Below are 114,289 nucleotides of genomic sequence, written 5' to 3'. Positions count from 1 at the left end.
AGCTTTGAGGACAGAGGTCTTCCCAGCCTGCTGTTGTGGGAAAGGGATAGGATTTAGGCATATAATAAGTTTGAGAGCCCCAAGTACCAGTGTGAAGCATATAATTTGTATTCAGTTACTTCCCTGCTGCCTCCCCTGCCAATTTTCCTTTTTCAGCGCTTCTGTTATTAATAGGCCATCACCCTCAAGGACCAGTGCTTCCACCATATATAACTCTCAAACTACTCCAACCAGACATGTATTATCAACCCCAATGACTTTGAACATTACCCACCTACTCCTCAAGATAAGATGACGCTTTCTTCCTTCCAGGCTTCTCCAAAGTTCTACTTGGTGACAGACTGCTGATAAGAGTATCTTTCCCAAGTGTTTTCTTTCTTTTTTTTTTTTTTGAGTTGGAGTTTCGCTCTTGTTGCCCAGACTGGAGGGCAATGGCGCAATCTCAGCTCACCACAACCTCTGCCTCCCGGGTTCAAGCCATTCTCCTACTTCAGCCTCCTGAGCAGGTGGGATTACAGGCATGTGCCACCACACCTGGCTAATTTTGTATTGTATTTTTAATAGAGATGGGTTTCTCCATGTTAGTGAGACTGGTCTTGAACTCCCGACCTCAGGTGATCTGCCCACCTCAGGCTCCCAAAGTGCTAGGATTACAGATGTGAGCCACCACACCCGGCCAGGTGTTTTATTTCTATATTAGCAAATAGATATCTTTCAGAGCTACAACCTCTCATAATGATAATGGAGAGAACTTTAGCTGAATGGTGGGCCAGTGGGGGGTCTTTGGACCCCTGAACAACTTGGAGAAGAGGATGACCTATTCCCTTTTGTCCCTTAGTACTCAATTTAGAATGCTAGGAAGTTGAGGGGAGCCCTCTTGTGGCAGTTGCTGAAACCTTCCTGTTATTTTGAGGGGACGTGGGATGAAGAGGAGACTGAACCTGGGAGGTAAATGCTTAGCACCCAGCTGTTAGGACAAACAGCAACCCCATCTTCCAGAACATGCATAGCATCAGTCATGGACTGGCAGAAGACTTGGACCCAGGGTCCACTTCAGGATAATTTGGGCAAGGGAGCTTCCCAAATGAGCCTGTAGAAAGCCAGTGGAAGGGCTTAGGTTGGCTAAGGTGGGATGGAGGGCAAAACCCTCCCCCTTCATTCCAGAGTATAGGGGCAGTGGTAGGGAATGAATGTATGTGTGGGTTTCTCAGTCTTAAGGTATAAGGTCTGAAGGCTCTGGGAATTCACTGCACACACCACTTGCAGTTCAAGTGCCTAGGTTGGTTACAGCAGGAAGTTGACAAGTGTGTATTTAGTATATTTGATGTTTTTAGGCATCTGCTAAAAGTAGGCATCTGCTAAAAGTAGGTCAAACCACTGAACTCAGGGAGGAGTCTGGGGATCCGTTTCTGGGATGCTGTGAAATCCTTTTGGGATATCTCTAGTATACCACGTTGGGTAGTGAGAGTTGGGGGACACCCCTTCCATTGCTGCTGCTTAGTGTAGGGAGTGGTGTCTTTGGGCAACAGTCATATTATTAAGAAAAGGTTTTTTTTTTTTTTTGAGACACAGTCTCTGTCACCCAGGCCGAAATGCAGTGGCATGATCTCCGCTCACTGCAACCTCTGCCTCCCAGGTTGAAGCGATTCTTGTGCCTCAGCCTTTCCCGAGTTGCTGGGATTATGAGTGCACACGACAACTCCCTGCTAATTTTTTTTTTTTTTTTTTTTTTTTGAGACGGAGTTTCACTCTTGCCCAAGCTGGAGGGCAATGGCGTGATCTCAGCTCACCACAACCTCTACCTCTCAGTTTCAAGCAATTCTCCTGCCTCAGCCTCTGAGTAGCTGGGACTACAGGTATGTGCCACCATGCCCAGCTGATTTTTGTATTTTTAGTAGAGATGGGGTTTCACCATGTTGGCCAGGTTGGTCTTGAACTTGTGACCTCAAGTGATTCGCCCACCTTGGCCTCCCAAAGTGCTGGGATTATAGGCAGGAGCCACTGTGCCTGACAGAAAAGCTTCTTTTCCAGTTCTGAAGAGTGTGAAGGTAGGAGAACCAGAATCCAGTTCTCTCACTTTCCAACTCAGTAGCTAGAGAGAGAAGAGTATCATGCTGGTCACTGGGGAGTGATAGGATCCGGATGCCTGGCTTTAGGTTATAGACAGGAGATGGAGAATCTGTTCTTGTCTTTGCCAAATCTTGCATTGATGGGATGATACTTCCTTGGTTAGAATAGCCATAGGGGAAGAGTGGAGGAAGGAAGTAACTGCTTCATTCTTGGATGAATGTGTGCATAAACATAACCTGAAAGAAAACATCTAGTCAGCTGGGGTTATGCATACCCTTGAAAATACAACACCAGGCCAGACACGGTGGCTCACTTCTGTAATCTCAGCACTTTGGGAGGCCGATGTGGGAGGATAGCTTGAGCCCAGGAGTTTGAGATCAACCTGGGCAACGTGGTGAGGCCCCATCTCTATATGAAAAAATAGGCCGGGTGCGGTGGCTCAAGCCTGTAATCCCAGCACTTTGGGAGGCCGAGACGGGCGGATCACGAGGTCAGGAGATCAAGACCATCCTGGCTAACACAGTGAAACCCCGTCTCTACTAAAAATACAAAAAAACTTAGCCGGGCGAGGTGGCGGGCGCCTGTAGTCCCAGCTACTCGGGAGGCTGAGGCAGGACAGTGGCGTGAACCTGGGAGGCGGAGCTTGCAGTGAGCTGAGATCCGGCCACTGCACTCCAGCCTGGGTGACAGAGCGAGACTCCGTCTCAAAAAAAAAAAAAAAAAAAAAAAAAAAAAAAAAAATATATATATATAAAAATATATATATATGATATATGTACAATTATATGCATATATATATATATTTTTTTTACTTTTATTTAAAAATATAGAGATGGGGTTTCACTGTGTTGCCCAGGCTGGTTTCAAACCCCTGGGCTCAAGCAGTCCTCCCACCCCAGCCTCCCAAAGTGCTGGAATTACAGACGTGAGCCATTGTGCCCAGCCAAAAAAAATGTTTTTAATTAGTCGGGCATGGTGGCACGTGCCTGTGGTCCCAGCTACTCAGGAGGCTGAAGTAGGAGGATTGCTTGAGCCTGAGAGGTTGAGACTGCAGTGAGCCATGTTGCGCCACCGCACTGGTGACACAGCAAGACCTGTCTCAAAAAAAATCAAATTTTAAACCCAGATTTGTATATGCCGACTCAGGCTTTTACTTTATTAACAACCTGTTATAAATAAATACTTAAGAACATTTAAAGAGCAGTGTTCTGCTTACTTTTTGGCACATAATAGGCATGCAACCTTGATGAACAAATAGATGAATTAATAAACACCATTGTCTTTAATCAAGCTGGGCATGTTGGGTGCCCCATGAGTCTTGGAAGCTGGGATACTGTGGTAGGGTTTCTTCTACACACTGACAGAGACACCTTTGAGGGTGGAGGCTTTTCTAGGAATGGTTCTGTGATTAAGTTGTATCTCCAGCCGGGCGCGGTGGCTCAAGCCTGTAATCCCAGCACTTTGGGAGGCCGAGATGGCGGATCACGAGGTCAGGAGATCGAGACCATCCTGGCTAACACGGTGAAACCCCGTCTCTACTAAAAAATACAAAAAACTAGCTGGGCGTGGTGGCGGGCGCCTGTAGTCCCAGCTACACGGGAGGCTGAGGCAGGAGAATGGCGTGAACCCGGGAGGCGGAGCTTGCAGTGAGCTGAGATCTGGCCACTGCACTCCAGCCCGGGCGACAGAGCAAGACTCCGTCTCAAAAAAAAAAAAAAAAAAAAGAAAAAAAAAGTTGTATCTCCAGCCAGGGGTGGGTCAACTCTCCTACTTTTCCAGGAATCATGTCACCTTTCTCTGTTGTTTGGATTTCTTCTAACTTGATCCAAGGAAAAAACTCCTTCTCTGGTCCCTCCAGGGTGCAGGTGGGCTTGTGCTGCCTGTGGGTGGATATTGTCTTTAATAGTTTTGCCCTTTCCATTTTTACTACCACCCTCTCCTACTCTATTCCTCTTCCCCTTCAGGTTCCTCTTCCCCTTCAGGTTCCTCTTCCCCTTCAGAACAGAGCCTCAGACCTGGATAAGACAATAGCCTTCCACCTTCACGACACTGTTAGAGTCTGCTGATACATCAGTGCAGTATGCTGTGTCATTCTTTTGCTTAGAAACTTCCAATGTATTCCCAATGCCTTAGTCTGACATTCAAGGTTCTTCATAACTAGCCCTTAATTCCCTCTCCAACCATCTTGCTCTAGACTCTGGCCAAATCCCTTACTTTAGACAAATCAGTCCATTAATTTTTCCCAAACATCTGGCCCTCTGCCTTTACCTCCTTTCTCACTTGTTTAAAAATCCCACTCCAAGATCTAGCTCGTTTCACCTCCTCCACAAAGCTGCCTGTGCCCCCTGCAACCACAAGGACTTTTATAGTTTTTCCCCACGTTGGCTCCTTTAGCTCTGTTAGCACAACTCATTTAACACCTCCCACTCATTCCCCTGTGTCCCTATATATCTTGTTTATCCATATAATATTTAATATTAAAAATTATTTTCATAACCTGAAGTAACATCTGAGCAGGAAAAAAATTATTTTTATAACCAAAGTAATTTTTATTGTAAAAGATCCAAACAATACAAAAATATACAGAGCAACATATGGGACATTCCCCTCTACTACTATTTTATGCCCAAACGTAACCATCCTCAGCTATTTGATGTGCATCCTTCTAGTTCCTTTTCTAAATGTATGTGCTGATACATGTTTGTGGAGGGGTTAAAATATAAATGGGCTCATATCGCATCTGTTATTCTGCTACTTGCTTTTTTTTACTTAGGGTATATATACATTTGTCTTAGATATTTTCTATATTAGTATAATTAGATCTTTTAATGCCTTCTCAGTATTTCATAGTATAATTTCTTCAAAATAAAACATACTGTCTAGAATCTATTATTTGGAGGGTATCGTGTAGCTAGTACTTAGCTCCAGACATGATTGCAACCTTGACCTTGCCATCAGTTAGCTGGCTCTGGGGGAGATAGGAAGGGAGGAATGGGGCATACACAAATAACTGCAACAAAAGGAAAAATATAATATCCACAAGTGTATGCCTGGAGCTCCTAGCTAAGAGAATCAGGACTTCACAGAGGAAATGATATTCGAGCTTAGCCTGGAGGGAGCTTGATAGGTAAAAGAAGTGTATGTGTGCAGGCACAGAGATGGAAACAGAAAGATGTAGGTTTGTCTGATGCCAGACCACAGTCCTTGAGCAGGAAGGGAGTTTGGCTTAATTCACAAACATTTACTGAGCATTTATGTGTCAGACATTAATTATACTAGCAATGAAGATTTAGAAATGAGAAACATGAAGTTCCTGTCTCTAAAAGGGATTCAGTTTAATGGAATAAAAGCCAAGTTTGGAAAAGCAGATTAGGGCCGGATGACAAGCTTTCAGTTGTCATGTCAAGGAGTTGGAATTTTATTCACGTGGGCAATGTGAAGCCATGGTAGGCTTTTTAGTGGGCAGATGATGGGACTGAAACTGTAGATAGCAGCAGTGTACACAATGGTCCAAAGTAGGGAGAGGCTAGGGATGAGGGGCTTATTTTTTGAGACAAGGTCTCTGTCACCTAGGCTGGAGTGCAGTGGTATGATCATGGCTTACTGCAGCCTTGATCTCCTGGGCACAAGTGATCCTCCCACCTTAGCCTCCTGAGTAGCTAAGACCACAGGAGCACACCACCATACCTAGCTAATTGTTAAATTATTTGTAGAGATAAGGTCTTGCCATGTTGCCCAGGCTGGTCTTGAGCTCCTGGCCTCAAGCAATCCTCAAGTGATCCTCCTGCCTCAGCCTCCCAAAAATGTTGGGATTACAGGTATGAGCCACCACGCCAAGACTTTTCTTAAACAAGATAGAAGTTTAAAGGCCAGATGCGGTGGCTCACGCGTGTAATCCCAGCACTTTGGGAGGCCTAGGCAGGTGGATCACGAGGTCAGGAGATCAAGGCCATTCTGGCTAACACGGTGAAACCCCATCTTCACTAAAAAGAAAAATACAAAAAATTAGCCGGGCGTGGTGGCGGGTGCCTGTAGTCCCAGCTACTTGGGAGGCTGAGGCAGGAGAATGGTGTGAACCCAGGGGGCGGAGCTTGCAGTGAGCCGATATCGCGCCACTGCACTCCAGCCTGGGCGACAGAGCAAGACTCTGTCTCAAAAAAAAAAAAAAAAGAAGTGTCTTTCTGCCTCAGTTAAAAGGTGTCTGGGGCTGTGCATGGTGGCTCACACCTGTGATCCCAGCACTTTGGGAGGCCAAGGCAGGTGGATCACCTGAGGTCAGGAGTTCAACACTGGCCTGGCTGACATGGTGAAACCACATCTTTACTAAAAATACAAAATTAGCCTGGTGTGGTGGCACACACCTGTAGTCCCAGCTATCCGGAGGCTGAAACAGGAGAATTGCTTGAACCTGGGAGGCAGAGGCTGCAGTGAGCCACAATCGCAGCACTACACTCCCGCCTGGGTAAGACAGAGTGAGACTTCATCCAAATAAATAAAAATAAATAAATAAAAATTAGCCAGATATGCTCGCTTGAACCCAGGAGGTGGAGGTTGCAGTGAGCCAAGATCTCACCACTGCACTCCACCCTGGGCAACAGAGTGAGACTCTGTCAAAAGAAAAAAAAAATGGTGAGCTGGGCGTGGTGACTGACACCTGTAATCCCAGCACTTTAGGAAGCCGAAGCGGACAGAGATCACTTGAGTCCAGGTGTTCAAGGCCAGCCTGGGCAATATGGCGAAACTACATCTCTACAAAAAATGTAAAAATTAGCTGAGTGTGGTGGCATGCCCCTGTGGTCCCAGCTACTTGGGAGGCTGAGGCAGGAGGATCACTTGAGCCCATGAGGCGGAGGTTGCAGTGAGCCAAGATTGCACCACTATACTCCAGCCTGACTGACAGAGACCCCCATCTCAAAAAAAAAAAAAAAAAAAGTATCTAGCAGCTGGTCTGAAGATAGGCATCTCAATTGTTCACAGCCAGTTACAGATCGAACTCCTCTTTCCCCCTTCTCACTACTGCACTTGACTAGACTTTTTTTCCCCCCACAAAGAATGGGGCTTCAGATACAACTGAAAAATAAAAGTGTCTGGTGGTAGGCAATCCAGAACTGGCATGGTGGCTCTGCAGTTAACAAGGACTTATGCTTCTTTTTGCTTCACCATCCTAGCATGCAGCTTCCATCCTAATGGTCATCTCATGGTCTAATATGGCTTCTAGAGCTTAATTCATCTCATCTGCATTTCAGATAGCAGACAGAAGGAATGAAAGATGATTGGGGGAGGGAGAGGAGCACAGAAGGATGCTTCCTAGTTAACTCTTTAAAAGGCCTTCTTGGAAGTCCAAGACAAACTTCCAACACTTCGTTTATGTTCTCTTGGCCAGAACTTAGTCAGTTAGCCATATCCAGCTTTAAGGGAGACTTGGAGATGTAGTTTTGTGGTTTTTTTGTTTAACTTAAAAAATATTTTGATACATAATTTGCAAACAGTGAAATGCACAGATTGTAAGTATACAGTTTGATAAGTTCTGACAAATGCATACACCCATGTAACCCACATCCCTCTGAAAATATAGAGCATTTCATCACCCCTAGAAATTCCCTCCTGCTGAGGGGACTTTTTTTTTTTTTTTAAACAATACAAATGAGAGATAATGAAGGCTTCTTATCCTGAGGTGGGAGGGTTGTAGCTATGGGAATAGAAGGGAGGAGCTGGAGAGACTGTGGAAGGAGAATCCAGAGTAGACCCGTTGGATGTGGGAGATGAAAGAAGAATGAATGCTGGTAGCAGAGCCACTAACAGAAACAGCAGATAGGGAGGAAGTCCGGGTTGTTACAGATGGATTGGAAGAATGAGTGCAGTTAAGACTGTTGGCCGGGCGCATTGGCTCACGCCTGTAATCCCAGCACTTTGGGAGGCTGAGGCGGCCACATCATGAGGTCAGGAGTTTGAGAGCAGTCTGGCCAACATGGCAAAACCCCATGTACTAAAAATACAAAAATTAGCCAGGCGTGGTGGTGGGTGCCTATAATCCCAGCTACTTGGGAGGCTGAGAAAGGAGAATCGCTTGAACCCGGGAGGTGGAGGTTGCAGTGAGCCAAGATCATGCCATTGCACTCCAGCCTGGGCGACAGGAGTGAAACTCTGTCTCAAAACAACAACAACAACAACAAACTCTTAAAAAGTGGGCTGGGCATGGTGGCTCACACCTGCAGTCCCAGCACTTTGGAAGGCTGAGGCGGGTAGATCACCTGAGGTTGGGAATTTGAGACCAGCCTGACCGACGTGGAGAAACCCTGTCTTTACTAAAAATACAAAATTAGCCAGGCGTGGTGGCGCATGCCTGTAATCCCAGCTGCTCGGGAGGCTGAGGCAGGAGAATTGCTTGAACCCGGGAGTTAGAGGTTGTGGTGAGCTGAGATCGCACCATTGCACTCCAGCCTGGGCAGCAAGAGCAAAACTCCTCCTCCTAAAAAAAAAAGTGAAGTCTGGCCAGGCGTGGTGGCTCACGCCTGTAATCCCAGCCCTTTGAGAGACCGAGGCAGGCGGATCACCAAGATCAGGAGTTTGAGACCAGCCTGGCCAACATGGTGAAACCCTTATCTACTAAAAATACAAAAATTAGCCAGGCATGGTGGCGGGCGCCTGTGATCCCAGCTACTTGGGAGGCTGAGGCAGGAGAATCGCTTGAACCTGGGAGGCGGTGGTTGCAGTGAGTGGAAATTGCTCCACTGCACTCCAGCCTGGGCCACAGAGTGAGACTCCGTCTAAAAAAAAAAAAAAAAAAATGTGAAGTCGGCTGGGCACAGTGGCTCACACCTGTAATCTCAGCACTTTGGGAGGCCGAGGTGGGCGGATCACGAGGTCAGGAGATCGAGACCATCCTGGCTAACATGGTGAAACCCCCTCTCTATAAAAATACCAGATTAGCCGGGCGTGGTGGTGGGCGCCTATAGTCCCAGCTACTCGGGAGACTGAGGCAGGAGAATGGCATGAACCCAGGAGGCGAAGCTTGCAGTGAGCCGAGATCGTGCCACTGCACTCCAGCCTCGGGGACAGAGCGAGACTCCGTCTCAAAAAAAAAAAAAAAAAGTGACGTCTTTACACAAACATAAAGGGGTTATGTGTGCTGTCCTTTGAGAAGTTTGTTGATGAAAGGAGAAAGGAAGTAGTAGCACCAGAGGAAAAGGTCAGGGGTTTACCCTGTTCTTACAGGAAAACAGCGCCTTGCTCTTTTCAGCTAGCTTTTCAAAGGATAGGGATAGGACAGCTCCCTGCCCTCTTTCGGATATTTGGATCTATAACCTCCAGAAATTCAGGCTGAAGTAGTTGGAGGTCGGAGAGGAATGAGACAACTGCCTGGGTGGGGTGGGCCAGCCAGACACTGCCAGGATAGCCACAAGGAGACATAACTTAGAGGAAAGAGCAGACAGCAACCACGTTGGACTCAGGCAGTCCTGGGTTTGAATCCTGTCTGTATCACCACCTAGCCTGATGACCTTGGGCACATCCTGAGCACCCTGTGCCTTATCTGTAAAATGGAAACAATTATGCTGACCTTTTAGGTTGGTTTTGAGGATTAGAGACTAGCTCCTGACACACAGTAGGTAATCGTAAATGGGTGCTATTATTTGGCCCAACCCACATTATAGGACAGAACGTCTAATGAACGGGTCAGAACCTGCGCCCTCCGGATCTTGGAGGGTACAGAGGGCGCCCCTCGGCCTCCTCCCTTTCGGAGGTGGGGACAAGGTGGAGGAAGGGCTGCAGGAGGAGGAGCTCTAGCATCGCGACCCGCCCCGTCCCGTCCAGTCTGGCCTGGGCGCTGCGGGAACGCTGTCCTAGCCGCCGCCACCCGAACAGCCTGTCCTGGTGCCCCGGCTCCCTGCCCCGCGCCCAGTCATGGCCCTGCGCCCCTCACTCCTCCCGCTCCATCTGCTGCTGCTGCTGCTGCTGCTGCTGCTGCTGCTGCTGCTCAGTGCGGCGGTGTGCCAGGCTGAGGCTGGGTTCGAAACTGAAAGTCCCGTCCGGACCCTCCAAGTGGAGACCCTGGTGAGGAGATAGTCCCAAACCTCAGCACCCGTGGACCGAGCCTTGTGGGGTAACACAGGGATCTCAACGAATCTGGGAGCCGGGAAGGAAGTGCGGGAACTGAGTTGGGGGTGGTGCTGGGTCTAGGAGCGAGAACGGGATCTTTGGAAGAGCATCCGTGACCCCTGTAGTCCGATCGTAGGTGGAGCCCCTCGAACCATGTGCCGAGCCAGCTGCTTTTGGAGACACGCTCCACATACACTACACGGTGAGGGGTCTCGGGGGCCGGGGCGGGGCCTGGGAGGGGGTGGCGCCCTGCTGAAACACGTCAGCTTTGGCTTGGACACGTGGCAAGCGGTTCGGGAGAAGAAACTCGGGGCTCTGGGGTTGTCGAGCACATGGCGAGGGGAGAGGCGTTGCTCTTCCGTGCCTCTTTTTCCTCCTTGCTTTTCTGCCAGTTCCTACCTGGCACGGAGAAGTGCAGGGTGGAGAGATCTCCGAGAAGCGCCAGCCCTCTGGGGCTTCCTGTTCCTTACAGCGGTAAGGGGAAGGCTAGGCTGCCGCTGTAAGGGGGCTGCCGCCGCCCAGCGGTCCAGGTGTGTGTTGCGCGCCTGCTGGGAGGGAGAGGGTGGTAGGTGTATGCTCTTGATGCTCTCTCCCCCCAGGGAAGCTTGGTAGATGGACGTATTATTGACACCTCCCTGACCAGAGACCCTCTGGTTATAGAACTTGGCCAAAAGCAGGTGATTCCAGGTATGTGACCTGTGCCTCCCATTCTACCTCTTCACAACCTAAGCCCTTTCTTAGCCTCTTCAGCTCCAAAGCTGCCCTGGAAATTCCCCCCTGAAATGAGTAAGACCCTAGGGCTCTACCAGTTACCTTCTGAGGTTCAAACCTCACTTCTAATACTCCACTTGTCCCAATTGGAAGCCAGAGATTTAAGAAGTGGGGGCAAGGCCTATTGAGGATGGAGGAGGAAGACTTTGGTGTTCATGTCATGGGATTTGGGGAAGGTGGATAGCTTCCAGTTCAGTTGTGTCTTCTTCCTCAAGGTCTGGAGCAGAGTCTTCTAGACATGTGTGTGGGGTGAGTATCTGGGCAGGGGTGGGCCTGGGTACCCTCTTTGCATGGGAAGAGGTTTTCTCTGCCATCCTCACTCCTTAAGAAGCAGGAGAATGTGGAATAAAGGACCCTGCTTCCCACTGGACAGGTCCAGGTCAGTGGGAACCCTGAGGGCATCCAAAGCCTCTGTGCTTCTTGCGCTGTTGCTTTTGTTGGGGAGTTGAGGCACATGGGGAGATGGACACCTTTGCTGGCCAGCCTGTTCGGTGTTCAGGTGGAAAAGTTCGTGTTTTGGGTGTGAAGATCCAGAGGGTTTTGCTGGAGGAGCTTCAGCTGGACTGAGGCTGCTGGCCTACCTCTCCTGCCTCTGGCTGTGACTGACATTCCTTCCCTCAGAGAGAAGCGAAGGGCAATCATTCCTTCTCACTTGGCCTATGGAAAACGAGGATTTCCACCATCTGTCCCAGGTAATCTGACTAGGCCTGTCTCTCAGGCCATCGAAATACCCAGTCCCTAAGAGCTGTAAGGAGCTATATACTTTGTCTAATGCTTGAGAAGGTCCAGACCAAGTTTGTTTAGACAGACAGGAGTGGCTGGCGCCTCCATCTCCAGGGCCACTTTTTTCTTCCTCATATCACCAACAGGGACTAAAGACAAATAACCTGATGAGGCCACCTGGTGTGACCTCTAGCAGCCAGTAACTTGTTAGGGAAGAGAACTGCCTGTGCCACCACCTTTCCCAGAACACTGGGCTTCTTTCCTGCCCTTTTCTACAACTCTACGCTGTGTCAGCTGTACAGCCGCCCCCCCCCCCCACCCCGCTTCCTTTCAGCCTCCATCAGGGAAGAGATAGTAAAAATAATCACAGTCAAGTAATTCAAAACAAAACAAAAAGCAACTGTTAAAGCCAAGTCTACCCCATAACTTTAAAAGCCATCATAGGTCACTGCCGATGTCTATTTTTGAAGGGTTGAGATGGACAGATTTCCCAAAATGCGTATCTTTTGCTTTCAGTTCTAACAAATGTTCTATTAGCTAAAATGTGTTGTACTCCACAGAGTATTGGGCTCGTAATTCTTCTTCTTCTTCTTTTTTTTTTTTTTTTTTTTTTGAGACGGAGTTTCATTCTTGTTGCCCAGGCTGGAGTGCAGTGGCGCAATCTTCACTCGCCACAACCTCTGCCTCCTAAGTTCAAGCGATTCTCCTGCCTCAGCCTCCCGAGTAGCTGGGATTATAGGCGTGTGCCACCACGCCCAGCTAATTTTGTATTTTTAGTAGAGATGGGGCTTCTCCATGTTGGTCAGACTGGTCTCAAACTCTCAACCTCAGGTGATCCGCCTGCCTTGGCTTCCCAAAGTGCCGGGATTACAGGCATGAGCCACCGTGCCTGGCTGGGCTCATAATTTTTATTCTAGTTCCAGCTTAGAGGAAGGCCTGGAAGGAGGGTAGGGCAACCAAGGAGAAACTCTTTTACCCAAAGCCCTATACCTCCCCATTCCCAGTGCTGCTTATTTGCGCCTCTTCCGCCCACTCATTTCTGTTCCACCTGCCCCTTTACTTCTTAAGCAGCATCCTCATCCTTCTTCCTCTTCAGTTCTTATGCTGAAACTCCTGTTATCTCATAATCACGTTGAATGTGCTCATTGGTTGGTTGATTTTTTAAAGTCTAGTTTATTTATTTATTTATTTTTTTTGAGACGGAGTCTTGCTCTGTCGCCCAGGCTGGAGTGCAGTGGCCGGATCTCAGCTCACTGCAAGCTCTACCTCCCGGGTTCACGCCATTCTCCTACCTCAGCCTCCCAAGTAGCTGGGACTACAGGCGCCCGCCACCTCGCCCGGCTAGTGTTTTGTATTTTTTTTTAGTAGAGACGGGGTTTCACCAGGTTAGCCAGGATGGTCTCGATCTCCTGACCTTGCGATCCGCCCATCTCGGCCTCCCAAAGTGCTGGGATTACAGGCTTGAGCCACTGCGCCCGGCCTAAAGTCTAGTTTAAATCCATTTAATTTCAGACCTGCAAAGACTCTATCCATGTGGTTATTTGGAAATACGATAAGTTAGTAGTTAGTATAGAAGGTTCTCCCACTTACAAATAGAGAAGAGTCTTACATTTCATATTCACAGAAAGTTTTCCTGCATTCAAAGACTTGTCACTGGACCCAAGCCACATGTGTAGTTGGGGTCAACATGACTATCACTGAACTCTGCTCATAATCCTCCTCTACTCTTGTCTAAAGGAATTCAACCCCACATTTAAATCTTGTCAGCTTCATAGTTGTTGGCTTTGCTGTGGCCTACCCTCCCTATTTTCATTCAGATTCTGAGCCCTGGATAAAATGCACTGAGAGTCTAACCCTCTCCACCCCTCTGCCTCTCTAGCGGATGCAGTGGTGCAGTATGACGTGGAGCTGATTGCACTAATCCGAGCCAACTACTGGCTAAAGCTGGTGAAGGGCATTTTGCCTCTGGTAGGGATGGCCATTGTGCCAGCCCTCCTGGGCCTCATTGGGTATCACCTATACAGAAAGGCCAACAGACCCAAAGTCTCCAAAAAGAAGCTCAAGGAAGAGAAACGAAACAAGAGCAAAAAGAAGTAATAAATAATAAATTCTAAAAAACTTCTTTGCATTCTTCATCTGATACTTTCTGAGACTGCCTTTGAAAGTGGGAATGAGGTAAAGGGCTGAGGAAAAAAGCATTCTTAGTTGCATCTTGCCTGGCATGGGGGTGGTTGTAGGCCCTGGATCACCTCTTCCCCTGGCCTCTTCTTGCTGTCCTAACTGACTTTAAGGATCTGGTCTTGAGTCTTCCCATAGGATCTCTAAGTCCTTAAGGTATGGGTTTTGGCTCTCATGGCGCCCTGATTCTGAGGAGGGATGCTTAATTGAGCAGTGAGCCTCCTGGTAGTTGCCTAGCTGTTCTCTCTATTCCCTGGGACCACAGTGTTCCTAGTGTCCTCAAAGAGGACTGCTCTGTCCAATATGGAAAAGATACAAGGAGCTCATAAACTCCATGGAAATTTTTAATAGCAACATCCGTACATCTCTCAAAAAAAAAAAAAAATCTCTAGGAGTTGAAAGATTTTTTTCCTTAGATCACAGGTTGTGGAAGATCACGTGGGCTGCTTCAATTATATTTTAAGTGGTTGGATGTTGTTTATCACCTGGATGGGCTATAGGTATGGACAAGGGCTGGGGTAAATTGCTTTGATAGTTGACTATAAAGAGTGGGTTGAGCTGGCTCAGCACTTCGTCACTCACTGAGATGCCATCCAAGTACTGCTTCAGCATCTCCCGCAGCTTTCCATTGATATCTAGCAGCTGGGCTCGTCTGTGTTGGAGGCTCAGTTGCTCCAGTTTCACTTTGTTGTACCTTTTCCAGAAATTCTCCATTCCTGTGTAGTCCACCATCACCTGGGAGTGGAGTTATAGGGAGAAGGTATGCAGCGAGACCCACTAGCAAATGCTGCCCAATGCCCCACCATCCCCCAGCCTTTACCTTGGCAAGCTCCTCAGTAAGCTCTTCTAGATTATTCTCCTCAATCCCCTCCTGCTCCTTAGGAGTCAATACTGATGAATAAAAAGGCAGCACCTTTTCTTCCTCAGTTTCAAATTTCCTACATATTTCAGCAAGTTTAAGGATCTTTTCACCCTATTTGAAGCAGGAAGAGAGTTTATATTAGGAAAGGGAGTGGAGAGGGAAGCTAGTGGAGTTGGTTCCCCTGTTTGAACCCAGGGAAGCTACTCATCCAAGTGGGAAACAATAGCAATAAATACATATAGCAAATAGAGGTTACCATGTAACACACACTATTCCAAGTATTTTCTATTCTTATTGTAAAATTAATTCATAGCCTGGGAAACATAGGAAGATCCCATCTCTACAAAAAAATTTGCAAAAGCCAGGTGTGGTGGCACATGCCTACAGTCTCAGCGACTGGGGAGGCTGAGGTGGAAGAATCACTTGAGCCCAGGAGGTAGAGGCTGGAGTGAGACGAGATGGTGCCACCACACTCCGCCCTGGGCAACTGAGTGAGACCCTGTCTCAAAAAAAAAAAAAATCATTCATTCATTATTAATTCATTTCTTTTTTTTTTTTTTTTTTTTTTTTTTTTTTTTTTTTTTTTTTTTTTGAGACGGAGTCTCGCTCTGTCACCCAGGCTGGAGTGCAGTGGCCGGATTTCAGCTCACTGCAAGCTCCGCCTCCCGGGTTCACGCCATTCTCCTGCCTCAGCCTCCGGAGTAGCTGGGACTACAGGCGCCCGCCACCTCGCCCGGCTAGTTTTTTGTATTTTTTAGTAGAGACGGGGTTTCACCGGGTTAGCCAGGATGGTCTCGATCTCCTGACCTTGTGATCCGCCCGTCTCGGCCTCCCAAAGTGCTGGGATTACAGGCTTGAGCCACCGCGCCCGGCCTTTTTTTTTTTTTTTTTGACAGAGTTTCGCTATTGTTGCCCAGGCTGGAGTGCAGTGGTGCAGTCTTGGCACACTGCAACTTCTGCCTCCAGGGTTCAAGCGATTCTCCTGCCTCAGCTTCCCGAGTAGCTGGGATTACAGGCATGCACCACCATGCCCAGCTAATTTTGTATTTTTAGTAGAGATGGAATTTCTCCATGTTGGTCAGGCTGGTCTCGAACTCCCAACCTCAGGTGATCCGCCTGCCTTGGCCTCCCAAAGTGTTGGGATTACAGGTGTGAGCCACTGTGCCCAGCCAAAAACTCATTCATTATTAATTCATTTCTTTTGTCTTTTCTGTCCTTTTTTTTTTTTTTTTTGAGACAGGGTCTTACTCTGTCACCCAGGCTGGGGTGCAGTGGTGCAGTGGTGCAGTCATGGCTCACTGCAGCCTCGATGTCCCAGGCTCAAGTGATCCTCCCATCTCAGCTTCCCAAGTATCTGGGCTCACAGGCGTGTGCCACTATGCCCAGCTTTTTTTTTTTTTTTTTTTTGGTAGAGATGGGCTCTCCCTATGTTGCCCAGGGTGGTCTCAAACTCTTGGGCTCAAGCTATCCTCCCACCTTGGCCTCCCAAAGTGCTGGGATTACAGGCATGAGCCACCACGTCTGGCCAATTCATTTCAATTTAAAATGTAGACCAGACGCGGTGGCTTACACCTGTAATCCCAGCACCTGGGAAGCCAAGGTGGGTGGATCGCTGAGGTCAGGAGTTGGAGAATATCCTGGCCAACATGGTGAAATCCTGTCTCCACTGAAAATACAAAAATTAGCCGGGTGTGGTGGTGCGCACCTGTATCCCACCTACTCAGGAGGCTGAGGCAGGAGAATTGCTTGAACTGGGGAGGTGAAGGTTGCAGCGAGCCAAGATCATGCTACTTCACTCCAGCCAGGGCAACAGAGTAAGACTTCATCTCAAAAATAATAATAATAATTAATTAATTAAAATGTAAGAGGGAGCTCGATGCAGTGGCTCATGCCTGTAATCCCAGCATTTTAGAAAGCCAGGGTGGGCCATGCGCAGTGGCTCAAGCCTGTAATCCCAGCACTTTGGGAGGCTGAGACGGGCAGATCACGAGGTCAAGAGATCGAGACCATCCTGGCTAACACGGTGAAACACCGTCTCTACCAAAAAATACAAAACACTAGCTGGGCGAGGTGGCGGGCGCCTGTACTCCCAGCTACTCGGGAGGCTGAGGCAGGAGAATGGCATAAACCCGGGAGGCAGAGCTTGCAGTGAGCTGAGATCCAGCCACTGCACTCCAGCCCGGGCGACAGAGTGAGACTCCATCTCAAAAAAAAAAAAAAGAAAGCCAGGGTGGGAAGATTGTCTGAGGCCAGGAGTTTGAGCCAGCCTGGGCAACATGGCGAAACCCCCTCTCTACAAAAAATACGAAAGTTAGCCATGCATTGGGGAGGCTGAGGCAGGAGGAACGCTTGAGCCCAGGAGGCAGAGGTTGCAGTGAGCCAAGATGGCGCCACTGCACTCCAGCCTGGGAGACAGAGTGAGACCCTGTCTTCACCAGAAAGAAAGAAAAAAAAAAAGTAGGAAGGGGCTCACCAGGGTGGCTCACACCTCTAATCTCAGCACTTTGGGAGGCCAAGGCAAGAGGACTGCTTGAGGCCAGGAGTTCATAACCATCCTGGGCAACACAGTGAGACCCCATCTGTAGAAATACATAAATAAATAAATTAATATAAGAGGGGAGGAAACATGGAATAAAAAAGGTATTCCAAGTGTCCACTCAGCCAGGAAGCAGGAAGAAGCCTTCGCTATCCTTTCCAAATCCCTTTAACCTTGCAGGGAGCCAGGTTCCTTGACTTCGTTCTGACTGTCCTCTCCCTTGTGTTACCTTATCAACAATCTTTCTCAGGGCCTTGAGGGTGGCATTACTTTCCAAGGTGAGTTTGACTAAGTTCTTCTGGGATGCTGCCCGGGCCTGAGTCCTTTGGGCCTTAAGTTTTCGCAGTTGTACAAGGACCAATTCCTTGTCGTTACGGATATACCGGTTCTCATCTTCACTCTCACGGCTGTGTATCATGATCTTGCCTTTTGAAATAGTTATGGCATCCTAGAGGAACAGATTAGGGGAAACACTTGGCCAAATGAGGGTCTTCAGTGAGACAGGTAAAAGGGCTGCCTGGGGACTGAAATCAGAGCATATCATCTTTTCCCAACCAATCAGTGATGAGGCCCAGGGGAAACGAGGGGAAGCAGAAGAGGGGATAATAGAGCAGTTAGAGCAGTGAGTATTTCACTGTGAGTAACTCACAGGTTAGTGAGTATACACTAACCTGTAGTTTCTGTATTTTTTTCATCTGTACTTCAATCTCTTTGGAGCTCTTCTCATCCTTCACCTGCAGGGTCTCAAAGGCAGCCTTTCGATCCTCTGTGGCATCAGTGTAATTCTTGAGTACATCCTGGAACTTTCTCCACAGATCTTCTACTATGTTCTCCAGGTGCAGCCTTAGAAAGTGCTTCTCTTCTAAATTCTAGCAAGTGACCCCAAAATAGCAAATGTTTGGAATTACCTCATTAGTGCCCTTTCACTTCCACCAGCAACCTCACCCTCTTGAACTGTTTGTAGCATAGTTTAGTACAGAGGTCTTCAAGGAAAATGCCTACACAAGACCAGGCAGATGATATAAATAAGTTTTGTGGGCCGGGTGGGGCCTGTGGTGAACTGGAGAGGAAATGCTGCATTTGGGAGGAGGAGGGGCAGCCACTGAGCTCCATATGAGCCTTGCCATTTGGAAATGTGGCCCAGTGTTGCCAGATCTTTAAATTTTTCAAGGGAAGCTGAAAATTTGGATGTTTTTATGAAATCTCCAATTTTCAAGTGTAAGATGCTTATTCAAAAAATTTTATAAAACACTATGGGATAAATAAAAACAAAGAACTCCATACCCAAACCTAGGTCTGTGGGCTGGCTAAGTTTGCAACCTCGAGGACAACGGAAAGCACTTTGGATCAAGGGGCAGGAGACCTAGATTCTCCTGGTTCTACCACAGACCAGCAGCATGACTTTGGCAGGTCATTTTACCTATTGGGCCTTACTTTCTTCATCTGAAAATCACAGGGGTGAAGCCAGATGATCTCCTTGGTGCTTTTTAGCTCTAAAATGCATTCCCTTGACATTTTAGAATGGTCCTCCCTCCCAACCAATTTTCACAAAATTACAAAAAGCAGTAGGGATACCTACAGTGGCAATAGATATTTTATTCACTGTGTTGGCTAAAGGGGTCTCTTCTACCTCTAGTAGCCTTGAGCATTTTAATTTTTTAATTTTTTAATTTTTTTGAGAGAGGGTCTCGCTCTGTCACCCAGGCTGGAGGGCAGTTTTGCTATCACAGTTCACTACAGCCTCCGTCTTCTGGGCTCAAGCGATCATCCTACCTCAGCCTCCTAAGTAGCTTGGACCATAGGCGCACACTACCACGCCTGGCTCTTTTTTTTTTTTTTTTTTTTGGTTGGGGGGTAGAGATGGCAGTCTCTCTGTGTTGCCCAGGCTGGTCTTGAACTCCTAGTCTCAAGTGATCCTCCTGCCTTGGCCTACCAAGGTGCTGGGATTACAGGTGTAAGCCACTGTTCCCAGCCTCCTTGAGCATTTTTCTATCACCTCCTTCCACTTCTTGTCTATCTACTCTCCCTCCGTACCATGTTTTTGAGATCATTCCACATGCTCTGGAACTCCAGCTTGCTTTCATACTCAGAATCTATATAGTTCTGCTCCATGGCCATGAAGATATCTTGTAGATAGTGAATCTCTTTCTCATGTTGGTCAATAATTGTCTTCCTGTAGGAGACAAGACACTGTCCCTGCTCTGAGGGATACAGGATATTGACCAATAATGACAATTCAAAGCAGTATGTAATAAATCTATGTGAATGGTACAAACTCTCAGGTACTGATGGAGAACAGAGAGAGGGAAGGCTCTATTCTTTTTAGGACTAGAAAGAATGAATACAGTTATTTTATTTTGATTTCTGAATGGGTAATACATTCATGTACTTTCAAAAAAGTACAAAAGGTTACAGTGAGAAGTCTCTCTCCCATCGCTGTTCCCTGCCAAATGGGTAGGATTTTGATAGTTGAAAATGGGTAGTTGGTAAAAGGAATTTGAGGAGTTAAACTTAAAAAGAAGAAAAAAAGAGTTATTAAAAAAAAGTAAAACAAGGCCGGGCGCGGTGGCTCAAGCCTGTAATCCCAGCACTTTGGGAGGCCGAGACGGGCGGATCACAAGGTCAGGAGATCGAGACCAGCCTGGCTAATACGGTGAAACCCCGTCTCTACTAAAAAATACAAAAAACTAGCCGGGTGAGGTGGCGGGCGCCTGTAGTCCCAGCTACTCGGGAGGCTGAGGCAGGAGAATGGCATAGACCCGGGAGGCGGAGCTTGCAGTGAGCTGAGATGCGGCCACTGCACTCCAGCCTGGGCGACAGAGCGAGACTCCGTCTCAAAAAAAAAAAAAAAAAAAAAAAAAAAAAAAAAAAAAAAAAAAAAAGTAAAACAATAACTTAGCCAGGTGAGGTGGCACGCACCTGTAGTCCCAGCTACTGGGGACACTGAGGCAGGAAAATTGCTTGAACCCAGGAGGCAGAGGTTGCAGTTAGCTGAGATCGCACCACTGCACTCCAGCCTGGACGGCAGAGCGTGACTCCGTCTTGAAAAAACAAAACACAATAAAAAATAATAAATAAAGAAAAAAATAGTGAAAGAAAAAAGAAGAAAGTGGGTGAAGGCACACAGATAGGGGGCCTGACGTAAGTAAAGGGAAGCTAGAGCTGCAAACTTAAGCCAGAGTTTGTTTAAAAGGAACCAAGATATTCTCTGCTGGGGGTCCTGTGATAATCAATGTGGGATGCTCCAAGATACTAGCCACTTGCTTACAGGCAACTCCTTGACACAGACTCTGGACACTCCCCTGGATTCAATTCCCCATCTTCTCTTAGGCCCCCATACCTTTCTGTCTCAAACTCCTTGGTTAGGGCTTCCAGCTCCATGTTGTAACTTTCCTCCAGGAGACTGAGCCGGTGCCTCTGCAGGGCCAAAAGCTGGTCAACATTGTGCAAGTGGCTGCGCAGGGCACGGGCGTACTGCTCCTCAGCTTCGGACAGATCTTTAGCTAAAGACTAGGCCAGAAAGAGAGAGTTACCATTCCAGCTGAATGGCATCTGTGTGAGAAAATAAAAATATATTCAGCTTGCAGTTTTTTATTTGTTCCTACTGCCAATTTGGCTTTAAGAATGCTAGTTGTCCTCCTCACTCGTGTAAAGCAAGAGTGATGGCAAGGGCTGAGCAAGGTGGCTCGCATCTGTAATCCCAGCATTTTGGGTAGCCAAGGTGGGAGGATTACATGAGCCTGGGAGCTCAAGACTAGCCTGGGCAACACAGTGAGACCCCCCAATCTCTACAAAAAAAAAAAAAAAAACATAAAAATTACCCAGGCTGTAGTCCCAGCTACTCGCAAGACTTGGGCAGGAGGATTGCTTAAGCCCAAGAGTTCAAAGTTGCAGTAAGCTGAGATCATGCCACTGCACTCCAGCCTGGGTGACAGAACAAGACCCTGTCTCAAAAAAAAAAAAAAAATAGGCCGGGCACAGTGGCTCACACCTGTAATCCCAGCACTTTGGGAGGCGAAAATCCCAGCACTTTGGGAGGCAGGCAGATCACGAGGTCTGGAGTTCAAGACCAGCCTGACCAACATGGCGAAGCCCCATCTCTAGTAAAAATACAAAAATGCCGGGCGCGGTGGCACAAGCCTGTAATCCCAGCACTTTGGGAGGCCAAGGTGGGTGGATCATGAGGTCAACAGTTCGAGACCAGCCTGGCCAACATAGTGAAACCCCGTCTCTACTAAAAATACAAAAAAAAAAAAAAAAAAAAATCCGACCATGGTGGCAGGCGCCTGTAATCCCAGCTACTTGGGAGGCTGAGGCAAGGAGAATTGCTTAAACCTAGGAGGCAGAGGTTGCAGTGAGCTGAGATTGCGCCACTGCACTCCAGCCTGGGTGACAGTGCGAGACTCTGTCTCAAAATAAATAATAAAAAGACAAATATTAGTTGGGTGTGGTGGCGTGTGCCTGTAATCCCAGCTACTCGGGAGGCTGAGGCGGGAAAATTCCTTGAACCCAGGAGGCCGAGGTTGCAGTGAGCTGAGATCATGCCACTGCACTCCAGCCTGGGCAAGAGAGCGAGACTCCATCTCAAAGAAGAAGAAGAAAAAAAAAAGTGATAGCAAGGAGCCCCATGAAGCCAGCCAGTGTCCTGTGGATGACTAACATTTACAGTGATGTAGCCACCCCTGAAAGGGATCAGGGATTCTTGGAGAAATGAGTGCTTTGAGGTCTGATGCAGAAAATGAGTTGACCCTGGGGTATCTTTTTTTTTTTTGAGATGGAGTCTCGCTCTGTCACCAGTCTGGAATGTGGTGGTGTGATCTTGGCTCATTGTAAACTCAGCCTCCTGGGTTCAAACGATTCCTGCCTCAGCTTCCTGAGTAGCTGGGACTACAGGCACCTGCCACCACGCCCAGCTAATTTTTTACATTTTTAGTAGAGACAGGGTTTCACCATGTTGGCCAGGATGGTCTTGATCTTATGATCCGCCTGACTCGGCCATCCAAAGTGCTGGGATTACAGGCATGAGCCACCGCTCCAGGCAGAACCTGGAGTATCTTATCATAAAAGATAGCAAAGAAGCTATCAAAGACCAAAAGGGTCATGTCAGAAGGACCCAGGAACCAATATAAAGTGCCTCACTGAGGCAGATTTTCCAAAGAAAATCACAGCAATATCTCCCATCCTACGATTCTCTGCTATGTGACCTTGCCACTCCCCTATCAAAAGGTGGTGTCTCTTCTTCCAGCTCCTTGAATTTGGGCAGACCCTATGACTACATGGGTCAATAGAATACGGTGGAAGTGGCACTATGCCAGTCCCAGGCATAACCCTTGGCTGGCCTGGCAGTTTCTGCTTCCCGCCCCTTAGAATGCTTGTTCTTAGGATGATCCCTCCAGGAGCCTAACAGTCATTCTGTGAGAAGCCAAGTGCAATGAATTTTTATTTATTTATTTATTTTTATTTTTTATTTTTTATTTATTTATTTTTTTGAGATGGAGTCTTACTCTGTCACCCAGGCTGGAGTGCAGTGGCGCGATCTCGGCTCATTGCAACCTCCGCCCCCCAGGTTCAAGTGATTCTCCTGCCTTAGCCTCCCGGAGTAGCTGGAATTACACACCACACCCAGCTAATTTTTTGTATTTTTTAGTAGAGATGGGGTTTCACCATGTTAGTCAGGCTGGTCTTGAACTCCTGACCTCGTGATCCACCCGCCTCGGCCTCCTAAAGTGCTGGGATTACAGGTGTGAACCACCGCGCCCAGCCAGAAGGTTTTTTTTGTTTTGTTTTTTAATCAGTTATCACTGGAGGATACCAGACAATCAATTTTTTTAAAAACTGTTAAATAAAGGCAAGAGAAATAATCAAGCATTTATCTTGCTTTTCCTGTATAAACTATAGCTTTGAGTAATTGAATAGAAAATGAGGGGAAGTATCTCTTTTCAGAAATACTCAAGCTAATGAACAAAAAATGAACGATACTATTAGAAAATCAGGCCAGACACAGTGGCTCACACCTGTAATCCCAGATCTTTGGGAGGCTGAGGCAGGAAGATCATTTGAAGCAAGGGTTTGAGGCCGAGAGTTTGAGACTAACCTGGGCAACAGAGTGAGGGCCCTATCTCTATTTCTTTCTCTCTCTCTCTCTTTTTTTTTTTTTTCCTTACTGGATCACTACATCTAGACCCCATCTCTATTTCTTTTTGTTTTGAGTCAGGGTCTTGTTCTGTCATCCAGGCTGGGTCAGGTGTCATGATCACAGCTTATTGCAGCCTCAATCTCCCAGGCTCAATTGATCCTCCACCTCAGCCCCCTGAGTAGCTGGGACTACAGGCACACACTACCATGCCCAGCTAATTTTTAAGTTTTTTTGTAAACAGGGTTTCACCATGTTGCCCAGGCTGGTCTCGAACTCCAGGGCTCAAAGGATCTGCCTGCCTCAGCCTCCCAAAGTGTTGGGATTACAAGCATGAACCACTGTGCCTGGCCCCATCCCCATTTCTAAAATACAATTTAAACATTTTAAAAATAAGCATTTTTGCATCTCCCAATGATTTAATGGATCAACAGCTGCTAACATCACAAAAAGAGAGCTAAACAATATGTGTCTCTTGATACAACATCGCTAAGCATCTAAATCCAATTACCCAAATAAAAATACAGAGGAAAAAGTAATGTGGTAAACTGCAATACAGAATACTATGCAGTTGTAAAATAAGAAGCTCTTTACAGGAAAATATGGAACAATCTCATATATATATGAGCACAATCTTGGCTCACTGCAACCTCTGCCTCCCAGGCTCATGTGATCCTCCTACCTCAGCCTCCCCAGTAGCTGGGACTATAGGCACATGCCACCACACCCAGCTAATTTTTATATTCTTAGTAGAGACAGGGTTTTACCATGTTGCCCAGGCCGATCTCGAACTCCTAGGCTCAAGCAATCCACCTGCATTGGCCTCCTAAAGTGCTGGGATTTCAGGCATGAGCCACCGTGCGCAGCCTCCAAGATACATTATTAAGTGAAAAAACCAAGGGGCAGAATAGTATATAATATGATCACTTATGTAAAGAAAAAAGAAAAAAGATTTCCTTATGAAACTAGAATTATTGGAAGGAACACTGGGTACCTGGAAGGCACTGGTGGGGAGGAACTTTTCTCTATATAACTTTTTTTTCTTTTGGATTTTGAATAATGTGAATGTACTACCTTCAAAAAAGTAAAACAAGATTAAACAGAAAAGCATTTATGGAATTGCCCACATGATCCAGGCACCTTGAGTCCACTCACTGTAAACTACCATGACCTCTACACAGAGATAGCTTTTACCTTATATGTTTACAATGATAAAAGGATCCTATGAAATAGGTTCTGATGATGGAAGACTATTCACTCACTCAGCAAATGTTTACCTAACCCCTGCTATGTACCAGCACTGTGCAGGATGTTGAGGATTCAGAGATAAAAAGATATGCCCACTGCTCCCAAAGGAGCTTACAGTCTAGTAGGAAGAGTTACATAAATAGAAAATCACAACATAACATGGAAATTGCTATAAGGTTGATGATTTATTGAGTGACAATGAATATAAAGGATTGAGTGCCTACATATGACTAAGCACTGGGAAAGCCTTCACCAAAGAGATGTCATTTGTATCAACTCTTGAAGGAGGAATGAAAGTTTACCAGGATGGTCGGGCTCACTCCTGTAATCCCAGCACTTTGGGAGGCTGAGGCAGGTGGATCACCTGAGGTCACGAGTTCCAGACCAACCTGACCAACATGGTGAAGCCCCATCTCTACTAAAAATACAAAAATTAGCCAGCATGGTGGCGCACACCTGTAGTCCCAGCCACTCAGGAGGCTGAGGCAGGAGGATCACTTGAACCTGGGAGGTGGAGATTGCAGTGAGCAGAGATTGCACCACTGCACTCCACCCTGGGCAACAGAATGAGACTCCATCTCAGAAAAAAAAAAAAAAAAGGGCAGAGTGCAGTGTGGTGTATAATCCCAGCATTTTGGGAGGCTGAAGTGGGCAGATCACTTGAGGTCAGGAGTTCAAGACCAGCTGGCCAACACGATGAAACCCTGTATCTACTAAAAATACAAAAATTAGCCGGGCGTGGTGGCGTGCACCTGTAATCCCAGCTACTTGGGAGGCTGAGGCAGGAGAATCGCTTGAACCCAGGAGGTGAAGGTCACAGTGAGCCGAGATCGCTCCACTGCACTCCAGCCTGGGAGACAGAATGAGACTCCGTCTCAAAAAAATAAATAAATAAAAATAAAAATAATAAGAAAATTTGTCAGGACAACTGGAGAAGAAATGGAGATGAGAATTCCAGACACAGGGAATAGCATATGCAAAGGCACAGGTAAGAAACAAGGCTGGCTGTATGAAAAGTACAGGTGGGCAGAGGCCGGGTGTGGTGGCTCACGCCTGTAATACTCAGCCTGGGCAACAAAAGCGAAACTCCATCTCAAAAAAAAAAAAAAGTACAGGTAGGAACCAGATCATGAAAGGCTTTGATGTTCTTACTATGGAGTTTGGATTTTTTCCTGTAGATGGGGGAACCACTAAGATTTAAGCAGTGGAGTGACAGGATTAGATTTCTGCTTTAGAAAGATAACCCTAGTACTCATGCCTATAATCCCAGCACTTTGGGAGGCCGAGGTAGTTGGATCACCTGAGGCCAGGAGTTAGAGACCAGCCTGGCCAACATGGCGAAACCCCGTCTCTACTAAAAATGCAGAAATTAGCTGGACACGGTGGCATGCACCTGTAATCCCAGCTACTCAGGAGGCTGAGGCAGGAGAATCACTTGAACCTAGGGGGCAGAGGTTGCAGTGAGCCAAGATTGTGCCACTGCACTCCTGCCTGGGTGACTCTGTCTAAAAATAAAAATTAATAATAATAATAATAATCGTAGTAGTTCTGCAGAGAATCTAGAGGCAGTTGAATGTGAAGGGTGGAAAACAGGAAACAAATAGTTTAGGTTAGAGATGATGCCCAGGTCTCAACTACAGGAGGACAGTGGAAAAGGACAGCAGGGTATAGCTTTGAAAACTACTTTAAAGTAGACAACTTATACAACACTTAGTAACAGAGGTCAGGGACAGATGCAAAATCTAGGATGGACTGGGCCCAGTGGCTCATGCCTGTAATACTAGCACTTTGGGAGGCCAAAGTGGGAGGACTGCTTGAGGCCAGGAGTTCAAGACCAGCATGGGCAATGTAACGAGACTACATCTCTACAAAAAATGTAAAAATTTGTTAGATGAGGTGGTGTGCACCTGTGGTCCCAGCTACTCCAGAGGGTGAGGTGGGAGGATCAGCCTGGGCAACACAGTGAGACCTTGTCTCTACTAAAAATTAAAAAATAATTCTAAAATTTAGCCAATCATAAGCTGGGCGCGGTGCCTCACGCCTGTAATCCCAGCACTTTGGGAGGCCGAGGCAGGCAGATCACAAGGTCAAGAGTTCGAGACCAGCCTGACCAATATAGTGAAACCCCGTCTCTACTAAAAATACAAAAGTTAGCTGGGCGTAGTGGCGTGCGCCTGTAATCTCAGCTACTTGGGAGGCTGGGGCAGGAAAATCACTTGAACCCGGGAGGCGGAGGTTGCAGTGGGCCAAGATGGCACCACTGCATTCCAGCCTGGGCGACAGGGTGAGACTCCATCTCAGAAAAAAAAAAAAAAAAAAAAAAAAAAAAAAAATTTAGCCAATCCTAGTGAGAGCCTGTAGTCCCAACTGCTCAGGTGGGAGGATCACTTGAGCCCAGGAGCTTGAGTGTAGTAAGCTATGATTGTGCTATTGCACTTCAGCCTGGACAACAGTGAGACTGTCTCAAAAAATAAAATAAAATAAAATAAAATAAAATAAAATAAAATAAAGTCAGGGTAATATGTAAGATTGTCTAGCCCTAGAAAACTGGTTAAAGGGTGAGATGGCCAGACTCAGAAATCTGGGGAATGCTGAAGTTCAGAGGATGGAGAGAGGAAGATAAACTCACTGGAGTGAATGGTTTATGTCCCAGAGGTAGAAAAAATGACAGAATGGTGTCTTGCAAGCCAAAGGAGAGTTTCAAGACCCAGGGCATGACCAAGAATGTCAGTGCCATAGAGAGGTTAGGTTAGATAAAGACTAAATGATGAAAAGTAGTCACAATTCTGAACCGGTGGCTTTTACTTGAGCAGTTTCCTAGAGAAGGGTAGAAATCAGACGTTGTGGGATGCAGGGTAAAAGGGAAGTGAAGAAGTAGAGATAGTGAGGATCACTAACATTTCCACATTTAATATGTGTAGTCTTACTCAGGAATGACCCTGAAGGTGGTTAATATTAACAGTATGTGATTTACCTAAGCAAGAACTGTTATCATAAGCTGAGAGGCTGCTGTGTAGGAAGAAGTTAATTGTGTCGGGGTGAACCTGGTCAACTACTCAGCTTCCCTTAACCCATTCATGCCTAAGGTTGCAAATATTTTTTGTGAAAAATCAGACCTTGGTGATGACCTTGAGCAGTACAAGATACATAACTCCCCAAAACTTAGCATTCCAATAATGGAACACTAGGCAATGAACACTGCTGTTCTTATCAAGTGTTTGATAACTTCCAATAAGTGTCTGAAAAAGCCTCTTAAAAATCCATAAGTTATGGGCTGGGCGCAGTGGCTAACGTCTGTAATCCCCACACTTTGGGAAGCTGAGGTGGGTGGATCACCTAAGGTCAGGAGTTCCAGACCAGCCTGGCCAACATGGTGAAACCCTGTCTCTACTAAAAATATAAAAATTAGCTGGGCTTGGTGGCGGGCGCCTGTAATCCCAGCTATTCAGGAGGTTGAGTCAGGAGAATCGCTTGAACCCAGGAGGCAGAGGTTGCAGTGAGCTGAGATCGGGCCTTTGCACTGCAGCCTGGGCAACAACAGTGAAACTCCATCTCGAAAAAAGAAAAAAATCCGTAAGGTATAACTGGTGGGGTGTGAACTTCTAATGAATAATGGTTATTGCAAATTTGAGGACTCTTAATATATATCTCTGGAAGCTGCCCAAGGTCTGCTGAGCTTTTTCCCCAGGGGTTAGGCTATGAAAGAGAAATGTATGTTTTCTAGAGGGGGAATACCATGTTGGCAATGTATATTTTGCTGTTACTGTGGGCTTTGTTTTGTTTACAATTGAAAAGACTCTGGCTGGGTGCAGTGGCTCACACCTGTAATCCCAGCACTTTGGGAGGCCAAGGCAGGTGGATCACGAGGTCAGGATATCGAGACCATCCTGGCCAACACGGTGAAACCCCATCTCTACTAAAAATACAAAAATTAGCCAAGCATGGTGGCACACGCCTATAGTTGTAGCTACTCGGGAGGCTGAGGCAGGAGAATCACTTGAACCCGGGAGGTGGAGGCTGCACTGAGCCGAGTTCACAGCACTGCACTCCAGCCTGGCGACAGAGCAAGACTCCGTCTAAATAAATAAATAAATAAATAAATAAATAAATAAAAAGACTAAGGAGAAGGCAGTAAATGGAGGTAGACTATTAAAAGTAAGAAAAAAGAAGGGGTACAGAAAATCCCTTAGAAGAAAAGATAGGATGGAATCAAGAACTCAAGAACCTCCCAAGAGCATAAGGATGGCTGATTGAATTGCTTAGAAATCCAGAACTGCTCTTACCCATGGAGATCTTCTCAACCTTATCCAGGGCCACTGAAGTTGAATCAAGAGGCCAAACAATTTGGTTGAATGGAGCACTGCAGTGGGAATCAATAAACACAGGCTGGAGTCCTGGCTCTCTCACTGACTAGGTATGTGACCTTGGGCAAGTCAGTTCCCCTCTGGAACTGAGCCTTCTGACATTGAAATGAAGGTGTGGGACTCATTTCAAGTCACTGGGTGATGTCTACTGTGCCTTACAACTCTACTATTGGATAGTGCTGGTTTGGGGCAGCAGATTACAAGGAGAGTGGCTCCTCTAAGGGAGAGAGGGGTGAAAGATAGCCCCATATTCTATTTTTTATTTCTGTGAAAACCGTTGTTACCAATAGCCTGGCTTTCTCACAGCCTGTGTCTTGTGAGGGCTTAAAGATGGACTAATTCACTAGGATCATTCTATTAAGAGGTCAGGAAGCCATACTCAAGGTTTCCTTGGAAAGAGTGCCTACCTTGATGACATTGTCCTTACAGTCCACCACTCGTTCAAATGTTTGGCTGAGGATTTCAATGTCCTTATGAAGCTCTCTGGTCTTGACTTCCCTAAGGACAGTTCTCCACTGTGTGTTAATCTTATTAAGGTTCAAAGCACTGTTGTGTTCCTCCTTGGCCAGCTTGTCCTGTGTGAAGGAATAAATATACCTCCAGGAAGTCAGGGCCTTTCAGTACAACAAACAAGATCACTCTTAATTTATCAGCTGACACCTTACCCCTTTCCGATGGGAACGGCCTGATGGCATTTAGGGAGGGCAAGGGTGAATTTCCTTCAGGGTGGGAGCATCAGAGTAGGATGTTGTTTGTAATGACCCATCTCCAGGGAGAATATCAGCATTTCAGACAGCTGGGATAGCGGACAGGACCTAAGGTCCCAGTTCTGTGATTCAATAGAGACCGCCAGGCTGTATACCACGCACCCCCTCCATGCTTCACGGATAACACCCCCGCCTCCCAAACAATGTTGCCTGAAATCTAAGTATATCTGGGTCTCAGGATTTCCGGAGGAGGGGAGGTCAGGATGAAAATGAGGTTTCCTCAGTGACAGGCCAGCGCAGCGGGTGGATGGGGTTGAGCAGGACATAATGCAAAAGGCCATCACCTTCAAGAACTGGCTGAGGAGCCTCTCTTTCTTTTTGGCCATCTCCTCCTCTGCCAGCAACTTCTGTTGAAACAGAAGCAGCTGCTCCTCATCGGACAGGGGCGTCTTGGCCTTTTTTTCTTTCTTAGGCATGGCGGGGCAGGGGATTGGATCCGGGAAAGAAGCTTCGGCCTGTCTCGACCCGCGTTACAGAGCGTAGAAGAAAAATGTCCCTAGAAAGGGGCCTTCCAGAACTGCCCCTGGTTGTGGGCGGTTGTGGGACCTGAGATCTCAGCTTTCGCACAAGAGAGACCCCGGACTATCAGTGAGGCTGAGCTCTCCCACGGTAAGACGCGTCTAGTCTCCTAGCAACGAGGATCTCGCTAATATAGAGAGGCAACGGCTAGAAGAGTCCATGTCTTGGAGCGCCCCCTACCCAGTGGAGGACCGCGGTCGATTTTTGAGAGGGTCCTTTTACCTCTCAAAAACCTGTCTCCTCAGTGCATTTTTTTTTTTTTTTGAGACCGAGTCTCGCTCTGTCGCCTAGGCTGGGCATGATCTCGGCTCACTCAACCTTCGCCTCCCCTGTTCAAGCAATTCTCCTGTCTCAACCTCCCCTCAGTGCACTTTTATAAACCTTCCTCAGACCCCGTGGGAAGCCCAAGATCGTCAAAAACAGAACCAAGAAGTCTGACCGATATGTCAAAATTAAGTGTAACTGGCGGAAACCCAGAGGTGTTGACAACAGAGTTCGTAGAAGGTTCAAGGGCTAGATCTTGATGCCCAACATTGGTTATGGGAGCAACAAAAAAACAAAGCACATGCTGCCCAGTGGCTTCCGGAAGTTCCTGGTCCACAACGTCAAGGAACTGGAAGTGCTGCTGTTGTGCAACGAATCTTACTGTGCTGAGATAGCTCACAATGTTTCCTCCAAGAACCGCAAAGCTATCGTGGAAAAGAGCTGCCCAGCTGGCCATCAGAGTCACCAACCCTAATCCCAGGCTGCGCGGCAAAGAAAATGAGTAGACAGCTCATGTGCATGTTTTGTGTTTAAATAAAACTGTAAAAACTGCAAACAACAACAACAACAACAACAAAAACCTTTTTAAAAAAGGTAAGTGTTGGGGAGAATGTGGAGAAACGGGAACCCTCATATATTGGTGGTGGAAATGTAAAATGGTGTAGCCACTTTGGAAAACAGTTTGGCAATTTTTTTAAATGTTAAACATAAATTTACCATGTGACCCAATAATTTCACTCTTAGGGATCTGCCTAAGAGAAATGAAAGCATACATACACACAAAAACTTGCACAAGAATTTTCTTCTCTGTCTCACTCATAATAGCCCAATTGGAAAAATTAGAGACAACCTAAATGTCCATTAACATGTGAATGAGTAGACAAAATATGCTGTGTCCATACAATGGAATATTATTCAGAACAAACTATGGATACCAGCTACAATGTAGGTGAACCTCAAAAAGAATATGCAGGCTGGGCGCTCTGGCTCACACCTGTAATCCCAGCACTTTGGGGGGCCAAGGCGGGAGGATTGCTTTAGCCTAGGAGATGGAGACCAGCTTGAACAATGTGGCGAAATCCCTTCTCTACAAAAAATACAAAAGAAGTTAGCCGGGCGTGGTGGTGCATACCTGTTGTCCCAGCTACCCCAGGAGGCTGAGGTGAGAGGATCACCTAAGCCCCAGAGGTCAAGCCATAATCAAGCCATTGCGCTCCAACTGGGTGACAGAGCAGCCCTGTCTCAAAAAAGAAACAACAAAAACAAAACAAACAAACCCTTTTTTAGACTGGAGTCTCACTCTGTCACCTAGGCTGGAGCAGTGCCTGATCTCAGCTCACTGCAACCTCCACCTCCCGGGTTCAATAAATTATCCTGCCTCAGCTTCCCGAGTAGCTGGGACTACAGGTGTGCACCACCAAGGCTGCCTAATTTTTGTATTTTTAGTAGAGATAGGGTTTTACCATGTTAGCCAGGTTGGTCTCAAACTCCTGACCTCACATGATCCACCCACCTCGGCCTCCCAAAGTGCTGGGATTACAGTCGTGAGCCACCATGCCCAGCCAAAAAAACCCTATGCTCGGCCGGGTGCGGTGGCTCAAGCCTGTAATCCCAGCACTTTGGGAGGCCGAGGCGGGAGGATCACAAGGTCAGGAGATCAAGACCATCCTGCCTAACACGGTGAAACCCCGTTTCTACTAAAAAATACAAAAAAACTAGCCGGGCGAGGTGGCGGGTGCCTGTATTCCCAGCTACTCGGGAGGCTGAGGCAGAAGAATAGTGTAAACCTGGGAGGCAGAGCTTGCAGTGAGCTGAGATCTGGCCACTGCACTCCAGCCTGGGTGACAGAGAGAGACTCCGTCTCAAAAAAAAAAAACAAAAAAAAACAAAAAAAAAAACCAAAAAAAAAAAAACTCTATGCTCAGTGAAATAAGCCAGATACAAGTGATTACATATTGTATGGCTCCATTTATATGAAATATCTGGAAAAGGCCAAGCTATAAAGACAGAAAGTAGATTACCTTCTTTCTTTTTTTCTTATTTTCTCTCCTTCTTTCTTTCTCTCTCTCTCTCTCTGTCTCTCTTTCTCTTTCTTTTTTTGACTGAGTCTTGCTCAGTTGCCCAGGCTAGAGTGCAGTGGCACAGTCTCGGCTCACTGCAACCTGCACCTCCCAGGTTCAAGTGATTCTCCTGCCTCAGCTTCCCAAGTAGCTGGGATTACAGGCACCCGCTACTACACCCGGCTAATTTTTGTATTTTTAGTAGAGATGGGGTTTCACCATGTTGGCCAGGCTAGTCTCAAACTCCTGGCCTCAAGTGATATACCTTGGCCTCCCAAAGTGCTAGGGTTACAGGTGTGAGCCACCGCACCCAGCCAGATTACCTTCTTTCTAACCCCCTAACCCCCAGTGGGAAATCCTAACCCCCAATGGAATGATATTAGGTGGGGCCTTTGGGAGGTATTTAGGTTTAGACAGGTCATGAGAGTGGAGCTCCCATTATGGGATTAATGTCCTTAGAAGAAGAGAAAGAGACTAGCATTGTCTCTCGGCTTTGTGAGGATATTGGGGAAAGACAGCCATGTGCAAACCAGGAAGAGAGCCCTCACCAGACACCAGATCTGCCAGCACCTTGATCTTGGACTACCCAGGCTCCAGAGCTGTGAGAAATAAACATCTGTTGTTTAAGCCACCTAGTATATGGTATTATGTTATGGCAGCCTGAACTAAGACAATTTTCTATTATCTGTGGGAGGGGAGAGGAAGATAGTATAATAGTAAATGTGTATAAATATATATAGTAAATGTGCTTGAGGGATAATACTGGGATGTTGAAAATGCTCGAAAATGTATTTATGTTAAACAAGTTGATGAATTTGGTTTGAAAAGTCATTGAGCCAGATGCCATGGCTCACCCCTATAATCCTGGCACTTTGGGAGGCCAAGGAAGGAGGATCACTTGAGCCCAGAAGTTCAAGATCAGCCTGGGAAACATAGCGAGAACTTGTTTGTAAAAAATAAAAATAGTCTGGGCATGGTGGCTCACGCCTGTAATCTAAGCACTTTGGGAGGTTAAGGTGGGTGGATCACCAGCCTGGCCAACATGGTGAAACCCTGTAGCCAGGCGTGGGCATGGTGGCTCACCCCTATAATCCTGGCACTTTGGGAGGCCAAGGTGGGTGGATCACCTGAGGTCAGGAGTTCAAGACCAGCCTGACCAACATGGAGAAACCTTATCTCTACTAAAAATACAAAATTAGCTGGGCGTGGTGTCGCATGCCTGTAATCTCAGCTACTCAGGAGGCTGAGGCAGGAGAATCACTTGAACCTGGAAGGCAAAGGTTGCAATGAGCTGATATCATGCCATTGCACTCCAGCCTGGGCAACAAGAGCAAAACTCTGTCTCGAAAAAATAATAATAATAAAATAAAATTTAAAATAAAAATACGGGAGGCTGAGGCAGGAGAATGGCGTGAACCCGGGAGGCGGAGCTTGCAGTGAGCTGAGATCCGGCCACTGCACTCCAGCCTGGGTGGTAGAGCGAGACTCCGTCTCAAAAAAAAATAAAATAAAATAAAATAAAATAAAATAAAATAAAATAAAAATAAAAAGCCTGGTTGGGTGTGGTGGCTCATGCCTGTAATCCCAGCACTTTGGGAGGCTGAGGTGGGTGGATCACTTGAGGTCAGGAGTTCAAAACCAACCTGGCCAACATGGTTAAACCCTGTCTCTACTAAAAACACAACAATTAGCCCAGGTGTGGTGGCACACATCTGTAGTCCCAGCTACTTGCGTGGCTGAGATATGAGGATTGCCTGAACCCAGGAGGTGGAGGTTGCCGTGAGCTGTGATCATGCCACTGCACTCCAGCCTGGGTGACAGAACAACCTAGTCTCAAAAAAAAAAAAAAAAAGTCATCAAATTATACACTTTAAAAAAGTGAACTGGCCAGGTGCAGTGGCTCACGCCTGTAATCCCAGCACTTTGGGAGGCTGAGGCGGGCAGATCACCTAAGGTCGGGAGTTGGAGACCAGCCTGACCAACATGGAGAAACCACGTCACTACTAAAAATACAAAATTAGCTGGGCGTGGTGGCGCATGCCTGTAATACTCATGACAATCATAGTCCTGGGGCTGGGCGCGGTGGCTCACGCCTGTAATCCCAGCACTTTGGGAGGCCGAGGCGGGCGGATCACGAGGTCAGGAGATCGAGACCATCCTGGCTAACACGGTGAAACCCCGTCTCTACTAAAAATGCAAAAAATTAGCCGGGCGAGGCGGCGGGCGCCTGTAGTCCCAGCTACTCGGGAGGCTGAGGCAGGAGAATGGCGTGAACCCGGGAGGCGGAGCTTGCAGTGAGCCGAGATCGCGCCATTGCACTCCAGCCTGGGCGACTAAGCGAGACTCTGTCTCAAAAAAAAAAAAAAAAAAATCATAGTCCTGGGTTCCGTAACTGGTCACGTGGTCATAGCTGGTATTAATAGCTACCTTTTTCTACTACTATCCTGTATTCCCTTTGCCTTCAGCAAGCACCTTAACAGGTGTTTACCTGTTTCTTTTTTTTTTTTTTTTTTTTTTTTTTTTTTTTTTTTTTTTTGAGACGGAGTCTCGCTCTGTCACCCAGGCTGGAGTGCAGTGGCGGGATCTCAGCTCACTGCAAGCTCCGCCTCCCGGGTTTACACCATTCTCCTGCCTCAGCCTCCCGAGTAGCTGGGACTACAGGCGCCTGCCACCTCGCCCGGCTAAGTTTTTTTTTTGTATTTTTAGTAGAGATGGGGTTTCACTGTGTTAGCCAGGATGGTCTCGATCTCCTGACCTTGTGATCCGCCCGTCTTGGCCTCCCAAAGTGCTGGGATTACAGGCTTGAGCCACCGCGCCCGGCCGAATTTTTTGTATTTTTTTTTAGTAGAGACGGGGTTTCACCGTGTTAGCCAGGATGGTCTCGATCTCCTGACCTCGTGATCCGCCCGTCTCGGCCTCCCAAAGTGCTGGGATTACAGGCGTGAGCCACCGCGCCCGGCCCTGTTTCTTTTCTTTTCTTTTTTTTTGAGATGGAGTCTTGCTCTGTCGCCCAGGCTGGAGTGCAGTGGCCGGATCTCAGCTCACTGCAAGCTCCGCCTCCCGGGTTTACGCCATTCTCCTGCCTCAGCCTCCTGAGTACCTGGGACTACAGGCGACCGCCATTATGCCCAGCTAATTTTTTTTTTTTTTTTTTTTTTTTTTTTTTTTGAGTTGGAGTCTGGCTCTGTCGCCCAGGCTGGAGTGCAGTGGCCGGATCTCAGCTCACTGCAAGCTCCGCCTCCCGGGTTTACACCATTCTCCTGCCTCAGCCTCCGGAGTAGCTGGGACTACAGGCGCCCGCCACCTCGCCCGGCTAGTTTTTTTGTATTTTTTAGTAGAGACGGGGTTTCACCGTGTTCGCCAGGATGGTCTCGATCTCCTGACCTCGTGATCCGCCCGTCTTGGCCTCCCAAAGTGCTGGGATTACAGGCTTGAGCCACCGCGCCCGGCCCAGCTAATTTTTTTGTATTTTTAGTAGAGACGGGGTTTCACCGTGTTAGCCAGAATGGTCTCGATCTCCTGACGTCGTGATCCGCCCGTCTCGGCCTCCCAAAGTGCTGGGATTACAGGCTTGAGCCACCGCGCCCGGCCTTTTCCTGTTTCTTTACCTGATGGACTGACTCAAAGCTGCATTTCTGAAGGCTCCGGGCCATTAGTAGTCCTGGATTGGTTTGTTCTAGTTTTCCATTTGACCTTAATCACAGGTCACAGTAATACTGAGATGACCTAAGGAATCGCCTGTAGTCTTGATATACTGATACTTACCTCCACTGTGAGGTAATATTCCAATTTTTCTTTTTCTTTCTTCTTTTTCTTTTTTTTTTTTTTTTGACGGAGTCTCACTCTATCACCCAGGCTGAAGTGCAATGGTGCGATCTCAGCTCACTGCAACCTTGGTCTTCTGCTTCAGCTTCCCGAGTCACTGGAAATACAGGCGTGCACTACCATGCCTGGCTAATTTTTGTATATTTATTTATTTATTTATTTTTGTTGTTTGTTTCTTTTTTGAGATGAAGTCTTGCTCTGTCACCCAGGCTGGAGTGCAGTGGTGTGATCTTGGCTCATTGCAACCTCCACCTTCCCAGTTCAAGCAATTCTCCTGCCTCAGCCTCCAGAGTAGCTGGGATTACAGGTGCGCGCCACCACGCCCAGCTAATTTTTGTATTTAGTAGAGATGGGGTTTCACCATGTTGGCCAGGCTGGTTGTGAACTTCTGACCTCAGGTGATCTGCCCACCTCGGCCTTCCAAAGTTCTGGGATTATAGGCATGAGCCACCACGCCCAGCCTCCAATTTTTCATTGCTAGTTAGGATCAATCACCCCAGCCAGTACAGTAACTTCTTTCTTCGCCTGCTGACTCAGAGCCATGAGGATCCCAAAGTGGCCTGGCTTCAGTCTATTCCACTTCAATGGAATCACTGTGTCTCCTGGTGGAAGCATTCTTCCCTTTGGAGCTAAGACCTCTAGGCCAGCAGAGCATGAGACTGGAAGAACAGGAAACAAAAATGTTGCTAGTCGGCCTCTAGTGGTAATTGTGCATTGTGCCATTCCCATTTCCATCCTTTAATTCCTGGACCTATGAATCCTGGCTGTGGAAGAAACAGCCCTATGTATTGAACACTGATTCAGAACATAGATAGTCTTCTAGAGATCCATGCTAAAAAAAAAAAAAAAAAAAAGGCCGGGCGCGGTGGCTCAAGCCTGTAATCCCAGCACTTTGGGAGGCCGAGACGGGAGGATCACGAGGTCAGGAGATCGAGACCATCCTGGCTAACAAGGTGAAACCTCATCTCAACTAAAAAATACAAAAATATAACTAGCCGGGCGAGGTGGCGGGCGCCTGTAGTCCCAGCTACTCGGGAGGCTGAGGCAGGAGAATGGCGTAAACCCGGGAGGCGGAGCTTGCAGTGAGCTGAGATCCGGCCACTGCATCCCAGCCTGGGCGACAGAGCGAGACTCCCTCTCAAAAAAAAAAAAAAAAAAAGACGAGATCCATGCTCCAGGCTTGCAAGGTGTTGTGACCTAGCTGATAGCATAAATGTGTCTTCAAAAGGTCATTCCAGGCTGGGCGCGGTGGCTCACATCTGTAATCCCAGCACTTTGGGAGGCCGAGGTGGGTGGATCACCTGAGGTCAGGAGTTCGACACCAGCCTGACCAACATGGAGAAAACCCGTCGCTACTAAAAATACAAAATTAGCTGGGTGTGGTGGTGCATGCCCGTAATCCCAGCTACTCTCGAGGCTGAGGCAGGAGAATCATTTGAACCCGGGATGCAGAGGTTGCGGTGAGCTGAGATGGTGCCATTGCACTCCAGCCTGGGCAACAACAGTGAAATTCCGTCTCAAAAAAAAAAAAAAAAAAAGCCATTCCATCATTCTGTCAAACCAGCTTCAAGTTGGTGGGGAACATGGTAAGACTAGTGAATTTATAAGCATGGGCCCATTGCCACACTTCATTTGCTGTAAAATGAATTCCTTGATCAGAAGCAATGCTGTGTGGAACACCATGAAGGTGAATGAAACATCCTGTAAATCCATGGATGGTAGTTTTGGCAGAAGCATTGTGTATAGAGAAGACAAATCCGGATTTGCTCGTTCTCATGTTTATTTGCCATTTGAACATCCTCTTTTGTAGTGTATCTAATCAAGTTCTTGCCAATTTTTATGTTAGATTGTATATCTTTTACTGATTTATAGGAATTCATTTTATATAGTATTCTGGATGTAAGTCTTTTATCAGTATATGTGTTTCAAACTTCTTTTCCCAGTCTATGGCTTACCTTTTCACTTTATTTTCTTTTTCAAAAATTTAATTCACATACCATAATATTCAACCTTTTTTTCACCTTTTTAATAATGTTTTGTTTGGTTTGGGCCAATAGAATATTTAAAACTTTTAATGTAGTAAATTACATGACTGTATTAGAACACGTCATGTACCCCATAAATATATACACCCACTATGTACCCACAAAAATTTAAAATAATAATAATTTTTAAATGTAGTCAAGTATATCAGTCTTTTTCTTTAGGCTTACTATTTGGTTTTTGTATACTGTTTAAGAAATCTTTCCCAAAAAAAGATGTCTTTTTTCTATTCTAAGGTCATGAAGATAGGTTTCTACCTTATTTCTAGAGGCTTTATTGTTCTGCCTTTTACATTTATATATACAATTCACCTGGGTTGATTTTTGTTATTGTGATTTTATATATGCCTTAGAGATACTTCCTCACTGCTCTGCACTGTCGTCCCTTTTGTCATAAATCAAGTGTACATCTATGTGTGGGTTTGTGTTTAGATTTTTTATTCTATCCCATTGACCTACTTTTTTTCTTTTTTCTTTTTTCTTTTTTTTTTTTTTTTTTTGAGACAGAGTCTTGCTCTGTTGCTCTGGATAGAATGCAATGGTGTGATCTTGGCTCACTGCAACCTTTGCCTCCTGGGTTCAAGAGATTCTCCTGCCTCAGCCTCCTGAGTAGCTGGGACTATAGGCACACGCCACCACGCCCAGGTAATTTTGTATTTTTAGTAGCAATGGGGTTTCACCATGTTGGTCAGGCAGGTCTCGAACTCCTGACCTCATGATCTGCCCGCCTGAGCCTTCCAAAGTGCTGGGATTACAGGCATGAGTCACTGTGCCTGGCTTTTGTTGTTTTTTTTTTTTTTTTTTTTGAGACAGAGTATCACTCTTGCCCAGGCTGGAGCACAGTGGCAGGATCTTGGGTAACTGCAACCTCCACCTCCTGGGTTCAAGCGATTCTCCTGCCTCAGGCTCCCAAGTACCTGGGATTACAGGCGTGCACTACCACGCCCAGCTGATTTTTGTATTCTTAGTAGAGATGGGGTTTCACCATGTTGGCCAGGCTGGTCTCAAACCCCGGATCTCATGTGATCCACCCACCTTGGCCTCCCAAAGTGCTGTGATTACAAGCATGAGCCACTGCGCCCGGCCTGTTAGAAAGTTTTTCTTTTTCTTTTTCTTTTTAATTTTTTGTTTTTTGGGTGGTTTTTTTTTTTTTTTTTTTTTTTTTTTTTTGAGACGGAGTCTCACTCTGTCACCCAGGCTGGAGTGCAGTGGCCAGATCTCAGCTCACTGCAAGCTTCGCCTCCCAGGTTCACGCCATTCTCCTGCCTCAGCCTCCCGAGTAGCTGGGACTACAGGTGCCCGCCACCTCGCCCGGCTAGTTTTTTTGTATTTTTTAGTAGAAACGGGGTTTCACCGTGTTAGCCAGGATGGTCTCGATCTCCTGACCTCGTGATCCGCCCGTCTCGGCTTCCCAAAGTGCTGGGATTACAGGCTTGAGCCACCGCGCCCGGCCGGGTTTTTTTTGTTTTTTGAGATGGAGTCTTGCTTTTGTCGCCCAGACTGGAGTGCAGTGGTGCAATCTTGGTTCACTGCAACCTCCGCCTCCTGGGTTCAGGCGATTCTCCTGCCTCAGCCTCCCGAGTAGCTGAGATTACAGGTGTCTGCCACCACGCCCAGGGTAATTTTTGCAATTTTAGTAGAGACGGGGTTTCACCATGTTGGCCAGGTTGGTCTTGAACTCCTGACCTCAGCTAATCTGCCTGCCTTGGCCTCCCAAACTGCTGGGATTACAAGCGTGAACCACTGCCAAGCATGGTAAAGTTTTTCTTTATTTTTTTTCTTCCTTTCTTTTTTATGAGACGGAGTTTCACTCTTGTTGCCCAGGCTGGAGTGCAATGGCATGATCTCAGCTCACCGCAACCTCTGCCTTCCGGGTTCAAGCAATTCTCCTGCCTCAGCCTCCCGAGTAGCTGAGATTATAGGCATGTGCCACCACGCCCAGCTAATTTTGTATTTTTAGTAGAGATGAGGTTTCTCCATGTTGGTCAGGCTGGTGTTGCCTGGTAAAGTTTTTCTGCTAGATATCTTAAACATATTTTGTTAGAATTATTCTAAGGTACTTGATATTTTTATTCAAATGTAAATGGTATCTTTACAAAGTTCTGTTTGTTGCTGACATATGAGAATAAAATTGGCTAGGTGCAGTGGCTCATGCCTGTATTCCCAGCACTTTCGGAGGCTGAGGCAGGCAAATCACCTGAGGTCAGCAAATCACCTGAGTTTGAGACAAGCCTGACCAACATGGTGAAACCCAGTCTCTACTAAAAATACAAACATTAGCCAGGTGTGGTGGCGAGTGCCTGTAATCCCAGCTACTAGGGAGCCTAAGACAGGAGAATCACTTGAATCCCGGAGACAGAGGTTGCAGTGAGCCGAGATGGTGCCATTGCAGTCCAGCCTGGGTGACAGAGACTCTGTCTCAAAAATAAAATAAATAAAATGAAATAAAATAAAATAAATATAAAATGAAATGAAATGAAATTGAAGCCAGCGAGTGAATCTGCCTATCTGAATGTGTTTCTGCAGAAATTTTTATTTATTTAGTTCACTGTTTTGAGATAAGGTCTTGCTATCATCCAGGCTGGAGTGCAGTGGCATAATCACAGCTCAGTATCATCTAACTTCTGGGCTCAAGAGATCCTCCCGCTTTAGCCTCCCAAGTAGCTAGGACTATAGACTTGAACCTAAAAATATTTTTTATTTTATTTATTTTATTTTTTTGAGATGGAGTCTCGCTCAGATGGAGTCAGCGCAATCTCAGCTCACTGCAAGCTCCGCCTCCTGGGTTCACCCCATTCTCCTGCCTCAGCCTCCCGAGTAGCTGGGACTACAGGTGCCTGCCACCACGCCCGACTAATTTTTTTGTATTTTTAGTAGAGACGGGGTTTCACCGTGTTAGCCAGGATGGTCTCGATCTCCTGAACTCATGATCCATCTGTCTCGGCCTCACAAAGTGCAGGGATTACAGGAGTGAGCCACTGGGCCTGACCTAAAAATATTTTTAAATTGGCTAATTAGAAAAAAAAAATCTTTTGTAGAGATGAGGTCTCACTATGTTGCCCAGGTTGGGAACTCTTGACCTCAAGTGATCCTCCTGCCTAAGCCTCCCAAAGTGCTGGGATTACATGTGTGAACCATTGTGCCCACCCCTCTTTCTTATAATGTCTTTATTGGATTTAATATCAAGGTTATGTTTGTCTAATAAAATGAATTGGGGAGAGTAGCCTTTTTTTTTTTTCTGTCTTCTTCTTTCTTTTTGTTTTTATTTTTCTTTTTGAGACAATCTCACTCTGTCACCCAAGCTGGAGTGCAATGGCACAATCATGGCTCACTGCAGCCTCAACCTCCCCTACTCAGGCACTCCTCCCAACTCAAGCCTCCCAAGTAGCTGGGACTACAGGTGCATGCCACCTGGCATGGCTAGTTCTTTGTATTTTTTTTGTAGAGATCAGGTTTTACCATGTTGCCCAGGCTGGTCTCAAACTCCTGGGCTCAAGTGATCCACCTGCCTTGGCCTCCCAAAGAGCTGCTATTACAGGCATGAGCCACTGGGTCCAGCTGTTTATTTCTATTATTTGCAAGCATTTATGTCCAGTTGGCATTATTTCTTCCTTAAATGTTTGGTAGAATTCACTGGTGCCACATCTGGGCCTGGGATTTGATTTGTGTGAATTTAAAAAATAACAGCTGTATTGAGACATAATTCACATGCCAAGCAAATCACCCACTTAAAATGTACGATTCTTGAACTTGTCTCAGAGGCATGAAAAAAATGTACAATTGAATGATTTTTAGTTATTCACAGACTTGTGCAACCATCACCACAACCAAATTTACAACATTTAGAACGTTTTCAAAGTTAGGACATAAAGAAAGCTTAGCCATTAGCAGTCATTCCCCTTCTGTGGGATTTTTTTTTTTTTTTTGAGACGGAGTCTCTTTCACAAAGGCTATTAAATCTATAATTAAAATATATTAATATTAAACTATTAATATATATATTAAAAATATTCCTGGTTGGGTGCAGTGGCTCATGCCTGTAATCCCAGCACTTTGAGAGGCTGAGGCGGGCGGATCACTTGAGGTCAGGAGTTTGAGACCAGCCTGGCCAACATGGTGAAACTCTGTCTCTTACTAAAAACACAAAAAATTAGCTGAGGGTGGTGACAGGCGCCTATAGTCCCAGCTACTCAGGAGGCTGAGGCAAGAGAATTGCTTGAACCTGGGAGGCAGAGGTTATAGTGAGCTAAGACTGCACCACTGCACTCCAGCCTGGGTGACAGAGCGAGACTCCGTCTCAAAAAAAAAAAAAAAAAAATTATAGATTTAATTAAGCATTTTCTCCTTCCTTCATGGTCAAACCCAAGTGCCTACATTTCAGGATTAGCTCTTCCCTGAGAGGTCTGCTCCACAGAATCAATGCCACCAAACAATGAGGTGCTGACTGGCACCAAACAATGATGAGGTGCTGACTGTTTGTGGCACCATGCTGGGAACAGAGACAGAGAAAGGATATAAGTTGATGGGGCACTGAATTCTGGCTCCATAGAACCCTAAAATTTAGCACCAGTTCAGAGACAAGCCTTTGAACAAGGGTAAATTCTGAATTTCTATCTTCATCTGCAAAGTGGGGTGAGTAATCTCTTCTGTATTTTTCAGGATTGGAGTGGGCCAAATGAGAGAATATGTGTAAAAGCACCTTGAAAATTGTTGTTTTTGTTTTTGTTTTTTTGAGACAGAGTCTCTGTCACCCAGGCTGGAGTGCAGTGGCACGATCTCAGCTCACGGCCACCTCTGCCTCCCTAATTCAAGCGATTCTCCTGCCTCAGCCTCCTGAGTAGCTGGGATTACAGGCCCATGCCACCACGCTCGGCTAATTTTTGTATTTTTTAGTAGAGACGGGGTTTCACCATGTTGGCTAGGCTGGTCTTAAACTCTTGACCTCAGAGATCCACCCGCCTCAGCCTCCCAAACTGCTGGGATTACAAGCATCAGCCACTGCACGCGGCCGGACCTTGAAAATTGTAAGCCTAGGCTACAGGAGGAAATCCTGTCTCTACAAAAAGCACAAAAAATTAGCCAGGCATAGGGGCATGCCTCTGTAGTCCCAGCCCCTTGGGAGGCTGAGGTGGGAGAATCACCTGAGCCTGGGAGGTCAAGGCTACAGTGAACCATGATAGCACCACTGCACTCCAGCCTGGGTGATAGAGTGAGACCCTGTCTTTAAACAAAGAAAGGGGCCAGGTGCGGTGGCTGCTGCCTGTAACTCCAGCACTTTGGGAGGCCGAGGCAGGAGGATCACAAGGTCAGGAGTTCGAGAGCAGCCTGGCCAACATAGTGAAACCCCATCTCTACTAAAAATATAAAAATTATCCAGGCATGGTGGCACGTGTCTGTAGTCCCAGCTACTCGGGAGGCTAAGGCAGGAGAATCACTTGAACCCTGGAGGTGGAGATTGCAGTGAGCCGAGATCACACCACTGCTCCACCTTGGGCAACGGAGTGAGATGTCATCTCAAAAAAAAAAAAGAGAAGAAAAGAAAAGAAAAGAGGCCAGAGGCCAGGGCCGGGTGCAGTGGTTCACACCTGTAATCCCAGCACTTTGGGAGGCCGAGGCGGGCAGATCACGAGGTCAGGAGATCGAGAGACTATCCTGGCTAACACAGTGAAACCCCGTCTCTACTAAAAACACAAAAAATTAGCGGGGTGTGGTGGCGGGTGCCTGTAGTCCCAGCTACTTTGGAGGCTGAGGCAGGAGAATGGCGTGAACCCGGGAGGCAGAGCTTGCAGTGAGCCAAGATCTGCGCCACTGCACTCCAGCCTGGGGGCAGAGCAATACTCAGTCTTAAAAAAAAAAAAAAAAAAAGAAAGAAAGAAAAGAAAAGAAAAGAGGCCGGGTGTGGTGGCTCATGCCTGTAATCCTAGCACTTTGGGAGGCTAAGGCAGGTAGATCACTTGAGGTCAGGAGTTCAAGACCAGCCTGGCCAGCATGGTGAAACGCTGTTTCTACTAAAAATGTGAAAATTAGCTAGGCGTAGTGGCACATGCTGGTAATCCCAGTTATTTGGCAGGCTGTGACAGGAGAATCGCTTGAACCTGGGAGGCAGAGGTGGTTGCAGTAAGCTGAGATTACACCACTGCACTCCAGCCTGGTGACAGAGCAAGAGTGTCTCAAAAAAACAAGGAAGGAAGGAGACAGAGAGAAAAAAAAGAGAAAGAGAAAAAGAAAGAGAGAGAGAGAAAGGAAGGAAGGAAGGGAGGAAGGAAAGAAAGGAAGGAAGGAAAGGAAGGAAGGAAGGAAGGAAGGAAGGAAGGAAGGAAGGAAGGAAGGAAGAAAGGAAGGAAGGAAGGAAGGAAATTATAAAGTAGTGCTCACTTGGGCAGCACATATTCTAAAACTGGAATGATACAAAGAAGACTAGCATGGTCCCTGCACAAGGATGACATGATTTAAAAAATTCTAAAGTATGCCAGGCGTGGTGGCTCAAGCCTGTAATCCCAGCACTTTGGGAGGCCGAGGTGGGTGGATTACCTGAGGTCAGGAATTTGAGACCAGCCTGGCCAACATGGTGAAACCCTGTGTCTACTAAAAATAAACAATTAGTTGAGTGTGGTGGCATACGCCTGTTGTCCCAGCTACTCAGGAGGCTGAGGCAGGAGAATCACTTGAACTCAGGAGGCAGAGGTTGCAGTAAGCTGAGAAAAAAAATTCTAAAGTATTATTAAGGTATTATTATTGAAGAGCTGGCGATTGATTCAGCAGAGGAAAAATATAGAAATAACAGAAATCATTACTAAAGATACACAAGCATGTACAACCATAACTACATTTTTTGAGCACTCGCTATGTGCTAAGCACTGTATTTTTTTTTTTTTTTTTTTTTTAGGCGGAGTCTTGCTCTGTCGCCCAGGCTGGAGCTCAGTGGTGCAATCTCGGCTCACTGCAAGCTCTGCCTCGGGTTCATGCCATTCTCCTGCCTCAGCCTCCCAAGTAGCTGGGACTACAGGTGCCCGCCACCACGCCCGGCTAATTTTTTTGTATTTTTAGTACAGACAGGGTTTCACTGTGTTAGCCAGGATGGTCTCGATCTCCTGACCTCGTGATCCGCCCGTCTCGGCCTCCCAAAGTGCTGGGGGATTACAGGCGTGAGCCACCGCGCCCGGCCGCTAAGCACTGTATTAAGTGCTGTATATGAATCGCCCCTCATTGATTTTTACAATAACCCTGTAGAGTGTTGCTATTATTTTTATTTTACAGATAAGAAAAGTGATCCTTAGAGGGGCTAAGTCACTCACTCAAGGTTACATGGCTACTAACTGACAGTCGGTGAGGAGGTTTGGACTATGAGAGGACTGCATTTATGCTCTGTCAGGGAAGTTGACCCTCTCCACAGGGTACCAGTTATTCAATAACCCTTATAGGCCGGGCGCGGTGGCTCAAGCCTGTAATCCCAGCACTTTGGGAGGCCGAGACGGGCGGATCACGAGGTCAGGAAATCGAGACCATCCTGACTGACACGGTGAAACCCCGTCTCTACTAAAAAATACAAAAAACTAGCCGGGCGAGGTGGCGGCGCCTGTAGTCCCAGCTACTCGGGAGGCTGAGGCAGGAGAATGGCGAGAACCCGGGAGGCGGAGCTTGCAGTGAGCTGAGATCCGGCCACTGCACTCCAGCCTGGGCAACAAGCGACACTCCGTCTCAAAAAAAAAAAAAAAAAAAAAAAAAAAAAAAAACCCTTATAAAGCAATCCCGCCCCTTCACCCAGATTTCTTTCTCTCTCTCTCTCCATATTTTCTCTGAACCTTTTCCCTTTTGCCCTTCGTTTATCTCTCTGTCCCCCCAACACACACACACACACACACACACACACACACCCCTCCAGATTCTTCTCATAGCTTCACAGATCAGCTCTGGGATGGATGCAGAGGCTCCTGTTTCCATGGTGACGCGGGGAGGCTGGTACACCGCACGCCAAGTGTAGGCGAAGCAGAGAATTGGCCGAGGATCCAAAGGTGCCGGCAGTAACCAGGCTCTGGGAAAAGGGATCGATGAGAAAGCCAAGTCTGGATGACTGGACCTCCCTTGAGCTCCAGAAGGACCTCCACCCCCACTACGCCCCCTGCCCTCCCTAAGCTCCTAATTTGGAAGTCGAAGACGGGAGAATCGGGAAGAGAAGTGAGGGGGCTCCAAAGCAGAAGCCACCACCTCTAACTTGCTTTGAAGACAAAGCCTAATCGTCGGTGGGAAGGCTGCCCAGTGGGCGACGGCCCCCTCCCGAGGCCCCTCCGCCTCGCTCCCTCCCTCTCCCCGCTCTGACCTCAGTCGGAGCCACTGGGCTCTCGGCCGGTCGCTGAAGGGGAGCCGGGTAACCAGCAGGGGGCAGAGCCCCCCGCATTAAAGGCGTGTGTGGGCCTGCTTCTCTGCTTCCACCTCGCCCCTGCCTTCACTGGGATTATTTTCAGCTGACAGGCTGCAAAGGCGCAGTAGGTGGATTTCAGAGCGGGAGATGGGTTCTGGCAGGGGCTGTGAGCCTATGAAGCGTTGGTCTTAAGCTGTGGGCCCCACTGAAGAGCCGCGTATTAAGGACCACAGAGTCAAGGGCTGAAGCAAGGGGCACTTTAACTTTTTCTGGCAAAGGTTTCTTCTGAGGTTTTTCTCGATCCATTGAAAACATTTAAAACACTCTAATTGTGAAGAGGAGGCTTATTCATTCGTTCAATAATGTTTATTGAGTATCACCTATTATTGTCATGATGGATGCATCCAGTCAAAAAAGAGTATTTACAGAAAGCTTACACACACTGATTCTTAACCTTTTTTAGGGGGCAGGGGTGTCACATATCCTTTGAGAGTATGATATAAAAAATACAGATTATCTCCCAAAAAGAAGGCACTATAAGCATACAAACATTTTCATGTGATTTTGGGAGCGTCATGAACCCCTGGCAGCTAATCCACGGGCCCCAGGGCATAAACCCTGGTCTATTTTGAGCCGGGCTCTGGGCTAGGCACTAGGGATGCAACAGCAAATTAGATAAGCATAGTCCCTGCCCTGCCTGGGTTCTGTAGGCAAGTGGGAGGCACAAAGAGATGCTTAAAATATAGCGCCAATGACTGTGCTGGAAGACCCCAAAGGAGGGCCACTTACCTAGACCCAGGGGCTTCATGGAAGGCTTCCTGGAGTGACAGGTAAGCTGAGAGACCTGAAGAAGGAGTAGGAGCTGGCCAGGTGAGGACCTGGGGAGGAGCACTTTGGGCAGGAGGGAAGCACCTGGAAAGGCCCTGAGAGGGAACAGCAGACCTGAGAAGCTGACAGCAAGCCCTCGTGGCTGGCTCAGAGATGCCAGGAGCAGGACTGGTGAGAAATGAAGCTAGAGCCATAAGTGCCATATGTAGGCCCTGGGATGCAACAGAGAACAGGCGGACAGCTGCTCTCCTCAAGGACACTGACGAGAAAGCCGGTGGTTATGATGCAGAAGTGTTAAGCTCCACATCGGGAATGAGCATTGGGTGGTATGGGAGTATGTGGATGAGCACCGAACTCAGCCATGGGGATCAGGACCAAGGCTCAGAAAGCGGGGCTCTAGATGCAGGTGAATTAGTGATATATTTAGTGTATTCAGAATACTCTCAGCCTCTGAAAACAACTGGAGGGAAGAGGTGAGGGGAGAGGAGGAGGGAGAGAGAAGGAAGGGGAGTCACCAATACACCTTGATTTGACTGCAACCAACCATTAGGAACATCTTTTATTCTGGTGGTGAGGAGGGCTGAGTGGGGATGAGCTCAGCTCTACCTATTCCCTCTTTTATGTTGCCCAGGCTAAACTCAAACTCCTGGGCTCAAATGATCCTCTCCACTTAGCCTCTTGAGTAGCTGGGACTACGGGTGCATGCCACCACACGTGGCTGTTTTTTTTAAGTACCAGAGTTGTGACCAGAGGAAGCCTTGGACAAAAAAGTGGGTGAGTAGAGAGAACAGCAAGCTGGGCCTCTTGCTCCCTGCTGTAGACCTAGGGGTGGGACTGGGAGAGCATGGGATGAGCTAGGAAAATAGGAGATGTTGTAGTGATTTATTGCTGGTGATTTCGTTTAAGAAACAGTCTGAGTCGGGCACAGTGGCTCATGCCTGTAATCCCAGCACTTTGGGAGGCCAATGCAGGAGGATCACTTGAGCCCAGGAGTTTGAGACCAGCCTGGGCAAATAGTGAGATCCTGCCTCCAAAAAAAGAAAAAAAGAAAAAAAAACCACTCATAAACAGTAGCGCCTTCTTGTCCATGGTCTTCTCTTCCATAGTTTCGGTTACACGGATGAAAAGGGGCTACTGGCCGGGGGCGGTGCCTCACACCTGTAATCCCAGCACTTTGGGAGGCCGAGGCGGGAGGATCACGAGGTCAGGAGATCGAGACTATCCTGGCTAATACGGTGAAACCCCGTCTCTACTAAAAAATACAAAAAAACTAGCCGGGCGTGGTGGCGGGCGCCTGTAGTCCTAGCTACTCAGGAGGCTGAGGCAGGAGAATGGTGTGAACCCGGGAGGCAGAGCTTGCAGTGAGCTGAGATCGCACCACTGCACTCCAGCCTGGGCGACAGAGCGAGACTCTGCCTCAAAAAATAAAAAAAAAAATAAGAAAAGGGGCTACTGTATGTCTATGTATGTGGTCTCACCTTCTGTGGTCAATCACGGTTTGAAAACATTAAATGAGGCTGGGCACCAGGGCACATGCCTGTAATCCCAGCACTTTGGGAGGCTGAGGCAGGTGGATCACCTGAGGTTGGGAATTCAAGACCAGCCTGACCAACATGGAGAAACCCTGTCTCTACCAAAAATACAAAATTAGCTGGTGTGGTGGCACATGCCTGTAATCCCAGTTATTTGGGAGGCTGAGGCAGGAGAATCGCTTGAACCCGGGAGGCGGAGATTTCAGTGCGCCAAGATCACGCCATTTCACTCCAGCCTGGCCAAGAAGAGTGAAACTGTATCTCAAAAAAGAAAAAAGAAAGCATTAAATGGAAAATTCCAGAAATAAACAATTCATAAGTTTTAAATTGCCACCATTCTGAGTAGTGTGATGAAATCTCACACCATCCCACTGCTGCCCAGAATGTGAATCATCTCTTTGTCCAGCGTAGCCACACTTTAGATGCTACCCACCCATTATCACTTAGTAGCCATCTCAGTTATCAGATCCACTGCCTTGCTATCGCAGTGCTTGTGTTCAAGTAACCTTTATTTTGGCCAGGCGTAGTGGCACACACCTGTAATCCCAGCTAATCCGGAGACTGAGGCACGAGAATCACTTGAACCCAGGAGGCGGAGGTTGCAGTGAGCCAAGATCGCACCACTGCACTCCAGCCTGGGTGAAAGAGCGAGACTCTGTCTCAAAAAAAAAAAAAAAAAAACGACTCTTATTTTACTTTATAATGGCTCCAAAGCACAAGAGTAGTGATACTGATATGCCATCATAATTGTTCTAGCTTATTATTAGTTATTTTTGGTAATCTCTTACTGTACCTAATTTAAAAATTAAACTCTAAGCCGGACATGGTGGCTCATGCCTGTAATCCCAGCACTTTGGGAGGCCAAGATGGGCGGATCACAAGGTCAGGCATTTGAGACCAGCCTGGCCAACATAGTGAAATCCTGTCTCTACTAAAAATTCAAAAATTAGCCGGCATGGTGGCACGTGCCTGTAATCCCAGCTACTCAGGAGTCAGAGGCAGGAGAATCGCTTGAACCCTGGAGGCAGAGGTTGCAGTGAGCCAAGATCACGCCACTGCACTCTAGCCTAGGCGACAGAGCAAGACTCCATCTCAAAAAAAAAAAAAAAAAAAAAAAAAATTAAACTTGGCCAGGCACGGTGACTCAGGCCTGTAATCCCAGCAGTTTGGGAGGCCAAGATGGGCAGATCACAAGGTCAGAGCAAGACCATCCTGGCCAACATGGTGAAACCCCGTCTCTACTAAGAATACAAAAAATTAGCCAGGCGTGGTGGCACACACCTGTAGTCCCAGCTACTCGGGAGGTTGAGGCAAGAGAATCACTTGAACCTGGGAGGTGGAGGTTGCAGTGAGCCGAGATTGCGCCACTGCACTCCAGCCTGGACAACAGAGTGAGACTCCATCTCAAAAAAATAAATAAATAAAATTAAACTTTATCATAGGTATGTATGTATAGAATGAAAAAAAAAATGGTCCATATATAATTCGGTACTATCTGCAGTTTCAGGCATCCACTGGGGGTCTTGGAATGTATCCCCTGAAGATAAGGGGGGATTATTCTAGTACTTATATGCCAGGCTGTGTCCTAAACACTTAGCAAATATTACCTTATAACACTCCTAGGAGATAAGCATGGTCCTCATTTTACATATGAGGCATGAAGCAGTTCAGTAACTTGGCAAGGTCAAACAGCAAGTAAGTGACAAAGCCACTATCTGAACCCAGGCAGTCTGGCTCCAGAGTTTGTGCTTTCACTACCAAACTGCACTACCTCTTGAGAGGGAAGGCCTTTGCAAAGGCAATGAATTGAACCTGAATTTCCCACACAAGACATGAGAATTCTACCACTCCACCTCCTGGGGACACTCATAAGGTACAAGGAGCACCTGCTACTATGAAGAGGTCCTGGGGAAGTGGGAGGAGCCATGGGGGAATGGTTGAGGCCTAGCAACTGCAGGGAGCTGCTGGAGACCAAGGCCTAGAGGCCTAGGACTGGAGAGGGGCAGCTAGTTAAGAGACAAGGTCAGGCCGGCGTGGTGACTCACACCTGTAATCCCAGCACTTTGGGAGGCCAAGGCAGGTGGATCACCTGAGGTCAGGAGTTGGAGGCCAGCCTGGCCAACATGGTGAAACCCTGTCTCTACTAAATACAAAAAATTAGCTGGGCATGGTGGTGAGTGCCTGTAATCCCAGCTATTCAGGAAGGAGGCTGAGGCAAAAGAATCGCTTGAACCTGGGAGGTGGAGGTTGCGGTGGGCCAAGATTGGGCCATCGCACTCCAGCCTGGGCAACAAGAGTGAAACTCCGTCTCAAAAAAAAAAAAAAAAGAAAGAAAGAAAGAAAAAAAGAGATAAGGTCAAGTTGGGCATGGTGACACATGCCTGTAGTTCTAGCTACTCGGGGGCTGAGGCAGGAGGATCGCTTGAAGCCAGGAGTTTAAGGCTGTAATGTGCTATGATTGCACCTGTGAATAGCCACTGCATTCCAGCCTGGGCAACACAGTGAGACCCTCCCCCAACATTTCCAAATATTAAAAAAAAGAGAGAAAAAAATTGTCAGGGTATTAGGCAGCATGGAAGCTCCTACTGTCGCCTATGAGATCTAGCCCTGCCTCACTTGTCAGTGTCATCTCTCGATGCTCTCCCCTCACTCACAATTTTCCAGTCACACTGTTCTTTCCTGCCCTGGGGCCTTCTTCCTTGACGTTGCTTCTACCCTGAACCCTTCCCTATAAACATAAACATACACCTGCCCTTTTCCAGGCTGACCCCCCTCATCCTCCAGATCTCAGCCTCACTGTCAGTTCCTCAAAGAGTCTCTCTAGATTAGATCCCTTCTCTTAGTCTCTCACAGTAGTGCCCTATTATTTTCCACTGTACTCTGTATCACAATTTGAAATTATGCATTTAGTTGTGGGCTAGGTGTGGTGGCTCATGCCTATAATCCCAGCACTTTGGGAGGCCAAGACAAGAGGATTGCTTGAGGCCAGAAGTTTGAAACTAGACTAGGGAACATAGCCAAGACCCCTGTCACTAAAAAATAAATACGTAAATATAAAAATGTATAGGCCGGCACAGTGGCTCAAGCCTGTAATCCCAGCACTTTGGGAGGCTGAGACGGGTGGATCACAAGGTCAGAAGATCGAGACCATCCTGGCTAACATGGTGAAACCCCGTCTCTACTAAAAAATACAAAAAACTAGCCGGGCGAGGTGGCAGGCCCCTGTAGTCCCAGCTACTCAGGAGGCTGAGGCAGGAGAATGGCATAAACCCGGGAGGCAGAGCTTGCAGTGAGCTGAGATCCGGCCACTGCACTCCAGCCTGGGCTACAGAGCAAGACTCCGTCTCAAAAAAAAAAAAAAAAAAAAAAAAATATATATATATATATATATTCAGTTGTGTTTATTCAATGCTTGACTCTTCCATTAGACTATAAGCTCTATGAGGGCAAGAATCCCTGCTATAAGCTTTGTTTCTGGCATAGTGCTGGGCACATGTAGATACTATATAACATTTTGCTAAATGGGCTTATAAATTTAGAGAAATCTTAGAAGTCTACTCGTCCAATGCTGCTTTCTTTTCACCATATGTTCAATAGGCTATTTACCTTCTCCTTGAATATTCCCATAAGCAGAGCACTCACTACTTCACCAAGAGGCCCATTTACTTTTGGAGACATTTAATAGTTAGAAAGTTCTTCTTATTGAAGAAAACTCTGATCATCTGTCACCCCTCAGTCCTAGACTGGCCCTCTGGAATTGTGTCCTTGAAATGGATGCAGACAGCTGTCCTGCTGGCCTCTCCCTCTGCCCTCAGCTTTCACTGTGCCATCTCAATAGTTCTTTCAGCTTAGGAAGGCTTGGATTCTCAACCCTTTCCTCCCCTTCTCAAGAAACTCCCTTCTCAACCTTTCTTGTCGTTCTTTTTTATTTTATTTTTATTTATTTATTTATTTTGAGATGGAATCTCGCTCTGTCGCCCAGGCTGGAGTGCAGCGGCACGATCTCGGATCACTGCAACCTCCACCTGTAGGGTTCAAGCAATTCTCCTGTCTCAGCCTCCTGAGTAGCTGCGACTACAGGTGCCCGCCACCAAGCCTGGATAAATTTTGTATTTTTAGTAGAGACGGGGTTTCACTGTGTTGGTCAGTCTTGTCTCAAACTCCTGACCTCTGGTGATCCGCCTGCCTTGGCCTCCCAAAGGGCTGGGATTACAGGCATGAGCCACCGCACCCGGCCTCTACCCTTCTTCTTTACCCTTCTCAAGAAACCCCCGGCCGGGTGCGGTGGCTCAAGCCTGTAATCCCAGTACTTTGGGAGGCTGAGACGGGTGGATCACAAGGTCAGAAGATCGAGACCATCCTGGCTAACATGGTGAAACCCCGTCTCTACTAAAAAATACAAAAAACTAGCTGGGCGAGGTGGCAGGCCCCTGTAGTCCCAGCTACTCAGGAGGCTGAGGCAGGAGAATGGCATAAACCCGGGAGGCAGAGCTTGCAGTGAGCTGAGATCCGGCCACTGCACTCCAGCCTGGGTGACAGAGCAAGACTCCGTCTCAAAAAAAAAAAAAAAAAAAAAAATATATATATATATATATATATATATTCAGTTGTGTTTATTCAATGCTTGACTCTTCCATTAGACTATAAGCTCTATGAGGGCAAGAATCCCTGCTATAAGCTTTGTTTCTGGCATAGTGCTGGGCACATGTAGATACTATATAACATTTTGCTAAATGGGCTTATAAATTTAGAGAAATCTTAGAAGTCTACTCGTCCAATGCTGCTTTCTTTTCACCATATGTTCAATAGGCTATTTACCTTCTCCTTGAATATTCCCATAAGCAGAGCACTCACTACTTCATCAAGAGGCCCATTTACTTTTGGAGACATTTAATAGTTAGAAAGTTCTTCTTACTGAAGAAAACTCTGATCATCTGTCACCCCTCAGTCCTAGACTGGCCCTCTGGAATTGTGTCCTTGAAATGGATGCAGACAGCTGTCCTGCTGGCCTCTCCCTCTGCCCTCAGCTTTCACTGTGCCATCTCAATAGTTCTTTCAGCTTAGGAAGGCTTGGATTCTCAACCCTTTCCTCCCCTTCTCAAGAAACTCCCTTCTCAACCTTTCTTGTCGTTCTTTTTTATTTTATTTTTATTTATTTATTTATTTTGAGATGGAATCTCGCTCTGTCGCCCAGGCTGGAGTGCAGTGGCACGATCTCGGATCACTGCAACCTCCACCTGTAGGGTTCAAGCAATTCTCCTGTCTCAGCCTCCTGAGTAGCTGCGACTACAGGTGCCCGCCACCAAGCCTGGATAAATTTTGTATTTTTAGTAGAGACGGGGTTTCACTGTGTTGGTCAGTCTTGTCTCAAACTCCTGACCTCTGGTGATCCGCCTGCCTTGGCCTCCCAAAGGGCTGGGATTACAGGCATGAGCCACCGCACCCGGCCTCTACCCTTCTTCTTTACCCTTCTCAAGAAACCCCCGGCCGGGTGCGGTGGCTCAAGCCTGTAATCCCAGCACTTTGGGAGGCTGAGACGGGTGAATCACGAGGTCAGAAGATCGAGACCATCCTGGCTAACACGGTGAAACCCCGTCTCTACTAAAAAATACAAAAAAAAAACTAGCCGGGTGAGGTGGCGGGCGCCTGTAGTCCCAGCTACTCGGGAGGCTGAGGCAGGAGAATGGCATGGACCCGGGAGGCGGAGCTTGCAGTGAGCTGAGATCTGCCCACTGCGCTCCAGCCTGGGAGACAGAGCAAGACTCAGTCTCAAAAAAAAAAAAAAAAAAAAAAAAAACTCCCTTTGGTCAGCACCAGATTTGCCATCTATTCTCATTTCCCCAGGCACTCCAGCAACTGCAATACAGATGTGGCAGGATAAGGGAGGAGAAAGTGAGAAAAGAACGCTGTTTCTTTCTCACTGTCTAACCAGATATATTTCCCAGAAAACACTATTAGTACTGACGGTTGGGTCCCCAGGCTATTCCTGAGCTAGATGTAGCATTGTTGGCTACATCCTGGGTCAAGTGGCCTTTCTGGACCCATTTAACTTTTTTTTTTTTAGATGGATTCTTGCTCTATAACCCAGGCTGTAATACAGTGGTACGATCTCTGCTCACCGCAACCTCCACCTCCTAGGTTCAAGCGATTCTCTTGCCTCAGCCTCCTGAGTAGCTGATATTACAAGTGTGTGCCACCACTCCTGACTACTTTTTTATATTTTTAGTACAGACGGGGTTTCATCATGTTGACCAGGCTGGTCTGGAAATCCTGACCTCGTGATCCGCCCACCTCTTGGTGGTGGATCTCAAACTTCTGACCTCAGGTGATCCGCCTGCCTTGGCCTCCCAAAGTGCTGGGATTACAGGCGTGAGCCACTGTGCCCGGCCCATTTAACATTTTGTCTCTGGGAAAAATGTGTATGGGTTCCAAACAACCAAGTTATATATAGACCCTTTAAATAACCAGCTTGCAAATTGGGAACTGCTTCTAGAGAAGTATTTAGGTAACACCGAGTGGGAGAGGGAAGGGAGAGAACAGAGTGGGCTCTCTCAGAAAAGTTTCCAAGAAGTTTTTGAAGCAAATGTAGGAAAAATGGGAAAAGTCAGACAAACCTGGGTTTAATCCCAGCTCTTCCACTTACCGGCTGTGAGTGCGCGCCTGATTTACCTAAGTTCCCCTCAGATTCCTCTCTCTAGTAAAAGAGGACAGTCATTTTTACCTCACAGAGTTGTAGGGGGCATTAAGCTAGAGACTGTATTGCCTTCAGCACAGTGCCCAGCATGTAAGTGAATGATCTGTGTTGTGATGTTTTCCAAACGAAGGTCTCTCCTCTCAAAGTGAGGTAACAGGATCTATGACCTGACGTCCCTGAACCCTGCATGTAGCTCTGGGAGCCCATGCTCATGAAAGAGAGGACTGTCCTCTGCCTTCCATAAACATTCCAAAGAAGGAAGACTAACGGGCTCCAGAGGAGAGGCTGGGAACAAAGGAGCAGGGGATCTGAGTGTCTTCAAAGACCATTGTTTCTGTAGGAACACCTATGTGTCCTGTGTGATCACTGTGACTGTGTGTGTCAGTGTGGCAATGTATGCAGGCCTGCTGCATGTCCTGCCTGTTAGTGGGACCACGGAGATTCCCCTCGTCTCTGGGGCTCCATTACTCAGCTCTCTGCGGTCCCAGGCCTTATCACTTAGCCGTCTGCCCTCTGGCCTCTTCCCTTTGTTTACCAACTTGGCTGGCTTTCTCCTCTGGAAACAAAGGAGGTGTTTAGTTCTGGGCAGTGCCTGGCTCCAGCTCCCCGCCCCCATCACCTCCCCTTTCCAGGAGGGTTGCTCCTGTCTCAGACCCCTTGGCTCTGACAGGCCCCTTCCCACAGCTCCAGGAGACAGGAGGCTGAGCTCCTCAGTTGGCACCCCCTTTTTTCTCACCCTCTGGCCCCATTCCTGTCCCCAGAAAGGCCCCTGAAGCTTCACTCCTCTAGGCTGGAGACAGCTCCTCTCCCCATTGTCTGGCCAGGATTTGGAAGCTCTGGTTTCCATAGCAACCCCTGGGCATTTAATTAAGGGAGGAGGCCTTCATCCCTTCCAGGCTGGGCAGTTCCAAATCTCAACCCGAAAAAGGATACCCTGAGGGGGTGAGGAAGAAGTGTGTTCCTCCAGTATAGCACAATTCCGGCTTCCCCACAAAGTCTGTTATGGCTTTCCCAGCCCACCCCCTCCCAGCTGCCACCCCGATCACCACCTCATGCCAGAGCAGGCTGGGGAGGCCTTTCAAATCAGCTAGGGCAAAACCCAGGTCCCAGGCCAATAGAGGTTTCAAGGAAGGGATGGTGTGCAATTGCTGTAAGCGCCCCCCATATGCACTGTTGCTTTGTTTACTGGACTGTGGGGTCAGGGATAAGGGTGGGAGATCATTCAATGCTGGCCTACAGTCCAATTTCTTTGCCATGGAATGGGCTTTGGGGCTCTTTGATCTCCCTGAAATTGAATGTAATATGTGTAAGTTCATTATAAGGCTTTTTCCTAGGTACTGGGTACATAGCTTTCATTAGATCCTCAGGAAAGGGCTCTGTGATATCAGAAAGGCACAGCCAGCCATTTGCTGGCTGTGAGACCTCAGTCGAATTGCTTAACCTCTCTGTGTCTCTGTGTCCTCATCTATAAAGTGGAGATGATACTACTTCACAAGACTGTTGGCATCTTGGTAAGGGGTTGTTGTTAAGATAGTTATGATTACTCTGAGTGTGGGCTAAATAGTGGGTCCCCACCTTGTCCATCCTATACCTACATTCCCTGGAGGTGACAGGTCTGCCCTCTCAATCGGGTGCATTCACCTCCTCCTGACTCCTTCCCTTATTCCCTCTCTGCTCCACCTCAGGCTGCTGGAAAGAGCTCCAGACGCTGATGGGAAGCAGTTGCTCTCCAGAGACTCGTCACACGGTGGAATTTCCAAGCTCAGGTCACCGAGTTATCCCAGTTCCTGAAATTCTTGTCTCAGATTTCTCAGCTGTCGCTGTGACCACTTTTCCCCATTTCTGGTTAGGTTAGTTTGTGTGTGTGTTTCCTTTTCACTGTATTTTTAGTCTTTGGAAAAAACAAACACATTTCACATGATAGCACCTTCCTGATGTTTCAGTTCTCCGCAGGCAGCGGGGTGGGGCCACTTCTTCCCCTGACCTTTCTTCAACCCTGTCTCCTGTTCCCAGACTTCCACCCTCCAGCACACATCCTTACCTTCTGTTGAGAATTCCAGGACTTACCCCACCCTCCTCCCATCTCTCTGTCTCTCTTGTCCCCTCAGTACTGAGTATATCCCTACGTAGGCTGGACTGATACATGCAGATTGTGACACAATTCTGAGTCTCTGGGTTCCTTATCCTTTTTTTTTTTTTTTTTTTTGAGATGGAGTCTTGCTCTGTCGCCCAGGCTGGAGTGCAGTGGCGCAATCTCGGCTCACTGCAAGCTCTGCCTCCCGGGTTCACGCCATTCTCCTGCCTCAGCCTCCTGAGTAGCTGGGACTACAGGCACCCGCCACCACGCCCGGCTAATTTTTTTTGTATTTTAGTAGACACGGAGTTTCACCGTGTTAGCCAGGATGGTCTCGATCTCCTGACCTCGTGATCTGCCCCGCCTCAGCCTCCCAAAGCGCTGGGATTATAGGCGTGAGCCACCGTGCCCGGCCCCTTATCCTTTTTATCTTGTTTCCCTTCTAGAAATTCCTCCTCCTTTTTCACTGTGACATTTTCCCCCTGTTTCAGAAAAGGCAACTCTATCCCTGCGGTTCTGGCTTGTCCCACTGCAGTAGCACCCTGATTCAAACGAGCTGTGAAGTTGTTGCCGGAAAAAGGGGTCCTCATCCAAACCACAAGAGAGGATTCTTGGATCTCGTGCAGGAAGGAATTCAGGCAAGCCACAGGGCGCAGTGAGAAGAGATAGTTGATTGAAAGCTACTCAGTTACAGAGTAGGGCATCCTTAGAAAGCAAGAGGAGGAGGCAATCCCAGCACTTTGGGAGGCCGAGGCGGGAGGATCACGAGGTCAGGAGATCAAGACCATCCTGGCTAACACGGTGAAATCCCGTCTCTACTAAAAATACAAAAAAATTAGCTGGGCGTAGTGGCGGGCGCCTGTAGTCCCAGTTACTTGGGAGGCTGAGGCAGGAGAATGGCGTGAACCCGGGAGGCAGAGCTTGCAGTGAGCCGAGATTGCGCCACTGCACTCCAGCCTGGGTGACAGAGCCGAGACTCCCTCTCAATTAAAAAAATAACAAAAAATTTAAAAAAAAAAAGAAAGAGGAGGAGGAATGTGCCGACTCTTCTTCTTCTTTTTTTTTTTTTTTTTTTGAGACCGAGTTTCACTCTTGTCACCCAGGCTGGAGTGCAGTGGCCTGATCTCGGCTCACTGCAACCTCCACCTCCCGGGTTCAAGTGATTCTCCTGTCTCAGCCTCCCAAGTAGCTGGGATTACAAGTGTGCATCACCACGCCCAGCTAATTCTTTTCGTATTTTTTGTAGAGATGGGGTTTCACCATGTTGGCCAGGCTGGTCTTAAATCCCTGACCTCAAGTGATCCGCCTGCCGCAGCCTCCCAAAGTGCTGGGATTACAGGCATGAGGCACCACGCCCGGTGGACTCCTCTTATATAGGGATCTTATCTATGTAAAAACTAAGCTATGTCTACATATGGGTGGGCTGATAGCATGGCAAAATTGTTATTCTGTTGATTTAAAGAAAACTATCCTTATTATTATTACTTTTTTAGGGCATAAGTACATAAAAGCATAACTATGACTATCTTTTTTTTTTTTTTTTTTTTTTTTTTGAGACAGTCTTGCTCTGTCACCCAGGCTGGGGTGCAGTGGCCGGATCTCAGCTCACTGCAAGCTCCGCCTCCCGGGTTTAGACCATTCTCCTGCCTCAGCCTCCCGAGTAACTGGGACTACAGGCGCCTGCCACCTCGCCCGGCTAGTTTTTTGTATTTTTTAGTAGAGACGGGGTTTCACCGTGTTAGCCAGGATGGTCTCGATCTCCTGACCTCGTGATCCGCCCGTCTCGGCCTCCCAAAGTGCTGGGATTACAGGCTTGAGCCACCGCGCCCGGCCAACTATGACTATCTTACAAGCATAATTGTTATGCAGTCTCAGGGTATCCAGATATTCTGTTGTGATAGGAGTTTGTCCTTGCAGGCATTATTAAGCTGCTTCCTTAGTCATAAACATCTTATGACCATGGGTTGTGACTGGCAAGGAATGTGCCTTAATAGTTTTATTTTTATTTATTTATTTATTTATTGAGACAGGGTCCATTCTGTCATTCAGGCTGGAGTGCAATGGCGTGATTTTAGCACACTGCAGCCTCTGCCTCCTGGGTTCAAGTGATTCTCCTGCCTCAGCCTCCCAAGTAGCTGGGATTACAGGCGCCTGCCACCACGCCTGGCTCATTTTTGTATTTTTATGGAGATGAGGTTTCACCATGTTGGCCACGTTGGTCTCTAACCTCTGACCTCAAATGATCTGCCCCCCTTGACTTCCTAAGGTGCTGGGATTACAGGTGTGAGCCACCGCGCCTGGTCCATGCCTGGCTAGTTTTAATATGGAGTTGATTTTAAAATGGTGTCACCCTGGTTCTCCTATGCTGTTTCCCTAACAGAGTCAGATGAACCCTGTACCCCACCAATTATGTTTAGGTTTCATCATTAATACAATAGTATTATATTTAGTAGAGTTGCAGAAAGGTTTACATGAGATCATACAAGGAGGGCACTGTAGGGGCTACGAGAAACTTTTCCCTTCTTCCTCTAAGGGTTCGCTGAAAAATCAAATCACAAAAGGCAGATTAATTGGAGGAAAAGCATACAAATGTATTTAACACATGTACATGAGGAGAATCATGGTGATTGCCCACTGCCTGATGGGATTCAGGAGCTTGTATACCATCCTGGCAAAAGAGGATGGGAGGCAGAAGAGGAATTCTGTTGAGGAGATTTCTAGGGAGAAGGAATGCATCCGGGGAACAGAAACTAACCTGTACATTATCTTGCGAAAGGGTCTGTTCAGGTGTGGTTACTTACGTTCTTGTTCTTACAGAAAGGGGAAGAAAAAACAGTGGTTCTTTTTGGTGGGTCTGAATCTTAGGCAGATAAAGGAAGTTCACTTTGGGAGACAGTGGGTGGGGAGAGGTTCAGAGACACCTTGAAGTTTCTTCAGTTCAGCATGACAAAACACTGTATTTTGGGATATCGGTTTCTGAGCCCCAAGAGCACTTAGCACAATGCCTTCCAGGTGGCAATGACCTCAGGAATGGAGCCGATGATTCCCTGGATCTGAGAGGTCTGAGGGACACAGGGTTATTTCTCAGCCCTCTTGCTCAATTCAGTTCAAACCCCAGCCAAAGAGGTGAAGCTGGACTTGGTGTTGTCAGTGTCATAAGACACAGGTGATACAGAGAGGTGGCAAAGGACAGATGTGGGAAAGGACTGAGAGAATTAGATTTGTGAGAGGAAGAGAGGGATTTTTTGGCTGGGCGCAGTGGCTCATGCCTGTAATCCCAGCACTTTGGGAGGCCAAAGCAGGAGGATCATCTGAAGTCAGGAGTTCAAGACCAACCTGGTCAACATGGTGAAACCCCATCTCTACTAAAAATACAAAAATTAGCCAGGCGTGGTGGCGGGCGCCTGTAATTCCAGCTACTCGGGAGGCTGAGGCAGGAGAATCGCTTGAACCTGAGCCGAGATTGTACCACTGCACTTCAGCCTGGGCGACAAGAGTGAAACTCTGTCTCAAAAAAAAAAAAAAAAGAAAGAAAGAAAAAGGAAAAAAAAGAAAGGGTTTTCATTATTCAACCTGGAGAAAGTTGGAAGAGGAAAAAAAAAAGTTTGTTTTTTTTTTTTTTTTTTTTGAGACAGAGTTTCAGTCTTGTCTCCCAGGCTGGAGTGCAATGGCACGATCTTGGCTCTCTGCAACCTCCACCTCCCCAGTTCAAGTGATTCTCCTGTCTCAGTCTCCCAAGTAGCTGGGATTACAGGTGCCTGCCACCACGCTTGGCTAATTTTTGTATTTTTAGTAGAGAGTAGAGATGGGGTTTCAGGTTTCACCATGTTGGCCAAGCTGGTTTTGAACTCCTTCCCTCAGGTGATCCACCCACCTCGGCCTCCCAAAGTCCTGAGATTACAGGGATGAGCCACCAAGCCCAGCAGATTTTTTTTTTTTTTTTTTTTTTGAGACGGAGTCTCGCTGTGTCGCCCAGGCTGGAGTGCAGTGGCCGGATCTCAGCTCACTGCAAGCTCTGCCTCCCGGGTTTTTACGCCATTCTCCTGCCTCAGCCTCCCGAGTAGCCGGGACTACAGGCGCCCGCCACCTCGCCCGGCTAGTTTTTTGTATTTTTTAGTAGAGACGGGGTTTCACCGTGTTAGCCAGGATGGTCTCGAACTCCTGACCTCGTGATCCGCCCTTCTCGGCCTCCCAAAGTGCTGGGATTACAGGCTTGAGCCACCGCGCCCGGCCTGATTTTTTTTTTTTTTTAAAACAGGGTCTCACTCTGTCATCCAGGCTGGAGTACAATGGTGCCATCATGGCTCACTGCACTCTCAACCTCCTGGGCTCAAGTGATCCCCCTGCCTCAGCCTCCTGAGTAACTGGGACCACAGGTGCTCACCACCATGCCTGGCTAATTATTTTATTTTTTGTAGAGACAAAGTCTCCCTATGTTGCCCAGGCTGATCACAAACTCCTGGGCTCAAGCCATCCACCCGCGTCAGCCTCTCAAAGTGTTGGAATTAAGAATCTTGGCCAAGCCACCACTCCTGGCCAAGATTCTTAGTGATAACAGAGTTAGGGCTCTTTGTGGCAATTCTGTTTCCTCTCCTTCAGGGAAGAGAAAATGTTGAGGTAGGGGAGACTGAGGCTGGCTGTCAGAACATTCCAGCTATGGATAAAACCCTGGCTCAGGAAATCCTAAGTCCTTGTAAGAAAACTGAGGTTCCCAGAGGTTGTGGCTTATCTAAGGTCACAAGTTAGATGAGTGCTGAACTCTGGACTCAGAACTCAGCTTTGAGCCTTCCAATCGGCAAATTGTACTCAGAGGCCAGCAGCCCACGGGATGGAAGCCAATGGGAGATTCCAAGTTTGTTTAGCATTACTAATCCCCAGGAAAGCTTTCCAGAAATGTGCCGGAAAGAGCATGAGTTAATGCAAAATGCAATGAATGCACCCCCATTAAGACATAAGAAAGCTCAGGCTGGGTGTTGTGGCTCACGCCTGTAATCCCAGCAGTCTGGGTGGCTGAGGTGGGCAGATAACTTGAGGTCAGGAGTTCGAGGCCAGTCTGGCCTACATGGCGAAACCCCATCTCTACTAAAAATACAAAAATTAGCTGGGCGTGGTAGCGCTCACCTATAGTCCCAGCTACTTGGGAGGCTGAGGCATGAGAATTGTTTGAACCTGGAAGGTGGAGGTTGCAGTGAGCTGAGCTCACACCACTGCACTCCAGCCTGAGTGACAGAGTAAGTGAGACTCCATCTCAAAAAAAAAATAAGTAAATAAAATAAAAAAGAAAAAAAGAAAAAAGACATAAGAAAGCATAGTGAGGACTGGCGTGGTGGCTCACGCCTGTAATCCCAGCACTTTGGGAGGCCGAAGCGGGTGGATCACAAGGTCAGGAATTTGAGACCAGGCTGGTCAACGTGGTGAAACAACGTCTCTACTAAAGATACAAAAAATTAGCCCCGAGCGTGGTGGCATGAGCCTGTAATCCCAGCTACTCGGGAGGCCGAGGCAGGAGAATAGCTTGAACCCAGGAGACGGAGGTTGCAGTGAGCTGAGATCGCACCATTGCACTCCAGCCTGGGCAACAGGGTGAGACTCAGTCTCAAAAAAAAAAAGGACGGTGAGAGGTTGAGTGATTTACTCAAAGTCATATAAGTAGTAACTGGTAGGGCTAGGATTCAAACCCAGTCATTGTGGCCCAAGCCTGCATTCTCCACCTGTGCAAGTGTTGTAGTCAGGTTTTGAATCTGATCTGGCTGACTTCGGAGCCAGAATTCATCATGATGTCCGGTACCACCTCTTCCACCCTCAGAGGACCAAGCATTGAATGAGAGGATGCAGGCAGAGCACACAGGAAGTACATCAACACGGTTGTCTTCATGATGTCCGGCTGGCTCCAGTTCTGCCTTTCCATTCTTTGTTTTGTGCCTGGGTTTATATCCTTGGCCTTCAGCAGCCTGGAAGCAAGGCCCCCTCTCAGTATCTGGCCTCAGTTAACTGCTTGGCCATCTCTGTCCCACCTACTGGCCCAACCCTGGGTTTCTGGAGCACATCCTCTGGTGTTTCTTGGAAAACTGGATTGATAGAGCTGGAGGGGCTCTTGGGGAGTGGCTCCGACCTCACACTGTATAGAGGAGAATGCCGAGGCCCAAAGAGTGCAAGAGTCTTGACTAGGCCCATTCCCACAGTCTACTAATAATACTGAGTACCTGCTGTTTCCAGGCACTGTTCTAGTTATCACACCAAAGTGAGAAGGTCACTGCACCTACAGAGTCCACCTTATCATAGCGAGGGAGAAAGACAATCAACAAAAAAATAGGTCAACAAAAAACATAAACTAGAAAAATATCAGAGTGATAAAGACCACACTGAGCAGATGAAAGAGAAGGATCAGGTGGCTACTTCAGGCTGGGTGACTTCTCTGGGCAGGAGACGCTTAACCTGAGATCTAAAGGATGAAAAGGTGCCAATGGGGGCAGTCAAGGGGAAGGGCATTGTTGGTAGAGGGAACAGCCAGTGAAAAGGCCCTGAGTATAAGCTTGGTGTGTGAGCACAGTGGATAGTGAAATCGATTTAGTGAGTCCTGACAAGCATTCAAAAAATGAAGTAGCTGGGCGCAGTGGCTCACACCTGTAATCCCAGCACTTTGGGAGGCTGAGGCAGGCGGATCACGAGGTCAGGAGATGAAGACCATCCAAGCCAAAATGGTAAAACCCCGTCTCTACTAAAAATACAAAATTTAGCTGGGCATGGTGGCGCACTCCTGGAGTCCCAGCTACTTGGGAGGCTGAGGCAGGAGGACGTTGCAGTGAGCCAAGATCGTGCCACTGCACTCCAGCCTGGTGACAGAACAAGACTCCGTCTTAAAAAAAAAAAAAGAAAGAAAAGAAAAAGAAGTAGAAAAGAAAACATCAGTGTGCATTGTAAAGGTAAATGAGGAAACTTTAGGAGATATATATATATATATGTCTGTGTGTGTGTATATATATGTATGCAGAGATACATATAGCATGATGCATGATATATATTGGTATATCTATATCTGTAAATATAATATGAGTGTATGTTTTGGTTTGTGATATAACATGAATTTCTGACTGTGGCTTGTGAACAGAAAAGTTTTAAAGCCATTATTGGAGGAATTTTAAAAAGTTCAATGTGGTTGGAGACAGAAGAACTGCAGGAGATGAGGTCAGCCAAGGGGCAAGCATAGGTCATGTAGGGCTCTAGGAACCAGGGTAAGAAGCTGGATTTTGTTCAAAATGGACTTGATGGCTGGGCTTAGTGGCTCACGCCTGTAATCCCAGCATTTTTGGTGGCCGAGGTGGGCAGATTGCTTGAGACCAGGAGTTCAAGACCAGTCTGGGCAACATAGGGAGACCTCTGTCTCTACAAAAAATACATTAAAAAATGAGCCAGTCATAGTGGCTCATGCCTTTAAGTCCCAGCTACTCAGGAGGCTGAGGTAGGCAGATTGATTGAACCCAGGAAGTTGAGGCTTCCGTGAGCCATGATCGCACCATTGGACTCAAGCCTGGATGGCAGAGTGAGACCCTGTCTCAATTGAAAAAAAAAAAAAAAGCCAGGCAAAGTGGTTTAGGCCTGTAATCCCAGCAATTTGGGAGGCCAAGGTGGGAGATCCCTTGAGCCCAGGAGTTCAAGACTAGCCTGGGCAACATAGTGAGACCCCATCTCTACAAAAAATACAAAAATTAGCCAAGTTTGCTGGTGCACATCTCTGGTCCCAGCTGCTTGGGAAGTTGAGGTGGGAGGATCACTTGAGCTCAGGAGGTGGAGGCGGCAGTGAGCCGTAATCAAGTCACTGCACTCCAGCCTAGGTGACAGAGTGGGACTGTCTGAAAAAAAAAGTTGATACCACAGGAAGACTAAGCAGAGGATGAACATTATCTATGTAGTTTCTTGTGCTTTGCTTGTTTGTTTGTTTGTTTGTTTGTTTGAGACAGAGTCTTGCTCTGTCACCCCAGGTACAAGTGATTCTCCTGCCTCAGCCTCCGGAATAGCTGGGATAACAGGCACATGCCACCATGCCCAGCTAATTTTTTTATTTTTAGTAGGGGTTTAGCTGGGATTACAGGCATGAGCCACCGCGCCCAGCCTCTTGTGTTTGTTTTTAACCTAGCCATTTAGAAATAGAGAAATTACCTCTCCTTATAGTCATTTTCCTATCATAACTAGTTTACCTCACTTTTGCAGGCGAAAAATCCAGGGATGGGCAGGGGAGGCTTAGACTTATGTCCACCTTGCCAGATCAAGAAAGACCTCCCAGAGGGGCCCAGGAGAGTAAATGCAAGAACATCCCCAGGAAGGCTGTCACAGGTGGTGAGAAGGAGAAGGATCAAAAGAGAGTAAAACAGAAGCTGGGCGTGGTGGCTCACGCCTGTAATCCCAGCACTTTGGGAGGCCAAGGCGGGTGGATCACCTGAGGTCGGGAGTTCAAGACCAGCCTGACCAACATGGAGAAACCCCGTCTCTACTAAAAATACAAAATTAGCCAGGGTGGTGGCGCATGCCTGTAATCCCAGCTACTCAGGAGGCTGAGGCAAGAGAATCGCTTGAACCCGGGAGGCGGAGGTTGCGGTGAGCCAAGATTGCGCCATTGCACTCCAGCCTGGGCAAAAAGAGCGAAACTCTGCCTTAAAAAAAAAAAAAAAAGAAGGTAAAACAGGCCGAGCGCGGTGGCTCACACCTGTAATCCCAGCACTTTGGGAGGCCAAGGCAGGTGGATCACCTGAGGCGAGGAGTTCAAGACCAGTCTGGCCAACATGGTGAAACCCCATCTCTACTAAAAATACAAAAATTAGCCGGGCGTGGTGGCGCCTGCCTGTTATCCCAGCTACTGGGGAAGCTGAGACAGGAGAATCGTTTGAACCCGGGAGGTGGAGGTTGCAGTGAGCCAAGATTGTGCCACTGCACTCCAGCCTGGGCGACAGAGCGAGACCGTCTGAAGAAAAAAAAAAGAGGGTAAAACAGGCTGAAGGAATTGCTGCTACCTGGGAGGATGAGGAGGAGGGAACTGGAGAGGAAGCAGGCCTGGCTCAGGGTCCACATCATTTCCCAACTCACTCCTGTGCTCCTGAGGTCCTTTCATGCCTTGGAATTACTGTTTCCCACTCACCCAGCAAGTGTTCACCTTAGTCTTGGCCAAGCCCTGGGGTAGTGGCAAGAGATGGCAGGAAGGCCTGCATGTGTGGTCTCCGGTCTCCTGACTCCAAGTGTGGCTACTCTAAGCTCCCTTCAGCTGCCCTCTGCTCCTCTCTGTGCTTCCATTCCCTACCCCCAACTCAGCCAGAACCAGACAGAACACAGGCTTCTTCACCACCACTATCTTCACCGCCTTCTTCTGTTTTTTTGTTGTTGTTGTTGTTTAATTTTATTTTATTTTTTGAGACAGGGTCTTGCTCTGTCACCCAGGTTGGAGTGCAGTGGTTCTGTCACAGCTCACTGCAGCCTCGATCTCTTGGGCCCAAGTGATCCTCCCACCTCAGCCTCCTGAGTAGCTGGGACTACAGGTGCATGCACCACCATGCCGGCTAGGTTTTCATTTTTTAATTTTGTAGAGACGGGTCTTACTAGGTTGATCAGGCTGGTTTCCAACTCCTGGGTTCAAGCGACCCTCTTGCCTTGGCCTCCCAAAATGTTGGGATTACAGGCGTGAGCCACTGCACCTGGCCCCTTCCTCTATTTTCACTCTGGCCCCATCCTTGGCCACCTCTGTACCTCCCTCCTGATTCTCTCTCTCTTTTTTTTAGTTTGAGAAGCCTCCAGTCTTCCCTCCTCCCCCTCCTCCTCCTCCTCCTCCTCCTTCTTCTTCTTCCTCTTCTTCTTCTTCTTCTGAAACAGAGTCTCACTCTATTGCCCAGTCTGGAGTGCCGTGGTGCGATCTCAGCTCACTGCAACCTCTGCCTCCCGGGTTCAAGGGACTGTCCTGCCTCATCCTCCGGAGCAGCTGGGATTACAGGCGCACACACCATACCCGGCTAATTTTTGTATTTTTAGTAGAGACAGGGTTTTTCCATGTTGGCCAGGTTTTAAACTCCTGACCTCAGGTGATCTGCCCGTCTTGGCCTCGCAAAGTGCTGGGAATACAGGTGTGAGTCACCGTGCCCAGCCTCCCTCTCCATTCTTAGTCCAGCTCAGGTGGCTTGTTTTGTTTTGTTTTTTCTCCTCCTATTCACACATGCATACATACACATGCACTGGTCCTCTTCCCCAGGCCTCCTTCTCCTGCTTCCAAGCTGCCCCATTCTCCTAGAACATTCCCTGTACTCTGGCCCAACTCTCAGCATTCTATTCTTGCTTTGCCTCATAGCTCAGTGCTACTTTTTCCAGAAAGTTTTCCTGGAAAAATTCTCTTTCTTTTTGTTTTTCCTTTAGCTCTCTCACCACTTATGTAACAATGCCCAGCTCCCAGGAAGAGGAGCAGAAGAGGAGCTGAGAAGGAGAAAGCAGCTCCCGGCAGTCAGGAACTTGCCTGGCACTCTCAGCAATGCTTTGGTTTTCTCGTAAGCATTTCACAGAATACCAGCATCAGGCAAGGCCACACTGTGACCGACCTCAAGAGATCCAGACAGAAATAAGATCTCTCAGTAATCATATCTGAACACAGACAGAAGCAAGAACATTGTCCAAACCACAAGAATAACCAACCATCCATGCATCCAAGCTAACATGAGCCCATGCTGCTTCTTTACCACACTTAGCCTTGCTTCATTCCTCCCACCTTGTATAGGACAGAAGATTTATTGATACTCCACTTTCTTTTTCTTTCTTTCTTTTTTTTTTTTTTTTTCTTGAGTTGGAGTCTCGCTCTGTTGCCCAGGCTACAGTGCAGTGGCACGATCTCAGCTTACTGCAGCCTCTGCCTCCTGGATACTTAACTTTCTGACCAGCATCCAATCCTGAGAAAAGCCTCACTTCCTTGACCTCTTCGCCAAATCACCAAATGTAAGCTCAGATCCTAAGTCCTTTCTAACACTCATTTATTGGATGTGCCACAGTTCCACCATGGCAAATGTTCTTATTGAAATTAGTCTGCCAGGCACAATGGCTCCCACCTCTAATCACAGTACTTTGGGAGGCTGAGGCAGGAGGATCACTTGAGCCCCAGAGTTCAAGGCTGTAGTAAGCTATGATCTCACCACTGCATCACTCTAGGCTGGGCGACAAATTGAGACCCAGTTTTTTTGTGTGTGTTTTTTTTTTTTCTTCAGCTAAAAGAGCGGAAGAGGTGATTTATTTTAGGGTTGTTACACTCGGCCACAAATAAACACAGAAATAGTCCAGAATGTCACAAGTCCGGGGCAGAGGACCAACATGGGCAGTTTCGTTTATGAGCAAAGTGGGTCTCAGAGGTGATCGGTGATCAGAGGGCGATGAAGTTCTAGATCCATTGAGACAAGCTCTAGACAGTAGCATGCAGTCCCACAACTTGTACCAGCATCCCCAGCGCCTGGCATTCCATGTTTCTGCTCCTGTGGCCTCCACGATGCAACAAGCTAGTGGTTTACTTGGACCTCTGCCTCATCTTTCTTCTTTTGCGCTTCAGCCTGCGCATTTGCTTCTTCCTCCACTTGGCTCTCATGGCGCAGAGGTTTCCAGAAAAATGGCGCTAAGGCCGAGAGCCCAGTTTTTGTTTTTTGTTTTTTTTTGAGATGGAGTCTCGCTCTGTCACCCAGGCTAGAATGCAATGACACGATTTTGGCTCACCGCAACCTCTGCCTCCCGGGTTCACATGGTTCTCTTGCCTCAGCCTCTTGAGTAGCTGGGATTGCAGGCAAGTGTCACCAGGCCCGGCTAATTTTTGTATTTTTAGTAGAGACAGGGTTTCACCATGTTGGTCAGGCTGGTCTCGAACTCCTGACCTCAGGTGATCCGCCTGCCTCAGCCTCCCAAAGTGCTGGGATTACAGATGTGAGCCACCGCGCCCAGCCTTTGAAGTGCTTTTTTTTTTTTTTTTTTTTTTTTTTTTTGAGACGGAGTCTCGCTCTGTCACCCAGGCTGGAGTGCAGTGGCGCGATCTTGGCTCACTGCAAGCTCCGCCTCCCGGGTTCACGCCATTCTCCTGCCTCAGTCTCCCGAGTAGCTGGGACTACAGGCGCCCGCCACCACGCCCGGCTAATTTTTTGTATTTTTTTTTTTTTTTTTTTTTTTTTTTTTGAGACGGAGTCTCGCTCTGTCACCCAGGCTGGAGTGCTGTGGCCGGATCTCAGCTCACTGCAAGCTCCGCCTCCCGGGTTCACGCCATTCTCCTGCCTCAGCCTCCTGAGTAGCTGGGACTACAGGCGCCCGCCACCTCAGCCGGCTAGTTTTTTTTTGTATTTTTTAGTAGAGACAGGGTTTCACCGTGTTAGCCAGGATGGTCTCGATCTCCTGACCTCGTGATCCGCCCGTCTCGGCCTCCCAAAGTGCTGGGATTACAGGCTTGAGCCACCGCGCCCGGCCAATTTTTTGTATTTTTAGTAGAGACGGGGTTTCACCGTGGTCTCGATCTCCTGACCTTGTGATCCGCCCGCCTCGGCCTCCCAAAGTGCTGGGATTACAGGCGTGAGCCACCACGCCCGGCCCTGAAGTGCTTTTACAGATATTTTAGCCAGTCGCAGTGGCTCACGCCTGTAATCCCAGCACTTTGGGAGGCTGAGGCGGGCGGATTATCTGAGGTTGGGAGTTTGAGACCAGCCTGACCAACATGGAGAAACCCTGTCTCTACTAAAATTACAAAATCACCAGGTGTGGTGGCACATGCCTGTAATCCCAGCTACTTGGGAGGCTGAGGCAGGAGAATCACTTGAACCCGGGAGGTGAAGGTTGTGGTGAGCCAAGATCGTGCCATTGCACTCTAGCCTGGACAACAAAAGCAAAACTCCGTCTCAAAAAAAAAAAAAAAAAAAAAAAAAATTGCAGTAGATTTTTTTTTTCTTTTCTTTTCTTTTCTTTTTTTTTTTTTTTGAGAGGGAGTCTCTCTCTGTTGCCCAGGCTGGAGTGCAGTGGCGTGATCTTGGCTCACCACAACCTCCGCCTCTTGGGTTCAAGTGATTCTCCTGCTTCAGCCTTCCAGTAGCTGAGACTATAGGCATCTGCCACCATGCCTGGCTAATTTTTGTGTTTTAGTAGAGACAGGGGTTTTACCATGTTGGCCAGGCTGGTCTCGAACTCCTAACCTCAAGTGATTCACCCGCCTTTGCCTCCCAAAGTGCTAGGATCATAGGCGTGAGCCACTGCTCCTGGCCTGCTTCTTTCTTGTCTCCCTGCTTAGCTGTAAACTCCCCCAAGGCAGGACTGTGTCTTAGAGTGCTCAGTTAAAAGATCAGCAGTCAAAAGGTCAGGTGTTCCCAGGTGCCAGGGACCAGAGACCCCTGAGATCACAAGTTATTGCTTAGGACTGAGGAGTGCAGCACCTGCGTCATATGAAGGGAAGGGGATAATGGGCCTTGTTCTGGGAGATGCAGGTGGCAGCGTGCCTGGGGGCTCTTTGCAAAGAATCCCTAGGGCAGAGAAAGTATGAGGCTTGTGTATTCTCTAGTACAAGTCAGCATGAATTTTAATTTGTTACAACCCTGAACATCTTTGTATATTATGCCACTGTCCCAGATAGGGAACTTATCAGAGTAATCAGAACCAAAAAAGATAGGGCAGCCCTGAACTTTGAGCATGTGGTATACACACACATATTTGTGCTAGAGGGTATTATCCAGACCAGTAGTTTTATTTTATTTTATTTTGAGACAGGGTCACACTTGGTTGCCCAAGCTGGAGTGAGGTGGCATGATCACGGCTCACTGCAGCCTCAACCTCCCCAGGCTCAAGCAATCCTCCCTCCTTAGCCTCCGGAGTAGCTAAGACCACTGGCACATGCCACCACGCCCAGCTAATTTTTGTATTTTTTGTAGATCCAGAGTTTCACCATGTTGCCCAGGCTGGTCTTGAACTCCTGAGCTCAAGCAATCTGCCTGCATCGGCCTCCCAAAGTGTTGGATTACAAGCATGAACCACTGTGCCTATCCTGAATTCACCAGTTTGAACTATACAATTTGATGATTTTTCAGTCACTCCCCGTTTCCTCCTCAACTCCACAGACCTAGGCAACTATTAGTCTACTTTCTGTTTTTTCAGATTTGCCTATTCTGGACATTTCATATAAATGGACACAGTCTATATGGTCTTTTGTGGTTGGCTTCTTTCACCTTGGCATAATGTTTTCAACTATAACCTTGTTTTAAATTTTTCTGATTTTGATAGGGAAGAGCCACCTTTGCTTTTTTTGTTTGTTTGCTTGTTTGTTTGTTTTTTTGAGACAGCATCTCCCTCGGTCGCCCAGGCTGGAGTGCAGTGGCGCAGTTTCAGCTCACTGCAACCTCTGCCTCCTGAGGTTCAAGCTATTTTCCTGCCTCACCCTCCCGAGTAGCTGGGATTACAGGCACCCGTCACCAGCCTGGCTAATTTTTGTATTTTTAGTAGAGATGGGGTTTCACCATGTTGGCCAGGCTGGTCTCGAACTCTTGATCACAAGTGATCCACCCACCTCAGCCTCCCAAAGTGCTGGGATTACAGGTGTGAGCCACTGTGCCTGACCCAGAAGAGACACTTTAATGTATTAATCTGGCTACAGACTTTTATTTGATTTTTAAATTTTTCTTGTAGAGATGGGGTCTCACTCCATTGCCCAAGCTGGTCTTGAACTCCTGGTCTCAAGTGATCCTCCCACCTCAGCCACCCCAAATCCTGGGATTATAGGTGTGAGCCACCACACCTGGTCTTGGCTATGGAGTTTGAAATAAAGTTATTTAAAAGAGGTTTAAACAAATTTGGAGGAGCGAGTCTAACCGCTAAATAATAATAATAATAATAATAATAATAACATCTAGACTAAGCGTGCTGGTTCACACCTGTAATCCCAGCACTTTGGGAGGCCGAGGCGGGTGGATCACCTGAAGTCTGGAGTTTGAGACCAGCCTGACCAACATGGAGAAACCCCATCTCTACTAAAAATATAAAAATTAGCTGGGCGTGGTGGTGCATGCCTGTAATCCCAGCTACTCAGGAGGCTGAGACAGGAGAATTGCTTGAACCTGGGAGGTGGAGGTTGCAGTGAGCCAAGATCGTGCCATTGCATTCCAGCCTGGGCAACAAGAGTGAAACTCTGTCTCAAAAATAATTAATTAATTAATTAATTAAATAACATCAAAAAACTCCTTCTCTAGTTAAATCCATCACACTGCATTTAAGGAAATAGGCACCCAGAGAGGGAAGTAACTTATTCAAAGGCACACGGTTTGTTAAAGGCAGAGCAAGGTCCAAGGCCTAGACCCGCTAAACTTTAGTTCCATCCTTTTCCTGTTACATCCCTGCCACTTGATCTAACACATACACTTTCACACACATAACACGTTTTCCACCAAAACTCATAAACATATGACCCACAAAATATCTTTGGAGACACATCTTGGACCTCGGCCATGGTGGAGGCTGCTCTGTATAATGGTTCGGGCCTTCTGCTACTTGACCCTGAAATGCAGTCACCCAGGGAAGAATCAGTGTTGGCACCAGCTCTCAGAATTTCTGTCTGGGAGGAGCTCAGGAATGGCAATGTTCTTAGAAGCCAGAAGAAGCTGTTTGTTTAGCAGGAACAGTTTTTACTTATTCTGAAAGTTTATTTGGAGTAGTGGATGAATGGTGTGTGTAGGGGGAGGCTGGTAGAGAACATGGAGAGAAGGCTAACTCCTGTGGGGCTGTGATTGGAGGGAACTCAGTTAAGAGTTAAGAGGATGTATGGGGGACTGGGCAAGGTGGCTCACGCCTGTAATCCCAGCACTTTGGGAGGCCGAGGTGGGCGGATCACAAGGTCAAGAGTTTGAGACCAGCCTGGCCAACATGGTGAAACCCTGTCTCTACTAAGAATACAAAAATTTGCTGGGCATGGTTGCATGTGCCTGTAATCCCAGCTACTCGGGAGGCTGAGGCAGGAGAATTGCTTGAACCCAGGACGTGGAAGTTGCAGTGAGCAGAGATCATGCCTCTGCACTCCAGCCTGAGCAACAGAGCAAGACTCTGTCTTGAAAAAGAAAAAAAAAAAAAAAAAAAGAGTATGGGAACTCTACTGATGCTTCCAGAACTAAGTCCAGATGAGACTGAAGGTAGGGGACAGGAGGATACAGAAGGAGAAGGTCAGGCTGTGGGAAAGGATTCCAGATTGAGGCAGTTCATGATCTTATAGCTGTTCCTGGAACTCTCCCAAACCCCACTTATATACAGCTCAGAGAGGCTGTCAGGCTGCTGGAAAAGGGCAAGAAGAGGACGAATTCTATCAACAGAACATTATCTGAGGGAGGAGGATGAGGGGAGGTAAAGGGCAGAAACCTTCAGAAAGCCTGGGAGAAGAGGCAGCCAGCTAATGGCAACACCTGGATAATGCCCTTTCCACCCTGAAGTTTCCCTCAGGCCATTACCCATCCCAGGAAGTGAATGGAGCTTAGGATAGGGGTGGAGAGCAGGTGTAGGCCTTGGCCCCAGAGCCACGAGGTTTGACTGGAGGAACACTGGCTAGGCTGTATTCTCAAAACAACATCCACTCTCCTACTGCCTATAGTGGGCACTGGAAATCTCACTCTTACAGATCTGTCCCTTTGGGTCTGTGGAAGGCTTTCAGGCATCCTTTATCACAGGGAAACTATCCCTGGGTGGGGCAGCAATGACTATGAATTAAGAGTAAAGCTCAGGCTGGGGCACAGTGGTTCATGCCTGTAATCCCAGCACTTTGGGATTTGAGGCAGGTGGATCACCTAAGGTCAGGAGTTTACGACAAGCCTGGCCAACATAGCGACACCCCATCTCTACTAAAAATACAAAAATTAGCCGGGCATGGTGGCAGGCACCTGTAATCCCAGCTACTCGGAAGGCTGAGGTAGGAGAATCGCTTGAACCTGGGAGGCAGAGGTTGCAGTGAGCCAAGATCACGCCACTGCACTCCAGCCTGGGTGACAGAGCAAGACTCTGTATATATATATAAAAAAAGTAAAGCTCAGGTGAAACAAGGCCCAGGTCATGCTCCAGAGACACTGGGCTTGACAAGGGAAAGGGACTACTCTCAATTTTGCCCAAAGTTGGTCTTCCTTCAATCACAAATCCCCTGGAATCCTTATTTGGACAGTCTTGATTCCTGGACAATCAGTGGTTTATTTAAGCTGTGGACAGCCCATAGTTCCCTCTAGTAGAGAGCCTCCCCAAAATTCAGGGCCCCACCGGACAGGGCTGTTAAGAAGTTATGAAGCTCAGCTGGGCGCGGTGGCTCATGCTTGTAATCCCAGCACTTTGGGAGGCTGAGGTGGGTGGATCACCTAAGGTCAGGAGTTCGAGACCAGCCTGACCAATATAGTGAAACCCTGTCTCTACTGAAAATACAAAAATTAGCCAGGCATGGTGATGCGTGCCTGTAGTCTCAGCTACTCAGGAGGCTGAGACAGGAGAATTGCTTGAACCCGGGAGGCAGAGGTTGCAGTGAGCTGAGATTGAGCCACTGCACTCCAGCCTGGGTAACAGAGTGAGACTCCATCTCAAAAAAAAAAAAAAAAAAAAAAAAGTTATGTAGTTCATCTCAACCTTAGATTGTCCTCCAGCTTCTAATCCCAAAATCCTGGGTCCAGTCTGAACTTTAACCAGGTGACACAATTAGTGCGTCAGTTTCAGTGGGCGTTAACATGGAACTGGACCTGTGCCTGATTCATCCAGGAAGCTGAGCCTAGGCCACAGAACAAACACCCCTAAGCAGCTCCTGCTAGGCATGGGTGAGAGGCTGTCTGGCCAAACAGTGAGTGTGTTTGCTTTGTCTTCTTCCTCTCCCCCATCCCCACTTGCCAGAGTCCCTCATTTCTCTCTACCCATCACTGGGTCAGGTGCTGTGTGTTTTTTTCTGGACGACTCTAGAAAGCTTTCTTTCTTTCTTTCTTTTCTTTCTTTCTTTCTCTCTCTCTCTGTCTCTCTTTTTGGTGGCGAAGGTGATTCTTGAAGAAGAGAAGGCTTTAAAGCGGGCACTGGCCAGGCAGGCATGGTGACTCACACCTATAATCCCAGCACTTTGGGAGGCCAAGGCGGGCGGATTACCTGAGGTCGGGAGCTTGAGACCAGCCTGACCAACATGGAGAAACCCCGTCTCTACCAAAAATACAAAAATTAGCAGGGCATCGAGGTGGGTGCCTGTAATCCCAGCTCCTTAGGAGGCTGAGGCAGGAGAATTGCTTCAACCAGGGAGGTGGAGGTTGCAGTGAGCTGAGATCGCGCCATTGCACTCCAGCCTGGGCAACAAGAGCGATACTCCATCTCAAAATGAATGAATAAATAAACACACAAATAAAAATAAAAATAAAAGAGGTACAGCAGGAGCTGATATTGGGAAGGGAAATAAGGGGAAGCAAGAACTAGTTTGGATGGGAGTTAGAAAAAACAAAAAAGTCAGACATCAGGCCAGATGCTGTGGCTCATGTCTGTAGTCCCAGCACTTTGGGAGGCTGAGACAGGCGGATTGCTTGAGCCCAGAGATTCAAGACCAGCCTGGGCAACATGGTGAGACCCCTGTCTCTACTTAAAACAAAAGATGTAAGGAAAAAAAAAAAAGAAAAAAAAATGTCAGAGAAGCTCTGGGCCACCTCCTCCACCCCCCACTCCTCCAACACACACACGCACCTGTCTATAGTCTAAGCAGGTCCTGCTCTTCTAACCCACCCGGGACAGTCCCTGCAACTCCAGCCTGACCTCACTTCCTGCTTCCATAGCTAGTTTGTTTTTTTGACACTTATTGGTAGACACTCCAGATCATTTCATTTTGCTTCCAGTACCCTTTCCCCTTCCTAATACAAATGCAGAACAACGTGGGAATCCCCTTTCTGGGGGAAGCAAAGGTGCAGCTTTAAGAGAAAGGGAAGGGAGGAAGGGGGCGCTGACTCAGATCCTCAGATCCATTGGCTGCTGGAGGGAATCCCACCTCAGGGATTGGGCGTAACAGAGTCCGCCTCCTCTTGTGATTGGCTCAACCAGAGAAATAAAAGGCGGCTGTGCCGGCCTCCTCCACAGTTGGAGGGAGGCAGGGAATCCGGCTGGGTTGGCGTGCTGAGACGCACCTGGCGCAACCCTCCCTTCTGAATCGAAATTCAAGTCCCGCGGACACTGCAACCATGAAAGAGAGACGGGCCCCCCAGCCAGTCGTGGCCAGATGTAAGCTCGTTCTGGTCGGGGACGTGCAGTGTGGGAAGACCGCGATGTTACAAGTGTTAGCGAAGGATTGCTATCCGGAGGTGAGCTGCCCGCCCGCCCGCTGGCCGGCTTTTCTCCCTGCCAGCCCGACTTGGGGTAGATTTCCACCTGCCCAGGAGACGTGGCTCCCCCAGCCCCAGCCCATCCTCAGCCGCTTTCTGAGGCTTTCCCATCCTCCGCTGCTTTTTGGCTGGAGGACTGCCCTGCCTTAGCTTCCCCTGAGACCTGTTCCACTTCTGCCGCCCCGCTGGCTCCTCCTCACCTCTTCACCCAAAGGCCCCATCAGATCCCCTCCACCTTCCTGCGTCCCTGGAGTCTGCTCTCAGGAGAGGGCACTGGAGGCGTTTGAGAGTCTGGGGTTTCTTCTTGACGTAATCCCTGCCTATCCGCTCACCTGCTCCTCAAAGGCTCTCTGCCAGTGCCTCCAGGCAGGCTTCTGCAGCCCTCTGTTCACCATGCTGGAGGGGTTTGAGAGGAGATGAGCTAGGAATGGCTTTGGCCTGTGGCTCTCTCAAATTGGGAAACACAAATCTGGGGATGGGAAGAATCTGTGTGTGTGTTTGTGTGTCCCTAATCGTCTAGGATATGAGGGGATTACCCCTGGTGCCGTGGTGGTGGTGGGGGGTGTCATTCACATTTCTCACTGCCACAGAGCAAAGTGCCCGGTCCCCCACATTCCCTTCCCTCCTGACCCAGGCATCTCCTCTGGTTTCTTGTCTCCTGTGACTTTACTGTCTCTCTGGTGAGTGCGTGTGTAGCCAGCACTAACCAGGGGATCTGAGGGTAGGGGGGCCCGGGGTGAATGTTTCCTCTCTTTTCACAGACCTATGTGCCCACCGTGTTCGAAAATTACACAGCCTGTTTGGAGACAGAGGAACAGAGGGTGGAGCTTAGTCTCTGGGATACCTCAGGTAAGAATTCGGCTCCAAATGCCCCTTTCCCACCCCCACTGGTCTGCTGTGTAGCTGCTGTCTTCTAGAAGTTGTTTTCCCCTTTGGTGGGGAGAAGTGAAAGAAGAGAATCTGAAGACTCCTTAGTTGTGGGGAAGGGTGACAGTTGGTCGACTCAGTTGCATGGTCCAAGGGTGCAGAGTAGGTGAAGCCCAGGAGCTACTCTCTTCCCTGCGTCTAGTTCCACCCTTTAGAGGGCTGGGATGGTGAGGTGAAGGGATCCATGAATATTCCTGGGGTGGGAGGGCAGTAAAACAGGACTTCTCCTTTTCCTTCCCTGCCACCCAACGTGTGGGGGCGCGCGCACACACACACACACACACACACACACACACACACACACACACTTTTTACTTCCCCAGAGCAAAGCCAAATAAGAGGCAAGAGGCAGTGCTGCTGGAGGCAGTGCTGCTTGAGGCAGTGTGGTTGGGGCGGGGAGACAAGTCTGCTTTGGGGAAAGATTGCTCAGACTCAGTTTCGTCTCCTGCATTCCATCTTGGGCCACTGCTGTCCTCCTGCTGCAGCTCAGCCCCACTCGTCACACCGCTGCAGCTCGGGGATGAAGCGATGCATCATCGATGTTTTGGAGGGTGGGGGAGATGGCTTAATATAGGGCATAGTCAGTTGTGAATAGTGGCCGGCAGGGCAGAGGGGAGGTTGGCTCTGCCTGTTTTCCCTCTACTGGGGTGAGGTAGAAGATGCCCTGTCTCTCTAGAATGTAGAAACAATGTTTTTCCAGCCTCTCAGCCCCAAGCCCTTAGTGCTAGGCTATCCTCTGCCTTAATTCTGACCCCTTCCCATTATCTTTTTACCCCGTATCATTTTCAAAAGACTGGCTCAGAGTCATAATAAAGGAGTAAAAGCCGGGAATAGGAGAAAGAAAATAAAATCCGCCCCTCCCCAAAAATGCATATTCAGGCTGAGTTTTAAAAGGGACCATAAATCACTGGGTGTTTCCTGCTACATAATAAATATGCTGTCCTGCTCCTCCAACAGTTGTTGTTCCCATGCTCCAGTTCTGAGGTCTGAAAAGATTGGGGCTAGGGGATGGTTAGACAGACAATGAGCCTTTCCTCCCCAAACAAAAATTCCCCAACCTGGTGTGCTTTTCCCCTGTTGCAGTTTCAGGGCTTGGGAGGCAGGGTTCTGGTTCTCCTGGGCTGTGCTACGCTGGCTAGATCGGACTAGAATGCAGTTTGACTGCATGATGTATAATTTTTTGGTTTTTCATCTGCTGTACCCTCCCACCTTCCAATCTTCCCAGAATCTTACTGCAGCTCATCTCTTTTCACTACCACCGCCCAAACCCCCTCCCCCCACCTCCTCCCTCCTTCCACAGTCAGAATGCGCCCTCAAATCCCAAACCAGATCATGGAAAATCAGCAAGTATAGTCTCTATTCCCTGTGTCACACCTCCAACCCCCAATTTCCGAAAGGATAAAGGCTGTCAGTTATTCTCAAACTCACTCTTTCAGATTAGGTTCCCATAAGGAAGGAGGAAGTGGCCATGGTGTGTGGGATAGGGTTTCCCAATGTTGGGGTCAGGGTTGACCCTGTTCCCATTATTCACTTGCTGGTCTTAAGGGAGGGGGATTGCTTGGAGCCAAAATGGAGGCCTCCTCCCCTCCCCCTTCCCCAATGCTGCAGTGCTTCCGCTCCTCAGTGCTGCAGTGGTAAGACCCCACCTCAGAAAGGGATGGGGGAGGCTTGCTAAAGGAGCAGGCAGCTATCCCAACTCCCCAGTATTCCTTTTTTTTAATGATCAACATCCCCCCACCAGCTTGGATTCCCCCCCGTTTCCATGGCGATTGCGGTGCAGGGAGAGGGGCTGCTTGCTATTCTGAGCACGGATTGTCTGGGTTCCAAATCCGCTACTGCTCCTTCCCCAGGGTGGAGGGGGTAGGCTCAGCCCCTAGCATTCTCCCATATGGGACCACCTGGGTCTGCATTGCCTGTTTCCCCCCCAACGAAGGACTCTTGCTCTAGCCTCTAAATCCCCAGCCATCGGTGCTGCTGTCTTTGAGACTGCCTTTCTGAGATGTGGGGGGGTCAGGGGGTACAGCTTTCCTTTTGCCCTTTTCAGTGTAAGCCGATCTGGGTGGGTGGAGAAGTGGGGCACTGAACCCTTGATTCTTTCCCTCCCCTGCTAGCCTCCTAAAGTTCTGACCCCATGGCAAAGCAGCAGCCAGGTTACATAACAGGCAGGTTTGTCTCTTCACTGGGGAGACCCTGGAGCAGAGGGGAGTGAAATTGGGCAGCAGGCAGGCTCTAGAAGAGAGGAACCCTGAAATAAGCACTGTCTCTCTGCAGGGCTGGAAGCATCTTCTGGGACTCAGAAAACTAGTAGATGTCCAATTAGGCTGCTGTAGGAGACCCGGACAGGGCCAAATTATACTCCACCCACTTTATTTTGCCTTCTTTCCCTTTTTCTGGACCAAGGGGGATGATATTCTTGCATGACCTTCTGGCAGATGGTCAGGTCCCAAGCTTCCAGCCATAGCACATTCCCCCTGGGAGATGGGTGGATCCTCAGGGATCGTGGGTGGTATTCCCAGGGCTTTAGGGCTTAGGCCTATTGGGGAAGGAAAGCACCATGGCTCACCATCAACTCTTTCTGGCCTACACCAGGATCTCCCTACTACGATAATGTCCGTCCACTCTGCTACAGCGACTCGGATGCAGTATTACTATGTTTTGACATCAGCCGTCCAGAGACAGTGGACAGCGCACTCAAGAAGGTAAGACTAGATCAACTCTCCAATCTCTAACTCAGCATGAGGACCAAGAAGGAATCGTAGGGACCTTGTCAGGAATGCCCTCTTGTATAACATCAAGAAACGGAAGCCCAGGAAGGAAGAGATTTGCCCAAGGCCACACCATTAGCTACAGCTCTGGGACTGGAACTTGGGTCTGCTTACCCCGCTGCCTCCCACCCTTTTTGTTATCCCATGCTGCCTTGCCAGAGGCCCCACAGGGGAGGGTGGTGTTGAAGACTCAGGAAGCAGAGGACAGAGAGTCAGAGAACCTTTAAGTGATATGGTATGAGGGTCAGGCATGGGATCTTTGGAGGCAGCTTCTATAGATCCTGGTCCCAGTCCCACTGAGAATGGGCAAGCTAGGCAGGTCTGAGCTGAGCTGCTGGTATGAAATGCTTGGGTCTGGGCAGATCCGCCAATGCTGAGGAGTCCTAGGAAACCTTGTGTATCTAGTAGAGTATAGAAGATGCTGGGATCACCTTCTTCCCTTGGGAAGAGACTGGTTGGCTTCCCCCTGGCATTCTGGACTTGTGAGGCCCTTTGGGGTGAGGGGGCAGATCCATGCTCTGTATGCTTGGCAGAGAGTGGGAGGAGAATTGCCCTTGTGCTCTCTCTGGTGACTGGGCCATAGACTGGGGGAACAGGCTCCTGGGTCAGCACTCTGGGGGCCCCAAAGGCCTCATGGGCAGGAAGATGATGTAATTAGTGCAGTGGCGATGCTGTGACTCATAGGGAGGACTGGGCTGGTGATAAGCGAGGTGATGTGTGTAATATTGCCAGCCAAGCTTCTCCTGGTATCCATCTACCACTAACTCTCCTCCCTTCCTCCTTCTCCTTCCCTTCTTCCTGCTCGACCCCTCAGTGGAGGACAGAAATCCTAGATTATTGTCCCAGTACCCGCGTTTTGCTCATTGGCTGCAAGACAGACCTGCGAACAGACCTGAGTACTCTGATGGAGCTGTCCCACCAGAAGCAGGCGCCCATCTCCTATGAGCAGGTATGTGCATGTGCAAATGCGTGTTGTAGGTTGAAGTGAGGAAGGCTAGAGGCAGACAGCTTGAAATATGGCCCTGGCTCAAACTCTTCCACTATGGCAAGAGACAACTGCTGTAATAATTAGCAAATGAGTCACCTGGAGAGAGGTGGTGGGTACCTGCTTACCCAGATGTATGCTGTCAGTTAGCAGGCGAGTTATTCCTGTGTGTGCCCACATTTCTAAGACTGTATTCTGACCACCTGCATTAGAATCATTAGAGGTGTTCATTAGAATTTCACACACACACAAAAAGAGACCCTGTCTCAAAAAAAAAAAAAAAAAAAAAAAGGAGGAGGGGCACTGTGCACGGTGGCTCACGCCTGTAATCCCAGCACTTTGGGAGGCCGAGGCCGATGGATCACTTGAGCTCAGGAATTCAGGACTAGCCTGGCCAACATGGCAAAACCCTGTCTCTACTAAAAATACCAAAATTAGCAGGTTGTGGTGGCATGCACCTGTAATCCCAGCTACTCGGGAGGCCGAGGCAGGAGAATTGCTTGAACGTGGGAGATGGAGGTTGCAGTTAGCTGAGAATGTGCCACTGCACTCCAGCCTGGGTGACGGAATGAAAGACTCTGTCTCAAGGAAAAAAAAAAAAAAGAGCCAGATGTGGTAGCTCACGCCTGTAATCCCAGCACTTTGGGAGACCGAGGCAGGTGAATCACTTGAGGTCAGGAGTTCAAGACCAGCCTGGTCAACATGGTGAAACCCCGTCTCTACAAAAAATACAAAAAATTAGCCAGGGATGGTGGTGCACACTTGTAACAGAGTGAGACTCTGTTTCAAGAAAAAAAAGAAGTGATCTGCCTAGGCTGGAGTGCAGTCACATAATAGTTGTTTATGCAGCCTTGGCCTCCCGGACTCAAGTGATCCTCCCTCCTGTCTCCCTAGTAGCTGGGACTATAGGTACGGGCCCCATACCTAGCTAATCTTTAACATTTTTTGTAGAGACAAGGTCTCATTATGTTTCCCAGGTTGTTCTTGAACTCCTGACATCAAGTGATTCTCCCACCTTGGCCTCCCAAAGTGCTGGGATTACAGGTGTGAGTCACCACACCTGGCCTGGAATCTGCATTTTTGATAAGACCCCTGGATAATTTCTTATGTGCATGAGAGCATAGGGTTGGGGGACGGAGTTTCGCTCTTGTCACCCAGGCTGGAGTGCAGTGGTGCGATCTCAGCTCACTGCAACCTTTGCCTCCTGGGTTCAAGCGATTCTCCTGCTTCAGCCTCCCAAGTAGCTGGGATTACAGGTGTCTGCCAACACACCCGGCTAATTTTTGTTATTTTTAGTAGAGATGGGGTTTCACCATGTTGGCCAGGCTGGTCTCGAACTCCTGACGTCAGGTGATCCACCTGCCTTGGCCTCCACTGCACCTGACCTGGGGAGCTCTTAAGAATACTAATGCTGGCTGGGTGTGGTGGCTCACGCCTATAATCCCAGCACTTTGGGAGGCTGAGGCGGGTGGATAACAAGGTCAGGAGATCGAGACCATCCTGTTTAACATGGTGAAACCCTGTCTCTACCAAAAATACAAAAAATTAGCCGGGCGTGTTGGCGGGCGCCTGTAGTCCTGGCTACTCAGGAGGCTGAGATGTGAGAATGGCGTGAACCCAGGAGGTGGAGCTTGTAGTGAGCTGAGATTGTGCCACTGCACTTCAGCCTGGGCACAGAGCAAGACTCTGTCTCAAAAAAGAAAAAAGAAAAAGAATACTAATGCCTTGGCTCTATACCCAGAATTTTTTTTTCCTTTTCCTTTTTTTTTTTTTTTTCTCCCAGAGACAGGGTCTTACTCTGTCACCCAGAATGAAGTGCAGTGGTATGATCTGAGCTCACTGCAGGGTAGAACTCCTGGTCTCAAGGGATCCTCCCTAGTATTTGAGACTATAGTTTTGTGCCCACTTCCAGCGAATGTTTAAACATTTTTTAAAAGTTTTTATTATTTTATTATTTTATTATTTTTATTTTTGAGATTTATTTTTGTAACCCCAAAGTGCTGGGATTACGGGTATGAGCCACCTCGCCTGGCCGCCTAGGCTGGTCTTGAACTCCTGGCCTCCTCAAGTGATCCTCCTACCACAGCCTCCTGAGTAGTTGGGATTAGAGGCACTAGCCACTGCCCCAGCTATCCCCAGGGATTCTGATTTAGTTTGGCATCAATATAGTTTCAAGAGTATTCCAGGTGATTTATAATGTGCAGTCACACATCGTCTTAAGAAAAAGAGGCATCATCAGACAGGGTGTATGCCAAAAAAAAAAAAAAAAGACAAGACAATCGAATAATCGGCAGAGGGTGGTATTTGGAGATTGGCAGCTGGGTCCCCTCTGGAGTGGCCCTGGGGAGTGACACACAAGAGGCAGCGTCTCAGAGCCATTGTGGCCCACTGCATTAATGCCCTCACCCCCTCCTGCAGGGCTGTGCAATAGCCAAGCAGCTGGGTGCAGAAATCTACCTGGAAGGTTCGGCTTTCACCTCAGAAAAGAGCATCCACAGCATCTTTCGGATGGCTTCCATGGTGTGTCTGAACAAGCCTAGCCCACTACCCCAGAAGAGCCCTGTCCGAAGCCTCTCCAAACGACTGCTCCACCTCCCCAGTCGCTCTGAACTCATCTCTTCTACCTTCAAGAAGGAAAAGGCCAAAAGCTGTTCCATTATGTGAAGTGGAAATTGGAGGGGGGAGACAACCCCCTACTTCCTCCCTTGGGGTGCAGAGGCACGGGGAGAGGGAGGATGAGACAATTTAGGACACTGGACATGAGTTTTTCAGATGGCCACGGTGAGGGCTTGGAAGGAGACAGGAATGGGGCGAGGAAGGAGCCAGGCCCGGCATGAGGACCTGATGCTGAGATAGAACCATCATACCCCAAGCTAGGCACTAGGTTGTGGAGGGGGCGGCTACCCCAGTGCCCCCCGGCTCCAGAGGAAGGAAAGCTGTGGGGGACGGAGGGCATGCTGGCCTCCTGGGCTTGGAGGCCTATAGCAGCCTCACCTTCAGCATCATGCCTCTTCCACACAGCGTTTCCATGCAGGCCAGGGGATGGGAGGGGTCCCAGAGCCCTTCCCTTCCCCTCTAAGGAGGCAGCAGTTGAACAGAGTGGGGAAGCCGAGTGGCAGCTCCCTTGGGGGTTTAGCCCAGGTGCTTCGTAAATGCAATCGGAAGTGCAGGAGCTGGTCAGAGCCAATGAGAAGGAAACCTCATCTTTGCATAGCCCATGCCTCATGGAGAGGTGACATCATACATTCACATGCTTCTCACCTAAGTCCCCAGGGTCCAAGGGAGAAGCCCCAGACCCCCTTCTCTTGCAGAGTGTGGGGGTGGTGGTGCTGCAGGGGCAGGGCTGGGTGGGGGTCACCAGACTTTTTCTGCCCTTAGGGCAGTACAGCTGGCATTTGTTTTATAGACTCTTGTCTTTGGAATTGGGGGGAGGGGGGAGTGTTTCAATCTGTTATATGTTCTGTGTTTAATGAAGAAAACCTATTTATTAATGAAAAATATAATACATATAAAGAGTTTGGCTCTGCATTTTTTTCTGTTTTCTTTAGTTGTTACAATCGGTATTTTTGTGTGTGTGTCTTTTTTTTTTTTTTTTTTTTCCTTTTCGTGGAGCACGGGGTCTCCCTATATCGCTCAGGCAGGTCTCGAACTCCTGGGCTCAAGCTATTCTCACATCTCTGCCTCCCTAAGAGCTGGGATTACGGGCATGAGCCACTGTGCTGAGCCCTTTGATTGATGATAATGAGAGAAAAGCTGTCCTGGGGCCCTTTCTGTGGGTTGCAGAAGGGCTGCCTCTACCATTCCCCAGCTCCTCCAAGAAGGAGCTTCTCTCCTTCCCCATCCCCCTACCCCAGCCCCGCCCAAGACCTGCTAAACCAAGGAAGGGTTCCTTAGCCCTAGAGCAGGGGTACAGGGGTTCTCAACCCTGGAACTATTGACATTTTGAACTGGATAATGCTTTGTTATGAGGGACTGTCCTATGCAGCCCAAGATGTTTAGCAGTGTCCCTGACATCTGGTGGATGCTAGAAGACAGCACCCCACTCTCCAGCTATCACACCCAAAAATGTCTCCAGACATTGCTAAATGACCCCTGTGGAAAAATTCTGGTTGAGAACCACTGCCCTGGAGAGTCTAGAGGAGAGAAAAAGGTTTGATGAAATAATCAGTAGAGAATCCAAACTGCTGAGATCCCACTCCACATAGGTGGACAGACTAAGCCAAAGCTGGGGGAGGCTCCTGGGATTCTGGTTTCCTCTGAGTTCGAGGAGAGGTGACATTGCCTTCATGACCTTCCAATTCCGATGCCTACTGATGGCAGCTCAGGGACCTTAACTCTTCCTTTCTCAGTGACTTATAGCTCTTGTTTTCCAAGTGCCATAGCGTAGTGCTAGTGCTAGAAATAAAGTTAACATGTACTAGGTCGGGCGCAGTGGCTCATGCCCATAATCCCAGCACTTTGGAAGGGTGAGGCCGGTGGATCACAAGGTCAGGAGATCGAGACCATCCTGGCTAACACGGTGAAATCCCATCTCTACTAAAATACAAAAAATTAGCTGGGCATGGTGGCATGTGCCTGTAAGCTGAGGCAGGAGAATTGCTTAAACCCAGGAGGCAAAGTGCAGTGAGCTGAGATGGCACCACTGCACTCCAGCCTGGGCAAAAGAGGGAGACTCTGTCTCTAAATAAATAAATAAAGTTAGCATGTACTTAATGAGTGTTCAGCACTGTGCACTGTGTTGAGGGCTTTATATGATCACGTTTAGCCTCATAAATGATAAGAGCTAACATTTGTTCAATGTTTACTATGGGTCGGGGGCATTTATGAGATTTTAATTTTTTTTGGAGACAGGGTCTCACTCTGTCGCCCATGCTGGAGTACAGTGGCATGACTACTGCTCACTGCAACCTCACCCTCCTGGTTCAACTGATCCTCCTATCTCACCCTCCTGGGTAGCTAGGACTACAGGAGTACCACAGTAGTCTATTTTTTGTAGAGATGGGGTTTCACCATGTTGTCCAGGCTGTTCTCAAACTTCTGGGCTCAAGCGATCCTCCTGCCTCGGCCTCCCAAAGTGCTGGGATTACAGGCATAAGCCACGGTGCCCGGCCCCACTTATGAGTTCTTTCTACGTTATTTATTCCTGTGATAACCCTACGAGCCTATGAGGTGCTATTTTTTTTTTTTTGGATGGAGTTTCACCCTGACTGGAGTGCAATGGCGTGATCTTGGCTCACCACAACCTCTGCCTCCTGGGTTCAAGTGATTCTCCTGCCTCAGCCTCCCAAGTAGCTGGGACTACAGGCATGTACCACCATGCCTGGCTAATTCTTTTTTCTTTTTTCTTTTTCTTTTTTTTTTTTTTTTAGTAGAGATGAGGTTTCTCCATGTTGGTCAGGCTGGTTTCGAACTCCCGACCTCAGGTGATCCACCCACCTCAGCCTCCCAAAGTGCTGGGATTACAGGCGTGAGCCACGGTGCCCGGCCACTATCTACTTCATTTTACAGAAAAAGAAGACCGAGGTTCAGAGAGATTAGGTAATGTGCACAAGGTCACACAGCTAGAAAGTGGCTGAACATGGATACAAATCCAGGCAATCTGGCTGCACATCATGCACTCTAACCTGCTCTGCTGTCCTGTCCTGTGAGGGAAGTGGTACTATCTCTGTTTTGTAAATGAGGAAAGAGAAAAGCCAGAGATGCCATATAATTTGCACAAGATCACAGTACTAGTAAGTAATTGAGCCAAGATTCAAACCAGATCTCACTGTTAACCAAAATCCTATGGACCCCTTACTGGTAGGCATGTTGTACCTAAATAGGTATCTCCAGTTATGGTTCTTACTAGAACACCATTCCTCTGTCTCCATCTCCAAAGATGATGGTTTGGGTGCGGTGACTGATGCCTGTAGTTTCAGCACTTTGGGAGGATAAGCCGGGCGGATTGCTTGAGGCCAGGAGTTTGAGATCAGACTGGACAACATTGCAAGACCCTGTCTCTACAGAAAATAAAACGATTAGCCAGGCGTGATGGGGTGCACCTGTGGTCCCAGCTACTTGGGAGGATGAGGCAGGAGGATCGCTTGAGCCCAAGTCAGGGCTGCAGTGAGCTATTTGTGCCACTCCACTTCAACCTGGGCAACAAAGTGAAATCCTGTCTCAAAAACAAATGAGTAAATAAGCTGGGCGCGGTGGCTCACACCTGTAATCCCAGCACTTTGGGAGGCTGAGGCAGGTGCATCACGAGGTCAGGAGATCGAGACCATCCTGGCCAACATGATGAAACCCCTTCCCTACTGAAAATACAAAAATTAGCTGGGCGTGGTGGCACATGCCTGTAATCCCAGCTACTTGGGAGGTTGAGGCAGGAGAATCGCTTGAACCAGGGAGTTGGAGATTGCATTGAGCTGAGATTGCACCACTGCACTCCAGCCTGGTGACAGAGCGAGACTCCATCTCAAAAATAAATAAATAAAATAAAATAAAAATACAAACAAATAAGAAAACAAAGATGCACGTTTGTGAGAAAACTAGTGGGGCAAGACAAATAACAAGTATCCTTGAAGCCCTACATGTGTCATGAGAGGTGTGCACAAGTACTAGAGGAACTCTGCCACTATGAACTGGGACAAGCTTTATCACCCTCCAGGAGCTCAGTTTACTCATCTTTAAAGAGAGTTAAGATGGCAGTCTGAAAATGGGGAAAGGTAATGGACTCTGAAGTTAAATGAACCTGAATTTTGGCTCCATTCTTTTCTTTTTTCTTTCTTTCTTTTTTTTTTTCCAGTCAGGGTTTTGCTCTGTCACCCAGGCTGTAGTGCAGTTGCTCACGAGCAACCTCGACCTCCTGGGCTCAAGCGGTCCTCCTGCCTTGGCCTCCCAAAGTGCTGAGATACAAGCGTGAGCCACCTCACCCGGCCCATTCTTTTAACTATGTGGCCTTTGAAGGCATAATTACTCTTTCTGGGCCGCAATCTCCTTAGCAGTAAAATGGAGATAGCACTCATCTCATACTGCTATGAGAACTAAGTAAAACAAATAAGGTAGGTTAAGTGTCCAGCCCAGAGTTGAGCACTTAGAAGATTCTCAACAAAAAGTGGCTGCAGTTTTTGAAGATTCTGGCCTACCATGGTTGGTCTGATTTTTAGTTGAATCTGTGAATCTGTGAGTCGAGCGCCCTCTCGTGCTTTCGTGGTGACTTACACCTAACAGATCTCAGAGCTCTCTTCTTTCCCTTCCGTTCTCTCTGGAGTAGAAGCAGGGAGGTGAAAGGCTGCAGGTTCTAAGAGAAGTGTATGTCTCCAAGGGTTACTTCGGGCCAGTGTGCATGATGCTCAGGGCTTTAGGATTACTTGGGTCTATCCTGAGGCTCTGCTTGAGAGCTTAAGGCATATTCGGAGAGAAAAGCCAGACCTACAGCCATGTGGAATTCAAGCAACAAACCTGCTGCTGGGAAAATGGGAAGGGAGGTCCAAGATACTTCCGGTTATCTAAACCGTTTCCGCAATTGCAGTGTTTTGTTTTGTTTTGAGGGAAAGAGTTATGAACCCATAAGAACAAAGAGAAACACAAATTTAACTTACGATTTGGGGTTAAAACAACAACAAAACTCAGTGGAAGACTGAAGTAGGGGAATCTGGGGGAAGAAAGAACCAAAAATACCAAGACAGCTCAACAATTGGTCACATTCCAAAGGGAAAAAAATTGAGGAAACCAGGGTTCTATCTGGAATGTTGAGAAAACAGGTGCTAGAGCCCAGGAGATACCATCCTTCCGGGATGACTTTAGAGTCCATTGTGTGGGCTCATTTGGAGCTGTAACAATAACTGGGGGTTGTTACGGCATTCACCCGGCTGCAGGGGCCAAGGTTGCTAAAAGGTCCTCCTAAGCCTGGGATAGTTCCACACACAATGGAGAATTGCAACACCCTCCTTGTGAACCTACTCCTGTAACCTAATCTTTAGTTTGTCCAACTGTAAAATGGGACTAGCCCCATTCTCACAGAATTGTTATAAAAACCGCTTTTCCACGAATGGTATTTATTGTTGTTACTGCAGTTGTTAGCTATAATTACATGCTACAGATATCTCAGGATGCCCTTAAATTCCTCCACTGTAAGCCACGGGCAACGACTGTCATCGACTGTAGTTTCTAGGAAGACCAGCCAATTCCAAGAAGGATGCTCGGCGGGAGAACCTAATGCCGGAAGCCTATTCGCGAAAAACTCTTCCTTCCCGGACGCTAAAGTCTGCCAAACCACATTGCCCGGCAGACCCCGCAGCCTAGGGCCGGCGCTCAAGCCGTGCATTCTGGGATTGGTAGTTCCCGGGCCTCAGTGTCGGCCTGTGCGCCCAGCTCCAGGAACTCGCCTTCCCAGCTTGCCTTGCGGCCGGGGGGTTCATCGCCGGGACCAGGAAACGGGAAAGATGGCGACGGCTCCTCGACGTTGAGGCCGCGTTGGGCGGTTCAGACTCAGGGTGGTGAGTCCCGGGCGGTGGGGGCGGTTCCCACGAGCTTACAGAGAGGGCGAGAGTCGGGGCACAGCGGTGGCCCCTGCCTCCTGGACGAGGCGGGAAAGAACGCCTCAGAAAAGGGGCATGAACCCGGGAAGCTCGGGCGGGCAGGAGTGAAGGGGCGCAGGCCCCAGGGGTAGTGTTGGCTCCTCGGAGCACAGGCCACGTCCCTGCACGATATTTTCCTCCCAGGACTCTGCCCATGGGCGCAGCGCCTCTGATACCCCCAGTCTGACCTTATTCTTTCATGCTTCAAGTAGCCTTTGCTGCAGCCAAACTGGAACTCAGGCTTTTCTCTCGCAATCAGTCCATGTTTTCCCGCCTCTGCTCCGCCTCTATTATTTCTTTTGCCGGGAATGACTTCTTTTCCGCGTCCTTAATTACATATCTTCAAATTCTACTTATACTTAAAGGCTCAAGCGTCACTTCCTCTACCAAGCCTTCCACGTCACCTTTTACAAGTGAAAGGAAACGCCTTTGAACACCTGTATTACTACATCTGAGCCTTGATCCTCTTCTTGATATGTGTCTCATACCTCCTATTGTTCTTTATTTTTTTTGAGACGGAGTCTCGCTCTGTCGCCCAGGCTGGAGTGCAATGGGGCGATCTCTGCTCACTGCAACCTCCGCCTCCCGAGTTCAAGCGATTCTCCTGTCTCAGCCTCCCGAGTAGCTGGGATTACAGGCGTACGTCGCCACGCCCTGCTAATTTTTTGTATTTTTAGTAGAGTGTTAGGATTACAGGTGTGAGCCACCGCGTCCGGCCTGATAACCCCTGTTGTTCTAAAAATTTCCTGTGAACAGAATTTGTTTTTGTGACTCACATAGCACCTAGCACTGTGCCTTGCATACAGTAGATGCTTGGTAAATACGTCATTGAATGAAAAAAAAGAATGTGCCCCTGCCCTGCAAGAACTGAGGACCTGAAGATCTGGAGGTTTGAGAGAAGGCTGCTGGGAAGCATGGCCAGAGTCAGCCTGGTTATTTGGCCCTTGTGATAATAGAACCTGTGATAAAAGTTGCCTATATTTACTGTCTCCTCATTTTTCATTCTCTTCCAAACTCATTCCACTTGGGCTTCCATTCCCTCAATGCTACTGAAACAGCTCTTGTTAAGGTCACCAGTAATCTCCATTTTTCCAAATTCAGTGGTTGCTTCTCTGTCCCTTATTCCCTCTCCACTTCGCTGGTACTTGATTCCGTTGACCCCTCCCTCCTTGAAACATGTTTTTGGCTTCTTCGTTGCCATACTTTTCTTTGTCCTTTCTCACTGGCTGCTGGTTCTTTCCATTCTTTTTCTGTGGTTCATCCCGTGGCTAACTCCTGTTAAAGTGTTCCAGAGCTCAATCCTGGAGCTGCTTCTCTATTTTTTTCTTTCACTATGCTGCCTACTTAGGTAATATCATTTAGTGTCCCATGGCTTTAAAAGCTATCTGTGTATTGGTGACTCAGGTTTTTGTCTATTGACCCTCTTCCCTAAGTTCCAGATTTGCATTTCTACTTGCCTTCTGGGAATCTCCACTTGGTTGTCTTACTGACATCTCACATTTAACCTGGCCAAAATGAAACGTTTGATTTCTTCTTAAATCTATTCCTTCCCTAGTCTTTTCCAGTTTGTTTGCTATGGCACCGCAAACTATTAGGTTGCTGAAACTATAAATTTAGGAGCTATCTTTGTGTCTCTTCTTTCTGTATCTCCCTTCAGTAAGTCCTGTCAGCTTTGCCTCCAAAATATGCTCTGACACTGCCTACTTCTTTCCATCTCCATTGCCACCTTCCTAGAACAAGCCACTGCCATCTCTTGCCTAGAGTACCATAATAGCACTCTCAGTGGTTTTGTTTTCACTCTGCCTCTCTGCTATATATTTTCTTGCAAGTCACCGAAGTATTAGATTGCTTCCTGTATAAAGCTCTTCTAAGATCCCCATTGCAGTTAAAATCCAGTTTACTCTGACCTGTAACACATTTTCGTTATCTGACTCCTGCCCAACTCACTGAACTCATCTTGAATCAGTATTCCCCCTGCATCAGTGCTTCGCAGGCTCAAGAAGTCTTCCCACCTCAGCCTGGGCTCAGGTGATCCTCCCCAGGCAGGAGCAAAGGAGCATGGGTCCCATAGGTAGTATTGGCTCCTAGGGGTACAAGCCGTGTTCCTGGATGATATTTTCCTTTATTTTCCTCCCAGGCCTCTGCCTATGAGCTCTTGAACACTTTTGAACTGAAGCATTCCACCCACCCTCAGCCTCCCAAAGTGCTAGGATTACAAGTGTGAACCACCACACCTGGCTGATTTTTCTTTTTTTTTACTCGAGACAGAGGGAGTCTTGCTCTGTCACCCAGGCTGGAGTGCAGTGGCGCTATCTTGGCTCAAAACAACCCCCACCTCCTGGGTTCAAGCATTTCTGCCTCAGCCTTCCGAGTACCTGGGATTACGGATGCCCGACACCATGCCTGGCTATTTTTTGTATTTTTAGTAGAGATAGGGTTTCACCCTGTTGGCCAGGCTGGTCTCAAACTCCTGACCTCATGATCCGCCTACCTCAGCCTCCCAAAGTGCTGAGATTACAGGCGTGAGCCACTGCACCCAGCCTCTGGCTGATTTTTATAAATGTAAAATTTTATTTTTCAAAATAGACGGGTAGTCTTACTATACTATCCTGGCTGGTCTTGAACTCCTGAGCTCAAGTGATCCTCCCGCCTTGGCCTTCCAAGGTGCTGGTACTACAGGCATGAGCCATCAGGCCTGGCCACACAAATATGTTTTTAACTGACAAACGTGCAGTTGGGCTCACACATGTAATACCAGCACTTTGGGAGGCTGAGGCAGAAGGATCCCTTGAGCCCAGGAGTTCAAGACTAGCCTGGACAACAAATTGAGACCTTGTCTCTAATAAAAATTTTAAAAATTAGTTGGGGGCGGGCACAGTGACTCATGCTTGTAATCTCAGCACTTTGGGCACTCAGGGCGGATCACCTGAGGTCAGGAGTTTGAGACTAGCCTGGCCAACATGGTGAAACTCCGCCTCTACTAAAAATACAAAAATTAGCCAGGCATGGTGGCACGTGCCTGTAATCCCAACTACTCGGGAGGCTGAGGCAGGAGAATCACTTGAACCTGGGAGGTGGAGGTTGCAGTGAGCTGAGATCGTGCCATTGTGCTCCAGGCTGGGCGACAGAGCAAGACTCTGTCTCAAAAAAAAAAATGGGTCGGGTGTGGTGGCATGCGCCTATAGTCCCAACTACTTGGGAGGTTGAGGCAGGAGGATCGCTTGAGCCTGGGAAGTCAAGGCTGCAGTGTGCCATGATTGTGCCCTGCCCTCCATCCTGGGTGAGAGGGTGAGACCCTGTCTCAACAACAACAACAACAACAACAACAAAAAACAAACCTGACGAACATGCTAAGCTAGTTCCTGCCCCAGTTTCCTAGTACTCACATCTCTTCTATCTAATAAGGGTTTTTTACCCTGATCTTTTCATGGCCCTCTTTCCCATCATTCAAGTCTCAGCTTAAATGTCAACTAAAACTTCTACCCTGAGCCATCTATCTGTTGTTTATACCCTTACCAATCATATCACTCTTTTATTCTCTTCATTAGCATTCATTACTATTTAAAATCCTTTCTGCTACACTAGAATTTACGCTTTATGAAGTAGGAGACTTTGTTTTCTTTACTGCTTTGTCTCCATTACCTACAACAATTTCTGGTACCTTGTAGGTGCTCAGTGAATATTTGTTGAAAGAATGAATGATATCCAGGATGCTGTACAGAGAAAATACCCTCCTTTGGGATTATTTTCTTAGGGCTACAAGTGTTCTTTTTTTTTTTTTGAAACAGGGTTTTGCCCTGTTGCCCAGGCTGGGGTGCAGTGGCATGATCTCGGCTCACTGCAGCCTCCGCCTCCCAGGTTCAAGCTATTCTCCTGCCTCAGCCTCCTGAGTAGCTGGGACTACAGGCACGCACCACCACGCCCAGCTAACTTTTTTATTTTTAGTAGAGACGGGGTTTCACCATGTTTGCCAGGATGGTCTCGATCTCCTGACCTCGTGATCTGCCTACCTCGGCCTCCCAAAGTGCTGGGATTACAGGTGTGAGCCACCACGCCCAGCCCAAGACATAGCTATTTCTATGTGATATGCATGATGTACTGATACAGAACAGTCAGTCACTTCTCAGGTGATTGTGAGATCAAATGGGTTGTCCTCACATTTTGAAAGTGCTTCTTGTTCATTTTTCTTTTCTTATCTTTATACAATCTTCCTTAAGGATATATGGCGGGGAATGGCATGAGAAAGGGGACTTGTAAGCTAAAGCTTAAGGAACTATTTGAGCTGAACCATCTGGGGATAAAATAAGTTGCGAGAAATGTATCCCAAGTCTTTGGGATGATGATGAGGTGGTTGCAGATTCAGGATTGCTGCAGTTTTAGCTCCTGGCTGAACTAGATTTCATAGTCCAAAGAATAGTTGACAGTGTGGGAGTGGTGTTCGGTGTCTCCCAGGTAGGAGGGAGACAGAAAACATTCCTGCTGAAACCTTTCACAAAACTGGGTTATGCAGATGACCAAGGTTGTGAAAATCTGAATAGGGAATGTCAGTCAGGACTTCTGCAACCTCTAGTTTTGGATATTTAAAAAATACATATTTTGAAATAATTATAGTTTCACAGGAAGTTAAAAAATGTGTGTAGAGGTCCTGTGTACCCTTCACCAAATTTTTCCCATTGCATAACTAGAGGTACATTTCTTTTAATCTGAGTAAAAGTGTGTTTCTCCACTTAAATTCAGGTTTTCCTTGTGGTGCTAATTATAATATGATCCAGATCTCAAAGTTAAACTTTTTTCTCCATTGAGCTCTCTTTTTTTTTTTTTTTTTTTTTTTTTTTTTTTTTTTTTGAGACGGAGTCTCGCTGTGTCTCCCAGGCTGGAGTGCAGTGGTGTGATCTCGGCTCACTGCAAGCTCCGCCTCCCGGGTTCACGCCATTCTCCCGCCTCAGCCTCCCAAGTAGCTGAGACTACAGGCGCCCGCCACCACGCCCGGCTAGTTTTTTGTATTTTTAGTAGAGACGGGGTTTCACCATGTTTGCCAGGATAGTCTCGATCTCCTGACCTCGTGATCCACCCGCCTCGGCCTCCCAAAGTGCTGGGATTACAGGCTTGAGCCACCGCGCCCAGCCCATTGAGCTCTCTTTATGAGCTGGAGAAATGTCTCTCTCAGATGTATGTGTGCTGACTGATCCTAGTGGGTTGGCAGACCTAATAAACTTCAAAGTAAGCAATGTAGGATGTTTCTAGAAGCGGTACGCTATTCATACACTAACACTTCTTTTAATACTCTTTTGCAGTCTAATTACAAAAATATGGTATATTCACTGTACATATCTAGAAATGAATATATAAAAAGGAATCGGCCAGGCACTGTGGCTCACGCCTGTAATCTCAGCCTTTTAGAGGCTGAGGCAGGAGGATTGCTTAAGGTCAGGAATTTAAGACCAGCCTGGGCAACATAGTGAGACCCTGTCTCTACAAAAAATAAATTAGCCAGGCGAGGCAGGAGGATGGCTTGAGCCCAGGAAGTTGAAGCTGCAGTGACCTATGATTGCACCACTGCACTCCAGCCTGGGTGACAGAGTGAGACCCTGAAAGGAATTACAGGGAGACAATATAGTATAGTGAGTAACAATGGTCTGTGGAGCCAGACTGCCTGCAACTCTGCCACTACCTGTCTGCCCTCAGACAAGTTCCTTTATATACCTGAGCTTCAGTCTTCTCATCTGTACTGTAGACATACTAATATATCCACCTCATAGGATTGTTTTGAGGGTAAGTGAATTATGTATAAGCAATTTACAGCACTGCCTAGTACATTGTAAGTACTCTTCCTACTCATTACAGATGGCAGGAGAGCTGGTTGACAAAAAGGACCGTGATGCATCACCTTCCAAGGAGGAAAGGAAGCGATCACGGACTCCTGACAGAGAGCGGGATAGAGACCGGGACCGGAAGTCTTCCCCATCTAAAGATAGAAAGCGGCATCGTTCAAGGGATAGACGTCGAGGAGGCAGCCGTTCTCGCTCTCGTTCCCGTTCCAAATCTGCAGAAAGGTAAAGTAACTTTGTATATTGTTACATGGAAAGGGAGAGTACATTTCAGATTTTTTCCTTGTTGGTTCTTCTGATGCCTCCAGTATTAGGCATTTTTTTTTTTTTTTCCTGAAACGGAGTCTCGCTCTGTCGCCCAGGCTGGAGTGCAGTGGCTTGATCTCAGCTCACTGCAAGCTCCACCTCCTGGGTTCACACCATTCTCCTGCCTCAGCCTCCCGAGTTGCTGGGACTACAGGCACCCGCCACCATGCCTGGCTAATTTTTGTATTTTTAGTAGAGACAGAGTTTCACCGTGTTAGCCAGGATGGTCTCGATCTCCTGACCTCATGATCCGCCCACCTTGGGCTCCCAAAGTGCTGGGATTATAGGCGTGAGCCACTGCGCCCGGCCTTTTTTTTTTTTTTTTAAAAGATGGAGTTTCACTCTTGTTGCCTAGGCTGGAGTGCAATGGCACGATCTTGGCTCACTGCAACCTCTGCCTCCTGGGTTCAAGCAATTCTCCTGCCTCAGCCTCCCGAATAGCTGGGATTATAGGCACCCACCACACCCAGCTAATTTTGTATTTTTAGTAGAGACGGGGTTTCTCCACATTGGTCAGGCTGATCTCGATCTCCTGACCTCAGGTGATCCACCCACCTCAGCCTCCCAAAGTACTGGGATTACAGGCGTGAGCCACTGTGCCTGGCTAGGCATCTACTTTTTGTACATTAATCTACTCCTAGCCCAGTTGGACCTGCAGGTGTTTTCAGTTTTCCTCAGTGACCCAGCTCTTAAAAGTTGAGAGGGAACTTGTAAGATGAAGGTCCGGGTTATCAAGGAAGGTTCATTTGTGGCTGGGTGTGGTGGCTCATACCTGTAATCCCAGCACTTTGTGAGGCCGAGGTGGGTGGATTACTTAAGGTGAGGAGTTTGAGACCAGCCTGGCCAACATGGCAAAACCCTGTCTCTTCTAAAAATATAAAAATTAGCCAGGTGTGGTGGTGCATGTCTGTATTCCCAGCTATTTGGGAGGCTGAGGCATGACAATTCCTTGAACCCGGGAGGCGGGGGCTGCAGTGAGCCGAGATCGCACCACTGCACTCCAGTCTAGGCGACAGAGGGAGACTCCATCTCAAAAAAATAAAAAAGGAAGTTTCATCTGTTCACATAGTCAATGACCTGTCATTGCCATTAATACTTAACAGTACATCTCTGATCTATAGAAGCTTCTTAGAATTCCCTCGTTATTTCCGTGAGAGATACATTCTCTAATTTGTAAAACATTACTTTGGCACAAGAGTATAGGAACTTTCTCAGGGCTGCAGTGAAGCAAGATACTTTGGAAATACCAGTGAATTCTTAAATTTGCGGTCTTCCAGAGAACGACGGCACAAAGAACGAGAACGAGATAAGGAGCGGGATCGGAATAAGAAGGACCGAGATCGAGACAAGGATGGACACAGACGGGACAAGGACCGGAAACGATCCAGGTATATGAAGGAATGAGGGGGATTTAGGGGAATGCTCCCATTTCTTCTCTGCACCTGAGTTGACTCAGCTTCTTATGAAAGTAGATTTCTCTTAACAGATTCTGTTGGTAGTTATTACAGAGCTCTTTTTCTTATTTATTTTTATTTTATTTATTTTTTTAAAGCAGAGTCTCACTTTCTTGCCCAGCCTGCAGTGCAGTAGTGTGATCACAGCTTACTGCAGCCTTGACTTCCCCAGGCTTAGGTGATTCACCTACCTCAGCCTCCTGAGTAGCTGGACTACAGACATCTGCCACCAGATTTTGGTTTGTTTTTGTTTTTTTTTTGAGACAGAGTTTTTGTCCTGTTGCCCAGGCTAGAGTGCAATGGCACGATCTCAGCTTACTGCAACCTCCGCCTCTTGGGTTCAGACAGTTTTCCTGCCTCAGCCTCCCAAGTAGCTGGGAATACAGGCATGCGCCACCACGCCTGGCTAATTTTTGTATTTTTAGTAGAGACAGGGTTTCTCCATGTTGGCCAGGCTGGTCTCAAACTCCCGACCGCAGGTGATCCACCCACCTCGGCCTCGCAAAGTGCTGGGATTACAGGCATGAGCCACCGTGCCTGGCCTCTTTTGTTTGTTTGTTTGTTTTTTTTTGAGACGGAATCTTTCTCTGTCACCCAGGCTGAGTGCGGTGGCACAATCTCACTGCAACCTCCACCTCCTGAGTTCAAGCAATTCTGCTGCTTCAGCTCCCCGAGTAGTGGGGATTGCAGGCGCACGCCACCACACCTGGCTAATTTTTGTATTTTTAGTAGAGACGGGGTTTTGCCTGTTGGCCAGGCTGGTCTCGAACTCCTGACCTTAGGTGATCTGGCCACCTCGGCCTCTCAAAGTGCTGGGATTACAGGCATGAGCCATTGTGCCTGGCCTGTATACAAAGTTCTTATCAGGCCCTGAAAGTATAGGTTAGAATTCAAGGCAGAGGACAGAATGCTCCTAACAGAAACTCAGTGGGGTTGTTTAAATTCTCTTGTAGATTAAGCTTAGATCAGGTATGGGGAAAGATTGTTGGGATTGATGGGAATGAAAAATGATGAGGGAATATAGATAACAATATCTTCTTGGCTTGAGGTGGGGTGGCCATGTAGGCTAAATTCATTGTGTATGAAAGAGTTAAGGAGGGATGGGCACCGTGGCTCACACCTACAATCCTAGCACTTTGGGTGGCCGAGGTGGATATATCACCTGAGGTCAAGAGTTCGAGACCAGCCTGACCAACATGGTGAACCCTCGTCTCTACTAAAAATTTTAAAAATTAGGCCGGGCACGGTGGCTCACGCCTGTAATCCCAGCACTTTGGGAGGCCGAGGTGGGCAGATCACGAGGTCAGGAGAGTGACACCATCCTGGAGAACATGGTAAAACCCCGTCTCTACTAAAAATACGAAAAAAAATTAGCTGGGCATAGTGGCGGGCGCCTGTAGTCCCAGCTTCTCGGGAGGCTGAGGCAGGAGAATGGCGTGAACCCGGGAGGCGACAGAGCTTGCAGTGAGCAGAGATCACGCCACTGCATTCCAGCCTGGGCGACAAAGTGAGACTCTGTCTCAAAAAAAAAAAAAAAAATTAGCCAGTGGTGGCAGTACGAACCTGTAGTCCTAGCTACTCGGGAAGTCCCAGCTACTCAGGAGGCTAAGGCAGAATTGCTTGAACTCAGGAGGGAGAGGTTGCAGTGAGCTGAGATCACACCATTGCAATCCAGCTGGGGCAACAGAGTGACACTGCGTCTCCAAAAAAAAAAAAAAAAAAAAATTTTTAAACAGCCACACCTGGCTAATTTTTGTGTTTTTAGCAGAGACAGGGTTTTGCCATGTTGGCCAGGCTGGTCTTGAACTCCTGACCTCAGGTGACCCACCTGCCTTGGCCTCCCAAAGTGCTGGGATTTCAGGCATGAGACACTGCGCCTGGCCTAGAGGAAATATTTTTGACATCAGTAGTAAAGTCTCACTTCCCAAAGGAGATTAGTCTCAAAAGGAGATTTGGGTAGAAAGGGGCCAAGACAGGGCAATAATTAGGTTTCAGAGCTGGCAGAATGACCATGCCTGCTAAGAGAGTTTCAAGACATGATAGATGACCGTGAGCCAGTCTTGTTGAGTCATGGGGAAACTTCCATTCTGTTTTTGGGGCTTAACTTGAACCTCATCCAGGGGCTGAAGTAAGAGTGATGTGGACCTTTCTTGTTCCTTTTCCTCAAAGCTTATCTCCTGGCCGAGGAAAAGACTTTAAATCTCGGAAGGACAGAGACTCTAAGAAGGATGAAGAGGATGAACATGGTGATAAGAAGCCTAAGGTGAAGGAGAGGAAGGATATTTTTCATCTTCAACTCATGCGTTGCTTTGTTGATCTTTAAAGCGAAGAGAGCCTTTATAGACTAAAGTTCTGTGTTTTATCTTCAGGCCCAGCCATTATCCCTGGAGGAACTTCTGGCCAAGAAAAAGGCTGAGGAAGAAGCTGAGGCTAAGGTAAGTACTTGGGAGTCTCCATTCATCTGCTCAGGCTGCCATAACAAAATACCACAGACTGGGTGACTTCAACAACAGAAATTAATTTTCTCATAGTTCTGGAGGCTGGAAGTCTGAGAGCGGAGTGTCAGCAGGGTTGTTTCTTCTGAGGCCTCTCTCCTTGGCTTATAAGACTGTCTTCTTCCTCGGCTCTTCACATGGTCTTCCCTGTGTACACATGTACCCCTTGTGTTGGATTAGGGCTCACCCTAAAAGACCTTTTTTTTTTTTTGAGACAGAGTCTCACTCTGTCACCCGGGATGGAGTACAGTGGCGTGATATCGGCTCACTTCAACCTCTGCCTCCCAGGCTGAAGCAATCCTCCCACCTCAGCCCCCCAAATATCTGGGACTACAGGTGCGTGCCACAACGCCCAGCTAATTTTTGTATTTTTTGTAGAGTCAGGATTTCACCATGTTGCCCAGGCTGGTCTCGAACCCCTGGGCTCAAGTGATCTGCCCTCCTTGGCCTCGCAAAGTGCTGGGATTACAGGCATGAGCCACTGTGCCCAGCCTAATGGGCTCATTTTAACTTAATCACCTCTTTACATGCCCTGTCTCCACATACAGTCACATTCTAAGATACTAGGGGTTAGGGCTTCCATATATGAATTTTGAGCTGGGTACAGTGGCTCACACCTGTAATCCCAATACTTTGGAAGGCCAAGATGGGAGGATCACTTGAGCCAGGGATTTTTAGACCAGCCTGGGCAACGTGGTAAAAACCCATCTCTACCAAATTTTAAAAATTAGCCATCTGTGGTAGCATGCATGTGTAGTCCCAGCTACTTAGGAGGCTGAGGCAAGGATATTGCTTGAGCCCAGGAGGTTGAAGCTGTAGTGAGCCATGATGACACCACTGTACTGCAGCTTGGGCAACAGAGCAAGAGTCTGTCGCAAAAAATATATATAACATGTGTATTTTTTTTTTTTTTTTTTTTGGGAGGGGGGACGGAGTCTCGCTCTGTTACCCAGACTGGAGTGCAGAGGCGCAATCTCGGCTCACTGCAAGCTCCGCCTCCTGGGTTCACGCCATTCTCCTGCCACAGCCTCCCGAGTAGCTGGGACTACTGGCGCCCGCCAGCACACCCGGCTAATTTTTTGTATTTTTAGTAGAGACGGGGTTTCACCGTGTTAGCCAGGGTGGTCTCGATCTTCTGACCTCGTGATCCTCCCGCCTCGGCCTCCCAAAGTGCTGGGATTACAGGCGTGAGCCACTGCGCCCGGCCTTAACATGTGTATTTTTTGTTTGTTTGTTTCTTTTGAGATGGAGTCTCACTCTGTTGCCCAGGCTGGAGTGCAGTGGCACTATCTCGGCTCACTGCAACCTCCGTCTCCCAGGTTCAGGCAGTTCTCCTGCCCCAGCCTCCAGAGTAGCTGGGACTATAGGCATGCGCCACCATGCCTGGCTAATTTTTTGTATTTTTTAGTAGAGATAGGGTTTCACTGTGCTGGCCAGGCTTGTCTCGAACTCCTGACCTCGTGATCTGTCTGCCTTGGCCTCCCAAAGTGCTGGGATTTATAGGCACAAGCCACTGCGCCCGGTCACATTTTTTTTTTTTTTTAGAGATAAGGTCTTGCTTTTTTGCCCAGGCTGAAGTACAGTGGTGCAATCACAGCTCACTATAACCTCAAACTCCTGAGCTCTTATGATTTTCCTGCCTCAGCCTCCTGAGTAGCTGGGACTATAGGCACATGCCATCATGTCTGGCTGAGTTTTTTTATTTTTGTAGAAACAAGGTCTTGCTATGTTGCCCAGGCTGGTCTTGAACTCCTGGCCTCAAGCAATCCTCCCATCTAGGTCTCCCAAAGCACTGGGATTACAGGCATGCGCCACCACGTCCAGCCTGAAAAAACACAGAATTCTGTAGGGGACGTAGTTCAGTCCATAACCGAGTCCAAGGCCTATTTATGTTTTCCTCAACAGGCTTAATGCTTGAGCAAATATTTTTGGGTTCCATGCCATCTCCCCATTAGTGATGTGATTGTACCCTGCTCCCAGATCCTTTGTTGACAGTTCCAATCTGTTTTGTAGCCCAAGTTCCTCTCCAAAGCAGAACGAGAGGCTGAAGCTCTAAAGCGACGGCAGCAGGAGGTGGAAGAGCGGCAGAGGATGCTTGAAGAAGAGAGGAAGAAAAGGAAACAGTTCCAAGACTTGGGCAGGAAGATGTTGGGTTCGTTATTCTACCCTGTGTAGCCACTAGATGGAAGAGGAAAGAGTGGGATGAGATACAGTGTCTCTTAGGAGAGATAGAAACCTGTTCACTCTGGAGTTTGGAAAAGGGAAGGATGGTGGGAGTTTATGAGAAAACATTTTTCTGTTAGATCTCCATTTACCCCATATCATAAGTCTAGCCCTTTTTTTCTTCATTTGATGTTCCTCATCTGGATTCCCTCCATTCCCTCTCCTCTTTTCTTCCATGAGCTCTTCTGCAGCTTTGCTTTCTTTGATCTGCAGAAGATCCTCAGGAACGGGAACGTCGGGAACGCAGGGAGAGGATGGAACGGGAGACCAATGGAAATGAGGATGAGGAAGGTCGGCAGAAGATCCGGGAAGAGAAGGATAAGAGCAAGGAACTGCATGCCATTAAGGTGCAGGCCTTGGATCCATCTTCACTTCTCTCCCACACACAAAAATGAGGTTTAGTTATTTGGCCATTGTGATCTCTGCATGTGAGAATTGGGCCTCAAGGCTCATGTGCTTTGTGTTCCCTCCCTGAGCAGGAACGTTACCTGGGTGGCATCAAAAAACGGCGCCGAACGAGACATCTCAATGACCGAAAATTTGTTTTTGAGTGGGATGCATCTGAGGACACATCCATTGACTACAACCCCCTGTGAGTGGCTTCAGGCCTGAATTCTAGGTCTTTTCCACTAGGCAGTCCTAGAGAGCTGATGACTACAGAGGTGGAGGAAGTCAGACAAGCCGGGATGGAAAATTGGTAGACTGGTAGTCAGCCAGCCCTCTGGTGGAAGAAAGACCCTGTCCAGGAGGAACTGTTTCATATTAGTAGTCTGCCCTTCCCTCCTACTGCCATAACAGCTCCTTCTTTTTTCTTTTCCTCTGTCTCAATCCCAGGTATAAAGAACGGCACCAGGTGCAGTTGTTAGGGCGAGGCTTCATTGCAGGCATTGACCTCAAGCAGCAGAAACGAGAGCAGTCACGTTTCTATGGAGACCTAATGGAGAAAAGGCGAACCCTGGAAGAAAAGGAGCAGGAGGAGTGAGTGATCAAGGCTAGGGTGGCTGGACAGAGCCCAGAGACTCTACAGAAAGGAGTTGGAGGGCACTGATTCTACTTATTCCTCACATCCTGCTCCAGGGCAAGACTCCGTAAACTTCGTAAGAAGGAAGCCAAGCAGCGCTGGGATGATCGTCATTGGTCTCAGAAAAAGTTAGATGAGATGACGGACAGGGACTGGCGGATCTTCCGTGAGGACTACAGCATCACCACCAAAGGTGGCAAGATCCCCAATCCCATCCGATCCTGGAAAGACTCTTCTCTGCCCCCACACATCTTGGAGGTCATTGATAAGTGTGGCTATAAGGTAAGGAGGGGTAGATTGGCCCAAAAGATCTGAAATGTTCCTGCACTAGTTTGGGAATAGAGAACTTTGTTCCTTGACTATTTGGAGCCATCCCTGCTATTGGGTACCAATGTGACCTTTTCTGTCACTTTCTGGTAGAAGCGTCAGCTTTTAGTGATTATGTTTCTTCTTGGGGTCCCCATTTCTGTGCACTGTACTTGGCATCCTTCCATTGCACTAGCAGATATGCTTACTACTATCAGTGGTAGCCCAGGTTGTATAATTCTGCCTGTACCTATTACTCTTTCTCGGGGTCACTGCAGGAACCAACACCTATCCAGCGTCAGGCAATTCCCATTGGGCTACAGAATCGTGACATCATTGGTGTGGCTGAGACTGGCAGCGGCAAGACAGCAGCCTTCCTCATCCCACTGCTGGTCTGGATCACCACACTTCCCAAAATTGACAGGTGGGGTCAGCTGGCACCAGCTGGAGTGGGTTTGTCTGGGTAGGAAAGGTGAAAGTGGCAAAAGAATGTTTGTTTTTTGTTTCACGTCTATAATCGGAAGCTTGCTTCTTTATTCTTGGTTCGATCTTAGGGAATAATTGGATCATGATATCAAAGAATTATATGTTGCTGGCAAAGACCTGGAGAACTTTGCTATCCTGGAGTCTCTGATTTTTATTTTTTTATTTTATTATGTTTATTTTTTTGAGACAGAGTCTCACTCTGTCACCCAGGCTGGAGTGCAGTGGCACGATCTCGGCTCACTGCAACTTCTGCCTCCCAGGTTCAGGTGATTTTCCTGCCTCATCCTCCTGAGTAGCTGGGAATTACAGGCATGTGCCACCACACCCAGCTAACTTTTGTTTTTTTGTTTTGTTTTGTTTTTTTGAGATGGAGTTTTGCTCTTGTTGCCCAGGCTGGAGTGCAGTGGCGCAGTCTCGGCTCACTGCAACCTCCTCCTCCCAGGTTCAAGTGATTCTCCTCCCTCAGCCTCCTGAGTAGCTGGGATTATAGGCACCCGTCACCACGCCCGGCTAATTTTTTTGTATTTTTAGTAGAGACGGGGTCTCCATGTTGTTCAGGCTGGTCTCTTAACTCCTGACCTCAGGTGATCCGCCTGCCTCAGCCTCCCAAAGTGTTGGGATTACAGGCATGAGCCACTGCGCCCGTCCTTAATTTTTGTATTTTTAGTAGAGATGAGGTTTCACCATGTTGGCCAGGTTGGTCTCAAACTCCTGATTTCAAGTGATCTGCCTGCCTTGGCCTCCCAAAGTGCTGGGATTACAGGCGTGAACCACTGCACCTGGCCGAATCTCTGATTTTTATTTATTTATTTATTTATTTATTTATTTATTATTTATTTATTTTTGTTTTTTTGAGATGGAGTCATGCTTTGTTGACCAGGCTGGAGTGCAGTGGTGTGATCTTGGCTTACTGCAACCGTTGCCTCCCAGGCGCAGATCCTCCCACCTCAGCCTCCCAAGTAGCTGGGATTACAGGTGTGTTCCAACATGCCCAGCTAATTTTTGTATTTTTTGTAGAAACAGAGTTTTACCATGTTGCCTAGGCTGGTCTCAAACTCCTGGGCTCAAGTGATTCACCCACCTCAGCCTCCCAAAGTGCTGGGATTATAGGCTTGTACCATCTTGCCTGGCCTCTGGACTTACTTTTTTTTTTTTTTTTTTTTTTTTTTTTTTGAGACAGAGTGTCTCTGTCAGGCTGGGGTACAGTGGCACGATCTCAGCTCACTGCAACCTCCATCTCCTGGGTTCAAGCAATTCTCCTGCCTCAGCCTCCCGAGTAGCTGGTATTACAGGCGCCGGCCACCACCCCTGGCTAATTTTTGTATTTTTATTAGAGGCAGAGTTTCACCATGTTGGCCAGGGTGGCCTCAAACTCCTGACCTCAGGTGATCCGCCTGCCTCAGCCTCCCACAGTTCTGGGATTACAGGTGTGAGCCATAGCGCCCAGCCCTGGCCTCTGATTTTTGAGTGAGATCATTGCATTCTTTTCTCATCATCCTCCCCATTCCCATCGCTTCCCCTAAGAGTGACTTTGTCTTGCTCTGGCTTGTGGTTGGATAAGAACCAAAGCTCACGAAGCTGTGGGATGCCCCATTTACCACAGAATCGAAGAGTCAGACCAAGGCCCTTATGCCATCATCCTGGCTCCCACCCGTGAGTTGGCTCAACAGATTGAGGAAGAGACCATCAAGTTTGGGAAGCCGCTAGGTATCCGCACTGTGGCTGTCATTGGTGGCATCTCCAGAGAAGACCAAGGCTTCAGGCTGCGCATGGGTTGTGAGGTTTGTTTTTCTATCTAGCAGCCAGCCTGCTGTCTGGGAAGGCTATCTTGGGGCTTTGTTTCTAGTTTCTGGAATAGATGTGCAGTAGAATGAAGAAAGGAGCTGGTTTATATGTATGTGCTATTTATTGAGAACTTATGCACCAAAGTTTATATTACAAATAGTATATATCATATATATTAGCTCATTAATTCTCACAATAATGTGTGAGAGTAGGTAGTGATATTTCCTTGTTATAGATCAAGCTGAGGTTCAGGTTAATAACTGCCTGAAGTCACAAACAGCTGGCAATGGGCAGAGCTGAGATTCTTATCCATAGCCTGTGCTTTTAGTTACTCTTTACTCTGCCAGACCAAATCTTTGACTTTGTGCATTGCGTTCATCTCAGGAAAGTGGAGGAGAGCTTTTTATGAGAAATCTGCTGTAGAAATTTAGAGTTTTTACATTTTTTTTTTTTAATTTAGTCTTTATACAACCCCCTTCATGGTATCCCTTAGTCTCTCCCATCTAAGAAAGTTGCTTCTTCAGGATCTGAAATGATTTGCCAAAAAAAAAAAAGTTTCTACTGATTTTGCCTCCTCTGTCTAATCCCTGCATCTTACTCAGAGACCTCATTCGTTCCTGAGAAAATCCAGGCAACAAGTGATTTCATGCTGGTTTGCAGGAGCCTTTACTGCTAAACATAACCAGAGGTTGGGGTCCAAGTTCCTCAGCATTGGAGGTCTGTCACCCAAGTGGGTGGATAGTTCACAGGAAAGAAAAGAAGGGACACCTGCTGGGCTGTAAGTGATTATACTGTACTACTCAGATTGTGATCGCTACCCCTGGGCGTTTGATTGATGTGCTGGAGAACCGCTACCTGGTGCTGAGCCGCTGTACCTATGTGGTTCTGGATGAGGCAGATAGGATGATTGACATGGGCTTTGAGCCAGATGTCCAGAAGATCCTGGAGCACATGCCTGTCAGCAACCAGAAGCCAGACACGGATGAGGCTGAGGACCCTGAGAAGATGCTGGCCAACTTTGAGTCGGGAAAACATAAGTACCGCCAAGTAAGGCTGCTTCCCTGGGCTGGGAAAAGTGGGACAGGCCAAGGCGGGTGGATCACTTGAGCTCAGGAGTTTGAGACAGCCTGGGCAACATGGCGAAACTCCATCTCTACAAAAATTACAAAAATTAGCTGGGCATGGTGGTGCGCACCTGTGGTCCCAGCCACTCTGGAGGCTGAGGTGGGAGGACCTCTTAAGCCTGGGAGGCCGAGGTTGCAGTGAGCTGAGGTCGTGTCACTATTCCACTCCAACCTGGGCAACAGAGTGAGGCCCTGTCTCAAAAAAAAAAAAAAAAAAAGAAAAGTTGTACAAGTTTGCCAACCTCCTATTGGACCTTTCTTGCCTTAGGTGGGCTCAGAGTACATGTTTCTAGAATGAAGTGTGCCTAGTTACGGTCCTCTGACAGTCCTAAGGGTGGAGCCGTTTAGCTTAGCCCTGGAAAAACGATTCCAAAGACTTATGCTGCTACTGGGACCACAGGTGCTAGCAAATGCTCTCAGGCCTTCCTGTCATCATAAGATGGAAAGTGCCTTGATGAACGGGTACTGGGGAAGGATGGGAATTCAAAGGACACTATTTTTTTTTTTTTTTTTTTTTTTTTTGAGACGGAGTCTCACGCTGTTGCCCAGGCTGGAGTGCAGTGGCGCAATCTCGACTCACTGCAAGCTCCGCCTCCTGGGTTCACGCCATTCTCCTGCCTCAGCCTCCTGAGTAGCTAGGACTACAGGCGCCCGCCACCGCGCCCGGCTAATTTTTTGTATTTTTAGTAGAGACGGGGTTTCACTGTGGTCTCGATCTCCTGACCTTGTGATCCGCCCGCCTCGGCCTCCCAAAGTGCTGGGATTACAGGCTTGAGCCACCGCGCCCGGCCGCAGAGGACACTATTTTCTAAGGTGGTGGCTATCAAAGCCTATACTGTGGCACATTTTAGATTCTTTAGTCTGGGCTGGGTTGGTGACAGTGGGATATGTAATTATGCCTGCCTGGGTGCAGGGCTGAGCCTCTTGTTTTCGTAGACAGTCATGTTCACGGCCACCATGCCCCCAGCGGTGGAGCGTCTGGCCAGGAGCTATCTTCGGCGACCTGCTGTGGTGTACATTGGCTCCGCAGGCAAGCCCCATGAGCGTGTGGAACAGAAGGTCTTCCTCATGTCAGAGTCAGAAAAGAGGTACGAGGGCACCTGAGCCAGGGGAAACAGGGTGGAGAATGAAATGGCTCTCAGAACTTTTTTCAGTGCAAGTGCAGGGCAGGGCAATTGCTTTGCTGTGTTGAGCTGCTGTTTTCTTGGGCAGAATGTCATGGGCATTGAAGACCCTGAAAGTAGTGTTCACAGATCAGGGTTGGGCATTTCACTTGGAGCGGGAGGTATTATGCATCTCGTCTTTCTCCTCTTCCCTCCAGGAAAAAGCTGCTGGCAATCTTGGAGCAAGGCTTTGACCCACCCATCATTATTTTTGTCAACCAGAAGAAGGGCTGTGACGTATTGGCCAAATCCCTGGAGAAGATGGGGGTATGTCTGGCAGGGGAGAACAAAATCTGGCCTCTGTGGCACTGCTTTCTGAATCTAGCGGGGCCCCCTAGGCTCTTCCTTCGATTCTCACCCTTTCTTTAACCTGTCCAGCAATCAACAAGTCAGGACCAGGGTAAAGGGTGGTTTGAGGGAATAAAAAGAATGGAGTCAATTGCCGGGACTCCCTGCCTGCTGCAGTAATGCCAGCCAAAGCTGCCTTAGGTCTTCATCCTGGTGAGGTGGAGCCAGGGAAAGGTTTGAGACCCATATCCTGGCAGAGTCTGAGGATCTAGAAAAGAGTAGGTGAAAACTGTGCTTAGATATGTTGAGGAGAGGAGGTGATGGGGTCAGAAGGGAGCTGATAATCAGTGTCCTTTACTCCTGTTACTGGTGCTTGAGGGGAAGGGTGTGTCCCTGCCACTCAGCTCTTCAACTTCCTTAAACTTCTTGATCCCTGCTTTCTACCCTGATCTTGCCCCTAATTCTCTGAGGACTTATCATCTGTCTGGCTCCACAGCTCTCCCAGCTGCTTTGCCTTTGACCTTACTCTGTGTGTCCCTGCCACACCACACCTTTTTCTCTCGTCCATCTCTTCAGCTCACTTGTTCTCTCCTTCCTTTCACTGCAGTCATTCTTTCTCTTGCCTCCTTCCCTTTCTCCTACCCTGCTGCCCTCTCTAACCCTCCTCTGTGTCTGTCCCATTCCTCTGAACTCCTGTGTCTCTCCTTGATCGCATTGCTCACTCTACCATTCTTCCAACAGTACAATGCTTGCACACTGCATGGTGGAAAAGGCCAGGAGCAGCGAGAGTTTGCATTGTCCAACCTCAAGGCTGGGGCCAAGGATATTTTGGTGGCTACAGATGTAGCTGGTCGTGGTATTGATATCCAAGATGTGTCTATGGTTGTCAACTATGATATGGCCAAAAATATTGAAGGTAAGTTCCAGGGAAAGCAGCTTCAATCCAGGGTGAAGTCAGATTCCTTATGGTGTCCCACTCAAAGTCAGGGTGCTGTCCACTGTTACTGCCTTCCTCAGCTCCAAGTCTGGGATTGTTTGCTCCCATGAGAAGCGCTCCTGTCTTTTATCTTACCTGGGTTTGTTGTCCCAGCAGCTGGGATGACACTTGTGTCCTCAAGAGTGTGAAGAATGAAGCTAGGCAGCTGTGGGTCTTAGTGTGGTGGGGACTACAGTCAGTAGGAGGACAGGGGAGATGAGCACCTGGAGAGGGCACTGTGGGCACCTCAGGTTCAGGCAGGACATGCTGTATTCCCGCCTTTGGAGATGGGGTGGGAAGGATGCCTCTAGAAGTGGAAGCATCAGACACGGCTCCCCCGGGCATCTGGGCTGTGCTGAGTGACATTCTTCCCATTCCCCAGATTACATCCACCGCATTGGCCGCACGGGACGAGCAGGCAAGAGTGGGGTGGCCATCACCTTCCTCACAAAAGAGGACTCTGCTGTGTTCTACGAGCTGAAGCAAGCCATCCTGGAAAGCCCAGTGTCTTCCTGTCCCCCCGAACTAGCCAACCACCCAGATGCCCAGCATAAGCCAGGCACCATCCTCACCAAGAAGCGCCGGGAAGAGACCATCTTTGCCTGACACAGCACTCTTCCTGTGGTCTGAGGGCATCTCCGAAGCTGCCTGATGCCTGTTCTTCAGAAACCTCACATCCCTCTTTCCAGGTCCTCACTCCTGGGTTACGGGGGCTTAGGAAAACAGTCAGACTCCCTAGCCCAGACCCTCAGGTCGGGAGGCCTGCATGTGGGGCTGCAAAAGGAGAGGACGATGCTGTCAGAGGCAGGGAGAGGAAATTACCACAGCTTTTTGGCTCAGCTCTGCCCTTCTTTGCTTTGGGATTGCACTGGGCCATCAGCTCATGCCAGGCTATGGGGGCAGCCAGTTGGCATTGCTCCCCAGACTGAACAGAAACCTGGCTGCCTGATGGGACCTCCTTTGGCACAGACTTGACTGTGTAACTGTATAAACTGCAGCAGCATCGTTGCCCTAGATGCCCCAGGGGACCTGGCACCATGAGGATTACAGACAGTGGAATCTTACTGTCATCTGGACAGCTGTTTTCCTGTTTGGATGGTAAAGAAAGTCGAGCGCCTTTAGACCTGTGCACAGTCCCGCACCAAGGGGTGCTGTGTGCTCTAGGCATCCCCTCCCCCAGGGGATTTTCTGAGTAGATGGGGGGACAGGGTGAACTGGCTGTGTCCATCTTTGTCACTGAGTGAAATCTGTTTTCTATTCTCTGAGAAGATAAGTTTGTATGTTCTGAGAATAAATACGTGAATACTAAGGCTGTGTCTAGTTCTAGCTTATTTCCCAGCTTCTCCCTGGCAGGGGGGACACCACTGGGTGCGGGGTGGGTTGGCTTGGAAAATGAGAAACAGTCACATTGAGAGCAGAGCAGAGGGTCTCTGCTGATGATCTTGAGTGCATAGGCGGACTTGAGGGGAGATGCAGAAGCCGTGCAGGACTGTAATGCATCTTCCGCCCCTGTTGTAGCCTGGCGGAATGTGTGGCCCTGGCCTGGACACCCGCTAGGAAGCTTTAGGCCAAGGTGAGAAAGGAAAGCAGTTGTGAAATTTTGGCAGGTGAGGCAGTTGGAACCACTCTGCCACTGTGTGCCCAAGGCCTGGTCTCAGCATCTTTGCTTGCGGCTCCCTAGTTGGACCCATTGCTCCTGGGAGGGGATGGTGCAGGACAGGTGGACTCAGCTGTATCAGGCTGTGGTGATAGGAACGCAGGGCCTCCCCCCGTACCCCTCTTGTTCACATGCTCTTCTTACCCCACAGAAAGAGTTGGCCTAGTACACGGAGTTCAAGTTGTAGCTGCTTCTAGGGCCTTTTTGGCCTGGCACAAGGATAGTGTAAAGCCGTGACCAAGTGTCTTCTTCCCCACATCCCAGGACAAGCTCCTTTCATGCTGCTGGATGTCTCCCTCTTGACACCTGGGCATGAGGAGTGGGGATGCCTGGGAGTGGAGTGCCTCCCCAGCTCTGCCTTTGTCCCCTTCCCGCCGGACAGATTCTCTGAGAGAAGGGCGGCCCGAACACATCTTTCCCTCCATCAGACTTGGGCCGCATCACAGACAGAACAGAAGCCTGAGGGACTGTGTATGATGTTTATTAGTGATGACAGTGAGGTGAGGCAGGGGCTTGTGGAGCATGCTCTGTAGGTCACACACTAGAGCCATAAGGTGAGAGTAGCCAGGGAGACAGGTCCTCTGTGCCCTGTCTCTCCCCATCTAACCCTAACCTAACAAGCGGCAGCTATGAGTCAGGGAACAAAGTCTGGAGCCCGGTTCTCCCAGGATGTATGAGGGACAAGAACAGAAACGACAGGATGCAGGGCAAAAGAATGAGAAAGGCAAGGAGGCCCCCATAAGTTCTCTGCTACACACACCCTCCTTCCCCAAACCCCCATCCAGGTTAGCTCCCGTCTGCCACTTGGCTTCACCATGCTTCTGGCCCCTGGTCCCGTCACATGTTAAGAAGCTTCCTGGCAGAGCGAGGAGAGCCCTTCCCTCCAAGAGCTTCGGCTGTGAGCTCTCTCTGGCCCGAGTGTGGCCAGCCTGCTGCTCCAGTCTTGGATGTGGATGCCCCACCCCAGCAGACGGATAGGTGTGCCACCCCGGGGGGGCTTTGATTGTCTCATTTCTAATATGTGGCAGTGAGGTGACTGGAGGCCCTCGGATGCCAAAGCAGTCCCTTGACTGTCAGGACTTGCACCTGCTCAGGGACCTTGTTTCTTCCTCATGCCATGGTGCCCACACCCCACCTTTTTGTCACTTTGATGGGGCATCCCTTCCCTGAGTCTGGTGGGAAGGCCCCTGCTAAGGGGATCCTGGCTTGAGGGCACTGCCCAGTGGGCAGCTTCCTGTGTGGGAGAAGAGGAAGGTGCCAGGGGTACAGAACACACAGCTAGTACCTGGAATGGGAGCCTAGTAGGGGTCACTGCCCAGGAGGTGAGGGGGCCCCCTGTTTCTCCCAGAACCTTGGGACCACAGGCAGCCCTGAAGCTGGGGCTGAGCAGGGGGTTTTGGGGGCTGAGCCTAATGCCAGCCTAATGCCAGTCTAACGCCACCCTGCCTGGAGTGGGCCCCCCAGCCAGCTGTGCCTGTGCCTGCCAGGGTAGGGCAGCAGGAGGCTGTCAGTAGCTATCCTTGGGCCAAGGCCGGTTGCGCTGCCAGTTCCGGTCATTGTGGTTGTGCTCCGAGTCCTGGGCTAGAAGCCGGTCTTGGGGGTCATGCCCGTTAGCACTAGGCAGCCCCGAGGTGTGTTGGCGGTGAGGCTGGTACAGGTCCTGGTAGGCATCCGCATAGTCCTCCTCCAGGTGGCGGGAGCTACGCTGTGAAGATCCTGTCCAGGCTTGGCGGGAGCTCTCGCTGGCCTCATCGGAGGGCATCAAGCTGTCCCGCTCGAGGGGGGAGTGCTCCTCGCCACGCTCCCCGAGCAGCTGCTGGTTCTGGGGGCCACACAACAGCTCTGAGTGAGGCAGTACAGACCTCACCTTGTCCTCCGGTGAGGTGCGAGATTCTTCCCCCCTCAACTCTCAATTCCCCGGTACAGGAATCAGTGCAAGGAAGAAGTATGCTGGAGCATTTTTCCTCTTCCAAGAGAGAAAACTGAAGCTTCGACTCCCACAAAATTCAGGCTCGGCCTTCAAGGCAGCCTGGGAGAAGATTCGGAGATTGTGTTTCTTTTGACCCCTAGGAAACTAATCTCTGATGTATCCATCTCATTGATTGATTCCCTCTCTCCTCAGGAAGCTCCTTTGCCCGTCTGCACTAGCTCTGCACAGCAGAGCTGAGAGTTCTACAATCCTTTGGCATGCTGAACTGGAGGCCAAGGACAGTCCTCTGAGCAGGGAGGGGCAGGCAGTGCTTTGGCTGGCTTAGCTTGAGCATCTCTGCCCACTGGAAATGGTTACCTGAAGTCCGGGGATGACACTGGGAGGACCCAGAAGTCCAGGGCCAGGGGCTGGGTGGTGCGTAGCCCGCCAGTAAACCTCCAGGTACTCGGCCAGGTGCTCACAGGCATCCTCCAGCTGGTTCTCATCCAGAATCACATCAAATGACTCCTGAGGAGGGGGAGGAAGGTGCAACATTGGTTTCCCCTCAGCAGCAGCCCCCAACCCATCTCTGTCACTGCCGCGGCCCTGGGGGAGTGGGCACAGAAGCAGCTGACCCAGGCACTCACCGGTGGACACTGAACCAGCTTATCGTATGCCATCATCTGTACGGTCAGGTGCTTCATCTGTGACTTCCCCCGGGAGCGAATGAGACGCTGGAGTACCTAAGCGGGGAGGGCAGAGCTAGGC

At 48.2% G+C, this 114,289-nt stretch overlaps 5 protein-coding genes, 1 non-coding gene and 1 pseudogene across 11 annotated transcripts in view; 5 read left to right on the top strand and 2 right to left on the bottom strand.

Annotated features, from left to right (window-relative positions):
- Nucleotides 1-6,243: 6,243 nt before the first annotated feature.
- Nucleotides 6,244-13,782, top strand: FKBP11 (FKBP prolyl isomerase 11). 3 transcript variants are annotated; one of them, XM_050746952.1, is made up of 6 exons: nucleotides 6,244-10,122; nucleotides 10,304-10,369; nucleotides 10,767-10,854; nucleotides 11,154-11,187; nucleotides 11,560-11,630; nucleotides 13,541-13,782. In XM_050746952.1, the coding sequence occupies exons 1-6, from the start codon at nucleotides 9,973-9,975 to the stop codon at nucleotides 13,756-13,758; spliced, it is 627 nt and encodes a 208-aa protein (XP_050602909.1). In that variant the 5' UTR covers nucleotides 6,244-9,972; the 3' UTR covers nucleotides 13,759-13,782. The 3 variants fall into 3 exon arrangements, with proteins under 3 accessions (XP_050602909.1, XP_050602910.1, XP_050602911.1); XM_050746953.1 differs by having other exon boundaries at nucleotides 10,061-10,122; nucleotides 10,249-10,369; XM_050746954.1 differs by lacking the exons at nucleotides 6,244-10,122; nucleotides 10,304-10,369 and adding an exon at nucleotides 10,427-10,641.
- A 388-nt stretch (nucleotides 13,783-14,170) lies between these two features.
- Nucleotides 14,171-30,394, bottom strand: CCDC65 (coiled-coil domain containing 65). Of its 2 annotated transcripts, none has more exons than XM_050746915.1 (8): nucleotides 30,034-30,394; nucleotides 29,390-29,557; nucleotides 20,578-20,747; nucleotides 19,272-19,410; nucleotides 17,909-18,106; nucleotides 17,467-17,685; nucleotides 14,660-14,812; nucleotides 14,171-14,574 (listed from the first exon to the last, which is right to left on the bottom strand). In XM_050746915.1, exons 1-8 carry the CDS (start codon nucleotides 30,163-30,165, stop codon nucleotides 14,299-14,301), a joined length of 1,455 nt encoding a protein of 484 aa, XP_050602872.1. In that variant the 5' UTR covers nucleotides 30,166-30,394; the 3' UTR covers nucleotides 14,171-14,298. The 2 variants fall into 2 exon arrangements, with proteins under 2 accessions (XP_050602872.1, XP_050602873.1); XM_050746916.1 differs by lacking the exon at nucleotides 30,034-30,394 and adding an exon at nucleotides 29,648-29,865.
- Nucleotides 30,395-30,647: 253 nt separating this feature from the next.
- On the top strand, nucleotides 30,648-31,096 carry LOC126931591 (60S ribosomal protein L32-like; annotated as a pseudogene).
- A 6,897-nt stretch (nucleotides 31,097-37,993) lies between these two features.
- RND1 (Rho family GTPase 1) lies at nucleotides 37,994-85,454 on the top strand. The gene is made up of 6 exons (XM_050746950.1): nucleotides 37,994-37,998; nucleotides 77,016-77,241; nucleotides 78,024-78,111; nucleotides 80,779-80,888; nucleotides 81,769-81,903; nucleotides 84,358-85,454. Exons 2-6 carry the CDS (start codon nucleotides 77,122-77,124, stop codon nucleotides 84,601-84,603), a joined length of 699 nt encoding a protein of 232 aa, XP_050602907.1. The 5' UTR covers nucleotides 37,994-37,998; nucleotides 77,016-77,121; the 3' UTR covers nucleotides 84,604-85,454.
- LOC126931844 (U6 spliceosomal RNA) lies at nucleotides 44,827-44,928 on the top strand. The gene has a single exon (XR_007717958.1). It is a non-coding gene; the product is annotated as a U6 spliceosomal RNA (small nuclear RNA).
- Nucleotides 85,455-90,321: 4,867 nt separating the features above from the next.
- DDX23 (DEAD-box helicase 23) lies at nucleotides 90,322-111,270 on the top strand. Its single transcript, XM_050746884.1, has 17 exons — nucleotides 90,322-90,419; nucleotides 96,345-96,553; nucleotides 97,912-98,022; nucleotides 100,258-100,351; nucleotides 100,458-100,523; nucleotides 102,597-102,735; nucleotides 103,020-103,153; nucleotides 103,286-103,398; nucleotides 103,641-103,784; nucleotides 103,884-104,109; nucleotides 104,412-104,557; nucleotides 106,223-106,400; nucleotides 107,209-107,451; nucleotides 108,465-108,616; nucleotides 108,850-108,958; nucleotides 109,721-109,895; nucleotides 110,338-111,270. Exons 2-17 carry the CDS (start codon nucleotides 96,345-96,347, stop codon nucleotides 110,559-110,561), a joined length of 2,463 nt encoding a protein of 820 aa, XP_050602841.1. The 5' UTR covers nucleotides 90,322-90,419; the 3' UTR covers nucleotides 110,562-111,270.
- An 807-nt stretch (nucleotides 111,271-112,077) lies between these two features.
- Nucleotides 112,078-114,289, bottom strand: part of CACNB3 (calcium voltage-gated channel auxiliary subunit beta 3) — a 13,806-nt gene continuing 11,594 nt past the window's right edge. For all 3 annotated transcript variants that reach the window (XM_050746910.1, XM_050746909.1, XM_050746908.1), the window contains exons 11-13: nucleotides 114,169-114,264; nucleotides 113,900-114,049; nucleotides 112,078-113,434 (exon numbers count right to left, since the gene is read on the bottom strand). In XM_050746910.1, coding sequence (XP_050602867.1) covers nucleotides 113,120-113,434; nucleotides 113,900-114,049; nucleotides 114,169-114,264 — 561 coding nt within the window. In that variant the 3' untranslated portion in view covers nucleotides 112,078-113,119. The remainder of the gene's footprint in view (nucleotides 113,435-113,899; nucleotides 114,050-114,168; nucleotides 114,265-114,289) is intronic.

Source organism: Macaca thibetana, chromosome 11, assembly GCF_024542745.1.
Source record: "Macaca thibetana thibetana isolate TM-01 chromosome 11, ASM2454274v1, whole genome shotgun sequence".
Taxonomy (NCBI): domain Eukaryota; kingdom Metazoa; phylum Chordata; class Mammalia; order Primates; family Cercopithecidae; genus Macaca; species Macaca thibetana.
The sequence above is the reverse complement of the archived record's forward strand: the minus strand, read 5'-3'. Positions and strand labels throughout refer to the sequence as shown.

Excerpts from the sequence above, each read along its gene's own strand:
- FKBP11 (XM_050746952.1), top strand. The coding sequence starts at position 9,973 with ATGGCCCTGCGCCCCTCACTCCTCCCGCTCCATCTGCTGCTGCTGCTG. Across the intron at positions 10,123-10,303 it reads CCCTCCAAGTGGAGACCCTG|GTGGAGCCCCTCGAACCATG; the intron begins GTGAGGAGATAG and ends GTCCGATCGTAG. Across the intron at positions 11,188-11,559 it reads CTTCTAGACATGTGTGTGGG|AGAGAAGCGAAGGGCAATCA; the intron begins GTGAGTATCTGG and ends TCCTTCCCTCAG.
- CCDC65 (XM_050746915.1), bottom strand. The coding sequence starts at position 30,165 with ATGCCTAAGAAAGAAAAAAAGGCCAAGACGCCCCTGTCCGATGAGGAG. Across the intron at positions 20,748-29,389 it reads GTAAGGACAATGTCATCAAG|TCTTTAGCTAAAGATCTGTC; the intron begins GTAGGCACTCTT and ends TTTCTGGCCTAG. Across the intron at positions 14,813-17,466 it reads TGAGAAAGATTGTTGATAAG|GGTGAAAAGATCCTTAAACT; the intron begins GTAACACAAGGG and ends TGCTTCAAATAG.
- RND1 (XM_050746950.1), top strand. The coding sequence starts at position 77,122 with ATGAAAGAGAGACGGGCCCCCCAGCCAGTCGTGGCCAGATGTAAGCTC. Across the intron at positions 77,242-78,023 it reads CGAAGGATTGCTATCCGGAG|ACCTATGTGCCCACCGTGTT; the intron begins GTGAGCTGCCCG and ends CTCTTTTCACAG. Across the intron at positions 81,904-84,357 it reads CGCCCATCTCCTATGAGCAG|GGCTGTGCAATAGCCAAGCA; the intron begins GTATGTGCATGT and ends CCCCTCCTGCAG.
- DDX23 (XM_050746884.1), top strand. The coding sequence starts at position 96,345 with ATGGCAGGAGAGCTGGTTGACAAAAAGGACCGTGATGCATCACCTTCC. Across the intron at positions 103,399-103,640 it reads TCCATTGACTACAACCCCCT|GTATAAAGAACGGCACCAGG; the intron begins GTGAGTGGCTTC and ends TCTCAATCCCAG. Across the intron at positions 104,110-104,411 it reads TTGATAAGTGTGGCTATAAG|GAACCAACACCTATCCAGCG; the intron begins GTAAGGAGGGGT and ends GGGTCACTGCAG.